General features: G+C 39.3%; 3 protein-coding genes across 4 annotated transcripts; 1 reads left to right on the top strand and 2 right to left on the bottom strand.

The window, feature by feature from the left end:
- Window positions 1-2,995: 2,995 nt before the first annotated feature.
- On the top strand, window positions 2,996-11,791 carry LOC128483906 (transmembrane 4 L6 family member 4-like). The gene is made up of 5 exons (XM_053460219.1): window positions 2,996-3,364; window positions 4,573-4,662; window positions 6,007-6,143; window positions 10,098-10,278; window positions 10,907-11,791. The coding sequence occupies exons 1-5, from the start codon at window positions 3,191-3,193 to the stop codon at window positions 10,922-10,924; spliced, it is 600 nt and encodes a 199-aa protein (XP_053316194.1). The 5' UTR covers window positions 2,996-3,190; the 3' UTR covers window positions 10,925-11,791.
- An 11,420-nt stretch (window positions 11,792-23,211) lies between these two features.
- Window positions 23,212-71,748, bottom strand: WWTR1 (WW domain containing transcription regulator 1). Its single transcript, XM_053459642.1, has 6 exons — window positions 70,909-71,748; window positions 42,112-42,248; window positions 31,787-31,992; window positions 26,620-26,753; window positions 26,014-26,126; window positions 23,212-25,401 (listed from the first exon to the last, which is right to left on the bottom strand). The coding sequence occupies exons 1-6, from the start codon at window positions 71,316-71,318 to the stop codon at window positions 25,220-25,222; spliced, it is 1,182 nt and encodes a 393-aa protein (XP_053315617.1). The 5' UTR covers window positions 71,319-71,748; the 3' UTR covers window positions 23,212-25,219.
- Window positions 71,749-91,181: 19,433 nt separating this feature from the next.
- On the bottom strand, window positions 91,182-102,663 carry COMMD2 (COMM domain containing 2). Of its 2 annotated transcripts, none has more exons than XM_053459289.1 (5): window positions 102,499-102,663; window positions 96,005-96,082; window positions 94,758-94,840; window positions 93,655-93,828; window positions 91,182-92,055 (listed from the first exon to the last, which is right to left on the bottom strand). In XM_053459289.1, exons 1-5 carry the CDS (start codon window positions 102,563-102,565, stop codon window positions 91,858-91,860), a joined length of 600 nt encoding a protein of 199 aa, XP_053315264.1. In that variant the 5' UTR covers window positions 102,566-102,663; the 3' UTR covers window positions 91,182-91,857. The 2 variants fall into 2 exon arrangements, with proteins under 2 accessions (XP_053315264.1, XP_053315265.1); XM_053459290.1 differs by lacking the exon at window positions 102,499-102,663 and adding an exon at window positions 101,604-101,703.
- Between the last annotated feature and the right edge of the window lie 41,516 nt (window positions 102,664-144,179).

Raw genomic sequence — 144,179 nt, forward strand, 5'->3', positions numbered from 1 at the left:
TCCCAGCTGCTCTGTGTTTCATCCAGAGTGGTGGCTCTGGTACTTACCAGACCTCGCCCACCTTCTTTCCAGCTGGTGCACAGTCTCTGGGTGTTGAACTTGGGGAAACCTCCATACATTGTGAGGAGTATTCAGGTCTTTGCTTTGGCAGCCTCCATGTCCTCCTTTGGCCGACTCACTATGCCATCAGGGTTTCTGATGACTGGCAAGGTGTATGTGTTGAAGGTGCAGACCACATCTCATCATCATGATTCCCATGTGAATGTTGGATACCAAGGTACTTGTAGCTGGTCGGTATGTCTGCTATCTGCCCTATGTTCCACCCTTTGTTCTCTTTTTACTACAATCCAGCCATACTCCTCCAGTCCAAATGACTTCCAATATCTTCACTGTACATTCATATCAGGTGGCTCAGTGAGTCAATGTCTTGTTGTCCAGACTCCCTTCAAGTGCTTGAGTCCATAGTGTCCTGTTGACTTTGTATTGTTCCAGGCATTCACAGATCCATGTGTGTGGTATTGAGTTGTAGGCTTTCCTGTAGTCAATCCAGACTGTGCTCAGGTTGGTCTACCTGGACTTTGAGTCTTGGGCAACTACTCTGTATATGAGCAACTGGTGATGTTCCTAATGTCCTTCTGAGCTGTGCTCATGTACTGGCCCATGTGATCATGTAGCTTGGTGGCTATGATGCCTGATCAGGACTTTTCCTGTTGTGGGTAGGAAGATTATTTCCCAGTAGTTGGAGGGTGTCTTTCACGATCAGCACTGTCCCTCATTGTGTTAGCCAGTCTCAGTGGGGGCCTGTTGCTAGCAGGTGGTTCATCTGTACTACCAGGTGTTGATGTACTGCTGTCAGTTTCCACAGCCAGTAAGAATGGACCATATCTGGGCAAAGTGCTGTCCATCTCTTTATCTTTTTGACCTGCTGTGTGATGTCTGCTACTGTTATGGTGACTGGTTCCTGTTCTGGCAGATTGCTGTGATCTGCTCTAAGGTTCTGCAGCCACTTTGCATTGGTGTTATGTGTTTTTTCTTTCTCTCATATGTCTTTCCAGTACTGCTCAGTTTCTGATGCTGGTGGTTCTGTTGTTATTAGACTTGTGCATTTGTAAAAATGTTGCATTTTTTAAACCGAATACTGAATAAACTAATATGGTGGCGGTTAAACGTACACGAAGATAAAGAAGCAAAACACAAAGAATCTTTGTGTTCGTCTTAGTAAATATCTCCTAGCTGATCTCCCTGGTCACTCCTCCCCCCCATACAAGTCACTGGTAGGATCTCTTTTTAACGCAATCAGGAGGAGGGCTTTAAAGGGGAAAGGGAGTAACTGCCTCCTGGGCTGTTCTGATTTTTGGCTACTACCTGAAATCTTTGTGTGTATTTTACTTGACATTCCAGAGATAGCCATGAGGGTGTCTAGAGTGAGAAGGACTTTATATAGGATTTGTGTGATAACTGGTTCCTTTTTAATGTTCCTTTTTATGGTCTTTCTAGCCATTCTGATTTATGTGGATTTTGCTATGTTGATTAACTTAATCTATAGATACAATTTAATGGACATATATATATATATATATATATATATATATATATATATTTTATATAGTAAACTTTAAAGTGAATGATTTGGGAAAGTAATGTGTTCAGTTTATATATAACAATATTATATATATTGTTGGCGCTGATAAAAACTTTGGTTGTTCTGCTACATGCCAACAACCTTTGTAAATTTTTAAATCTACCAAATGAACTTTAATGTAAGCCTTTCATTGTAAACAATGAAAATTGTTTACAAATTTACTAATAGAGAAAACAAGTTTAGTTACTGCTTCAAACATAAAGTTATACAGTACATTAGGAATCAGCTAGGAAAACTGTATTTGATTGGTATAGAACAAGCCCTACACTAAGGGAAGATTTAAGAACAATTTAACATAAAGATTTGTTATTTTGTACTTATATAATACTAGCTTTTTGTCTTAATAGTTAAAAGTAAGATAAAATGTAAGCATGACACATAGCTGGGCAGCCTAGAGTTGGCTTGAGTCTATCGTGCAGGCTTGTAAAGAGTAGAGAACGACATGTCAAAAATAGTCCAGTTCAAGATCCTTCTCCCAGTTTTTTTACTTTATTTATCTTTATGTGGCCAAGAACCCCAGTTCTGTTGCTCAGCTACCCAAGCCTACATCTAGTATGAAATTGAAGAGTAATATAGGCTTATGTCATCAAGTCTTATTGATGCACGTTTGGGATACAATCAGCCTTCTTTCCAGAAACCTTATAAAGTTTTTGACTGTCTCCCTGGAATGCCATCTTCCCTACCCATCTTTTACCTTCATCACCATTCCCTTTCATCCCTTTTATCTATTTTATCTTGTAATTTAGAATAAGTGAATCTCTGTATGTTTCGTAATGATCTCTCCAGCATTAAAAATAAAGTATTGCTATAAAAAGTTTGGCCTCCTACTTTCATAACTTTGTTTTATCACAAAAATCATTTAAAACAGATGTTTAAAGTGCATGGGGTGCTGAATTCCTATAGGAATCCTATCTTATCTTCTAGAATGCAATTATACAGGTGATAGTGTGCATTTGATGTTCCCCTGGTTTTGTTAAGTTGTCTAATTCTTCAACATTCTTTTAACATTTCTAATAGTTATATATTTAAAAAAGGTGTATATTCAATTCAAAAGTTAATTATTAATTAAGTAAATGGACAACATAGAAAGGTCATAACTGACAATTTTTTAGGGCATAGACCTGAGTCAGTATTGAATATTAATTGATTATTTGATTTAATTTCTTTTTTTAACTTTTTATAGGTAATAAATTTTTTTTTAGGGCATAGACCAGGGAGGCGTTATCATCTGCTACTGGAAGAGCCTAAGGCAAATCAATGACAGTGCCCTGTCCGTTTAAGTAGAATATTAACAGGGGTTATTAGTTGTCATGACAAAATGATTGCTCTTTACGTAATATGCTAGAATGGGGCTTCCACCAACTGTGGGCATATAAATTGGCAGGTGACTTTGTAAGCACAGCCAGAGAAGCATTTCCTCTTGTCCAGTAACGCACTGCATCTACAGGGGACTATTTAATATTGGATTATTTCACCCGAGACACTCCTGGTTATTAAAGTTCGATAACCCTCTCTCCATTAGGGCCAGTATATTTTTCATCTTGAAATATGTGTTCTGGGGGCTGTTCAAAATGCTTGGGCATTGCCCTAATCCCCCTGGCTATTCTTTGCATACTGGCCAATATCTTGCTCTTTTTCCCTGGCGGGAAGGTTGCTTCAGAAAATGGACACATTTCAGATGAAGTCTGGTACTTTGGAGGAATCTTGGGTTCTGGGGTTCTGGTAAGTGTACGGTTTAAGTCATGGAAACATTAAAAGCTGTATGTAATGAGGGATCACAATATCGCTCCCATTATTTTATTGCAACATTTTGAATTATATTATGAAATGATACAATACAGATTTTTTCTTATTATTTATAATTTACACAGATACTTGCATTGAGTATTTTTTTAAGATTAAAAATAAAATATTAAGTGAAATTAGCTATAATTCATACTTTAAGGGGAGTACTTACCAATACTGATTAATCCAAATCATAGTAGAAACTGTAATAGATCACAGGATCTTTTCCTACCTAAATGGTTTCCCCTGAAAAAGATCATGATTCCATTTGTTAGATTTTTTTATAGGAATGTGTATTTTAATATAGGAAGAACAATTAGTATGCATTCCTCATTTGAAAGGGGATTTGGATACTAAAAATAAGATCATGATGCAGATTTGATTTTTAAGTTTGTATTTATTGTTAGATTGATGTGAATATACATTTTTAAATTATGTCACTGAAAGAAGATGATCCCTACAATAACTAAGGAAAGTGACACAATTTTCCTATCATTTTCATTATTGTGTCATTATCTATCAATGGCACAGTACAAAATAGAATTGTACATTGCAAAATGTGGTTCCTTCTTTCCATTTTCTTGAATGTTTTTCGTATTAAGCCCACAAAGTGATATTAGAATTTTTTTTAGAAGTGAATTCACAACTTTACAAAGTTTCACAATTTTACACATTCATATTCATTCCCAATCCATCAGGGATGGTCTCCTTTTTTTGTGACATACTTGCGGGGTGCTAAAATTGCATTGAAAAATGCTAAATCATGAATATATATATATATATATATATATATATATATATATATATATATATATATCATACCTTTCTATTAAGTGACTTACTGTGTTTGTTATGGATAAAAAAGATATGAAACTTTCAAATTTCCAAATATGAATTCAAATTTTTTGCATTGATAATAAACATAGCAAAGTATAAATTATGATTTGACATATGACATGTTTTTGCATTTTGTTTTTAAATGTATTATATGTAAACCAACAAAAAAAAATCAATGTTATGGAGATTAATTATATTTTGTTCCATGGATGTAATTTATAACCATCTCAGATGTTTTTAATAGAGAAATATTTGTTAGGTAAAAACAGATTCCGTCTATTATAATGTTTGTACATGTTCTCTGGCAGATGATATTTCCAGCCCTGGTGTTCCTTGGTCTGAAGAACAATGACTGTTGTGGATGTTGTGGCAATGAGAACTGTGGAAAAAGGTTTGCTGTAAGTGAAATGTATCCCGAGAGAAGCCTGTCTATACAATTCCATAATATCATTATGGAATATATGAATTATATAATTCTCTTACATAACGCGTCATTGTTTCAAAGCAAATAATGTATACAAAAAAATATAGAATCCTAATCACAATTACAAAATCAGTTGGAAAGACAGGTTCTGAAAACATTGTTGATCTGAGTCAGTATTGAATATTAATTGATTATTTGATTTAATTTCTTTTTTTAACTTTTTATAGGTAATAAATTGTCAGCCACAATAAGTAATTTTTGTTTTTTTCACGTTATAACCTACATAAGTTTGTTAAGGCAACAATTGAGTGGAAAGTATCTATTAAGGCCTACCTTTGTGTCTGCCATTGCATCCTGGAAAAGCTTGATTTTTGTGTTAAACATTTTTTTTAGGATGTTGCCCAGTTCTAATAGACATTTTGTACACTTCAGATATAATACATAGATAGATAACAGGTAGATTGATATCAGATAGATCTAAGACAGATTTTTAGGTCATTTCAATTATAGAGAAGACTGGATGCATAGTCCATAATACCCATTGTACAGCGCTACAGAATATGATGGCACTATGTAAAACAACAAATAATAGTATTGATTCACATTAAGAAACATGCATGCTTGCATACATACTAACTCCTTCTCCTAACTACCTTATCAACTCCCTCATCCTCTCCCTCCGTCCTGCCACACTCACTCACTCACTCACTCACTTCCTTCTCCTTTCTCTTACTCATACTTGCATGCTACAATATTCCAGCTGCTTATATCAGTGCTTGGGAAATGCCTCTTATCTCCTACTAGTACAGACTTTTTTTTTCTATCTTGTTACACTGCCTGAAAATAGATGAAGTATCAGTTGCTCAGCCTTGTTTTCTCTTTCTGGTTTACTGATTGAAAGAGGCAGAATATTTATCAATATTTTATATCAGCTATACTGAGAGTGCTTACCTGCTACCAGTTCCATCATTACCAATAACCTTGAAGTTGAATGTCCACATCTTAAGTAAATCTATTCAAATTCACTTTATTTGTGTTTGGTTCCAAAGAAGCATTTATGGTTAAAGACAAACATGTGGGTTATTCCAGGGAAAATCTTTCAATAATATATAATGCATATAATTCATTAGATGGCCATGACTCTCTGTACCACAATGTAACATATACGTGTTTGCTTCAAAAGTTAACCCTAAATCTATGCTTCCCCTTTAATTCTATGATGTCCTAGACGTGTCTGAAACACTTAAATCTTAATTTTGATATTGTTACAGGAGGAAGTTTTTTTCTTCTTTCTTACAATTCTTCAAATTCCTTACAGATGTTTTCTTCTATATTATTCGCTGCCATTGGATTCGTTGGCGCTGGTTACAGCTTCATAATATCAATTGTTGGTATACACAAGGGACCAAAATGCGATGTGGGAAATGGAAACTGGACATACGCCTTTAATGAAGGGTAAGATTTTTTTAGTATATATATGTGGATGTTTCTGCTTACTATAGCTTTGTTTGAAGGTGTACGTTTAAACAGATTTGAAAAGCTTTAAGGCACAGCTATAATTTTAGACAAGCTTCAAATGAACGTGTCATCATAAAATGGCATAGTGGCATATTATAGTGTAAAAAATATCATCAATGTATTGTGCTTGCCAATTCACTACCAAATTTATAGGTGACAGGTTACATTGGGGAGAACACTTTGGGTTATGCTAAACTTCACAAACAGTGATAGGAAAAATTATTTAAACTGATGTCCACAAGGCCACTGTGTGAATGACCCTACGGTGGACAACACCTCTGCGCAGTAGAGCTATGCACAGGCTACTGACACACAGCGAGTATTGCCCTTTTATCTGACCAAAGGACACAAATGCACACATTTTGTTTCAGCACGCTCAGCATTTCGTCAGATGAAGGTGAAGCCCATCCTACAACATTAAGAACTTATTTGCAAGATATGCATTTTATCTTCAGAATAGTGAGCAACCAAACCAGATAGTGGATGGGCAGACTAAATAACCCACTGGTTCTGCATGAAAAACCCATTTTAAATTTGAAAAACAACTTTATTTCTCACTTTTTTCACTGTTGTCTCACTGCGTGCTGATCATACCTTATGTGATCAGCAGCATAGGGTCAGCAGCAAAACCCAAGTGAGGTTTGCATGGACTCTACCGGTCTCTTTTACTATGTCCAATGTTTTCTGCCCTGCAAGCTGTGACAAAAATGCCTGAACTTCTATTAAAGCATTTAAATACTGATGCTTTCTTCACACTGGACTGTTAATAGACAGTCGGAGCTCCCTCAGATCACACTCAGAATCAGGACCAGAACCATCTGACACACTGGTTGACGACAGCACCACACACCCTTCCGATCAGGTGTTGCCATTCAGCCAGTGGCCCCGGGGTGCATTATGTAATCATAAAGATGAAGAGTGCTTGTCGTGCATATCCAGGCCTCAGATGCACTTATGTCAGATGGCTGATGGCCTTAAAGTGCCAAATCCTGCTTGTCATCCCTAGTCTGGCCCTGCATACAATACAAGTGGTGAACATTAAAATGAAGGACATTTTATGGCATGCCTCTCCTTAATTAATATTTGGGGTGGGTTTTGGATTTCATGTATTATACCCGGCCACCTGACCACAGCTCATCATCGATAAGAATCTCACTGTGGTTGGCCATTAGTCAGGAAGGTAGAATGGCAAACCCACTGATTACTGAATATAACTCAACATGTCAGACCAATGGGGAGTTAAATTGAACTGAATCAAAATGGCGTTTCCTAAATGGCAGGAAGTTGAAATGTGAACATGCTGATCCAATAGTTTTCTGTAATATTTGCTGCAAGTTTTAATACATATTAGAGTGTCAGCTGTCAGCACATTCACATATAGTTAAGCAGTCAATAAGCATCAGGAAAGCACTCCATGCATGCAATTGGGAGGTCTCATTAGATCCCCCTGTAACTCTAGTGTGAGTTTGAGCTGAGTATTCTGCACATTCATGGTGGCGAGCAGGAGGTTTACTCAGATAAACCCGTCTCATGCAATCTAAGGGGCTGGGGGTAGGGGAAGAGGCAGTTTGTGGGCAAGGAGCAATAGGTAATTCTCTTACACAGTAGCCAACACTGTAACATGTCTATGTGGCTACCTTGTTATCGCCCTGCTCTCCCAAACAGTGTGTTAATGGTGTGATGTAATTATAGCTAGTAAGTTCTTATGATTTTGTGCAAGAAAGAGAACTAAAGTAATTAAACTAAAGTCATTATTTTCAAATATTCTTCAGAAACAATCTATAAAATGAAAAATAACAAAAAGTAAATATTTGAAGGAGATAACGGCACAAAACTAAATGAATGTAATAAAATAGGGCACAATTATATTAATAAAAGTCAACAGGAGCGAATCAATAACAGGTGCCTGACAGCAGCACAGTAACCAGAGTACATCTCCAACATACTAATTTGTATTTATACACTAAAATAACACAATCAAAGCCATTCTATTAACCCTATTTATACAAATTTTTTCTCTGGCATTCAAACACATATTATGACACACCTGTTTATAATAAACATTACAGTATGTAGTGATATCTAATATAATCAAAAAGGTGGGTGTTAAAATGTTATTCGCTTCCCTTGACACTTCCTCTGTATATATATATATATAACACATCATAACTGAAATATTTGTGTGTGAAAAGGGTGAGGCAGTGTATCCTTACAGAGGATACAAGTGTCAGTGACTAGGCTTCTTAAAGTAGCTGGTACAGCAAGTTCACTAACCGTAGATGCCCACCTTTAGGGAGATCATATCCCCCAAGTTTTCCATTAGTTCTATAACTATAGCAGAGGATCTCAACAATTACTTCTTCATAACATCATTTTTTTTTTATATGGACCTTGGTTTGTAGAACCATCTGGGTATGAATATACTCTCCTGAAACTGTGTGCAGGGTTACTTTGGATTATATATACACCAATCAGCCATTACACTGATAATCTTGTCACCTGTCAGTGGGTAGGATTTATTAGGCAGCAAGTGAACATTTCGTCCTCAAAATTGATGTGTTAGAAGCAGGAAAATGGCCAAGCGTAAGGATCTGAGTGACTTTGACAAGGGGCAAATTATGATGGCTAGAGCATCTCCAAAACTGCAGCTCTTGTGGGGTGTTACAGGTCTGCAGTGGTCAGTACCTATCAAAAGTGGTCCAAGGAAGGAAATGTGTTGAACCGGCGACGGGGTCATGGGCAGCCAAGGCTCATTGACGCTCGTGGGGAGTGAAGGCTGGCCCATGTGGTCAAATCCAAAAGACAAGCTATTTTAGCTCAAATTGCTAAAAAAAAAGTTAATGCTGGTTCTGATAGAAAGTTGTCAGAACACAAAGCGCACCGCAGTTTGTTGCGTATGGGGCTGCGTAGCCACAGACCAGTCAGGGTGCCCAGGCTGAACCGTGTCCACTGCCGAAAGCGCCTACAATTGGCACTTGAGCATAAGAACTGGACCGTATAAATATGAGAGAGACAAATAACGAGGAGCACAACTGGACTTCTACAAGCATCAGAGAGGTGTTGATGTTTCAGCGCCTCCTTAAGAGGCATCTATAGCAAAACTACTAAAGTTGGCCAAGCCTCTTAAGGAAAAAATGTGGCCTTACCCCTGGCACTCAAATGGTTTAATATGGCATATATTTTTTTTTATTCCTAATTTGTCCTAAATCTATGAAATCTGTTTGAGAGGCTACAAATCTCGCTGTACCTACTCAGCTATGAAAGAGTGGGAAGTGTGTGCCACAGTGTGTGTGTGACTGGATGTATGGTTATACCCTGCTTCTATTGTCACAGTACCTTCTGCTTTTGATAAAATTAATAATTAGCTCTAATGGCTGAGTTAACCTTTCTAGACCAAACATTAGTCAGTGGTTGTAAAGAGTAATTCCAAGAAAGCATTCTCGTCATGTGTAGTGTCCTTTATGGCGTTTATTTACATTCTGTGTTGTTTTACATAGATTATGGTTGCATGCACAATTACTTATGTATTTTGCATTATTTTAATTATTTAAATAATACTTGATTATCTTTAAATTAAAGGTTTGGTGGTATGTAGGTAGTCTATTGGAGTCTGTTATCTACTAGCATAAAAGTCTATCTTATCTTTCAAATTGTAGTTCCTGTTATTTCTTCCTGTAAATCCAGCAGATATCTATATAAATATAAGAACCTATTACATGGCTGTATTATCCAACCGAAAAATACCCCCCCCCCCCTTTATCTTCCATGATGTATTTTTTTCCATATAGTTTTTCTTCTTGGAAACGATAATGCCATAACCTTACCTAAACAAATAGGCAAAATTATAAAATAAATACCAAAGACTATAATCATGCATTTCATTTTTTTAAGCGATTACCTAGGGCATCCAAGTATATGGAGCAGGTGCGAAGAACCTGCTGATGTGGTCCCTTGGAATCTGACGCTCTTCTCCTTGCTCCTGATAATGAGTGCAGTACAAGGTGTTCTCTGTGCTTTTCAAGCCATCAATGGGCTCATTGGGATGCTGTGTGTTGGTTGCAAATGCTGCGGGGTAAGTTGACAATTGGAACAATCTCTTCTACTGGAAGGAGCATGTCACACGACATGTGTCACAACAAATAATGTGTATGTTTGTTTGATATTCACTGTAAGCTTGCGAGCCGGGCTCTCTCCACCTAATGTATCGGTTTGTCTTAGTCTGTCAATTCTCGTCTTGCATACCCCTTGAATATATGTATTGTATTAAGCGCTGCGTAAACTGTTGGCGCTATATAAATAAAAGATAATAATAATAATAATGATAATAGAGTAAGATCCAGTTGGCTAACATAATATGCTTATAGTGTAATGCCAAAAATTTACAAAAGTTTTAAAACACCATTTTGGGACAGGAAGAAGCTATTAAGAGGAACATAGCTCTCCTCCCTTTACTACACCACATACTGTACATGTACCGCTAGCAAATGAGAAGTTATGGGGAATGAGGAAAAATAGGAGAAGGGGAAACATTTAGGTGCCAAAAAAAGTTTTTTGGTGAACAGGGAGGAGAATAAAATAAACTGATTTAATAATGATCTGAACTTTATTATACATTGTCCTTAAATTTACAACTTGATGTATTACTGCCTCACTACGTTATTCATTATTAATAATTCCTTTCCCCCCCCTCTTTCTCTCAGGGTGATGGACCTGTCTAACCACTATGTGATCAACTAGGTACAAAATCCACCCCGCTCTTATGTATGAAAAAGATGTCTGTGCTGGACTGTAGTACCTAAGATATAGTCAACCCAACTCAAGGAAGAAGACTGAGGATGAAGGGCTTTTCTTCTTAAGCTCTGACTAAAGCTTCTAACAAACATAAGCAAATACAACATCTCATATATACTCAAGTATTGAAAATACTTTACTGTATTGTAATATGCCCACAATATATGCCCATTATTGACAGAATGCATTATTGCTTCCTTGTCTTTCATGCATTAACTATTGATGATCATATGTCATGTTTACTAAATCCATTGCCGCTAAATATTATTTCATTCAACCGTAAAGCATTTTTGTGAAGTTTGGGTAATTTATATTTTAGTTTTTCTTTTATTATTGCATTCAGTGGGATATATGTGGCCACATTTGTGTACAGCCCCAGTTTCCCATTAACTCCCATATGATTCAATCTATTGCATCAATGATGTAATTTCCATCCTGCCCACCAGTCAACCTTGCCATGCTGGACATCACAGCACACATACTACTGGTTTTGGCAGCATTACATTTAGCCCCAGACTACTCCAGCTAAAGCCTTTAGAAACACAATCCAACGCATCACTGTATGTTCTGTAATTTTTATAGTACTATTAACTACTCAAAAATGTTTTTTTCCCATGACATTTATGCCTGTTTTACAAATGTAAAAATATTTAACTGTACTATGCAACCTTCATTTCTTTATACATGCAGATATTCTTCTTCTCTGGATAAAGTTGACATTGCATTAACAACAATATTGTTATATCTTGTTACACACATCATTGCTCATATAAATATTAAACTTTTTTTTCACACGTGCTTTTTAAATTCTGTGTGCTCTGCAGCAGTTTACCAAACCTGCACTGTATAGTGTGTTGTAGGTATCATCTGGGTAAGGGGAAAAATACATTAAGGGAAGACTCAACTATATATCATGAAGATTAACACCAGTGAGCTTTTGCTGAAGTCTTAATGAATAGGGTAGTGAGACTCTCCTCCTAACACTACAATTAGTGAATAGACCCCATTTTGTGCTTTTTTGCATTTTATTTATGCTTACTTTTTCTATAATTTAATATACTCACTCACAATATCTATTAATGATGCTCCACCAAAACAGTTTTATACTGCCCTCTGCAGTTCTTTTGGGGGAACAACATCACTAGAAAAGGTTATTACAATCCACTGCCTTTTTTTGTTTACCCAACTATTCATCCAGCTGCATTTTTGTTATGCACATTTTGCTCACAAGAATCATGTTTGATGCTTTCAATGAATTACAATCTAAACTGTGTTGTGTTTATAATCACAGTAGGTGTATCCATGAAACTCTTGTCACCAGGGTTTTTCAGACCTTGGGGTAGCCTTTGGGCATTGAGCGCAAATGCCTATTGGGCCACTGACCTTGCGTGTAGAGGTAGAGGCCCAGGCCGACAAAATGAATGGCTCCAGTGCTGTCATGAAGGCACGCTGGGAGAAGGGGGCAGATGCCAAGGGCCATGCATTCCGCAAGGGTTCAAAAACGGGTATCTGTGTGTTCGAAAGCCACTGTCATTTCTGGATGTAAGAGGAAGATGAAATGTAGGAAGGGATGAAGGAGATGGGTTTGCTATGATGCAAATGGGACATAGGTGATGGAAGGAGGAGAGGTTCTTCAGTGGATAGAAGACTGTGTTAGATCTTTAAATCAGTTGCATATAATCTTAAAAGTGAACATGGCAATTTAAGACATAATATGCATTTTAAAACATTTTATTTCATGCCTATCCCATGTAACCATTAATGTATGTTCAGGAGATGTTTAGGTTTAATAATGTGCATGCAAATGAAAGGGTTGGATTTTCAATAAGCCAGACTAAGCATGTGCCATTTTTTTTTTAAACAAGGCAGAGTTGGCAAAGTAGCAGTCATGTTAATACATGGTTAGTGATATGTTTTAAATGTTATATACCATGGTCAGCGAAAGAAGAAAATATGCTGGAACCCAAGGAAGCAATGCTTCACATGGAGCAAACCCAGGGAGTTCCCACATACTGTATGATTATAAGAAGGCTGCCCACTGTATCTGCATGAATTCCCCGATAAATTGAATATTTAAAGGGTACCGAAAACCTGGCTGAATAGTTTGTATAATATCCTAGGAGCTAGCATTAAGGGGTCTCCTTGACCACAAAATAATTCATAAAGATACAGAGTTATAGGTTAGGGATGTTTGGCTCTAGAGTTTAGAATGTGTCCCCTGATTTGCATTATTGAAAGGGCTGCATGACTGAATTTCATTAAACATGCAAGCAACCATCCTCCCGTTTCCTTTCCTTGGTGAAATATATATATATACCATTACAGCATATAACCTTAAAATAAATTCCTCCAGTTGCAGACCTCATTGACCTACTACAGCTTTGATGATTTTCTCTAATTAACACATTTTATTTTATCTATAATACCTGTATCCCAGGTATCGTTATTGATTCCCTGTGAATGTTAGCTATCACACGCCACCCCTCTTTTGGTGTGCTGTAAAGCCACAACCATCTAGAGGATTGTCAAGATAGCATCATGGTGATGTATTAAAACACAAGTGATGCAGATTTGGTTAAACAGACCAACCAAGGACCGCAACTCCAATCCTTAAACTCAGATTGAGATTCTCAAAAGGTTACTGTATGATTAACACAGGGAAAACATGTCAAAGTAAATAAAAACATTTATTTGACTTAAATTGATTGTAAATCATGTTCTATTATTTATTGCACAGTTTCACTTAAATGTGCATGTTATGTGTATAAATGAAAAATAACCACTCTATAATGTGTGTGCTGTTCTGTTGTGTACTGGTATGTTGTTCAGATCATGTAGCATAGGCTTATATGTGTAAGGGTTTAGTTTTGAAAGCAGTGCCACCTACTGGTACTTTTACTGAATTGCAGTTCCAGCTAAATAGTATCACATGTATAGACTCCATTTTAACTTGTTATATAGGGGGTACATGTTGAGAGATTCAGTTTCTGGTAGGCAGCTGCTTGCAGTGTTGAACCCCACCAGTGGAAAAGTTAAACACTCCTGAAATCCGTACTGGATGTACTGCATTTTCTAAACAGGGATACAAAAAATATGTTCTAAATTGAGACTCCTGGAAGATCAAGTTTCAGGGTTTATAGAAATAGTCCATGTGGCACAATTCCAATTAGATGCAAACACAAAAAAACTTTTTCTAGCAAGAGCAGAAGACCTTGTGTCCAGGGGTTGCTCTAGGGATTAGGAGGGCTAGAGAAAACTGTTTAAGGGACCATGTCATACCTGGTAATGTTTAGAAAGTTAATGTTTTAATATATGATGTCACTTTTACGTATTGTCTAGAGCTGGTGTTGGGGGAGTCACCAATAAGCTCTTGAAGACAGCATATGGCTGTGCTGATCAGTGATGGAACTGCAAGAATAACGTTTCTAGTTGCTTTTACCATCTGTTCTTGAAAATGCTGTTTACAGCTAAGGTCTACGGTGGTCTCCAGTGAATAGTTAAGCTGAAGAACAACAGGACAGAACAACAGTATGAAAAGAAAAATAATCCTTTTGCTTCTCATATTACGTTTTAGGTATTTTAAAGATAAAGTGAGGAATCTATGTCTCAACTCTCCCAAAACCTCTCAGGGCGACAACGGAGGCACTAAACATTTGATTAATCAGCTTATACGGTAGCGCAAACAAGGGGTGGGCTTATGGTAGGTACCTGGGTGGAGGATGTTTTGGTACCCATGTATAATAAACAGCTTAATATAATAAACACGATAAAATAAAATGTCATATTCCGGTGCTCAAGATGAAATGCCTCCCGCTCCCACCGCAGGCAACAAGGTAAGTGAGGATAATGAGAAGTAGGGAGAGGGAGTAGATAGTTAGAAGGGGCGGGGGGGTAGTGAGAAGGGGCAGAGGGGGGGTAGTGAGAAGGGGCAGGGGGGGTAGTGAGAAGGGAGCGCCAGAGGAGTAGTCCGCAAAGGGCACCTTAAGGCCGGCTTTGGGTATGCCGAATCATTAAGATTTCCGTTCACTGGAAGTAAGGGCCTAGCCCAGTGATGGCGAACCTATGACACGCGTGTCAGTGCTGACACGCGTAGCCATTTGGGGTGACACGCGCAGGATTTCCTGCGATTCATCCTCGGCTCCTGCACGGCCGCCGAGGATGAAAGAATCTGTGCTGGAGGACGTTCCTCCAGCACAGATTCTTTCATCCTCGGCGGCCGTGCAGGAGCCGAGGATGAATCGCAGGAAATCCTGCGCGTGTCACCCCCCCAAAAAAGGGGGGGACGGGACGTGCAGTAGCGTACCTAGCGGGGGGCGGGGCGGTGGAGGAGCAGGCTCGCAAGGGAGCGGTATCAGAGGTCTTTAACAGACCACCGGCTCCCTTGAGTGATTTTAAGCCGGTTCAAGGATCTCCCTTGAACCCGCCTTAAAATCACTCAAGGGAGCCGGAGGTCTGTTAAAGACCTCCGATACCGCTCCCTTGCGATCCGCGCGGCAACAGCTGTTGTGCGCCCGGGTTTGTTGTCAGATCCTGGCGCACAACACTGAAGCCGCGCCCACCGCTGTCCGTGCCCTCTGAACCCCGCGCCCTCGGAAGAAGACAGAAGAACTGAAGAAGAAGAGGAGCGGAGAGCAGGAAAAGGAGCTGTAAGGAGAAAAGAGGAAAGGTAGGAAAGCATACAGTGAGAGTGGATTGGTGTATGTGTGTGGATTGGTGTATGTGTGTGGATTGGTGTATGTGTGTGGATTGGTGTATGTGTGTGGATTGGTATGTGTGTGGATTGGTGTATGTGTGTGGATTGGTGTATGTGTGTGGATTGGTATGTGTGTGTGGATTGGTGTATGTGTGTGGATTGGTGTATGTGTGTGGATTGGTATGTGTCTGGATTGGTGTATGTGTGTGGATTGGTATGTGTGTGGATTGGTGTATGTGTGTGGATTGGTGTATGTGTGTGGATTGGTGTATGTGTGTGAATTGGTATGTGTGTGGATTGGTATGTGTGTGTGGATTGGTATGTGTGTGTGGATTGGTATGTGTGTGTGGATTGGTGTGTGTGTGTGGATTGGTGTATGTGTGTGGATTGGTATGTGTGTGGATTGGTATGCGTGTGGATTGGTATGCGTGTGGATTGGTGTATGTGTGTGGATTGGTGTATGTGTGTGGATTGGTGTATATGTGTGGATTGATAAGTGTGTGTGGATTGGTATGTGTGTGTGGATTGGTGTGTGTGTGTGTGGATTGGTGTATGTGTGTGGATTGGTATGTGTGTGGATTGGTATGTGTGTGGATTGGTGTATGTGTGTGGATTGGTGTATGTGTGTGGATTGTTGTATGTGTGTGGATTGGTATGCGTGTGGATTGGTATGCGTGTGGATTGGTATGTGTGTGGATTGGTATGCGTGTGGATTGGTATGTGTGTGGATTGGTGTATGTGTGTGGATTGGTATGTGTGTGGATTGGTATGCATGTGGATTGATATGTGTGTGGATTGGTATGTGTGTGGATTGGTATGTGTGGATTGGTATGTGTGTGGATTGGTATGTGTGTGGATTGGTATGTGTGTGGATTGGTATGTGTGGATTGGTGTATGTGTGTGGATTGGTATGTGTGTGGATTGGTGTATGTGTGTGGATTAGTATATGTGTGTGGATTGGTATATGTGTGTGGATTGGTATATGTGTGTGGATTGGTATATATGTGTGGATTGGTATGTGTGTGGATTGGTATGTGTGGATTGGTATGTGTGTGGATTGGTATGCGTGTGGATTGGTATGTGTGGATTGGTAAATGCGGATTGGTAAGTGTGTGAGAGTGATGGGTGTTATGCTGTACCATTTCCAATGTATTTTTCATTATATAATTATGCTCTAAAGTACATCATAACTCCCATCACTCTATACTGTTCCATACAGAGGCAGAGCTGGGAGACAGAGGCCTTGCACCCCCACCGCAGGACTCCTGAAAGGTAAGTAGTTACTAAGCAGGTATGTTAAATAATTTGTTTTTGGTTTATTAAATACAATTATATATTGCAATTATACATTTTTGTAGTTTAAACTATAAATTGCGCAAAATTATGTTTTTTTGTCGAAGTGACACACCACGCGAGTAATGCCCGATTTTTTGCCGATTTTTGACACACCACGCCAAAAAGGTTGCCCATCACTGGCCTAGCCCAACCCATGAAATACAGCCCCATACCATACCATATCCCTCCTCCACCAAACTTTACAGTTGGCACAATGCAGTCAGGCATGTAACGTTCTCCTGGCATCAGACTGCCAGAGAAGTGTGATTTGTCACTCCACAGAACTCCAGCTCTCCAGTGTCCATTGGTGGCGTGCTTTATGCGACTTGATCCGACGCTTAGCATTGTACTTGGTGATTGCATGCAGCTGCTCGGCCATAGATGCCCATTCCATGTAGCTCCCGCAACACAGTTTTTGTGCTAATATTAATGCGAGCAGAAGTTTGGAGCTTTTACTCACCATGTGCCTCAGCACTCGGAGATCCCACACTGTGACTTTACGTGTTCTTCCGCTTCGTGGCAACATTGCTGTTGTTCCAAAGTGCTTCCACCTTCCAATAACCTCCCAATAACCTCCCAATAATATCACTTAGAAATATCTAGCAGGCATGAAATTTCATGAACTGCCTTATTGCAAAGATGGCATCCTATCACAGTACCACGCTTCAATTCACTGAGCTGAATGTTTGTAAATGCAGCCTGCATGGCTAGGTGCTTCTAGGTGCTTAATTTTATACACATCTGGCTATAGGTCTGATTGAAACACCTAAAATGAATAATTAAAAGGTGTATATAAAATACAAATATTTTCTTTTTTGAAGCAGCTTTTGCATATAATGTATGTATAATATATTTCTGTGTCTTCATACTGCCTGCGCTAAACAATAGAATGGCTCAGTCTTTATAACCAGCTGTACACTATGTCTGGAAAGCATTGCAGTCGGCTCCGTGTGGTGTTTTAGGTAATGTCACCGAAAATATCACTTGACTGACAACAATGGCAGGGTCCAGGTCTGTAGGTTTTGCCATTGTTGCCATTCCAGGTCTGTAGGTACGCCATTGTATAGTCATATACAAGAAATATATATATTTTTCCCTTTAAATGTAAAACAGTCTGTTGCCCTGGAATAGTTACCAAACTCAATTTAGTAATGCTAAAAGCTGTGTAAGTAACAGTTCAGGGGAAGAGATAGAGAGTTACGCCCTTGACTTTAATTGGCAAAATTTAGGTAGGAAAGGCTGGTATATACTGCAGCCCTTGTGTCGAGTTTCTGGCCTGGAGCTGAGTTTACCTTTATAGTTGGTCAGATTATAACACGCTTGTAATATTTTCTTTTGAAGAAATTGTAGATGAGCTGGTAGTTCCAAGAAGTGAAACCATAGGGCGTATTAGGTGAGCTTACTGGGGACCCACATAATGTATGCCTTTAGTAGCGTAAAACATTGCTTTACTGTCCTGCCAACCAATAAAAGTCTCTCTTGAGGTTTTTTGATGTGTTTAACCTTATTGCGTGGTTAATGTGGTGGTTCCTTGTAAGGTAACTATAAAACAGATTTATTTCCATGGGATAAAAAAAGACGTCTCATTTCTAAGGTAAATCAGTCAGTTTTCAATAAATGGATGTCTGTTGAATCATTGCTCATTTGGGTTATTATGTATGTATTTTTCTTATATAGAAAGTTCTCCATTAGCAGTTATAGCCCAATTTTCTTTAATTTCCTATTAACTAGATTTTCCCTATAAATTCACACTTCATGCTGTTTAAAATGTCACCCCCCCCCCCAATATCTGGCTTTGACTAATCCTGAATATTTCAGAAGGTAACATTTGTTCCTAGTGAAATATTCAGGATTAGTCAAAGCCAGATATTGGGGGGGGATTGACATTTAAAACAGCATGAAGTATGAATTTATTAGCTTATTTGTGGTTTATTTACTGTAAATCCATTCCCAACAGAGCATTGAATGCATTTATGACTTAAGGGGAGTGTGGGCAGTATTTGAAGAAAGACATCCATCATGCCTGATAAAGGGAAATCCATGACACTATATTGGCACACAATGTTCAGGTTCATATGATGAAAGAATTACTTTCTAGGAAAAGAGAATGTTCACGGTATGTGCTTTTCCCAAGGCTTGTTCTTTAACATTACTTGGAGGGCCAAACCATGCCACGTGAAATCATCTATTTATCAGCTGAGTGCCTCATAATGCTATTTATACAGATCGGCAACACATTGTTCTAATCTTACAGCTGGGTTGTTGGTTTTCAAAATGGTAAGGACAAGACAAAAATTTAGTTAATTTGGGTGGTCCTGACCCTATTGAGAATGAGTACAATGTGGCACGTCAGTCATTTTCTTGAGGATAAGTATTTTCTTATAAATACTTGGAGGGGCAGTTTATCGTCCTAAACAGCCTCGCCAAAGATGCATATTGAAGTAATTTGTGAGTACTTTAATATGAATTCTTTAAAAGTTAAAAAGGACAAAATACCATATGGAGAAGCTTGGAGTAGCCATTGGTTAAAATCATGCATGCAAAAATCCCCCTGAATGCCATTCTTGCATGCGTGATTTTAATTAATGGCTACTCTAAGCTTCTCCATATGGTATTTTTTTTTGTAAATTTAAAAGGGCCACTTAGTTATCATATGCATTAAAGTGCATATGATTGCCGGAGTGTCCCTTTAACCCATTAGTTAAGGAAACATACAGTTAATTGTTTACAAGTTAATGAGAGAAAATAAAGAAATCCTTGACACCCCCCCAGCTGTGCACTTGGTACAATCTTCCTTCTAAAAGATCCAATCAGAGTACAGAGACAATATAACACATAAAATTAGTGTCCACAGGGTTGTAAGGGGCACAAACGTGTAACGTCACGCTCTCAAGGCGGGGGACTGGCATTTTGTCATGTCCGTTCCCCACCCAGGTTATACTTACTGCCCTTGTGACGCTATTGAAGCTAGCCCTGCCCTGTGTCTTTACCATGCCCTGCCTTCTTTAAGTAGTAGGAGAGGGAGATCTACAGAGGGTCTTTTTAACCGTGTGGCCAACCCATGTGCTATCCCCCTCCCAAAATTCAGCAGATTAAATTAAAACCCACATTACTTTTCTTTATGTTTGACCTACATCATGATACACTGCTATCGAATAAAACATTGAAAAGACAAGAATTGCGTGGATATTTTCCGGAGGTTTTATTGCATAGTTGCTCAAACCAAGAAACACAGCCAGCTTTTGGATTCCATAAGATAGTACATAGGAATATAAAGAGTATTTGATCTTCATTCAACCTCACACCTCCCTCCAAAACATTTGATCAGCTTCATAAAAGGCATACATCCGTATGCATAACATTACAAAATGAAAAACATGTCAAAAATAAAGTAAATAAAAATACAAAAAAACAATGGCACATTTAACATAAACTGCTTCATTATAATGTAGTGTAAATTGTGTATTTCATTTAGTTAACATCTTAAATGACTGCACAGATAAATCAAGGGTCATTGTAGTGTTGAGGCTTATCACCATTCAGTGTCCCAATAAATCTTACATTACCTTAGGGTTTATAAAATCTAGTTCACAAACATATGCCCTTTAGTGTTCATTGGCATCACATTCTTCTTTAAACACTTACAAGAAACAGAAGTGTCGTGTTTGAGTGTGTAGGATCCTGAACAAACCTTATTCTAGATGATACCCTGTCACGTCTCCAGAGATACTGAGAACACTCAACTTTAATATACTATTATCAGAAGTACAGCATTTCCCTTTAACTCTCTGGGAGACGGTGGGTTAAGGCGTCCTCACAGATGCTAACGTGTCTTAATACGTAACCGACACTCCTTCTGGATCAATGACAACCACTTATGATGGTTGGCTGTGCCTTTTCCCAGTAGCGTCCAATACTGATCCACTAACACTTCCAACTTACTCTGGACCATTTACAAACTGAGGCTTCCACCAGCACACACATGATCTGCGTTCATAGAGTTCACAGATAGACAAAAATGCTTATTTTTAACAAAATAAAAATAAAATGTTATAGACATCAAGCAAGAGTCACCTTATAAAAAATGCAATAACACTGCAGTATATATTTTTCCAAAAGCTTGCCCTTTACAGGGTGGGATATGGTAGCCCTTGGGAGATCTATGTAATGTTGCATCATCAGCAAAAGAAAATAAAACTCAATGTGATGTCATGAAGAAGTAGCAAAGATTTACATTTGTCTATGATATCATAGGTTGCTGTTTATAACATATTTGTAAAACGAGTCCCAAGGTAATGTGGCAACTTGTATCATAAAGTGTGCAGTACATGAAATATAGACCTGCTAGCATAATGCATAAATAAAGAAAGGGCAACTCAGTCCCCCAGCTATTGGTATTCAACTCCATGACTCTCAGCCAGACTCTAGCTTGCTAATGGGGAAAATCCATCAGTTGAGCTGCCCAACTTCTGTCACAGTATATCTGAACAGTGCAAGCCTGCTTTAAGTAGCAATTTATAATAGCACTGACCAGTGTGTTATTATACACTAGAAAACACGCATATCCAGCTAGTTAATCTTAGTACTGATTATATTTTTAAAACACAATTTAGATGTCAGCTCTGTCTTTCAGAATGGGTTTAGTCCTATGACTTACTGTATATAGGTGTCATTAGATAATATCAGTTAAGGCAGAATGTATAACTCTCTTAACAGCTTTCGAGGAACCCCATCATACGGATCTTTACACAAAACCTAAAATAGTGTAATAGTTCACATTTCAATGTTATCTTAAGTTTGTTTTTGTTTTTTTTGTCATGTCTGAATCCCTACTGATCTCTCTGAAAACCTACCGATCTCTCTGAAGAAGCTACTCCTTGCTACAAAACAAAGTCTCCCACAAAATATTCTTCATTATCACATGATGGTGTCTATTTAAGCAGTTTGAGCATCTTATGAGTTACAGTAGAACAAAGATAGAGACAGTGTACTATCCCATGGTTTGACATAACACAAATATATATATGGGGTATAATTTTCCCAGTCTAGAGTAAAAAATACTAAGCACAGAGGGCGGGGGGAAACAAAGATTTTTTATACTTATTAAATGTATCAGACTTCTCTTCTGATGTAGTTTTTATACTCATGTTTATAATGCTGTTACTTGGTTGTCAAGGTAGAACTGCTCCTCCTTCTCATATTTACTTATAAAGAAAGCTCGCCAGTCTGAATTTAAGCTTGTGCCAAACATACTGTAAATTTTCACAAAACTATTTTAGCACTACTCATATTGCTGGACTATAAATATATTCACTTTTCTGCAGGCCAGTTGTTAGGACATTCATTCCTACTCTACACACTCTACTCTTCTTATAACCCATGCAACATCACATTTTTAGATACCAATTCCTGGCATTAGATACTGATCAAAGCTCATAAAAAGATTCAGTTTAAAAAACAAATAAAATAAAGCATTTCATTAAAAAAAAAGTTTAAAAATGTAATTATTATGTGGTGCACGTCAACCAACAATGTCAAACTCCGGGAAGTAATTTAATAATTCAATACTAAATCTTGGTTGATCTATGGCTGCACTCTATTTAATAGGGCAACATTTCTATACTACTTTGTAACCTCAATATTTGGACAAAATTTGTATTAATACTTAATAATCATATTTAATTATTTCCGTGCATAGGAAATGACGCTGTGCACTTTCCAAACACTTCCATGGATTACTGGAGCAGATTATTTAATATCTTGTTATGCAATTCTGTAGAAGAGAATAGTTCAGACATTCACTCTAATCCTTCAAAGCTGTACAAATAAATACTTCCTTGTATCTCTTACTTGACCCTCTTACTTGCCAACACTGGTAATGTAATGCCATAACACATGTAGTCACCAACATGTTTCAAGTTGGCCGCTTCTCAGTTACCAAAACTTTGTGACTTAAACTGTCCCACACATGACTTGAACTTCCTCATGTTTTGCCATGGACGCTGGTGTCCACTGAGGGGCTAACATACATACTTTGACCTGTGCTACAGACAGCCTATTCTCTGTAGATCAACAGATAAATGATAAATATTTAATTGATAAAATCTGTAGGAAAGAAAATCCATAAAATGTCTACCGGTATATCCTACATTGTGAATAACCTAAGATACCTTGTATATTAGAAACTTTTACTGAAAAACGTTTGCTGCTTCTTATCATCTACAAATATGGCATATTACAACTATTCTGCAACGGGAGCCACTTGATCACTCCCTGGCCAACACTATCCATAACATTCAGCGGGTAGAACATCAGAAAGCTTTAGTTGGTTAGCAGCTGGACAGAAAATAGATTTGCCACTGAGAACCTAGTGATTCACCATCAGTTGACCATGGCAGCTACTTTTCTTTAAGTATACACGTGTTGTCATCAATGTCACCAAACCCCTTTTGATACCAACCAGATTCCCTTCCCTTCTATATATGTAGATTCAATCAATCTGTCCAGATGAAATAAGTTGGGCAGGCTGCACACCTAGATAAGCATATCTACTATGAGATCTTAAAAGGTGATATTTGACGTTGGTCAACTTGCTACTTTTGCCAACTGCTAGAGACCTTGCAGGTCTTCTGCTTTTCGCTAAACACACATAAGTGCAAAATAATCTCTTGTGGGTTATATAGGATTATATCAAGAGATTTCAATCAATAATGCCTTTAACAAAACAACATCATTTCAGTAAAAAAAAAGAAAAAAAGAAAGAAAAATATGTATTTTAAATATAAATATTATATGGTTTAAACACACTTAGGGATTTTGGGACGTCATTTGTATCTGCGATTGTGTTATTGGTGCATATGCCTACTCAGTCCCACACCTCAGATGTAAAATTCTTTAATGATAATATAAAAAGCTATTAATATAGTATATAAATGTATCTCCTGTGTATGTTCCAACTGCTGAAAAAAAAGATTAATATCTCATTTGTTTACAGCATTGCTGGGAATATAAACAATTATATGATGATAATCTACATAGTGGACACATATACTATACGTAAATGAATTCCACTTCTAAAAACACCTTTTTAACACACGTTATCACTTTGAATATGATTTTCAAAATACTCCCTTTGATAGTGTCACAGACATGATTGCTTTGTGTATCAAAAAGGCTGATCTTTGTCAGTTGCAAAATTTGTAGTGCTTACTAAAACAAACAATAAAATCAATAAGGCATAAAATGGAAATAAAACAGTAAAAATGTGTAATCACATGTTTATACAAATAAGTGGTAGTTAGTACCAATCTGTTGTAGTGTATAATTATTTTGGATAGTAATGCTACTTTTAAATTGGAAATATCTATAAATGAAGTTATTGTGCTTCTGCTAAAAGAGAAAAAAAAGTCTAGGTAGCTTGACTTAAAAAAACTACTTGTCAACCTATATCCAGCAAGATGTTTGAACAATACTATGATTTATAAAGCTTATGTCAAACACGTTAAAAGCATTAGGTTCTATAGTTATAAACATATTGTATGTATACTGTACAGACAGGGCTGGGTTTATACTAAAAGCATCTTTAGGCATAAAGTCCCTGGTGTCATCACCCTGACCTCTAGAAAATTAAAAAGGCGTTGTAGGGTGGGATAGGCAAAGAGCAGGTCGTGAGCAACAAAATAGGGCAAGGTTGGCAAAAAGAGAGCATGGCATACTTGAGAGGCTACCATAAAGTCTCTCTACTCTTGCCTCCCGAGGCTGCCCTAATAAAGAAAATCAAGAATGATGGCCTGGCCCAAAGTAAAGTCCTTAAGTAAACTCCAGCCCAATGCACAGTTTTATTTCTATGCTTGTATAATGTAATGCCTAAGTCCTACTTTAAAAACAAACAAAACAAAGCTATCTGCAAAACTGAATACAGAAATGCAACCAGTAACAGCGTTAGCCTCTAGTAGGTGATCCAATTCTGAAAGGCTGCAGCTCGGGTACAGATACAGAGGATGTAAACCCACACTAGTAACAAATACATAACATCCTCACAGTGATGAATAGAATGACTACTGTATCATAACTCAAGTCAAACAAATGGCAGCATGTGGATGAACTTGCTCTGAGGCTCATTGTACATTTCATATCAAAAGAAAATTATGCTAGGTTATTAAACAAAAAATATACAAAGCAGTCAGAGCACCGACTAGAGCCAGGTGAGGTAGGATTCATTTTTGTTCAACACACACTCCACGTCATTGAGACTGGGAATCAAATCTTCAGACTCCAGTGTCCCCAGGTCGACGTTTGTCCCAGGAAGAGAGTCAAGGAAATCTGGAAAGCGTGTTTGTGGGTTCAGATTCAAAGCTGGTTGGGCCAGAATTTCAGCTGAAAAGAAATGGATAGTAGATTGTTAAATTATGAGCAGTATTGCCTAGAATCCTGACAGATCCTATCTATCGATAACAGTAAGCCAATGTTATTCAGAGTTCTGTTCTTGTGAGGGTCTCCATAAAACAATGAAGTTAGAATGATGGTTAAACGTGGGTTTGCTGTAGTTCAGAATTAATAAAATGTAAATCAGATACTTGTATTGAGATCTAAACTATATTTACATAATCCCTACAGTCAGAATAGGGCTCATATTAACCTTAAAATAATTTGTGACCGACTATATGGCAATGAAGATGTTGATGCTCAACAATATAGCACAGTAATATAGTGGACAGCGCACCCATAGCTCAATATCTTGTTCTAAATACAAACACACACAAAATGTATAATTGGAGCACAGAATGGGTCAAGTTATGGTATTGATGCAGCCTAAAGTCATTGTTGTTATTGACATTCTGGTGACTGTATGCGGAATCTTAAACATACACACAAAAAAAGCTTTTAATGGCCCAAAGTATTCAAACCTGAGCAGTATAAGGGAATAGTTTAGTTATGACTGGTAAACACATAAATGATAATTTTCCGTAGTGTTCATGAAGTCCATACCTGTGTCCATTTCCTCCATATTACTTAGAAAGTCTTCGGGAGTAGTCGGTATGCTGTAGCATCCCAGACCAAGGCCACTGTCTGTGCTTTGTTCTCTAGAGTGGTATGGCCCGCTAGTAAAGGAATGAGAAGACAAAGGTTAGACAGATTAATTAACTGTGTGCATGACGTAAAGAATGTCTGCTGAAAACAGGTAATGTTTGCACTGAAAAAGGACTATTTGAGTCATAAACCATATTAAAACAAATTTATAGCTAACGCAAATATCAAAGGCTATAGTTTTTAAACTCTTTCTTTGTAGATGTTGCTTGTGTGTAGTTGCAGTGTGCAATGTCACATTCACAAATCAGAACATAAGTACACACCATGACCCACTCAAAGCAGTTACAAAAATCAAGCATTCACAATAAAGTATCTGTCCAACTATGCTCTGCTACTGATGAACCCAGAATACAGTGCAGATTAATGGGGGTTCGCTGCCTATTGTGCTTTAACAAGAACTAAACATGACTGCCATGTTAAGTAATTCAGGTACGAGTCCGGACCAGAAGGTTAATAGAGGAGAATCAAGAATGCTGGTCATATGGATGCTTAACAGCGACTTGCCTGTTGAGGAAAGGGTCAGATCCATTGTTCGTTATAGATCGGATGTCCTGGGTCATGGTAGGTGGGCTCACCGTGTTCTGCACAGGAGCCATGCTCTCAGACTCCATGGGAAGTTGTCGGCATAATGCAGCTTCCTGGAAAAGCAAAACATGAGAAAGTGAATGAGACTTTCCTTACAGTGGACACCCAAAAACAATACTCCACTAGCCTTTTATAACAGAACACCCCCTTTCCCTTAACTGCAAAATAAGTAATAGGTGCTCAAAGCTTCAGTTTACAACACAGTGTTAATAAACTGCCAGTGCTGTGCCACATTTATTAGAGGACATTTCCCTTTTAAGACACTATGTACCTAAATAAAAGCTTCCATTAACCTACTTAACATAATCTTAATTATGGTACACAGAAGAGAAACAACAGGGCCATGCATACAGTATGGTTCATAATAGCCGATTTTCCATCGGAGACTATAGTGGGACAACTCCATTCAGAAAGAGATATATATAGTTATCTAGTCACCTAAGGGAGCTTAAGTTTCTCACTTATTCACTATTTTTAGCAACCTTTTATGGAACATGCAAAGCTGCTTCCCAGTTGGCTGCATGCCTTCTGTATACCTTAAATATTAATCTACTAATTACAAAGCAGTAGACCTAAATGCTGCAATTAGGCTGTCCTTATGACCTGGAGCCACTGGGTGGGGAAACAACAGTCAAGAATGATCATCTTGCACACTGAAGAATAAGGAAAGAACATGAATCATCACTGGGGAGGAACCACGGAGTACAGCATGTGAGTCTGTCTGCACGTGTTATGGGCTCTCCTAATAACAATATGGCCTCTGTCTACTCCAGCCATTGCTTCAGGTGGAAACATGCTCGTGGTCTTCGTGACTTGTAGACAAAGCACCCATTTTTAGGTGTCAAATGTTAAAGCATCCACTTAAATTCATTGTGGGGAGAGTATAATGGTTAGACTGGTTACAGGGCAAGGAAATAAGGTAAAGAACCTTGACGACTAGAACATTCACAATCAACTAACCAAAATCACAAGGAGAAGGAAGCTAGAACTTCAGACAACATTTTAGGAAACAAAAGTAGAAAATGCTATTAAGCTTTCTAATAATTATCTTTTTTAAAGACATTTCCCTTAAAGCAATGTCACTCCAAGCATTGTCATTAGACAGCTTAGTTACCCCATGCAGACAGCAGCACAAAGGGAGCGCTATTATTTACAGCTAATCCTAACTAACTGATGACAATCTGTAGGCGGAGGTCGAGTGGAGAGCTTTGAGTACAACCGAGTACCTTCAGGGGGTATATTTGTGTATCTGAAGCTTCCAACATGGGGTATACTAATACTCAGCATATACTGTAGCTAGGAACTTTTTATGGTTATCAAATTATAACAAGACTTGCCTTGTTTATAGATGAGAGAGACTCAGTTTCAACCTAATAAAACTAATTATAGATTGACAATTTGACATCCATCAGCATTATAAAGATGATTATATGACAGAGTTTAGGAATACTATAGTATACTTATGTACCGTATATTTGGGAGGATTTGAGAGTACACCAATAGTATTTATAAGGGAAATAAATATTTATATATTATACGGTGTACAATAGTACAAGACTATATGTAATATCAATATATCATCAGTCCCATTAAATCTGTGAGACCAATAAACGTGCTAGGTGATCATTTCAGAACAAGAGATTTGTATTCAACAAAAGCATTTAAAAAAAACTGGTGGCAAGAGGCAGATATAAATCATCATATAGATTTATAATGTGATGCATTTGGGTAATCAGGCCTGCAGATTAAACACTATATAAAACAGCTAAGGGGACGAAAATAAAGTAAAACTGCCTACTTCACAGACTTTACTGCAGTTCATTGTTGAATATGTTGGCATTATAGTTTTAAAATAATAATAAAGCACACATTTCACAGCCCCTTTATATTACTAATTACAAATATAATTCCACTTTGCCAAAGCCATCGACGTGTAGTTTGTGATTGGTAAGACGTGCATCAATACAAATCAAACAATAGTTGATCAAATCTGTGATGGCTCCATGAACAATAGTTTGAGGCCATGTGAATTAATAGGTTCTCTGTGTGGGTTGATATATTCAGCTGCTTTAAAGTCAGCTTTTATAACGCCTGAATTGTAAAATGTTTTTATATTGTGAGTGGTGTCACCTGTTTTTAGGTCAACACTCAAAGCAAACGGATGTGGCGCCCAAGAAAGACAAGTGTCAGGAGCTACAGCTGATACTAACAGGTGAAAGCACAGAGCAGCATGCTGTACTGGTGGTATTCTTCAAGGAAATAACATGAAAGGTATCTCCATGATGTGTCCAGAGCTATATATACATAGTGTGTGTGGTCCTACGGAGATTAAACACAAACTAAAATAAAATGAGGGTGACATTACGAAACGGATCGAGGAGTTCAATCACTGATCCAAATAACAGTCTAGAAGCTGAAGATTAAGCTTCAGAGTAAAGATAAAAAGAAAATAATTTTAGAAAAAGGGCTACAAAGAAATCCAAATCAGTATTACCGACTAATCAGTATCGCTAAACAAAAAAGTGATGGACTGCTGGCACACATGCCAAGCGTATCTAGTATTAATGCTTTAAACCAATGATAACAATACAGGGCTAAAGAATATCTTTGTGCGTCATTCAATTGCATTATAAATATCAGATAAAAACACTAAGGACTTCTTCACAAGTTCCAACTAGTTGTTTAACCTTCTATTTAAGGCTGTAGCAGCTGAGAGTCAGATGGAACCAGACCTCCTCCTGAACTTTCATCACCACAAAATACAAGTTAATTTTGACCCTAATGCTCTAGCATTATAAAGGATATTTTTCCCCCCGTGTACCATATGTCGATTTTGGCATCTAACTTTTGTGATTTGGCTTCCAAACATATCTGTAATGTTCTTAAATCTTGCATTTTAATTAATACATATACATACATATATATATATATACACACACACACACACACACACACACACTATATATATATATATATATATATATTCACATAATTTTTTTTTGCCCTAATGAGTATTTATGTTCCTCTAGTCCTTCACGGTGTATTTATGTCACTGGCCATTCAGAATAGCACCTAGTCCGTACTTTTTCATGCGTTCTTGTGAACGCCAGCGTCTCCCGACCAGCACATTTACACAATAGTTCAGCAGCACAGATGTATATGGGATAAAAATAGACTTCCCCTGCTGCTTTGCATATACAGCATAAAACACACTTTAATTAACTTAATTGATTGTTTCAGGAGGAGTCCACTGGTTTCACCCAGTAAAAACACAAGCCCCAACGGGAAAACTCCCTGAAACTGGTATTTTGTCTCAGCTGGGTGCGTCTTTTCCCTGCACAGCAGCTGTCATGTTTGGAGTGATTGGAAAGCCAGCTAGTGAGTGTATTCGGGTTAAAAGGAGAGAGCGGAGATCTGGAATTGGAATTCCACACCCTTTCACCCAAACCCTAGGGCCTCATTCCAGTCGCTCAGCAACTACTGACTCGGCAATTTTCCTAACACAGGTCGCATTAAAGAAAATAAGGTAGAAGTGAAGGATTAGCGTGGAGTCAGCATAGCTGTTACAATAAAATAATTACGAGGGGATTTTCCAGAGTCCAATAGTCTTCCAGATGTTTGTATGTAAAAAAACCAGAATGATTACACAGTCAAAACTGGATATTTGTGGATATACTAAATAAGTTTACAAAGACAATTGTAACAACAGACAGAGCCTCTGCATCACAAAGGAGGACACCCCAACAATGCGTTTCGCTACTAAGTGCCACTTAGTCACGAGGGATGCTGTAAAGACTCTGTAGGAGTTGCTTTTAATTCTTGTGAAAGAGATTACTTTATATATATTTAAAATCCCGTGATTTCACACCATCGCAGACGTCACAACATCAAGGTAGCCTAGGAGCTGCTACTCATAAGTCTTTGGAAAGAAAATCAAAGTATATATATATACAATCAGGCAAGGGTTTCACGAACTGTTCCACAATAGTTATATTAGTACAATATATTAAATGAAGTCAAGGAAACCTTTTGCACTGCACAACTGGTGGAAGGTCAGAGACTTATTCATGGTTGACTACCTTATAAACAAGAGGATTTCATGGAGTCAAACAAGCTAAAGGCAAATGGTAATGTGCAAGAGTCTAAATGGTTTTATTCTTCAATACAATAGTTTGGGGTCACTTAGCTGTTTTCATGGAAAATATGGGAATTTCTAGCTATTTCACATAATTCCAAAAGGGTTTTCCAATGATCAATTAGCCCTTTTAAAACTTGGATCAGGGAACACAAAGTGCCATTGGAACACAGAAGTGATGGGAATGATAAAGGGCCTATGTACGCCTATGAAGATATTCCTTTAAAAATTACACTTATATGGAGCTTCTTCACAATGGCTTATGATTCTAGTTTATGTCCCTGGAAAGTTTGATGTACAAGAACATTACTGGAAATAGTGTGTCTATGGAAGTAGCATCAACTAAAAAACAAAACAAAAAAATGCATGCCTGTAAAGTTACATACAAGCACAGATAACTAGGAATCCAGTAAAGTTGGATAGAGCTACTGCTTAACTGTACCAGTCCTCTATAAGCCTCGGTATTTTAATACTAAAAGAATGGTTGGTGTCTTAATTTTGAAAGCTATTTGAAGACGGATGCAACAAAATATGATGGGTGTTAAAAACATCGCATCCACCACACCTGCGGCTGGCATCACAGTGTCATGCATTGCTTACAGCAATATTGAGCTATTCCCACATTAAAATAATATGCTGGATGTGGATAGAAAGAAAAAAGTATGATGCTCTTCAGAGCAAGCCCATTGTGTAACTACACCTTTTATCCCAAAGCAAGCAAGTCACTGGATCTACAGTAGAAGGCAGGATGACCCTCCCTATAGCACTACTTCTATGTTTCAATGGCTGGAGTAAGAATGCTTTGAACACGGCCTGATGCAACAGGTACATACATGGTAGATAGATGTACAGTGATGGCTTTACAGTCATGCCCTTGGGCAAATACTTTACAACAATACAGATTTCTTATTTGCCAACTTTGTGAAAGCTCCAAACTTTGTCTTTAGTTACCTGTCTCATCAGCTCCTCTTGACGCATTCGGATCCGTTCTCTCTCTATTTGGATTCTCTGCAGCCTGAGTTTCTGCTGCTGTTGTTGCTGAGCGGTGAGGGCATTGGGCAAGTTGATTAGTGCTGTTTGATGATTCTGGCTGGGGTGGGTCTGTTGGGGTATTGCTTGGCTGGAAGTCATCTGTTGTTGATGCTGGTGATTCATCACTACACGAGAAGATAGACAGAGTTACCATCTTAGTGATGAAGGTTATAATTGCATATTATATACATCTCATCATCCAATCATCCATCATCATATTATAATATATTGAAGCTGTCACTTTTATCAAACCTGGGCCTTTTTCTCTCTGAAAACAAAATTATTAAAAATAATCTCATATTACACGTGGCTTGGTATAAAATGAATATCTAAAGCACAGCTTTGGAGCACAGCGGGTCATTACACACATGTATCAAGGTCTTACGTCAAATAAACTTAAAGTTATACGTTGCCAATACGGACAAGTTCCATATAACTAATTCCCACAAAGAATTGAATGGACACAGAAAAGGAACAGTAAAAGACCAGTACACTGTATTTACTGTACTTATAGTGAAACCAATGGAGACATTTTTCCAGTAGTGTACGCCAAGCACTTCGAAGCTGAGTGTAGTCTCACCTACCATGTGTGAATTAACAGAAACAGCAGTGGTAGGGATACTTTTTCTTAATCAAGAAGGATGCATTATGCTTGAAACTGCCCCAGGCTATCCACCCTAGATCAGTACAATCCGATCTTCTGCTAAGCCCAGACATATTTCTCACTGCTTTAAATTTGTATTTGAAACCTTATCTACGGGAGTGTCCACATATTTTAACTACAGCCTGGAAAGCTGAAAAAAGATCCCATTAAGTAGTAACAGACTATGGGAGCAAGCATGCCTTAAAGGTGTACATGTCTCTTTTTCAAACTGAAAGTAATACACAGTGCATAGCTTCACATTTAGTGTCTTCAGTGTCTCCATTGCTAACCAAAACACTGTGAGATACTCAAATACAGTGGTTGTAACACTTAAAGATAAGCCTTTATAACATTTGTGATGGAAGTAATGGTAAGCGAGATGCTTCCTTGTGGCTGGCCCCAAGGGTTTACAGCATCCTGGGTACATTCTACTGAATGTCAGCACAAGAGACAACCTCATGGTAGCATCCTTTATCAGGCCAGCGTCACAGACAGCCATCTAGTTTGTCTATATGCTAGGGCCAGCCCACTGTGTCCTATGAAATTATGGAGATACCTCTATCCATTACCAAGGGCTAGCTTTCCCAGCTTTTCTTGACCCACAATGGCCATCATTCTCCACCTGTATGTGCCCAGTGAAATGCTTGATGAAATTATTGAGCTTTAGCAATGATAATAGGTTGTCACACAGCAAATGCCTTAGTTTCACAAAATCATATAAAGAACAGGTCACTTGTTGAGAACACCCTCCCCTGTCAAGAATGGACATCACACATGGCTTCTTCTGGGCTCTTAATGCCTATCTTACACCTTTGATTTTTTAAATGTGTCTGTCTTGAGGAAGGTCACACTGGTATAATTGGCTGCTCAAGCAGATACACCGGCTATGCTGTAGAAATAAATTTGGATATTTTGATCGTATCTAAAGGATTCCCCAGCATATGAACAGGTTCCACGGGACAACTTGTGGTGATGTCAGACCATGCAATATATCCATGTCATGTTGCAAAGTCTTACCTTGAGTCACATCTTAAATTTTTTTTTAAATGTAAACACTAACTTCTTCGAAGAAAATGTTTTCATTGTTACCGTAAAACAGTAATTTAAAAAGGGATTGATATGAAGTAATCTGGTTCCTAGACAGGCCACTTTCCGCTATGTTTTTTATGCTTGTGTCAGCAGTTGCAGTAATTCTGCAGAGAGACACATTTATCTATCCTACAATTAGTTTGTCTTCACCTTAACGTTTGTGAAATTTTCAGTGTCAAGAGTCAGGCAGCAGATCATGATGGAAAACACATGAAAGTAACTCTACATCCAGATCCCCACAGAAATGTTTATCAATTTAAGTAACATTTCTGATTTACAAATAATAGTTATATCAGAGAGAGGCTAATTGCTTCTTACTCCATTTTTTTCTTTATTATGTTTTTAATTGGGCAACCATTCTTACAAAACTCTACAATGGATTTTCTGAATAATAAAAAACAAAAGAAACAATGCAATGCATTTTTTTGTGGCTGCTTCAGAACCAGGAGCAGTTGTATCTAGCGAAGATATGCAGTCTGAAGCACAATTAAGTTAGGGGAAAACAATTTAATGCTTTTTAGAAAACAGTGTCAATATTCATTTGTGCTCAGCCCAAAACTAAGGCACTTAATCCGATTCCTTGTTTCGAGGGTGCTCTTCTTCTTTGACTGAGCCAGGCTGGGGATTTTAATTGTGCTTCACAAAGCCATGGAGACTGATAACCAAGCACTAAACATAATTGTTCTACTAAACTAAACATAATAAGTTCTACATAAATGCTCAGTATACAAAGCATAAATATAAAGTTTCTAAGTTCTATTCCTGGTACGAAGACTGTATAAAACCACCAACAGAGACTCTTATACAGTTTTCAGGGTGCTGTTGATTTGTGTTCTTCATCCCTATTTTTCTTAGAAACGCAGTACTGTTGACATATCTAACACCAGCCATCACCATCAGTTATATTCATTTATAGAAAACATGTTTATTAGAAAACTCTTCTTAACTCAATGGAACTTGGGCTAACGCTGCTGCAAGTTAGAACAACCTCAACATCACCCAATATTTGCAAGGATAGTTCTTGTAGACTTCGCAGGGGAGCTGGCTCGGGAGCTGAAACGCCAGTAAGCTTGCCAAACCCAACTCAGCAATCCTGACTACATTTTTGGAATTAACCCACTGGGGTCTAATATGTCTAAGCATTCCAGTGAGTGTAGACTCCAGTATAGGGCAAACAGGTCTTAAATGATGTCTGATAAATACTGGGCAGTGATCATTTTGTATATCTGCCCAGTTCAACACTTTGTAGATAGACTCCTAAATATTATAACTTAAGGCCTTGCATTCACGAAAGTCTTTATTGTTGAGGTTAATTAAAATAAAATAAAAAGTCCAATGATACTGCCCCCACCCTCAATTAATCCATGGCAGGCAATCACCATACTTCTTATAGTTTACGTTGCATAGTGATTGTAAAACATGAATCTAGATATCCTAGGCAGCCATTATATTCCTCAACAAGAAATAAAAGGGTTAGAAATACTTGGAAGGGTGTTCATAAGGGAAGCTGGACACACTTTATAAGTGAATTATGTAATAATTTAAGTTATACTAATTTAGGGGTTACATTGTTAATGTCCCTTTAAGTTATTGTTACATACAAATATATTTTTACATATATAGTTACCATGTGATCACATTATTAATCTTACTTACCGATAATGGAGACATGGAAGCAATGGGAAAATGTGAGAAATATGTTAGTTAAAATGATATTAGTATCAAGTATGCAGTTATATCCAGTTATAAGATAAAAGAATACACATATTTTCCCTTTAAGTGATTGTGCTGGTAAAAATAAGTGAGGCAGGAAAACAAACCCTGGGAAAAGAATATCTGTTTAATCAAAGCTTTAAAATTCACAGCCATGTGTATCCGTGAATACATCCAATATATCTCCCCACCATGTGTTGTGCTACATTTAGAAGGGGAAATCCTGGGGAGGAAGTATTCCAAGAACATGGTCTTGGGTATTTTTAAGAGAAAGCTTCATCTCTACACTAACAACACAATATAAAACATGGTCATTATAGGAAACTGCAGACAGGCATTGCTATACAATGTATCCATTACAATTATCTCATATCTCCAAACAGGTACACATATTTTATTAATTTTTAATAACCTAAGATAAGGAAAAAGGGACACTATGTTATGGCTTGATTAATGACCTTAATTTATAAACCCCAGGCTCTAAAAAGGGGTAATTAGGGAACACAGTAAGCATGATGTAAAATGTCTTAAACTACTGACACAGGTGAAAAAACGAATCATGCTCAACAGGGAACAACATGTCCTTGCTATACTTATTTCATACGCACTGGAATTTACTTTTAAGGCTAGTGATCCAATGATATTACCATGGGTCCCTTCCGCATCCTACAACACTAAATTGTGTAACGGTTATTATAAACAACTGCTGCACCAATCCAATAATCAAGGGCTAAAAGCAGACCGCGTATTCTATGTATCTTTGCCTGAAAATAAATAGTTTGACGTACATGGTATAATTTTTAATTGAGATGTCCGTTTTCAGGTCGGGTTCCTCAAACTTTGAGGCCTCTTTGCTGCTCTTGAGAGCTGGAGTTGCACCAATAATATAATCTAAAACTAAAAGAATACAGAAAGTACAAACAACTGAATACCATTCCTTGCAGCATGGTTATGATTTAAGATTCTTCTGTTTTAACTGTGTTGGATTTATTGTCCATGTATTTCCGCAAAACATTCCAAGTAGCTCATCAGCTACTTTCTCGAGGACACATATACATTTGACATGTTGCGGACTAGTAGGTGTAGTGGCAGTATCTGGGATAGATCACTAATTTATTCATTTCTTTTTGTGAATAATTATAAAAATCGCAAAACTTTTTATCTTAAAATGCCACTTAAACTAAATTGGCATATATATAGGGAAATATTGGGTGAAAGTTCAGACTACAAAATATAATAATTTCCACCTTTATCAAGTGTTCCACACAACTATCTGGAGCAGTCTTTCATTATATCCTCTACAAACAATAGGACAGCTACACCCTCCAGCAGGATATGGAAAAGTCTGAGGCCCGTGTTTATAACTTTCAGGCCTGATTACTGTAACTCTTATTGTTTGAGGCTTCCTGGCCAGTTAGTTCCAAGTAAAAGAAAAGCAGCAGGTGCAACACACAGTGATTGGTACAATCTGTTATTACATGAACTCCAATTGGAACCGACATATCCAAACAAAAGATCTTCACTTTTCAAACTGTCAAAATCATTTCTGGTGGTTAGGAGATCTGCAAGTACCTAAGTGCACATGTACAAGTTACTAATAAATTTGGTCAACTGAAGGGGTATTGTTATGGGAGGGGGGAAAGTAAAGTCAAGTGGCCCCCCTGACTCTTGCCGTTCAAGATATAAATAACACACAAACTCTAACGCACACTCTAACACTCTTCACCAAACACACAATAACAAATGCTTACTTGCAACCTGATGCAACACTACCGATTAGATGCCCTCATTGAGACATGGGAACATAAGGCTTTGGCTGTTGCCCATTGCAACTGAGATAATGTTCATAAACGCACTGACTATCCCACTGTTACCAAAGAGGAGCAAATAACGTAATGCATTAGATAGCTGTTACCTTGTATTTGGGATTATACTAGCCCAGGTGCAGCAATAACCTACATTTTATTAAAGACAGGAGGCTTCATATTTGCAATGACCTTCTTTACTGTAACCTCCAGCAGCAAAGAGACAGTAAACAATCCAAAGGGGGAGACGAAGTACCTGAAGACGTGTGGCCCAGGCCGTGCCGGAAGGCCGAGGCCTAACCACGCAAACTGGTGTTTAGGCCCAAGGTAGATAACGCCCAAATGAGTGAGAGCCGCAGCTGTAGGAAAGTTCTCGGATTTTGCGGGTAGTAGGCCGCAATTTTTGTTAGAGAGGTAGATTTATTGGAAAACCAGAAAAGAGGTAAAAAGAAGAGGGAACAGAGGGTATTGTCCCTTGCAAAACATGAAAAAACAAAGTGAGTAAAGCCAAAAAAGAGGGTGCTCATCTGGAAGTTAGCAGCAAAGAAGGCGGAAGAGAGAGATGCGCGCTGGGTTTTATATGTGCTGCTGGTCCTGGATTGGCTGTTTCTTTTACTGTATGTTAACTGTTCTTTTGCTGCCTGAAGTTACAGTAAAGAAGGTCAATGCAAGTAGGGCTGCAACTAACGATTATTTTAATAATCGATTAGTTGGCCGATTATTTTTTCGATTAATCGATTAATCGGATAAAAAAAATGAATGTAAATTTTTCATTTATTTAAAATAATTTACTAAACAAATGATGTTAAATACAAACAGCAGAATAAAAAAACTTTGATAAAATGCATTTCTTGTCTTTATTTCCCAACCAGCCCCCCAATATATGCACATTTGAGCCCAGGCTTGCTACGCTGCCTCCCAGACATGCCATGCTGCCCCCCCACATATGCCACGCTGCCTCCCACAGCACTCCACGCTGCCTCCCACATATACCACGCCACGCTGCCTCCCACATCTGCCACTCCACTCTACCCCCCACATGCCACTGTGCCTGATACGCCTTATACCCCCTGAAACACCACTCCATCCTCCCCAGACATGCCACCCTGCCCTCCCCACATATGCCACGCCATGCTGCCTCCCACATCTGCCACTCCACAATGCCTCCCACATATGCCACGCTGCCTCCCACATCTGCCACTCCACGCTGCCTCCCACATCTGCCACTGTGCCTGATACGCCTTATATCCCCTGATACCCCACTCAATCCTCCCCAGACATGCCACCCTGTCTCCCAGACATGCCACTTCTCTACCCCCAGATATGTCACTTCACTGCCCCCAGGATTTAGATTCCCCTAAATTAACCCTAAACTCCCCATTAACCATAACTGCCCCTAAATTAACCCTTAACACCCCCTTAACCACAGCATCCCCTAAATTAACCCTAAAGACCCCATCAACCACAGCATCCCCTAAATTAACCCTAAACACACCATTAACCACAACTGCCTCAAATTAACCCCAAACACCCCATTAACCACAGCTGCTCCTAAATTAACCCTAAACACCCTATTAACATAACTGCCCCTAAATTAACCCTAAACACCCAATTAACCATAACTGCCCCTAAATTAACCCTAAACACCCCACTAACCATAACTGCCCCTAAATTAACCCCCACCTCCCCTAACTTTCAGTAGCCCAAATATATATATATATATTACATACATTATATATATATATATATATATATATATATATATATATATATATATATACACACACACACATATACTTACAGTTAGATGAGTGTCACAGCCATGTGGTTCTGGCCTGGAGAAGGAAGGGGCGGGGCCAGTTGTCACAGTGATTACAGGGAGGGGGAGTAAGTAGGAGCTGCTGCTGTGAGACGGTGAGTCAGACTAAACGGATTATATAATGAGGGGGATTTTTCAGAGCGTTTGCTCTGAAAAAACCCTCATTTTATAAGCGATAATAATCGATTCAACTAATCGATAATGAAATTCGTTGCCAACGAATTTCATTATCGATTATTATCGATTTTATCGATTAGTTGTTGCAGCCCTAAATGCAAGTATGAAGCCTCCTGTCTTGCTGTAAAATGGTAGGGTTCCTCAGAATGACCTCCATACAGGAAGTCATGCTTGCTGCTCCCAGTGGTATTCACGCACGGTGGGCTTCCCATACATGTGCATTATATTTCTGTAAACTGCATTTAATGAACTAAATCACGCAATGTAATATAAGTGAAAAGTGACCGATGTGTTCCAAGGAAAGCATGGTGCAGAGAAGCCTGTTAAACCGCGACAATTTCTTGTGTTTGTGTCTGTTATTGTCTCTAACACATTAATTACACGGTGATCGTCACGTAGCAATGACTGACTCATTGTTTCTTAATAATTATATATGCAATGAAATAGAGAGCAATAGATATTAAATTAACAATATCAACATCAACTAACCATAAAATTAGGTTATACGACAAGACCTCACCTTAAAAAAGGCATGAGATACTATGTCCCCAATTAAATAATGCCCAGGACCCTGCTCGAAATATTCTGGGGAATAATAAATAATAATTTCTTTAGCATATTGGAAAAACTGGGTTTGTATATTGTTTTAATTATTACTGGCACATATTTTATTCAGGTGTCTTTTAGATCATCTAAATTTGTTTATTTAAATTATTTTTGAGGGGTTCAGAAAGTTCTCCTACAAACCCAATTTGTGTACACCCATTCTGGCCCAGCACAATGTCTATATAATCACCACACTTTTGTACCTTATACAGTATAAGTCTGAAGTGAGTCTGAGAGCTATCTGAGGTCCCAAAGATTTACACAACTTTACCTTTTTCTGTATGTTGGCCCAACAAGAGGTGTCCACGTCAATAAAAGCCTCCATTTTCTCTTGGGCTTACAGCTACATCCATTTTTATTTTCCCTTTTTCCATTTAGTCATTCTATGAAATAAATTTACTTAATGCCCGTCTCTCATCATACCTAGGTGCATAGGTTTTTGATCACTTTATATTAATGTATACATCAAAGTCAATTACATCTATATGTTACTTTTTGGCAACTAGAGATTACTATAAAACGGATTAGGAATATAGAACATGTAGGTCTAGCCACTCTGTAAAAAAATGTAAAAATCAGAAATTCTTTTAGTTTATGTAGTTTGGCAGTACAGATATTGCTTCGAGATGTAAGTGTAAATGGGATTATATTAAAAACTGGATGTAGAATGCCTTCTAAATCCCTCTCAAAAAATGGATAATTTCTGTGGTTTCTTCCACATCCTATTCAAGAAACCACATTTGCCTGTCCACAAAAAAATGTATATTTCTTCATTACAAAGGAAAAATATAACTGGGTAGAAGACTTCCACGTTGCCAAAACCATTCTCCAAAAGCACTGAAATATACATAAGCCCGATTAAAAAAAAAGAAAGAAAAGAGATCACACGCAAGGATCTCAACAAGCAAACGGCTTGCTGTTAGTTTAATTTGGTCTTATGTGTGACTGTATCTATATGACAGGCTCCTCTTTTCATGAGCCAGCACTCAGGCATTTTAATATGAACTAAACAATTTCAGTTCAAACGAAACTTCATTTAATCTGGTGTTTTACCCTCAGTTTGGAAGGCACCAAAACTAGCTAAGCCCATTACACACTCACGTTGAGTCACCAGCGTTTTCCAGAATTACCAACACTTCATTTCAAACAGATGGGCTTTAAAATAAACAGACGCTGTTTGGAAGATGAAGACAAGACGTAAATCTGTAGCATCAGAAACAAGCAAACAAAAGGGGGAGAGGGTACGCTTGGCAGGCTGTGGATAAACTATTTGAAGATTAAGTGATCTCTCCCCAGAGGGTAACGTTCACCCAGAGTCATGTTAGGATGTGGTAACACTAAGCCACATTTAGATGATTTTGATAAAATGTTTATAAGGGTCTTTGTATATTTAAACAAAGCCAGAAAAATAGTGTAAGCCAAAGAACGGACTGCACCTAGCACTGCATTTCTTGCGCTTAATAAGTACTTCAGCAAGAAAGACACATGTTTCTGATTTAGTGTACAGACCTAGGATCAAACCCAGGATGCATGAAGCTCCAAGCCAAGGGATGGCAGCCCTTCAAAAGAAAGACACAATTCCAGAACTAGAAAGAAAACGAGAAGGATATAGACATAGGTGTAGACTGCTATTTCTTTCGAGAAGAAATGGTTCAAAGTTGATTCTGGGGTGGTCGCCAAGACAGTTTAACTTGCTCTGCGTATTTCATTATTTTCTTGAAAACTCTACTAAGATGTTGGCTTGGTGTTTATCAGGCTTACAGCAAATGAGAAAACCCAGACTTGTGTTTGGTTAAGCATGTGACATTGTAAAACGCTGGAAACGCAAGTAGATAGGAACAAATAATGAAGCTACAGATCTTAATTGTTAATAGCCAGTTGTCCAAAAAATGATGGTCTTCGTTATTATTATTGCTGTTGTAAGTTACAATGTTTTCAATAAATAATTACTATTATTAATCAAGGCATTAGGGAACAATCATTTGAAGCAATCACTATAAACATATCATTGGTTGCTATGGTGAATGCTGTAATTTTTGCTGTTTCTAAAAGCAACTTCTTAGCTCCTAGATTCTGTCAACCTAACTGATATTGATATGGAATATATTCTACAACTACCCAAATACTTCCAGTAATTGGATCATATGTAGAATTCACGTGGGGAAAACACACAAAACTATTCCTGTTACCAGTCTACAGTGTTTGTAATCCAGAAACAGGAGTACTGTTCATCAACACTGATTATTTATAAAGGCATGTAAAGAGGAAAGGTATACACGTGGCATATAAACAGTGATGGATGTTATGAAAAAAGCCCATCTTGCACCCAGAGGACAGTTCCTAAAAACTTTTTCTACACACTTTCCCCATAAAAAACACACAGGCATCATACCTAGGTTGGGCTGGGACATTGCCAACGATCTTTGGCTCATTGGTGTAGATGTAGAAACTGAATGGTGGTTCAGATGTGCCACTGGTTGAGGCATTGTCTTCCGAGGATCCTGCCATGTTGTGATTTTTTCCATATGGCTGCAAGGAAGAAGGGGAGAAATTAAACATTTTAGGAAATAAACTCACACCTCTGTGAATGGACTATTGTGTATGCTGCTCATGAAAGCAACAAACGTAGGATTTACTAACGGAGTCAAACCTCAATTTACAAAAAAATTGAACAAAAGCAAATGTTTAAGTTGAAATTAATAATATAACGTTTGATAAAACCATATTACCTGGAGTTTGTATTTATGATACAGGGATATATTTTAAGAAGCATTTCATTAGAAGAGAGTGCAAAAAAAGATGGAGCATAATAGGTATATGATGGACAAGATGTAATTAGTTACTTAATTTGTTTTACAATCTGTTGAATTATTTTAATAGTTGTAACAACACAGTTTTGGTTCATTAATTAATGTATTTTTTGTGATGAGTGTAAATGGAAAAATTGACTTCACACGTTGAAACAATTGCTTAAAGATGTCACAATATCATTTACTAGAATAACATAACCTTCAAAATGTTTTCACAGTTTCGATGTTATGGCTACACCAACCGAGACAATTACAGATAATGCGCAGCCAGGTAAAACTGTGGTTGCTTTATGAGGGTGGTACCATCACCAAGGACGCCAGGAGTGGTATCATGGACAGCCCACACCATCATCAATTTACGTATATATACCTTCTAACAATTCATATAGCTAAACAAACATATTATATTTGATTTATTTAATGGTTGGAGGAAGCGGATTAAGAATTAATATGTGTCTAACTAGTAACGTATTTACCCTGGTAGCTACACTAGGCCTATCCATTGGCAGCACTCCCAATTGCCCCCCTCCACGGCCGCTGTCACTCCGTGGCTAAGCACCTTTTAAATCAATGTTGACTCCTTGGTGGAAATGGGCTGGTTGTGGAGCTCAGCGATCTCGCTTACGACCAGCCCATTTAGCAGCAGCACACCGGTGAGGGGTATGATGGCCCCTTGCTTTGTGGCGAAGTTGCCACCCTAGGCCCGGACCTAGTCGCCTAGTGCTGAGTATTAAGGCATTTAAATTACTTTGTTAAATTGTTTCAAGTTATAATGAGACATTCACGGGTAACAAACCAATGCCCTTTCATATCACATAAGGCGAAAAGGGTGGCAAACGACACAGCCTTTATATCATGCACGGTCTGCATAAACTGGCATGATATTGGATATTTTGGTGACCCAATCAAAACAAAGCTACTTTATTTTCATAGGATTTAAATCTGTAATGTTGCATTTGCTGTGAATCTATGGAAGTCCAGAGAACGCAAGCAGTCTTTTGTAAATGAGAATACAGAGGAACTTTTTTATTCATACTTGCTAGTAAAGGTAAATGCCCCCCTCCCCCCAAAAAAAGTATAGGGTGCCGTAGACATGAGCCTGCATGTAGTGTATAATAGAGAATTTGCCCCGGTTACCTCAGCGAGAAATGTGAGACACTACTGTAAATCGAACTGTGTCATTCAATACACAATTTATACACATTCAAAAAAAACATGGCAGGTGTTCCACGGAAGGGCAATTTAACCAAACAAGTTCCAGCACTATGAAATCGAATTCGACGTGTACAGCCCTCTGGTATTCAAGGGGTTAACGCCGTTACTAGAGACTGATGATACATCCCTATTGTCTTTGCATGGGGCCCCAGGAAAGGGAAAGGAATGGAGACAAGAAAAGTCAAAGCCTTTGTTATGCAAACACACTGCAATTCTAGATAACACTGCTGGTGCCAAGATAGGAGTTTTGTAAGAGAGAGAGGATCTCATGACTAAGTCGCTTCAAAGCATGACCACCCTCAGGTCATTTATAGGAACGGATATTAAAAAAAAAAAAAAAAAGGAAAAGGTTAACCTGATGCAGTTTGACTCATTTATTACACTGTACTTACTGACAGCATGCTGTGTGGCCAGATCCACAGTGACACCCACCTCTGGCAGAGTTGGGAAATGTGTTTACATGGCTGTTGACTAAGTTATGTGTCATATTGTAAATCTCTAGAACTAATTACAGGGATCAGAACAGTTGCCGCTATGATTCCAAATTTTCAAACTTCCTGTACATGGAAATTTCTTCAAATAACTATACATTGCAGTGCCGTTTAAAATATTCATTGGGGATAAGGGTGCTGTGTGCCAGATCCTTTTAACTCAAAACAAGCATGGTTCTTCGACGACAGGGCCTCTGGGCCTCTGGTAAACACCACAGTATGCTACTTAATATTCATTTTTTATGAGTCTTGCACAACCACCACCATATCAGTGTCTAATAACAGCTGATGAGCTACCTGCAAGGCTGTACGTGCTCAGAAGGTCACATGTGTCCCATCCCACCATGGACAACCCTGATCAAAAAAGGCATACTCAGAGCTGGAAACATGAGCTTAGGTCCATTAAATTTGAAGAGCGTTGGTTTATGTACTGGTCTGAAGACATAGGAAACTGGATTGATGAGTACTTTTGTGTTATGCCGGATTAGCAAAGCTGAAAGTATATCCAGACCTTACAATGCAGCCCAACTGAGAAGATCTTTAGTGTCAACACTAGTAATTTTGGCTACCAATAACTGATACTGTCAGTTATCCAAGGTACATAATAAAACTGTAATGGGAAAGAATAAATATGTGGTATTTCCTTATTAGTTACCAAGAGGTGTACCTAGAGCAGCAGTTATGTTATTATCCTTTTAGCTACTCCTATTCCAGGGACAGAAGAGGACATGTATGAGCCTGCTCAGCTTGTAATAAAGTCTCCTAGACCTGCAAACACACCCAGCCCAGCAGGGGGTTACTGAGATTAGCCGGCAGGTGCGGGGATAAACCCAAATGAAGCACTGGAGTGTATACACATTCACGTCTTCAAAAGAAAGAAACTCTGCCCAGCCTCTACCTTAGGACATGGTGAAAAACAGGCTATTCTTGCAGTGAGAAATATAACAAAAAAACACATAGAGGTGAAGTGCAGTCACAATATAAAATCAGACGGGTGCAGGAATAAACAAAATCCTCAGTTCCTTTGTACTAAATAAGTTAGTTAGCTGCCAGTAGCTCAGCACAATACCTCTTCCTGAATATTAAGGTAGACAACATAAGGGTCAGTGGGGGTAGAAGAGGAGGTGTGCAGTCAAACAAGGTCACAAAGGAACCTTCAGTACAGCCTCAATTACTAGTCTGACAGCTGACTGAAGTAAACTCATGCTGGTTCACTACTATGGAAAGAGATGAAAATTCACATGAATCAGTAGTCAAAGACTTCCAGCCAAAGATACGGCAATACCATATAATCAGATTAAGAAGCTCCTTGGGGACCTCACTGATCTATGAGCCCTTCTAAGGGGTTGGAGAGAGAGACTTAACGAAGCATGACAAAGATTACTCATAAAGGTATATTACTTTACTATAATGTATATTATTCAAGAGGAGCGTGTAACTTATTTTTTGCAATAATTACCTTTATTTTTTATATTATAGAAATACATATTATCATAATTTATTATCATTGCCCCCCCCCTAAAAAAAGAGAACACCCCTAACCATTGTTACAGAACATGAAGAATAAAGGAAGATTGGAGGAGAACTCCATTTAACTCACCTTACCTTGTCCCTCACCTTCCTTCAGACAATACTTATACTACTTCCTTACGGTGTCACTTTTATAATAAACCCTAACTCCTTCTAGATTGTAAGCTCACTTGAGCAGGACCCTCCTTGCCTCTTGCTTCTGTAACTCAAATTGTTGTTATTTCCTACCAGGTTATGTCATATTTCGCTGCGGAATATGATGTCGCTATACAAAACAATAAATAATAATAAAACCGTTGGACCATGACTCCCAGTATTCTTTGCCTCCTAATATATACATAGATGTTGGTATGCTATCAATAGCAATCAAGGGCTTTACAGCTTAACATTTCCCTGACATAAGACATATTCATAATGCTTCCCAAGTGAAAACACCAATTCACAGGTTATATCAAAGCTTGTAATTTATGATTTGATACTAAAAGAACAGGATCTGTGCTAATATGAAACCTACTTCTAAACAGCCATAGTTGGGGTGCTTATAAGGATGTCAGATAGGCCAATAGTGTGAACATTAGCGATGACCTTAATGGAGCACTGACTTTCCATTTTGTTACTTATTCAATTTTATTTATTAAATGAAGGTACTCCAAGCTCTGGTCTTTTTTACGTCACCCAGCCACTCATAAGATACTCATTATGGGCCATGGTTTTAAATGTGGTACAATCACTATGGAAATCAAAGGATTGCCCCAATACATCACTCAACTCTAAGGAAATCCTAATATAATGTGTATCTAACCATTGTGGTAAAACAGACAGATAAAAGCCATGCGTGCTTGCTGAACATACTAAACATTACGCTTGTACAAACTGTCTATGTGTCTAATGTAGTGGAACGTGGCGTTTACTCTGTCATTAACTGGCATTCCAACCCACATTTCACTGCCAAATTCTCAGATCCTGCAGGTATGCAATACAGAAAAGTTTCATAATGTTGGTAAAAACTGCATATACCCATTTCTGGTCTAACATAGGGTGATGAAGCGTGCCATTTAATTGGGGGCCTGTTACTAAACAGATCATGCAGGGTAGCAGTAATTTATAATATGGCCTTGCTATACATTATCCTTAAGTGCCCCCAGCTAATAATGCTATACAGATACCCCTGTCTATAGGAGGGGATGCATAGGTGCTAACAGTTCTGACAGAAGAAACACATAGAGATGTATCCAGTAAGATGTATCCAGTAATAGTCCACATATGAATATACATATATTGGTGTATTCCCTCTTTACATACTTTATTTAAAAATACATTTAGGAAGAATACTGATAATGTTATCAGGTCTGAACTAAAAGCTGTATTTCATATTTTTCTGGGTTGTAATACATTAGAACATTAACAGATACAGACACCTCAGTATAAAGGTTGGCAATAGCCATACCTGGGAACTCTCCAAGTTGAACCCAGAGTCTACAGGTGAACTGCTGCTTCCCTGGGTCTCTGGGGTTACTCTTGTCTTTCTCCAGGGCAGGAGAGTGGCATTTAGCCATGCCCACCCAACCCGCTCATTTGCCTTCCCATACCATTTAAAGCTATTTGGGGCTAGCCTGCCCTTGTCTCCAGCTAGCCCTGTCCTTGTGAGTGGCTTGCCATTCTCTTCTATAAAGCCTCTCTCTCGAAAGTAGCCTGCTTTGGGAAGTTCCCAGGTAGAACAATAGTCTTCCAGATATTGAGCTACGCCTTTCATGATTTTCAGCCAATGCTTGGACAGCCAAAGTCTGAAAAAATAAGATGTTTTAGTTCATCAATATCTGGAGGGCTATTGCCTTCCCTTGCCCTAGTGTTTAGAGTGTAGTAGGTGTTGCAATCTATAAACGGAAGCTGAGAGGCTCCAGGCGTTAATGAGCACAAGAGCCGGTAATACCACATCACTGACCTACTTGTAGTTCTGTAAATGTAATAACAAACATGATTATCATGGAACCAGTAATCTAGCTTTTGGGACAGGAGAAACTGAATGATGGAATGTCTACCGTCTACAGAACAGGAAACTAAGAAAAACACGGAAGAAAAAAAATGCATGGCAATCGTAACAGGTCACTTGTTAATTTAATAATATGTGCATTAGGCTTCTATGTTATATCTTGACCATTTAATTCTCTGTGAAGCAGATCCCGTCATTCAAGCCACTAGGATTATCCTAGAAGGTACATGAAACCGGTCTATATCTGTCCCAGACGGGATTAGGTCCCCTTAAATCCCAGAAGATTAGGTAGTAGAAAGAGAATCTAAAGTCAAATTATGTTCCTCAGTGTTCGTCCTTAAAATTCTGCATTGGACTGCCTATAGCACAGTATCATCACACAAAACATCTTTGTTAAGTAAAGGAGAGTATAGCATTTTTACATGAAACATATATTTTACATATCATATATAAAATTTCTAAAACCAATCTTCAGTATTTCTAGTGTAGCATTACGAAATGAAACATGAGTAAGTTTGTCCCTCACAGGTTATCAGGAGTTGGTCAACAGGTCTCTACTGATGTCAGTTGAGATCAGAAAATGAGGAGCAACAAGTGTATTAAGAAATAAACAAACAATCCCAAAAGTGGTTCATAAACCAAACTGAGCATTGGTTTCTATTCATGACATTCTTCCTATGATTTACAAGGTGCCCTACCACAGGTCCAGACTCAACATTTGCTTAGGTTGTCCTCCATCCCCAAGGCGATAACCAGCAATGCCTCCACCCTGTACCTAAGTGCATTTTGATTTGTGTAATACATTCATCATCATGGCAGCTAAGGCCACTTGTGTGCCCTGAGAAAGCTAACATGATTCAGCTCTTACCAAATATGAGTCCTTTAAATGAGTTATTATCCAGAGGAGGGATTCATGAGAACCCCCCTCTATGCATTTGTTCTATGTCACTGCCCTCATCTCATAGGCATACAGAAGATGAGTTTAGCTGAAATCTATCAACTGTGCTGTTCTGCACATGCACATTAAACTCTTTGGAGATTTCCAAGAGGTCTTATAAGGTGCATGCTCAGAAGCAGCTCCTATTGATTTCAATGGAAGTGCTTTCCTGCAAGTGATTAGCTGCCAAAACTGGCAACAAACGTCGGCACAACAGTGGTTGGCAGCTTCAGCACTGCTACATTTTAAGAAGGTAAGTCTTTGTACAGAAAAATAAGGCACATTAAAGTACTTACAAAGTACTTTATTACTCTTTCGTTCAGTGAGGCTGCATGGGACATTTCACTTTCCTTTTAAGTTAACAAAGCAATAGAGATGTTATTGTGAGTCCATTCCAAGGTTAACCGCCTGCACAATCCAAACGGAACCATTGGTTTCCATTTACTACATTCTTCATATGATTTACAAGGTGCATTGCCACAGGTCCAGACTCAAAATTTGTTTGGTTTGTCCTCCAACCCCAAGGCAATTGCCAGCACTGCCTCCACCCTGTACCTAATTGCACTCTGATTTGAGTAATACATTCATCATCATGGCAGCTAAAGCCACTTGTGAGGTTACATGGCCTGAGAAAGCTAACAAGATTCAGTTCTTAGATTTTATACAGCCTTAGAAACAGAGGATGCTCAGGGGAAAGAAAACGGTATGCATAAATATACAGGTTTTCAAGATACTTATTTAAGTAAAACAGATTTTTTAGTAACTTCTTCAAAAATGACCTTTAGTTTTCAGAATCGCATCACCTAAAAGCCATTGACTTGGCTGGAATTATGTCACAAGTGTTGTTTCACGAATACTAGTGCAATAAGTGAAAGGCTCCAGCCATCAAAGGAAAGCCGCAAGGCCCTAAGTCTCAAACCAAGTAGTGATTCATGCCTTGCGTGACAAGTTTATCCATTTCTTACAAAAATAAGGAATTTTCATAAAAATAAGCAGCAAGTACACTATGTTCAAATATATCATCAGCAATTCTAAACAGAAGATGGAACTCCGTGGTTTTTTTTTACAGGATGGACACACACCACTCCTTTCAAAAACCTGGAATGGGGACATCTGAGTAACATGGCTTTAATCTGAGTGCGTTAAACAAAGTAAGTAATAGGGTTGTAAAATTAGGAAGGTATTGTACCCATGAAGATGATGTCAAAGAGAAGTGAACATCACCTCCACAATATTCCAGAATGTGATAAAATATTGTTAATCAGTTCTTGATGTACTGCAAAAGAAAATCCCTTGGTGCCGTGTATTGTGATATCCTTTCATCTTTGGCATCAAGGAAGGGACTTTTCAGGACTTTTTAAAAGTAAGCACAAGGCTGTGTTGCCTCGCATTCATCATGGGGCCTACAGGCAAATGCTGGACAAAGAGCAGCCAAGAAATAGCCCCTGTCAGAGAACGGTGAATCTTTACTATTTCCAAACTACTGGATTTCCCCAGGGCAGGCCATAAAAGGCCTAGAGGTAAACCTGTTGACTTAATGGGGGATGTGTTGACAAACTACTGATGACCATGAAGAACAACAGCTCTGGGTAGCAGTCACTCAAAACATTGCCTCGTTTTTTACAAGGTTACTCCTTTACAACTCATGTATTCCTTGTTCAGCGCTAACAATAAGAAGCATAGGAATGACAGTAATTTGTCTGGGCCACCATCACTGTTGATCTAAAGTGAGAACAGGACAACTATTGTAAAAAAACCGTATCCTTCTTCTCTCTAGAGTACAGCACAACCTTCCCATTTGAGTAGCTTGATGGTACAAATGAATGATGCATTTTCCAATGACACATTTATATGCTACTAAGCCTATAAGAACTCATCAAGAAGGCTGGTCATCCAGAGCAACCTGGTCATCTTCAGACCATGTTTCTTTTTCAAAATCCCCATACATATACATTTTTTTCCGAACGTTTTTGTTGTTCTGATATACAGTGCCTCCCCGACAGCATGTTCTCCATTAGAAACCCCGTTACAACCACTTTTGTCCTAAAGTACATTGTTTAAATTTAACTGGAGTAGACTGTAATGTCCTCGCATTAAGGGACCTCAAGATTCCAAAGCAGAGACTTGTTTGTGTCTATTCTTAGTTTGCTCTTAAAATACTTTGTTGGCACACACTGTAAACTTGTTCATTTCATCCCACATTTACAGCTGTTGCAAAGGACTCTGGGTGGCTCCTCTTTATACCCTTGAAAACAACTGCTGAGAACTTTGCACCGGTCTCTAAACACAACTGTCAAACTTTCCTTTCTAACTTTAGCATGAGAATTATCTCTTGGAGGCCATCACTAGCAGCGAGCAGAAATCCAGTAGGCAACTAACAGGGTCCTCCACCCCACCCCACAGTGTAATACCCATATTGCAAAAAGGAGGGTTCTCTTCTTAGGACTTTAAAATTAGCTATTTACCATGTATTTAATTGGTAAAGCAAACAAAGCATTCGATGAAGATCTTAGCAAATTATTTCAGCAACTTTAATTTGGTAACTCTTAATTTCTTGTTAAAATATGTTTTCTCCTTTTTTGACCGGCAGGAAGATACAGTTCAAAGTCCAGGGACACAAGAGTTAAACATATCTAGCTTAAATCCCAGCTATTGACTGGGTTCATTGTTAGTATACAGAAAGCTCTAGACTTAACACTTTAACCAATGACACAAATGAAAACAATACTCCCTTTGATTTCTATTGGAAATTTAACATTTAAGATTTGGACAGAACCCAGAAAAAGAATCAAAAGATAATGGCTGGAACAGACAATTCGCATTGTGTTTTCGACGGAAAACAGGCTGGCTGCACATTATTAGCACAAGTGTATTCATCGAACTAATAATGGCGTTACTGCTCTAGTTTCTTCTGGAAACAATGCGTAACGCTTAATTACGCCTGTCCCTATAAAGTATATCTTTGCATAATACTTCCTTGATGCAGGAGCCATAGATCCGTGTGCTACGTATTATATACATATTATTATTTACAAATTAGTTGTGTTTACACAAACAGTTAGAAGTTGGCAAAGTTACCCATTCAGCTCTTTCTTGGTGTATTTCACAGTTTGTAAAGGTGTGAATTTTAACTCTTTACTGCTCTTACTGTAAAGAGAGACCCCCTTGCATGTGATGAATGTGACCCCCTTCTGTTTCTTGTGTTACCTTAGCTGATGATGTCTGACAGCAGGACTGATCACACCTTTATTATACCATTGTTTGTATGGTAGATATGATATGATGATGTGATGATATGATATTAGAACGAGTAAAGCTACAAAACTGTTGTGTGTCTTCAGGAGGTGCCACAGAATGCCAAGTTCTTGAACTCAGAGGCCACAATGTCTGTGTATCTCTGCTTGGACATGTGAATTAATTAGAGTTTAGGATTTTGACTGAACCACCTCTGCTCAAGCAGGGATAACATTGGCCTTTGGGGCCTGGAAATACAAAGCTCTATGACACAGTTTTACTTCAAAAACGCAGATGAAATATTGTAAATTATTTCGATTCAGTATTATGTTTTAGTACAACTCTACAGCAGATATAGGGTTAAATAAAATAGTTGTGTGTCTGTAATACAATATTAAATAGAGGTTTAAATAAAAGAGTCCTGTGTCTGTAATACACCAAAAAAGTCCCGTGCCTGTAGTACATCATTACATAGAGGGTTAAATTAAAGAATTCTGTGACAGTAGTGCATCATTACATAGAGGGTTAAACAAAAGAGTCCTGTGCCTGTACTATATCATTTCAGTGAGGGTTAAATTAAAGAGTTCTGTGACTGTAACCCATAATATAGAGGGTTAAGTAAAATAGTTCTGTGTCTGTAGTGCATCTTTACATAGAAGGTTAAATAAAAGTTCTGTGGAATACATTATATAGAGGGTTAACTGAGAGAGTCCTGTGCCTGTAGTGTAACATTACATAGAGGGTTAAATTAAAGGGTTCAGTGTCTGTAATACATCAGCACATAGAGGGTTAAACAAAAGAGGTATGTGTCTGTATGCACTCATTACATAGAGGGTTAAACAAAAGAGTTCTGTGTCTGCAATACATCAATACATAGAGTTGGCCAGGTTATAGTCTCCATTCCTCTTAAGGGAACTTAGTGACAAGCTGACTTCTCCCTTTGCTCAGAGTTTCCAGTAGATAATACGAGAGGTCTTACAAAGTTCAGCTGTCTGACTGACTGTGTCCCCTTCTGTGGAAAATTAGCACCATCGCTCCAAACGCATTTGTGCAAAGCAAGTCCTGGCACGGCCGCTATCGCTAATCAATCTCATAGTCCAAAACCTAAAGTTAGGAAACCATTAACCACCTCACCGCCAGATTCAGTTGCGATGGCTGCAATTTTCATTCTAGGCATATGGTTTTGAATATTATTATTATCTTTTATTGATATAGCGCCAGCAATCTACACATCGCTTCATATAATATGTATATTCAAGAGGTCTGACAAAACTGGAACTGGCAGACTAAGACAAACCTATACATTAGGTAAAGAGAGCTCTGCTAGCAAGCTTACAATCTAGAAGAATGTATATTGCGATCAATCTTTTTGACCGCAATATAGCGCAAGGGGCAACTCCCACCATACTGTTACATTCTTTAACTAATATGTACAGTATGTGTTACATTTGTTGCAAAAATTCTCATTAATAGTAACTATCATTTACATTGATGTTTCACATGAGTACTCGCCTACCCATGGTCCTCTGCTACTTGGGAAGCTAATTATCGAGATGTAGAGGCCTCTTGGAAGCTTACTACGCAACCGTGTCAATAATTATGTCGCAAATGCAGCGGAAATAGCAAAGAGTATCTTTTTAGTTTTTAACCAAAAAATAAAAAATGAAGGTTTTTTAAAAAAAAAATAGTAAAATATGACCCACACCTGCCTGCGTGTATTAATGGCGATATAAGTAACAGGACACTGTTTTATATATAATGGTCATCTGTGATGCCATTTATAAAACGGTACATAGAGCACACATATACCTATTGCTTTATGATGTTTAATTTTCCTTTATAATGAAAATTCTTTCCTGAAAGTCACATCATTCATGTAATAGTCAGATCGTAACCCATAATAATAAAAAAAAAATCAAACTGCCACGAGAAACCAGCTTAAAAGTTCAAAAACTTGGCCCTCAGCTATTCTACTGTCTGCTGTATCCAGGAAATCCTGCCAGACAGACACTATTTGCAAATGGCTGGAAAAAATGGTCCACTGCCATGAAAAACACATGTAAAAGCAAGATCGGCTTTAAAGAACCAGTTTTGACCCAACTGCACTCTGTCCAAGATAAAGAGACAGTTGTCTGCATGCGATTTGCTGGTGAGGAACCTCAATTTCAGAACAAGACTGCTTTAAAAAGTGAGCTTATTTTTTCAAGATCTTTACAAGGTTCAGGGGGCAGCGAAATACATAAACATTAACTTTCTGCACCCGCATAGAATACGCGGGGCAAATGATTAATAAACAATTGAACCGAAGTAAATCCGTAATACACAACCATCACCTCCTGCACTGCCATTCACTTTCTTGGAATGTTTTTAAATGATCTTGCAGGTTGTGTCTGTATTCTGCGACAAGAGGCCTAAAGCCAAGGAAATTGAAACTCCTTGCACGGGATTTGAGTTTGGCTACTGTGAGCGGTGATACCACAGCTTGTTCCAATGCACAGGTCAACTGTCAGCATATCTGCTGCGCTAAACACCGAGAGCGAAGGATATGGCAAAAGAACGTAGCTTAACAACATCCACTACTGCCCGGTGCATTGTTCTATAGCACTTAAGAACTAGACACGTTTTAACCCCTTCTTTTCAAGAACTTCAAGAAAATCTGTTTTTTGGTATTGATTATATCAACCATACTAAAATTTCCCAGCCTTATCTTCACGCCACCTGTCACCTCTATATATTCCCTATTTCAATAAAACGCCCCGTTATTTCGTGTTGAGCTGTATGTGATAGCTGCCATCTTGCTGATGCATCAGGTGTTAAACTGGTGTCTCCTTGAGAGGTTGATAATGTCTTTGCAAAGAAACCTTCCCGTTCTCAACAAGCATTTGGTAGAGAGGAGTTTCGACTTTCGACTTAAACGCTCTCTCTATATATAAGTATATCTCAAGTTAAATAGCGAGCGCTTCCTTGAAGAGACAGCAATGCTTCAATTTAAGTTCTGTTTATGTGAGATAGAGAAATTATAGAAGCTTAAATGTATGTGTACATGTTACAGAGCTTGGGCATTCTCATTTTATTGCTTTGTTTTAGGAGTCTGCCATTAGTTTCTCTTATCTGTTAATGTTCTGGTCGGTGGCCGTGATCTTGATTTGGCCAAAAACTCCAGAATTCAGAATGCCATTTTCTATTCTTTTTAGTGTCATCAACCTATGCCGCTTTCATTTCAAAACCACTGAATTTGATGGCAGATAAGATCCATTCGGCCCGTTTTGCCCTGCTCTAAAAACTTCAGATGTTACTCGGTCCTTGGTCTTGTCTTAGATTCAGGACAGCTTTATGCCTCTCCCATACATGGTTAAATTCCGTAATTTGTGTTGAATATATGTTTACTTAGCAGGAAATTTCCTTTGGAAAGTTTTCTTCTCTTGCCCAGAACAAGAAGTTCTAGTTTCTAACACTCTTTGGGGATGGTGCCTTCAGATAAGCTCAGTTTCTGTAACAGGTGCTGGGCTTCTGATAATCTTGGAAGATCTCTACACTCAAAGTTCAAAAAGATGTTAAACAGTCATGAATCAATTATACCCACTTTATGAGCTGATCCTTATCCATCTCTCAGTGTGACATAAAAAGTACCAGATGCTCTTGTGAAATGGTCTAATTTATCCCAGTTTTTTTATTATCAGGGTCTCCCAATAAAGGTTCCTCTTTTTAAAAAAACTGCTTCCATTTGTGATCTCCATAGTATTTTTAGTATATAGCAACCAGTAAAGAACTGCACATATGAAATATCTTTAACTAGTTTATTTAAAGAAAGTGTATGAAAGCACCATGTCCACCAGTGAATTTTAGTTGTCTAACAAAAAAATCTTCTTGTATATGCATATTTTGGCAAGTAGGACGGCTATTTTCTTATGGGACACATATACATTTAGCATCTTACTGACCTACAAGTGTAAAGTGCTGTCTTGTAACATATGGGATATATAATTGAGTAATAGATTTCCTTTCTATGAGTTTATGCATCCTACATACTGCAGGGCAGTATATTTTATGCTGGTCAGCAACATGTGAATGAGTATATGTCCGAGGAAAAAAAGCCCATGTGGTCAACCTATTTCCAAGCAGGAGGTAACCCTCTAGTAATTTCTCATTGGCTGTCAGGAATAGGTCTGTCCCTGAATGGACTCTATTGACTATGTAAGTCGGCCAGGTACAAAGATACTCAAAGCCTTGCTGTCTTCAGTGCCTCTGATTTCAATAGGGGTATTTTCAGCCAAGGAAGAATGAGCCATCACATGTTGTAGCTGCAGGAGACTCATCATGAACATATCATTATTTGTGTTCATGAAGTTCTGCCCAGGAATAGAATAGAATACCCAGGCTGACAAGTTGGATAGACCCCAGTTCAGCCATTCTGTCCTAATATTACAAAATACATTCACAAAAATATTTGGACAAGTTTTGTATGTTAAAGGCTTGACAGATCCCCAGAGCCAGGTAGTCATGGCTCCTAGATTTTTAGATCTGGTTTCTAAGTTTTTTGTCCCATTTTAGTCAGATTGGTATTTATACCGATGACCTCTTTCTGGCTGCCAAAAATATGAAGCTGGCTCCCAGATGTGTCCGTCTCCCTCCTGACATCTACACAAATGTGCTCAGCCCTCTTTACATTACAGTCATTAAGTCATTACATCTTTAGAAGGGTCTTGAATGCTTACGTGACCTTACAACTTGGATATCACAAAACTAAAGGCCCAAGGGACCAATCCAATAATATCTATTTTCACACAAGTGTTAATGTTTTAGGCCAAAAAGGTTAAGTGACTAACAAACGCCACCCTGCCTTTGGGCCATGTTTCATTCTGAAGCCATTGACTATGAGAAGATGTTTATTAACAAACGTTGATAATTACATCTGTGGTAGCATAGTTTGCCAGTATTATTTTTGGGAAGGGTATACGTTACATTTTCAGTGTAGTTTTAAGCTTCCTGTTTTTCCTAGGAACATTTATCGGCTTTCTGCTTATTTAAGATAAAACTGGAAACAGAATCTGGGAAATATATTGTTGTTTCAGAACTCAATTTGACAGGAGATGGAAGGCCTCATGAGTCAATATCCTGTGCTAGTGATCTACTCAAAAACTAGTATGCGTTGGAAAGACAATGGGTATGACCAATATTTACTAAGCAGTGCTATTTCACAAGGCTGAATTTTGTAGCCCGTCCAGTTAAATTGTGCGAAGTGTTTATATTGGTAAGCAAAAATATACAATTATCCCCATAGAATCACCTGCATATGTTTACATTATTAGTATATCGTAGCAGTGGTGTGTTTACGCTGGTGGTCACCCTAGGCCAGCCCAGAGCAATGCCCCAGCACTCGCCTCTACGCCACTGTCCTCTCTGGATATGGAGTCATATCTCATGTCTCCTAAGGACGAGCAGATACCATATGTTATAGTCTCAGTTGGCATGTTACAAGAGAGATCGTTCCAGCCCATTAAGTAAGCAATGCACGGGGGGGGGGGCTAGATTGCCCATTAGGCCAACCAGTCTGCTTCTCCATGGTATGTTAAAAAGGCCACATGGAATTTTTGACATGTAATATTGTTCGGAGTTATGATCTCATAATGTTCACTATGAACTATTGCTAAGCAAAGGGGCTGAAATCATTCCAATAAGAAAGTTTCTAGCCTTCAAAAGTTAACACCTTTCCTCCCATCAGTACTTTCTAGTATGTACCAAACTAGTTAAAACATGGCTTCATTATTGACAGCGGTGGGTGAGGCACCATAGTTAACAAAACATGATGTCAGCCAACATTGAGAATGATAAGAGTTATGTGATAAAAACCAGAACAATCTTTATTAATTATTATTATTATTATTATTATTATCTTTTTATAGCTTCAACAATTTAGGCAGCGCTTCTTCCACGACATATATTGAAGGGGAACAACAAGACTAGACATACCAGACTAAGACAAACCAATACATTAGGTAGAGAGGGCCCTGCTTGCAAGCCAACAGTCTCACCTAGAATAACTTCAAAGGTAGACATTATCTGACAAAATCTTTTCCGGTGTAAAACAACTGGAATCTAGCTAAGACTAAAAGTGCAAGATGGTTTTCAGATAAAGCCCTTGCCCGGTTGAGTCTACAGGGTGCAATTATCTGAGAGCGCAACTATGCGGTTCTACACTGCGGTGCTGACATCATTGTCAAAACCATATAAAAGTGATGAAAGGGTCTGTGACACGGCTAAATCCGAGGATCTTAGAGAGCTCTAGACTTCGACATGGTAACAAGCCTTTGAAAAGAAGGAGTATTTCTTATCTTCTATTATTGTTTACAACTAGTGGAACACCGCAGAGATAAACTAGGTGCTTTGAAGCTATTATACAGTATCTGTATGTCAACAAAGGACTATTAAAACACACAGACAGAAAAAGAACGGCAGAAACACAAGAGGAGCCAAAATGTCTTAAATAAGATTGTTTTACCTACCTCTCTGTTTGTTTATTTTACATCATTTGTGATTTCTAAATGTAGGGGTATAACATATATGTATCATTTTAATCCCAACAGTTTAATCTCCTTTTTTAAAAAAAAAAAAAAAAAAAAAAAAGCAGTCACTGGTAAAATTAAATTGTACTTTAATAAACCCATGTTTAATAAACCCATTGTGTAAAATTTTTTAAAAATTTTGTAAAAATTATAAATTTCGCTTAATTGTCATGTAAACCAGGAATGTATGGGGCGCAGGAACATATATAGGGAGGAAAATAAAAACAACACAATATAGTGTAGACTGTACTTCCGATGTAAGTGGTAAAGTGATATGTTGCACTCACAAGTGTAAGAGGCAAATCCAACCCATCAACATGGACTGTAAAGAGGCTTAATTGTCATGTGAAACACAATCGATAGGTTGTTGCCATAGAAACTGAATATGCTTGTTAAATGCTTACACGGAATATGACGGTGCTTTTTAAATCAATAAATAATATTATAATAATTAAGCCATCAGAGGAATGGCAGAACTGATAAGGTTTATTTGAGTGTAGCTCAATGGAACAGCACCTCTAAGTGTCTTCCTGGTGTTGGTGTTGTGATGCTGACAGTAGATTTATTTATTATTGATGATAAGGTTATAATGGTTACGCCATGAAGAAAGTATTAACAGTTTAAACAAATATATAATGAGCTGGTAATATTGCAATAATGGCATCCACTTCATTTATGGACAAGTAGGAGGTCATTGCTTTTATTTTCCTAGCCATAGGTGTCTCATATCCGCCTGCTTCATATACCTGCCACCCAAAGATAATCAACGATGAGCACAGCATTCAGGTACAATGGCTGACAAACACGAGATGTACGTTTAATATAAAACAGGCCAGGACCAAGCTCTTGTGCAGCTGCAGCCTTCCACTTTTTGGGCACGATCAGCATGGCCAGTGGTGTCTGATGCTGACAGAGGATAATAGGATAAGAGGAAAAAATAACTAGAGGAATATTCACGTAATAGATCATCTGTTTAACTTATGGAAATCTCATTTTAAGAATACGTGTGCCAGTCAGTGAAATTATGATCATTCTAAGAAAGACATTATATTGTCTAAAACGGGGATTATAACATTATCCAGTTTTCAGAAGTGCCCTTTAAAAAAAGCCATCTGGGGGCCATATCTCTTGCTTCCTCTTGTGTGTCCTCTTTTAAACATGCAAACTACGTATGATAGATTTATGCCTTCTTTATTAACATCATCTCTATAGGTAGATCCGTTTACCTGATAACCAGTCAACAAATGGAAAGAAGCTTGTTTTTTTAAGTAAATAGTTTCCTAGCATGCAGCATCCCAAAGTATACTGTGCTTGCATGAGCTATGTTGCATGGGGAGGCATCAGGAGAGGATGCGGGATTCAGAATTGAACCATGTAGTTACCCAAGAGGCACAATGGTACACAACGGTGCACAAAGCAGGCTTTTGCGTTAAATAGGGGTCTTAGGCAGGGAAGAAGTAGCTGGAAACATTGATAGACAAGTAAACAATCTTGTCAAAAAAGTTCTAACTTTACTATTCCGTTAAACTCTCCAATTCTGTACGGCACCTACAATCTCCAAGAATTTGACAGACCCCATACAAGCATTTTCTAAGGTCGGCCACGAACTTTATATTTTTATTAAAAGGATTGCCGACACACACACACGAAGGAGAAAGTTCATAGCAGCTCAACAAGACCTTTGTGTGGCTCGTAATGCAGGTTCTCTTTCATTGAGAGACCTTTATTGCGCATATATCTAGGTATATCTGGAGCCCCATCCCTAGACTAAACTGAAAGACATTATAAAATAACTTAATGAAAAGGCTCGACAGAGAGATGATCCTAGGTTCTACAACAAGTAGATTGTTGCTTTCCTATTTTGATCTGGATTAGATGGGGCATTCGGTTCCTTTCTGGCATCACTAGCCATATTTGTTTGTAAATGCCATTAAAATGACACATTATATATAATTATAAGGAGCCACCTGTCCACTTTGCTCTGTGTGTGTGTGTTTGTGTGTGTGTGTGTAAGATGACTAGACATCACATGTCTTTATTCAATTAATGCAAAAGCAGTCCGGGTACTATATAATCCAACGATCAATGAAACATCAAATCACTATAATGTTTGTACAGCTGGCATTGCTGCTACGAGAGCATTAGGGATTGATTAAAAGTTCAAAATGACTTTCTTTATATAAAGCTAGAAGAAAGGGGGAGTATTAATCAGAAGTAAGGGTTTGTAGGTTTAAATCTGGCCAGCGTGACATTTCCTTCGGCGTTAATTGCTTCCATACAATTTATATCTGGTAGTCACGCTAGGGTTTTCTAGTTCTAACACACGCTATTTCAAAGAAGCTCTTGTCCTTTAATAACCTCCAGAAGCAAGCTCTATGGGTAAGACCCACAAGTCTTGAGTAAAACAAACAGGTTTTTTCACTTTATCCAGGGCAGATTCTTACAGGAAGTGAGTCAAGTCTAACCGCAAAATTGTCCACAGGGAGCGAACGGAAAATAGAGGGGTCCAAAGCTGCTTGCAGCGAGAGGCAACATTACAACGCTGACCCAAACACATGTGCACCCTTTCACTGTCACACCACAAAAAATAATTACAAGCAATTGCTAATCAAGTGCAAGCTCCAGTGTGACTGACTCAAGGACTCAAAATATAGTCCTGCCAGTCTTTGTTCACTGCCCAGAATCTCAGCAAGGGAGAAGGCATGGTTTCACGGTCTTAATAACGTACAGAATAAGCTCTTAAAAGTAGCTGACGAACACATTTAATAAAGTAGGCATTGGCAGAAGAATTCTTTAGATCTTCATACTAGCTCTATGGATATAATGTTTTCTAATCATGCTTTAAACTACGAGTTATTTTAAGAGTTGGGATATATTACTTTTTAACAGCAACATCTCACAGATGGTCTGCATCTCAATTTAATGAGCCACCTGAAAGCTAGATGTATACAGAAAAAGATGATTGCACACTAAAATCTTACTTACAAGTAAGCCATTCAACTAATCTAATACAAAAATAATGTAGGAAACGTAACTCGTAATACCAGCTCAGAGTGTGCCGATTCCATATTTAAACCACTGCAGATCTAATAAGATCAAAGAAAATATCGGTGTCGGTCACTGCCACAGCAGAAGCTCATTACATGCCTTGTGCTACTGCCAGCAGTGGGATAACTTTTATGTAGATTGATGTTTCTTTTGATGTCTCTATACCTCTGTGTTATTTTGCTATTTATTTAATACTATGTATCAACTAATAAGGCTAAGGATGGCTACAACACTCCTAATTCATTCACAATGGCTTCTTCAGACTTCATACTTCATCTTACTATATGGTGCAAAGGTTTTAACATCCTAGTATCCACAATCAATTAGGACATCAGTTTGGGAGCTGAATTGCAAAGCCATATAATTCCACCACAGTTAACACCAACAAAGTTTTTAATGAACCACCAAATCAAGCTTTACAGTCTGTAACAGCAAGAGAACTCCTGACCACTCAACTTTAACAAACGTTTTAAAAATGTTTAAGCGAAACTAAGAAGTTTCTCAAAATGATGTGAATTTTGAGAATTGCTAAATGTTGTACCAGAGAACAAATAGAAACTAACCTGACAGGTTAAACTAAGTAGGAAACAAAGGGCCACTGGAAATAAGTTCAGTGAAAAAAGAAAATAAAGGCATCAGTTTGGTGTGTCTTCTTTGTTGGGCAAAACTTGTTTGTACAGCACAAAGCACACTTTGTTATGGAGCATTCGAAAATCGAGTCTGTGACTTTAAAATCTAGGTCTGGAATCGGATTACAACGTTACCAAAGAGCGACCATGGCCCCTCAGTATGCTGCAAGTTTACAGTGAAGACCAAAATAGAACTCAAGAAGTCATCACCATGAACATACTGCAGAGTGATTCTGTAGGCCCCCGAGGCCACACTGCGACTCCAATAACATCTAAAACTTTTCTGATGCGTTTTTATGGAAGAATAACCCCCTACCCTGATCCTGGCCATTACGCACGTACCGATTTAATTTATTTTCAGGATAGTTTTACTTTTCTTTTCGACAGCTATTCACAATTCAAAGGAAGGCTATCTGCCTTTTTATGTCCGTGAACGCAGAGCATAGAAGACATTTATTCATGCTGCAAACAAATATGCAGGACCCTATAAATCGAGGAGGAAAAAATAAATTTACTTGATCTGTTTCTAGCATGATCGTTTACCATATGCAAATTGTGTACCATAAAGTGATCTGTTAAAACACAATGCATAGGTCACTATTTAAAGTCCCACACAAAAATAATCTCTGGATACAGTAATCAACAAAAACCTGGTTTTATCTCTTTTTGTTCCTATAACCCGACCTGGAGGCCGCCATTTTTGTCAGTCGTGTGATATTTTAGGTGACTTTCCCTGCTCAGACACCACACTGAACGACGCTAATGAAGTCCTTTCCTCCACAGATTTTCTTTAGTCAGACTGGGTGATTAAGACTGAACCATTCTATTTCCCACAGTCATTATGGTAAGGAGTCAGAGTGTTTACCTAGCAGATAAGGCTATGGTAACAGAGCTAGATAGCACACAAATGGTTAATACGTAAGGTGCATTATATTACGCCAAAAATAAAATTGTTTTCAAACAGAAAAACAGTACAATGTTTTTGAAAAGTAGTAGGAAAAGACACAGATGTGTCTGTGTGTATTAATGTATATTCGTTATGTATGTGCTAACTGCCCTAAGTAATTTGTTCACGCTTAATAAATAAAAGATAATAATAACAAAGAATAATATTGAACATGTGTGAAAGTGAATATCGGCTCTGTTGGCTACTGTACACCGTCATTATGTCCTCCAGCACAGTGACAAGCTCTGTAATGGACACGTGGATTAGTCTGCATTTCATTTTAAGTGGGGTAGCCTACTCCTGAAAGTGTGTCATCTCTGCTTATTCTGAAGCAGACCTTGGCGTGCCGGTTTCCAAGCATTTCTGTAGAGCTTGACAAATTCCAGAACCAAGGCGCCACTGTTCTGCTACAGAACTCGATGGATATACCTCTCTGTTGACACTTGCATGACAACGTCCATATTTTTCTTTTTTGTCTTAAAGGGGAAATCATTTTCTTCTAGATGTTTCCTGAAATTGAAAGCGGCTCTTAAGAGGATGACCCTTTTTAAAGTGATGGGGCATTATCAGTCACTTGTTGGTGCCTTCATCTGGAAACCACTCCTTGGGTGCTGCGTGTATCATTAACTAATCTATTCTACACAATAATCCAAAGTACAAGCCGATGCCGCATATTCACCAAGGTGTCCTTACAACACCATGTTTATTTGTTACATTATACAAATGTACAAGCATCTTGGGGCTTCAGTCCCTTCTTCTTCTACCCTACATCCAAAAACAGGCGCTTAAAAGAAACTGAGAAAAAGGTTATTTAAAGCTTTTGTGTTATTGTAACATAATTAAACCTACTGAAGAAAGAATACAATGATCGATCTCCCTATTATTTGCCTATTATTCTAAGGAGTGCAATTAATATTTTGTCTCAGTGGAACAGCACCTTTAATACGCTTCCAGCAAATGAGTTTCCAAAGAAATACCAATAAATGTTCTGCCAATTTATGACAGTGAATGCCAGTATCATGTTGTCCTCAAAAGTACTGGAATGCAGGTTTCTTTTTCACAATGCTAAACACAATCTCAGTTAATAATCAGCGGCTACTCAATAATTATTAAAATGTAAGCAAAAGGCAAACAGTGGAAACAATGGAAGCTCTATGCGCGCTACTGGATCTGTCTCCCAGTCATGGGCTTCAAATTCCAACTTTTTCAAGCTTTTCACATGCAAGTTTATTGTTGGCTTGTAACCTCCTGACAAAACCACCATTAATACACTGATGGAGAACACGACCCTCCCCCGACGCGTATAATTATCTGTTCCATAGAAGTCCATCTGCAGGCTCTCGTGCCAGTGGTGGCCCCATAAGCCTACGAGAAACCTTCGTACGTCACTATGACTTCAACTGGTGCCCTCTAAATGGAAGCCTGGGGGCAGGAAATCTGGCACAAGAATACTTCATGTTCCCATTTTGCTATAAGCTTTTATCATACTTAGTTTTGCTTGTTTTCCTTTTTATTGTTCCGAATAAAATCATTATTACGATTTGTAAGTAACTGAGACTTTTGGATAACTCTACAAGAGAATATTCTAACTATTTGCTATACGCATTCTTTGTGTCTTCTCAATACAATCAGGACAGACATTGTGCAGATCTTCTGCTACTATTGGGCTACAAATCACTTATCACCCATCACTCTCAGCCATTGTTGGAGGTACAGTTCCTCCTTGATCTAGCGTATGTAACAGCTTGAGGTATAAATATTAACTTGATGTTAGGATGGACCACTGCCCCTGTTTGTCTCTTCCGTTGCTTTGGAGAGGCAGCATCTGCTATAGGATGAGCAGCTACTCCGCATTCCACTCATCTCCACTTCAAACACAAGACCGGAGGAGCTTTGCCAACTGGGCTATACAGTTGTCACTCGACCTCTAGTGTGAGTCTTGTAATTATAGAAAGACCACTCTGGGACACTTGGCTTTCCCATCGCGGCGTCTCGGCTTACTGCGGGCAGCGCGAGCCGATCCTCAAAAAAGGACCAAATTAAAGGCAATATAGGAAATGCCGTAGAATCGGCTTTGTGATCTCTGCACAAAGAAACTTTTGTGTAGATCAAAATACATCTAATGTCCTACAGCTCATCACTGTAAATTATTTAGCCAAAGGGATACTTAGTATGACCCTCTGCTAGAACTCTATAAATGTAATTAAATGTAATATATAATAAGTAAATATTTCATTGTTACATTAAGGTGTAATATATATATATATATCCCCAAATGTCCATTGACCAAAAAACACACGGATGAGAATAAAATAATGGTACCCCATATTACATTTAAAACATCCTAGGTTTAATCCTTCATATTTGCTTGAGCATTACTATTTTTTTTATAGCATAGATAACTTATAGCAAAAATACTTTAACCCCTTAATGACAAAGCCCAGGCTCAAAATGCATTGTTTTCAATGGGCTTAGGGACCGCCCATTGTCCTTAAGGGGTTAAATCCGACCATGCCTAATTCCAACACTTGACCTATGGGGGGGGGCATTTCTATAGATACAAAGGTAGGAATTCCATGTTCATCCAAGACCGGTATAATAATATAACAATTTATTGCATGAAGTGGGGTAGTAGCACTCTCAATCTTACTGGAGTATTCTATTTATCTATTTTAGAAGAAACATAGAAACGTAGAATTTGACAGCAGATAAGAAGCATTCGGCCTGTCTAGTCTGCCTGTATTTATCCATTAATCAGTACTTATGACCACTCCATGCATGTATAAATTCCCTCACTGTATTAGCCTCTACCACGTCTGATGGGAGGCTGTTCTATTCATCTACCACCCTCTCAGTAAAGTAAAAAAAAAATGCAGAAGAATTCAACGTTTCGATTCTAGCGATCTTCTCCTGCAAGAAGTGCCGAGTAGGACTTGTATAGTGAATGGAGGTAAAAAGGAGAGAGTTTGCCCCCTAACTCATGGGTTAGTGAATATACACAGTAACTGTTTGCTTTGTGACCATGCTTTCCCAAATGATAAATTAATTTACGATTCCCACTCCGCGTTCACCCCCCCCCTCCGTTCCAGCCCCATGGTTGCGCAAATATTGTTTACGGCTCGGGATATTAGACCATTCCTAAGGCGCTCTTCTGTGTTTCGGCTACATACGGCCAGCATGGTTTGTTTGTGCGAGACACGGGCTTTTCAAATCATCAATTACCTGCAAACAGAAATTAAAATAACATTCACAGCATGTGTTACTCAGGCTGCAGGGTCCCCCCCCCCCCTGCAGACAAGTGGTTGTTTTTTTTTTGCCATGTCAGCAGTGGAAAGAGAAGAGAGCAAATCTGGTAAAGAGGACAACTTTTTTGGCTAACCTAAGCGTCGTAGATTGCAAGCTTTTGGGACTACCCAGGTCTTCAGGCATATTATACTAGAAATTTAATGAGAAATTATCAAAATGAAAAGTAAATCTGTAACTACTAGACGTCAAGCGTGCTTAGAAAGCAGGTAAAAGGGGCTGCCCGTATACATGACTACATAACATAGGAATATGATCCGGCCTGAGGAGGGACTCCTACATATGAGTTACTCTTAGGATATCCCTTACAAGAAGGCGACACTCCGGGCACGGCGGAACCTGGGAATTTTCCATCACAAACTCTAATCTTACGTGTCTAGCAGCGCTCCACAATGCTGCGTGAAACACTTGGCAGAATATTCGTTAAGCTCTAATAGTTCCCATTGGGGAATTAAGGCAAAAAAAAAAAAACACCCTGCAAATGAATTGTAATTTTCCATTGACTATTACCCCAGCCGGTGCCGCCGGTGTCTTAGAATCTGATGTTACATTGGGATTTGTTGATAGAAGATGAGCACATTATGGAGCATGGTGCTGTACCAAAGATACCAACTGAGGGAAATACAGACTACTTTATATAGAGGGCTACGGGTACGGCCAGGGCCGGATTAACAGCGGAGTACGAGGAGCAATTGATTTAGGGGCCCGGCGTTATGAGGGCCCTGCACTAATTGCTCCACAATATGTATGCGTGTATACATATGCGTTTATGTATGTAAGCGTGTATATGTATGTGTTTCTGTATGTAAGCGTGTATACGTATGTGTTTATGTATGTGTGCATACGTATATAAGTGTGCATACGTATGTGTGCATGCGTATGTAAGCGTGTATACGTATGCGTTTATGTATTTAAGCATGTATACGTATACGTTTATGTATGTAAGCGTGTATACGTATGCGTTTATGTATGAAAGCGTGTATATGTAGGAGTTTATGTATGAAAGCATGTATATGTATGAGTTTATGTATGAAAGGGTGTATATGTATGAGTTTATGTATGAAAGCGTGTATATGTATGAGTTTATGTATGAAAGGGTGCAGATGTATGCGTTTATGTATGTAAGCGTGTATACGTATGCGTTTATGTATGAAAGCGCGTATATGTATGCGTTTATGTATGTAAGCGTGTATACGTATGCGTTAATGTATGAAAGCGCGTATATGTATGTAAGCGTGTATACGTATGCCTTTACGTATGAAAGCGTGTATATGTATGCGTTTATGTATGAAAGCGTGTATACGTATGCATTTATTTATGAAAGCGTGTATATGTATGTGTTTATGTATGTAAGCGTGTATATGTATGCGCTTATGTATGAAAGCGTGTATACATATGTGTTTATGTATGTAAGAGTGTATATGTATGCGTTTATGACAAGACAAGGAAGATAAAAAGAAAAAAGATAAAGAAGATTAAAAAGTGAGGAAAAGATGTCAGTGAGTGAAATGCAAAAAAAGACTAGAGCAGAAGGAAAGACCTCAAGAGGCAAGAAGCAGAGAGAATAGACTCATTTTAGCTTTATGTCTACTTCTTTGATCTCTCAATTAATGGCGGCCGGCTACCGTTTGCGTGGAAAGCCGTGAAGCTGCTGAACAAAGTAGAGGAAGAGTTAAAAACAAAAAGCAGTTTCATTATAATGCTTAGAAAAGAAACTGTATCGAAAAAATAAACAAAACTTAATTACTGTTACAAATTAGGCAATGTTTTTTGTGGTCAATTGTATAGTTAGACTCTTCTACTACCTATTAATAAAAATAAAAGGATTACATTTAAAGAAGAGACCTCTGAGGTCCCTAAAACCTATGTGAATACATCTTTTTAGTATATTTTAGACCCAAGTTCAATTAAAGGCTAGCTCCGTCCTCTTTTAAAGGGGCAGTAACACTAGATGGTTTTTTTTTCAGGGGTGCACAAACTCATTCAGTTCTTTCAAAGCTTTCTCCCCCAGCAACAGAGTCTGGCACTTGTTAGGCACAATGGCAAACTAGCCCGACATGCAGACTAACGCGGCATCAAGCTGAAAGGGCTTAGGCTTCCTGCAGAGCGTTTCACGTAAGGACACTTCAGGGGAAGGAGGAGGTCGTGGACCTCTACACACCAAATTGCCGTGACTGTTCCTTTAAAGCGGTGTCTGTGATAGTAGAGGTCCATGCTCAGCCTGCTAAAACAATCCACAGCGTGTGGCACAACTTCCCACTTGTGACGACAGGATTACAGCGCAGTCTCTCCTGTGGGATGATGGGACGTGGAGGACAATTTAAAACGCCCCGATCTATGCCTTTGGAGAATATCAGAGCCGAGAAATCAAAATACCACTGACTATAAAACTAATACAAATAACCACACGAGCGAGAGAAAATTATCCGTGTTCAATTTGTGTTTGTTTTTCATTTGCAAAAGCATTTTTAATGAAAAGAGTAGAGAGAGACTGTGGAGTAATGTAAGAAAATCCTACATTACCTAAAGTGTAGTAGATACCTGAAACAGACTTCCAGTGGAAGCAATTCCAAAGGCTCGACATGTGCATAAACCTGTCCTAAAGGATTAATAATTAAAAAAAAGTAGACTAGATGGACCAACTGGTTGTTAACTGCTGACATCCTCTATGTATCCATTTGTAACCTATGGTGACCAAACTCATTCTAGAAAGAGCCTGCAGACTATATGTTATATAAATACACACATATATATATATATTTATATATAATATATATATATAGCCGTAAACATACTATGTGTGTGGCTGGGGAGGCAAGAATGTCTGAAGTGTCAGAGGTTAACGATTTGCTACACAGGAGTGCCTAGAGAAGTAAAGCAGCAGACTTCTGGCATGGTATCTACACGGTACAGGGTCACCTCACCACAAGTTCACTTTCTCAGCTGTTTAATGTAAACATTGACAGACCATGAGAAGAAAAACCTAACAAGCACAGCACCGGCTGCAGATCCAAGCAATCGCTAAGGTTACAAATCAACGCCAGTTCTTTAAATACCCTCTGCGATCATGGAGGAAAGCTCAGCGCTTGGGTGCCAAGGTGTTGAAAGTAATAGTGCAGCGTGCGACACGGTACCACGTAAGGTCAAGAGAAAACCTTTTAAAAGCAATGGACGGTTATTTCTTACAAGTTATACGTTTACCTTACAAGTTTATCGCTTCACTCTGAAGGTGGTAGGTATATAGAGCAAACCTCTAGTAGATGTGGATCTCATGAACTTAAGACAACACCAAGGACCAAGTAAGGCTTGATGTTTAGATTGGCTGAATGGTTCTTATCTGCCATCAAATTCCATGGTTAGGTGTTTACATTCTATGTGATCCAAACACTAGGGAAAATGGATGCTCAGGATTCAGGGGAAATGTGGGTCAAAAGTCTTAGCTACTGGTGTAGAATCCACACTCTATAGATTGCCCACTCTTGGTCCTCCATGTCTAATTTGGCCCCTAGGTAACTTTTTGCATGCGACTGACGTGATGTTCTGTAAAAGATGGTGGCCCTTTTATAAATGATCTGGTAACAGGAAGATTTAAGGACACATTATGATCCGAGACACAGCCTAGGACTCAGAGCCAAAATCAGGCACTGTTCCTGAAGTTGGCAGGTGTGATGGGACACTTGTGTTCCTAAAAGGACTTCAGATAGCAAATACCCAGACTGAGGTCTAGACTTGGCTCTGCTTAGCGGTTTGAGATCATCATCCCCACTTCCAGTAATCTGTATCAGAATCTCAAAAGGAATCAGATAAGTATAGGTTTACTCCTAATATCTGGGCTGGGGGTCTTACTGAACACATGTTTAGTGAGAATGACCGGGCTAAAGTGACCCCAATACTTTTTATATACTGTAAATATGTCTCATCTACAGAATAAACGCTTCCATGTAACACACATAAGCTCTAGAGTATTGCGCAACCTCGTGTTTGCTGTAGGTACACAGAGCATGTATGGAGATCCTTCCAAACTTTAATGCCTCCTTTAGGATCACAGCCCCAGTGGTCGCCTCCTGGTCTAGAAAGCATTAGAGAAATCTGGAACCCTATAACAGCATTAATCTACTGACATGACATTATTATTTGTCTAACATATTAGCCACACTTCTTCCATGTGGTTAACCCTGTGAGTGCCACTTGTGTAATAAACACACTTTAAAAATTAAACTTGTGTAAAATTGTGGTTCAAAATAAAATCACTGCCAACATTGAATTCAGTGGTAATGTGGGGATAGGGAGTTCCATGTCTCCCACCCCAACCTTTATTTTCTTTGGGGAGTGTTTTTCTGTTCTTTGTAAAACTCTTTAGACATCATAGGCATTGGCATTCCATGACCCAGCAGTGGTTAAGGGGTTAACTGAACTGAACTCTTGAAAGTCTGGCCTAAAGAAGGAAGAACAGAGACAGTGGAGGAGAGGGAGAGGGGCAGCAGCCCACTTACTTGAGGAAGTATCTCTGGCCGGTGTGAGTGTATGCCATCTCCCAGCCCGGTGGAAGAGGCAGCTCATCTGTCACATCGTACGACTGCTGGCGGAGGTGAGCGTGCTGCTGAGCAGGACTCGGTGCGGTCCCGGTACCGGCCCCCAGCTGCAAGGAAGCGGGGGATGAGTGCGATCGGACGTGCTGAATCCCAAGCCTCGGAGGGTGGCTTCCAGAATCAGTGCTGGACTGTCTAGAGTGAGATCCCGAATCAGGCTCCTTGAAGAACGACTCGGGGAGAATCTTCTTCCTCCAGGAACTGGGCTTCGGGTTCATCACGGAGTTGAACAGAGCCTCCAGATCGGTGTCTAGATCTTGGGTGACATGGATCACTTGCTGTCCCGGCGGGGGGATACCTGGATTTGTGTTCATTTTCTTTTATTTCCAATCGAAATACACCGACCCGTGACAAACTACCGTTACACCGAGCGATCAAACCACTGTTCGCGGTGTCAGGAAGGGACACCGGTCAAAAAGAGAACGGACGGAGTCCGGATTTCACTCTGTGCGAAATAAATAACGGCTAAATGCGCGTGCAGTAACCGCAATCACAACAATGCTAAACAGCAATCAGAATGTTGAGAAACTCAAAGTTCCAATGAAGTCCAGGAGCATTGTGACGTCAGCAAAGGAAAAAAAAGTGTTCTCTTCTCCCTGACCGGGATCGGCTCCCGGGGGTGGGGGATAATCGGTTAAAAGTTCATAGCAAATGGGGTATTTCGGTGCCTTGGTCCACACGTCCTCTCTGACGATCTGGATGTCTCAAACTGGGAAGGAAAATGTCTCAGGACAGGGAGAGGCGTCTCTGGGCTGAAACCTTTCCCCTGTCCTGAATTATGCATGAGCTGCAATCTGTGTGTAGGACGGGCAACAAGAGCCTGAGCTTGCCCTGCCCTGCGGAACCTCCTTCTTCCAGACCGGGACTTTACCTTACAGGGCAACAGCCCGAGGCTTCCACTCCCACGTACAGTTCGGGTTACAGTGTGGGTGAAAACGTGCAGGAGTCTGCCTGGAGTCTCCAAACCACACTCCATTAACCCTTCCCTGGCAAATTACTATTTTATTATTATTATTTATCTAGTGCCAGCAAAGAGTCCAGAGGGGCTGCAACCCCCCCACCACACACACTGCAAACCCCCCCACACACACTGCAATCCCCCCACACACACTGCAAACCCCCCACACACACTGCAAACCTGTGGGAAAGACCTACAATGGGGTTTTAAGGGCAGTCTCTGATACCACTAACCGACCCATTTCTACTATAGCGCTTATGCTTTTAAAGGAGCTGTGTATCTTTAGATAACAGGCGGGGGTCCAAACCCATACATCCATAAAGGGCCCCCAAAATCCTCATTAAGGCCCTGGCTTTGGGGAGCAATATACACCCCTCACATTTATAAAAATATTACTGATTAAAAAAAAGCATATTTGCAGCAACCAGGCCGAAATAAAAAAGGGGGTTTTAGCCAGGGAATCTGTCATAGGAATTGGATTAGTTTATAGCACCCACTCTATATGCGATATTACCGTGTTTCCCCGATAGTAAGACACCCCCGATTGTAAGACGTATCGGGAGTTTCAGAGGGGTCGGCTAATATAAGCCGTACCCCGAAAGTAAGACATATGTCTTACTTTCGGGGAAACACGGGGGATTTGCCTACGGCCGCATTAACGCAGGGCATAAGGGGCGCCTGCCCCTTAGGCCCGCCGCACCTGCGACCGGGTCCGCCACTCTAAGGGGCCGGGAAGTCCCCACCAAGGCCGGCCTTACGTGTCTGCGGCCGCACAGGATTTAAATTAAAACATCGGGGTTTTTTTTTAACTTTATTTAACATCCTCCATGTTAAATAAAGTTAAAAAAAACTTTATTTAACTTAGAGCAGGGCCGACCTTTGGGGTGTGCGACCGCACAGGGCGCCACACTCCAGGGGGTGCCAACCTGCGGCACCCGGCACCCCTCCAGAGACGGACAGTAATGTCCGCCGCTGGAGGAGCAGGCTCGCAAGGGAGCGGTATCGGAGGTCTTTAACAGACCTCCGGCTCCCTTGAGTGATTTTAAGCCGGGTTCAACCCGGCTTAAGATCACTCAAGGGAGCCGGAGGTCTGTTAATGACCTCCGATACCGCTCCCTTGTGATCCCCGCGGCAACAGCTGTTGTGCGCCGGGGTTTCTTGTCAGATCCCGGCGCACAACACTGAAGCCGCGCCCACCGCTGTCCGTGCCCTCTGACCCGGAAGGAGACAAGAACTGAAGAAGAGGAGCGAAGAGGAGGAAAAGAAGCTGAAAGAAGAAAGGAAAGGTAGGAAAGCATTAAGTGAGAGTGGATTGGTGTATATGTGTGTGGATTAGTGTATATGTGTGTGGATTAGTGTATATGTGTGTGGATTTGTGTATACGTGTGGATTGGTGTATATGTTAATTTTATGGTTAAAAAAAAAATTGGACAATTTTTTCCCAATATAAGACATACCCCGAAAGTAAGACATAGTGGGGCTTTTAGGGATAAAAAGAAAGTAAGACACTGTCTTACTTTCGGGGAAACACGGTAGCTGTACTATGCATAAACAAGGAACAATGTCAGAATAAAGTCGGTGATGTCATAATACTAACTGAAACTGATAATAATAAAGACACAGCTATACTTAACATACTGATGCAGAAGCAAAATCAACAACAACAAAAAACTAAGGGGATCATTTTTAGTTACATACCGTATTTGCTTGATTATAAGATGACCCCCTAAAATTTGAATATTAATTTAGAAAAAACAAACAAAAAGCCTTAATATAAAACTACCCTATAGGAAAAATGTTTTACTAGTAAATATTAATTCACATGTAAACTATTTTTTTCATATTTAATAAAAACTATGATTGAGAAAAATGCATTTTTTTGGTTTTATTTCCTTTTATTTGCCAACCTGCCCACCAGTTATGCATATCTGCCCCACGGCTTGCTACTCTGCCCCCCAGATATGCCTTATAACCCCTTATATGCTACTCTGCTTTCTTGATATGCCTTAAACCCCCTATATGCCACTCTGCCCTCTCCTGATATGCCTCATACCCCCTATATGCCACTCTGCCCCCTCATATCCCTCATACCCAGGGCCGGTCCAAGACATAATGCCACCTGGGGCGAAGTTTAAAATGCTGCCCCCCCTGCCAATGCCAGGGGTCATTATCTACCCTTCCTCTCCCTCCCTATTATCTACCCTATCCCCACCCCCTTTGCAGTTACCTTTCAGCAGTCCTGCGGCGAGTCTCCCTGCTCTGCCACGGTGCGCACTGCTTTACTGCTGAGCGCCGGAAATTACGCCATTTTCCGGCGCTCAGAATTACTAGCCGAGACCGAGCTAGAGGGCTCGCAGAGGAGAGAGAGGGGCGCCGAGTGGGTAAGCGAAAACCACTCGCCGCCCCTCTCTCTCCTCTGCTTTAAAAGAAAAAAAAAGGCGCTTGGGGCGGAAAAGTGCCGCCTCTTCAAAAGTGCCGCATGGGGCAATTGCCCCACTCTGCTAAATGCCACTCTGCCTCCAGGATATACCACTTTGCCTCCCTATATCCCTTTGTCTCCAGGATATGCCACTTTGCCCCCCCCCCGTATGACACTCTGCCCCCCAGATATGCCTTATTCCTCAGGACCTGCATGATTATTCCTACCCACTCTCTTCCCTGTTGTTAGGTTGCTGATTGTTGTTGATAGGTTCAGACATTATTTGGAAGGAGGAGTGAGGAGAAGAAACATAACTTAATGAAATGATTGATTAGATAAATATCAGTCAATGCTGTGCTCTAATGGACCACCAGCACTGACCTGGAAGTCAAGGGTGCTTCTAGGTCAATTGCTGTGAGTTAGGGATCTGCAGCAGTGCAAAATGGGCTGATGATCAGATCACTCCTGGCTAATAGGAGTCTTCTGATCATTAGGGCAGCCCCTGGATGACCATGCCCTAGAAAGAGGGGTAATCTAAGGTAATAATAAAAAACACAAATTATTAAAACAAATTGAATACATAATTATTACCTGATCACCTGATATTTTTCACTGATTATTGATCGGTCTTCCTGGTCAATGTCGGTGGTCTAAACTTGTCACTTACAATATATATATATGGATCAAGAGTAGAAAGGTTAGGTAGAAGGGTTAAACTTGATGGACTTAGGTCTTTTTTCAACCTTATGTACTATGTAACTATATATATATATATATATATATATATATATATATTACTATATTTATTGGACCAAATAAAATGCTATTTGGCCATTGACTAATGACCTTTGTGACCACTAATCATTGATCCATCTCACTTCAATAGCCAGGGACCTAATTTTATCATCATCCCTAACACTATACAGTACTGTAACCTAAAATCTAAAGGTAACTATAACTATCCATCAACACGATCCTAGTGTTACCCCTTATGCTATCAGCTAACCCCTATTTTCGCCAAACTGAAAGGTAAGGGGGTGACTTTGAGGTCCTTGCGCTGTGTGCTTTCAGGGTGTTTCTGAATAGAAATCACAAGTTGTTTTAGTAATTTCATGTAACCAGGGAAAGAAATGTACTCAAATACTGTGTTTGGATAGAATGGGTTTTTTAAAAAAAAAAGAAAGTTTACTGCAATGTTTTGGACAGACTGGCACTAAAATGGTTAAATCGCCCCTAGTAAAATACTTTAGGATGTCAACTTTCGAAAAAAATATAATTTTGTTTAGCAGTTTTTCTTTTTCTGGCCGCTATTGGAGCGCAACTCCCAGCATACCACATTTAAAAAAAATCTTGTTTAGAAACAGAAATGCGCTTCATTTATATTTAACCCTGTAAGTGCAAAAATAAATGAAAATACCAGGCATATGAGGTGTTTCCAAAAACAGGACAAATAACTAAATACACTTCTGTTTTTTCATTTTCACTGGTTCTATATAGCTTTTATAGATTAATGAAACTGTGAAATAGTTTTCCTTTTGTCCTAATTTTCCCCACATTTTTAGATATTTTTCATACTAAATAATGGTTTATACCGTATTTGCTCGATTATAAGATGACCCTGATTATAAGACGACCCCCCAAAATCAAAATATTAATTTAGGAAAAAAACAAAAAGCCTGAATATAAGACTACCCTATAGGAAAAAAGTTTTACTAGTAAATATTAATTCATGTAAACTAATTTTCATATTTAATAAAAGCTATGATTGAGAAAAATATATTTTTTATTTCCTTTTATTTGCCAACCTGCTCCCCCCCAGTTATGCACATCTGCCCCATGATGTGCCTTTTAACCCTCTGTATGCCACTCTGCCTCCAGAAATGTCTTATACCTTCCTATATGCCACTCTGGCATATAGGGGGTTAAAAGGCATATCATGGGGCTGAGTGGCATATAGGGGGTTAAAATGCATTTCTGGAGGTATATATATATATATAAATATATATATAACTGCTAACAGCAATCACACTTCTATCAAGCCAAGGCAGCCAGTACATGCTGGAACCTGGGGATGATAGTAGTGTGATTACAACCTCCCTATGCCATGCTACCACCACCACCCCCCTTACACATCCATGCTATCACACACACACTCATTCACAAACATTTAAATACTCATTCATTCCATTAATCACACATACTTCACACATTAATCACAAAAACCCTCCCCCACCCCCTTACCTGAACTGCAGATCTCCCACTTGCAGACTTCTGCAGGGGCCCAGCTGTGCGAGCAACTTCTCTGGCCCCGCCCCCAGAGGAAGGAGGGGGGAGGTAGAGTTATGTGAGGATTGTGCTACCTTCCTGTTCTCCTGCTGCTAGTGGCAGAGACGCTGCTCGCGACCAAAGCCCGGTAAGCAGCACGGCCCCAGCAGAATGAGGTCTGATTAGAAGACGACCTCGATTATAAGACCCCTCGTTTGCTCTGGAAAAAACCTTGTCTTATAATCGAGCAAATACGGTATATCAAATTATCATTTCAAAAGAAAGCCATAATTGTGCTGAAAAAACACCAATATATATTGGTGAATAAAATGAGTTTGGTCCTTGTTAAGATATATGACACATATGTAGCTTCTTTTCATACTTTGTTTTATACTTTGTTCTCTTGGTCATTTCGGGAGCATGAGGTTGCTCTTAAATGAATGCTCCAGTGTCCATGGCAGCCCCTAAACAATGAGTGTATGAGAAAGTACCTTGTGCATACTTTCGTATACATTCATTTAACCTGCAAAATCACCTGTTTTATGCAGGGTCATTGTAGGATTAGAGGATATAAATGACTCTGCCTCTTTTTGGTTTGAGCACCCTATTAAGAGAATTGGGCGAGGCATACAAAACCTACCCTCTTTCCTATCACATATATTTAATTGACGTAGAACTCCAGCCGTTTTAGTTTGGCTAAGTAATACCTGCAATTGGGTTCCTTAACATGGCAGGTAAGCTTGTGTGCTTTGGCCTGAAAATGCTGTCTTCAGTGATGTTGCTGGGCGTGCAGAGAAAGAGAGGTGCTGAAACGCTTCTCTTTCTCTGTGAATACATCTGCGATATTCTAGGTTCTTGTGGTACTTCTGCAAAGTCTGGATCAGTATATGGTGCTGGAAGTTAAGGTGTACCACCATCAGTGTTCAGTATATAGTGATGGCAGTTATGCTGTAACTACTGAGCACGTGCAAGAAGTTAATATACTGATACCTCCTGGTTTCAGGGGAGGTATTAAATGAGACAGAAGTCTAAAGAATACATGCATTAAAAATACTAAAGAACACATGTACTGATTTGCATAAGTTAAGATGAACTCCACTGTTAATTTTACATGAAAAAGGGTCTGGAGTGGTCTTTTAAATGTGACAGATTTGTCATTGCATCTATCATGTCAATGTGGATCTATCCTGTCAATTGGGATTGGATGCATAATATGGTTTATTATAAGCCATATAGTGCAAGTAAAGTGCTGCCATTCTGTTAAAGTATGGAAAATGATGGATTAATTTTTTGTCACAAATCTAAGAAAATTTAAAATATATTAATACAATATTACAAACCTTGGTATGTTTTTTTTCCTTACAGGTAACGTGTAATACGTGTATGTATAAAATTCCGAGAACCTTTCTTGTAAAACCTGCTTTCCTTCACACCAGTCACCATGTAAGTACATTGTGAAGCCAAAGTCAATTGCTTGTTGGTCTTAAGTAAATTATTCATAGCACTCTGGAGAAAACCCCTGAAGTGTATATTCTCCTGTTCAACCTCCATGAGGTGGAAGTCATGTGCTAAGAGCAACTGGGCAACCTAGTAAGCATGGAGGTGCTTATGGGGCTCTTATTGAGAATCTGTTTAACAGAGGAACTCATGGTTTCCTAGGCCATAGAGGAATCACTGCAAATATTTATACTCTGCCTCTTCTTGGAACTACCATAATTAAATGGCTTGGAGAGAATACTTATTACTCATGAAGAGATAGTTTGCATGTCCTGCACAGGTCATTATTGATGCCTGGCAGATGAAATTGAAGTGGTCCTTTAGAGAACTTGTGGGCACATGTTATAGAGGTTGAGTACCCCTATTCAAAATGCTTGAGAACAGAAATATTTCGGATAAGGGATAATTTGGGATAACGGATCTGGTTTGCCGGGATCGGAGTATGGTGGGAGATATATTATCCCTACTCTCTGGCCAGTCGCACGACAGCATCATGGAAGAGAAGCGAAAGACAAGCTGGAGGCTCTACGGGACTGCAGGAGAGGTCAGACACCAGCACCAGCTTTCCTGTCCCTCCAGCCTTTAGTATCCCTTATCTGAGCTGCCCTTGTCTGGTTAAGACATTTTCGGAAAAGGAATACTTAACCTGTAATCAACCTGTAAACAAATACCAGTGGCATTAACTACCTAACTTTTTTATCTATGATGTGTTTTCCCTGAGGTGTTTTCCTGTTGTCTGTGTTGATCATGACTTCAAGACCATAACTTAATGGATAAAATAGAGTACCACATTCCTAACCTCCTTCAGTTGTAGACTTACTAGCATCTTATGTGAAGCTGAAGAAACACTCTACACCAAGTGTCTCCGCAGAGGAGTTCTCCTCCCTCTTACTTGTGTAACAATCTATCCTGATGGTAAAATACTGATTGAGGTTCATGGACTACCTGCCCAAGTAGCAACCAGTTCAATCAAGAAACTAAAAGTCATAAGAAAATATTCTATAAAGCTCAAAAGTTACTAAACAAACCTTTTTCATATACTGTACGTCTGTGCGAAACGTTTGGCGGGTGTTCCCAGTCGGGGTACAGGTCGTTCCCGTCACAGGCCCCTTGTCATAGTCACTCAGATCCTTACACTTATTTTTTCTGCTTTTAACATCAACTTTGAGGACCAAAGGCTCACTTGCTGCCTAATAAATGCCACCCACTGACAGTGTGATTCACTTCACCTGTCAGTGGTCATATTGTTATGGCTGTATATTATAGGAAGAGTCCCACAAACCTTACCCTGTGCCAGCAGGACCATGGGTGTTTTGACCCAAGCCTGCACATGGCTGTGTGGACAAGCAGGGGTTAACAGGTTTGAGGATCCCGAGATGACACTTTCACTCAGTGGATGAGATCATGCATACAGTTTTTTAACCAAATTAAATTACATGCATACTAACCAGCAATAATAGAGGAAGAAAACAGATTATGCTTACGTCCCGTCCTGCACTGGGAGACCCTCAAAGCTATGCATTGCTTTTGCAATATGAGACGGGCTGCAGGTCTGAGCACCGGGCACCAAACACTGATCCGTGGCAGAGTCTTTCTTAATGGCTGGAAGGGTCCCACTTTTACATTTTTTAAGTCGATGTAAGTATCTGTATACCTGATTATGTTCATTAACTATTGTTTAGCTATTAGTGGTTAGTTTCAGGCAGTACACCTTATCCTGTTCTCAGGCTCCCACCATCCCAGGTTCAAGGACATGTTTGACTGTTTTCAGCCACACTGCATTGAAATCATTTTGATTTAAAGTTCTTGTTATTCTATACTACAGAGAATAACTGAAAAACAGCATATTAACCCTTTCCTCAACAATTAACCCTTCACAAAATAAGGCTTTCGTGACACTATTAACCCTTTCACGTCACAATTCTCTTCAGGGCACTATAATGGGTTACTGGCACCACTAGGTTGAATATGTCAGATGTCAATAGACTGGCGGAAAAAAAAAGAACATGACTGTCCCTTTATATGTACTGAAGTTCTTATACAGAAGAAAGTTACTTGTTTCTTATCTTGGAACATTCACACACACACACACACACACACCAATTATTATAGCCCTGGCATTCAATTCAGTAAAAAAGATTTGTAGAAGGACTCAGGACAGGAATTCTGAATCAAAGCCCGTGCCTGTGCGTGAATGATGGCGTCAGAACTGAGAAAAAAAAATGAAAATTTCTGTGAAACAGCAGATGAAGCCCAGAGGGGTGAATGTCTCTAATTTACTGGAACACAAACACAGTATTTTAGCAAACTCCATGTCAAGGCTAAACTACTGTTCTGTGGCTGTAATGTTAGGTTTTCTTGGTTTTGTCTAAAAGCTTATAACTACTTTCGTATCTGTCTTATTACAAACTGTTCTGAAAAAAACATATAGTGTGTTTAATTCTTACCATAATAGGCATCTTGTGGAATCTGGCACCAAACAGACCACTGCTGGCTACTTGACAGATACAGACAAGAATGAATTCAGATAAACCCCTCCACAGGAAAATGTCTATAAGGCATCTGTGTTTGCTGAGCGTGTAAACGTTTCTATCTCTCGAAAATGGATAAGTCTAACAGGCGAAAGTACGCAACATATTGGAGGGTAGGCACACATAAGAAGGGGTTAAGTTCTCTAATCTTGCTAAATCTTGCACCTACTTGTGAGGGTACAACTCCCATTACCCTCATCATCATTCTTAGAGTAATTGGAGTTGTAGTCCACAAAAGCACAATACCTAATGCTAAAATCTATGATCAGCGATATTTCCTTTTTTAGTAGGGTGTGGACGGTGGCCGAAGGAAGATTCCTGTATTATGAGTAATACTATATGTCTAGGATGAGTGATGAAACCTGTGTTTACTATTGTGTGTGTACCTGTTTGGGAGTCCACCATGACCTGAGGCAAAGTACAGTTCACATCACCAATGATGTGTAAGATTCTATGAAAACCCCTCTATATATTTGCGATGATGGGTGACTAGAGCTTTGGGGTTTATCCACTAAAGGTACAGTTTGTTAGGACAGTCTGGAGTAGAGTTGTGTTTTAGCTCCTTGACTTTACTATGTATTATGAAGGTCCAACCCCGTGGTCTTCTGCTGCAGGAATAGCTTGGCTAGCCCTGTATGAAGTAGAGTAGAACCAATAAGATTTCTTCAAAGTCTCTTTACTCATTGAATTATGCATCGTGTAGGGCCATCTCTGCCTTTCTTGCTGGAGAGTTTGCCAGGGATGGCCCTTCATAATGACTTTTGAAATTAAAACCACAAGTCTTCTGCAAACTGTTTCTTGTAACTCTTCTGAATAGACGGCATTGTACTTAAATGCAATTCCAAAATCACAATCAAGAAATAATGATATTTAGGCACAGGAAATTTGATCAGATATTGCTAAATATACCCCATGGATATGATTTAAGCCTAAACAAGAAATGACATCATGCTCCGGAAAGTTCCCCGTTAATGTAGACAATGCAACAGCTTTCAGAGATTGGAGGGATGTTGTTGGATTTGGGTTAAAAATATTTGCGCAAATGCGTAGTCCCGTTCTCTTGACTAAAGCCGATACATAGTTACATTATTTGAAAGATTATAAGCCCTTCAAAAAGATTAAGGCCTGTAGTTTTTTCCTCACTTTTGCACCGTTATATTCTACAGCACAGTACAAAGGGTAAACATAAACAAGAGATGAGGAGAGCGCCACTCAAATAAGTTTACAAGATGGAAGTCATGTCTCACAAAAGTAGGAACGAAAAGGCTTCTTAAAATTTCCTTCCTTGCTTTTAAGTAAACCTTTAGACCATAATATGATAGATCAGCCAAGGTTTATTTACTTGTTATTTTTAGCTTAGGTAATGGTTTATCTTGGCGCAACAGCAGTTTTACCCCCGTACTTAACAGTTACCTGATAGCTCCATATAGCCATCCCTATAAGCATACCTGGGAACATCCAGGCTCCAGCTACCCAGATGCGGTTTGTGGGGTTAGTGCCACAGGCAGGAGAATATTGTCGGAAGGAAAGTGGGTAGGAAGCGGGGCATGCCGTAACGTCCCTCCCTCGACCCAGAGTTTCATCGTGGTGACCCGGAGAAGCAGCACTTCACCCAGAGTCTCTGGGCGTAACTTGGAGAGTTCCCAGCTTTGCTCATAAGCGCTTATGTAGCGCAGTGAAGCTAAATAAAATATATATATATACATCTTGTCCTAAAAAAAATAGTTTTCCTAAAGTAAAGTGTAAACGGTTTATAAGGTTGTCACTCAAACCTAACTACAGCAAAACTGTCCTCGTCTACCTAGGGCAAAAATGTGTCGCAATTCGACACTCAAAGGGTTAGGAAAAGACAATTATTGTATCGGAAATGTACAGTAAGCTTAGGGTTATTGTTAAGGAATTGCGGCCATTAAAGAAAAATACACATTATGGGGAACATCAGATTTGTTGGGGCCCAAGTGCATTCTGGGTTCAAGAAAAGAAAGAGCCAGATACTGTAACCAGAGTAAGAGTGCACGATTTGAAAGGCAAGAGTGCTTGGAGTACTCAGAAGATTGTGGTTAGAAGTACTGTACAAAAATGTGAAAAATGTGTAGTTTCAAACATGGATTCAACTATAACGACATTATTTAAGGTTGAGTACTGGATGGTGTTAATTAATTAAATATATTACATCACATATGTAATATAGAGGACCCTGTTATTGTGAGCTTACAATCTATAAGAAGCTGATGGGGATTGAGAAGGGAACGGAATTATTATGATTTATAACACACCTAAAATGGTTTATGCAGGACAGGGGCAAATGAACAAATGGTTAAGGAAGAGCTTTTTTTTTTAAGAATTTGGGCTACGAGAGGATTTTTACATACAATTTGATGGCCACAATTTCCTAGAATAATGTACATGCAGGTCCTTGGGCAGCAATTCAATCGTGACTGGGTCCATGCTATGTTCCCTCAATGAGCTTCATACTTCCTTAGATTTTTGGACAGCTTGCGTTGATCTTTTTATTAAGTCTACGCGGCAAATTCATTTTTTTTAATCAACCTATCCCTAATGTTTTTTATGGCAGGAATTGCTCCTGGGCTGAATGTGGCCAGTCCACCCAGTAAGCAGATTCCTCCTGTCTTGTGACAACATTCAGAGATCACACACACCATACTTCAGAGAGTAATAGTTCTAAATATACTTTTCTTTACATGTTGTATAAACATTAAAAATATAGGGTTGTTTGTAGATATCTTGCACAAAACAAACTGGGGAATATGAATGCATTGCTACTATACAGATCTGTAGAAGCCAACATCATATTCTGATATATATATATATATATATAATGTAAGTGTATAGTTATATTGCTTTAACTTGTATCACTGCCCCCTTGGTTAAATGTCAGTTAATTGTCAAGGCTTTTGTTATGGTCAAGTATGTTTTTGGGCTATAGCTATAGATCTGTTTTTGGAGAGAACCACATTGTTCACTAAAACCTGACTGCTCACCTCCACGGAAACTTCCTAAATATTTACTGAAACAGATACTGGCATCGATTAATAAATCACATGGAATTTAATCAGCAAACACAACTGAGATCTTAATATGGTCTAAAATGTTTTCTTTACTTGGAAAGCCCTCCACTCAGCTGCTCAACCATATGTTCGTAGACTTATTCCTCACAACTGCCACCTTTGCTTGTCATCCACCCCCACTGCCCACTCGTGCTTTTAATGTCTTACTGCGCCTTAGTCCTGGAATGTCATCTCTGCCTATGTCAAGAATTTCTGTCATATATCTTTTAAACTAACCTGAAAAACAACCTCACAGGCGGTTGGCTTGAGTGATTGAGCTTTCTACAACCAACACCACATGCATATGATTTACTACTTTCCATTTAGTCTAAAACTCTTTGGGGCAAAGATGTCCTTCTGTGTATTAGCTGATGTACCATTGAACTTTATAATTTCCTCCTGTAAGAAACACAGTGTATATATATAATCACAAAATACACTAAATGGACAAAACTATTGGGACACCTGACCATTACGCCAACAGGAATGTCTATGCATTCTAAATACATAGACATTTATCTGTAGTTGGTCTCCCTTTTGCAGCTATACATGCTTCCACACTTCTAGGAAGGCTTTCAAAAGGGTTTCTGTGGAAATTTTTGCCCACTCATCCAGTAGAGCATTTGTGAGGTCAGGCACTGATGTTGGATGAAAAGGCCTGGCTCACAATCTCCGTTCCAGTTCATCCCAAAGGTGTTTGATGGGGTTGAGGTCAGGGCTCTGTGCAGGCCAGTCAAGTTCTTTCATTTAAAACTCATCCAACCATGTATTTATGGACCTTGCTTTGTGCACTGGGACACAGTCATGCTGGAATAGAACAGGATCTTCCCTTCAACATCAGCTGAATGCTTATTGTCCAACATCAGTGCCTGACCTCACAAACGCTCTACTGGATGAATGGGCAAAATCCCCACAGAAACACTCCAAAATCTTGTGGAAAGCCTCCCCAGAAGAGTGGAAGTTGGGGACCAGATAAATATTAATGTCTATGTATTTAGAATGCAGTGGCATCAAAGTCCCTGTTTGTGTAATGGTCAGGTGTCCCAATACTTTTGTCCATAAAGTGCACAAGCGCTGTGTACTGAAATAAGGAGCTACAACAATGCCTGAAAAAGCCATAACTTTCCCAGTGTGTGATGGCAAGTAGCATGTAAGGACTGTTGTCTTAAATAATCCAAGAGCTAAATGCAATATGCTTTGAAGCTGGAGAGGACTTCAATTACGTTCAGTGTGAACGGAATTAAAGTTAGAACAAAGCACTATTATTTTGAAATAAGTTTCAACAGTCCTGAAAAGTTTCATTGAACTTTTAACCCCAAGAATTTGAAGCAATAATCTGAAAAAGGAGACTGTTTTATGAGTGGGTCTGTTTACCTCATCCTTCCAAACAGCCCAGAGCCATGTGGCAAAATACCTATGAACACATCTGGAATACCGGAGGGATAAGCACACTTAGGAACACAGAGTCAGTGTAAAAACGATGCCTCTTTCGCAAATGCGGAAATAGTGAATAAAAAATAAATAAAAATGTGGTACTTGATAAACTGGCTCTTTCGCTCTTTATATTCTATTCATGATGTCGAAGAGTTTGTGGATAACATATATATATATATATATATATATATATATATATATATATACAGTGTCGGCTGTAAACAACTGCATGGCTTGTCTAGTCTGCCCCTTTTTATATCTGTTTTTAATAATTAGTATTTTAGTATAGCTTTATAGACTCCAAGATTTTCTGAATTCCTTTATTTTCTTTGCCTGTACTAGACTGCCTTCAGAAGTGCTGGGGCCCGATGACCCTACCATCAGCCCGCCCAAAGCCTATCCCACTGTCCCACCCATCACTCAGCTGCACACCTTATGAGAACAGGGGCAAGAATAGAATTAGTGGTGCCTGGGTGCAGTTTTTCTTCAAGTCCCCCCTTTAACTAAAATGCATACTCACTTAAACACCCACTCACTCTACCACTGTACGCTTATATTCACACAATCTTTCTCCAGCTCCTCTGATCCCCTTCCCTAGGCTCACCCCTGACACTCCAACACCATACACTGACACCCACACACATGCTAACACCAAATGCTAACATACATACTCATGCTAACCCAATACACGTACACCCCCTACCACCATTCCATTACACACACATGCTGACATCATATGCTCACAAACATTAACACCATACACTCATGCACAGGCATGCTAACTACATACAGCAATACCACCCAATCACTGACTATAGCACTATATATACACAGTATATACATATAGTATATAGGGCCTTTGGAGACACGGCCCGCACCGCCTGCCTAGCGGTACGTTGGTGAGCTGGTGCCTGCGGCTCACAGGGGCCTCCATTACACCAGTATCTCTACTACCACAGGGTTATGTAAGGTCCTGGTGCTGAGGCTCTGCAAGGGGGTGCATCAGTATCGATTGTACCCCCGTGATGGCAGCAATGACTAGGCGTTCATACCAGGTACCTACTAGCCTTTCAGTAATGTTTTTTTTTTTTTAACATTTACCCTCATGCCCTCCACTTTATTTAAACCCTTGACATAATTGAATGTTGCTATCATGTGCCCAATTCCCTTTGCTCTTCTAGAGTGTACACATTAAGATTTCCAACCCTTCCCTGGAGAGAAAAACATTTCTCTACAGTTACTACTATGCATTTTAAGAGCTAGCAGCAGTCAGCTTCCCCTACATGAAGCACTCAACAGGGCCTATATAATGGGGAGAATTATTGACTCTCATCTCAGAATGCATGGGTTGGTCCTTTTTACTTCATAAATACATTAGAAAATACTCAGATACTTATTGATTCTTACATTCACGGTGTTCTTAGTTTGTGATATTGTACCATGCCCGATTGCAACACTGCTTAACATGTCCTGTCCAACAGAGTGAGATAATAGAGTGGATTGCATGCAGTGTAAAGTGTGATTAGGAAGACAAGAGCCGGATGCCAATAAAGCCATCAGCAGCTAAAGGCCATTTTTCCAAAAAAAGTTATTTTCACATGTGCATTGCATTTACCTGCAAAGGAAGAAGCAAGCCAAATAATACATTAGATGCCTTCAAAAGGGGTCTGGATATGTTTTTTTTAGAAAGACATGACATACAGGGCTATAAATAGAATTAAAATTTTAGAGCTTCTTGATCCAAGGAGAAATGCGATTGCCTTTTGGAGTCAAGAAGGAATTTTTCCCCTGATGGCAGAATTCGAAGTAGCTTAATTAGGTTTTTTTTGCCTTCCTTTGGATCAAGAGTAGGAAGGTTAGGTAGAAGGGTTGAACTTGATGGACTTAGATCTTTTTTCAAACTTATGTACTATGTAACTATGTAAAAGAAATTAACCAAAGAAACATTTTTGAATATTTTCTCACAAGGATTCTATAAATAATGTCTCTATGCCTGGGTACCCAATCATGTTTTGAGAGAGTTGGGTTTATTCACTAAAGCTAGAGTTTGCAGGGGAGCTGAGCTTTTAGCTTCTTAACTACTCCTTGAATTATAAACACGCCAACAATCTTCTCTTGCAAAATGAATGGCCCTCTACAATGCATAGCTCTCTTAAATGTCACCTCACCAACCCAACTCTGTATTATGCAGGACCAGCTCATACCTTCTAGCAGAACAAACATGTCAGGAATGACTCTCCATAGCACATAATGAGATTGGTCAATTGAAACTTAGACCTTCCTGCAAACTCCCACTTTAGTGTATAATGTCTTTTCTCTAAACTCCTTATGGTTGACCATGCTGACTGGGACCTGCGAAAGCAGAAGAGGTTCAGGTTAATATGATCACAGCCTTTGCTACTGAAAGGATATGTAGAAATTTGACAAGTAACATGTCTGTGACAAGCTTTTGGTAGACAGAGATTATCCTTCACTAAAATGTCTGACTGACACACAAACACAGTTCAATCACCCTTACCCGTCAGTTTATTGTGTAAAAGGGGTGAATATCTATCCCCTTAAAACTTACTCTAATGTATCCATTTTCACAGCAGTACTTTTCCACACTTGATAGATTGTATAGAAGTTTTAATGATGTTACAACTTTTTTATACATATATAACAGCACAATTATGATCACGCTAGACTTAAGGTCTAAAACAATGTTTCTTATATGTATGAAAATCAATTGTCTGAGAGTGCCCGATTAACCATATACAACTTCATAAGCGTGATGCCCAAAACCAAAAATGTATATTTGAAAGTGGCAGAGCTGAGATTATCTCCCCCGGTTATAATTCAGACATCGAGTTTGATGATTTTTTGTTAATTTGCTTTACGTGTTACAAAAGCAGAATCTTTGGCAGACATCAAAAATGTTCAAGGTATACATACTATGACGCTAGGAGTCTAAGACAGCTGAGTTTTGACAAATGGAAATACCAGCCTGTGTATTTTTACCCAGAGTTTACCTTTTGTTAGCAACTGTCACTTACAGCAAATGTTGTCACCAATTTAACTTCTCAGCCAGGCAGATGGCACTGAGTGGTGGTCGAATGTCTGTGACAACCCACGTAACATGTACATACTAATTATACATCTGTATCTTTGGATGGATGGATGGATGTACAGACAGATACTTGTGGTGTCTGTATCAGATGTAAAATGAGATGTGTTGTTTGTAATAATTAATTGGAGCGGCATTTTAAAAGCCAAGCCACCAGATCTCAGACCGACTTTTCTGAAGCAATCACATACAGATGATTAAATACTTTAACCAAAATAATATTATATTCTGACTTTATTCTGGTTTAACCAACAGCTAGCTCTCTAACTGTTGAAGAAATACAACGTCTGTGCTGTTCCAATTGTCTTATACCCAATCTATTTTTATTTTTAAGATGGAAGCTGCTCATCCAGGTGGTTGTAGTTCAACAATATATAGAGCTACCATAAAACTTGCATCGGCAAAGTGATACACATGCACAGAACTCTCTTCAATATCTGATGCGAGTCCTGCTCATACTTTGAAAGCACGCCCGCACACACAAACATAATAGATGCATATTGTTACAGATCTATAACAACTCGTCTTTCGGGAGCAAACATGTCTGACCGTGGACTCCATAGCCTATGACAATGCTTGAGCGGTGCCAATTGTCTTGTTTACCGCTCCAGAATACGATGATGCTATTTTTTTTCTTGGTTGAACGTGTAGCCACTGATGCACCACTGCTTTCATCATCATCATCATCATGATGGATGCTTCCACTGCATACTCTGCCGTTTGCTTTCGGGCTCATAATGGTGAGCCCAGGTTTCATCACCAGCTTACTATCTTCTGCAGAAAATCATCACATTCTTCACGATAACGGGCCATGTGTCGGGAACAAACGTTGATGCAATTGCGCTTATGCTCCTCTGTCAGCTGCTTAGGCACCCACCTGGCACACACTTTACTGAACTTAAGGCTGTCATGAATCAGGACATAGGCAGATCCAACACTCACATTCAGCTTTCCTGCAACCTCTTCAACTGAGCACGCATGTGAAGATGAATTTGTGCTCCCAGCACACCTTCTGCCCACCAAAAGCACAACATGACAGAACGCTGTTCTTCTTTAGCGCAATTTAAAAGTTTCGCAGTCACCATCACCCCAGGGTGAAAACTCTTATACTAAACTGCAAGGGCAGCCGTTTCCAATGAAAACATAGACGTTTGTCCCGTGTGTGTGTGTGTGTGTGTGTGTGTGTGTGTGTGTGTGTGTGTAGTGTGAAATTCTCACTTTGTTACACAGGGTGTAAATAATGCCCAGAAATGCATTGGTATGTAATTTAAGAAATGGTCACAAACACACAGAAGGGACACAATTGTGAGATGTTTTATTTCATTTTTCATGCCGGTGCCTGCTCCCTATATCATACTTTGAAACATCTAGTATGAATGTTTTAATAAAAATTATTAGAGACACACCAGTCATATGTACTTAAATGCATCTGATAGCTGAATGGTCCCTTTTAATTTTTGTAGAAAAAAAGAAAATAAAAAAAATAAAAACAAAAGGGTCATAAACATGACATATGCAAAGCGAACAAATCACTCTCTATATATTTGCTCGGTTATACGATTGCCTTTTTTCCCAGAACTCAGATCTGCGGTACCGGCACACAGCCAACTGAACCTAAGGGTCTTCTACGTCCGATTCTCCATGGTATCAGCTCTGTTAACCAGGCCTCCGCTCGTACCCACTCCCTCGATTGGAAAAACATGGGGAGGAAAAAAAGGTGCAGAAACGCTTCTCTTTCTCTGCATTATTTTGGCCTCTTGGAGTACTTCCGCAAAAGGGCGGAGCCACAGCACTCAGAACAGGACCAGCCTCTTCTCGTTCCTCCAATCAGGGGAGAGGGTGTGAGTGGAGGCTCCGCGGCAGTACCTAGTTAACGAAGCCGATACCGAGGAGAAGCAGATGAAGAACAGAGAATAAGCAGAGCAGGAGACAGGGACACAAAAGCGGTCAGTGGACAAGGTAGGGAGACATTCACAGAGAGCGTATGCCAGGGAGAAACAAAAGCTTTTTATTTCCCCCCAATAAGGTCATCCTATATTCAGGCCTTTTCTTTTTTGCTTCATTAAGATCAAAGGTTTAGAGATCGAGCAAACATGGCAATTGGATCATAAATGCTTAAATGAGGAACCAAACTTTACCAATCAAACCATTTGACTAGTTTTCTACTTATTTGCATGCCATCAACATACTGACAAACATTTACTTACAATGTTTAGGGGCTTATGATCACACAGCGCATTGAGAGATAGCAAGTTGCATTGTGAAGATCATCAGATTTAGTTAGCATAGTCTATAAAGCAAAATGCATGTATATAAATCTGTACATCTTGACTTCTAGCTCACAAGATTTGGTCCAAACATACTAAACTTAATACAAACTCTTGCTTTAGCGAAGAAAATGTAAACTGATTTTTGGAGGTTGCAGTTCTGTGCTGTGAAAACCAGGGGGAAACAAGTTTATGGTGTAAATATTTAAAGTTTTTCACAATAGCAAGAGTTTGCAGGAGAGCTGCGGTTTGAACTCCTTGAATTCACTCTGCATCACAAAAAGCCAACACTCGTGAGCTTCTTCTGCAAAGGTAATACATAGACTGCTTGAAAGTCATCTCACCGATTGAACTTTGCACTGGAGACTTGCCAGCTTGTCCCTCATCATGCATAAAGAACAGAGGGATTTAAACTGCAGCCCGATAGCAAGCTCCCATTTTAGTGAATACATCCCAGTATCTTTGCTTATTAATATTATACTTTAAATAACACTAATATTCCTATCCTTGTGAGAAGTATTTAAAACAATGGGGAGTATTCCAATATTTGGAATTGTTATTGATCTGGGGTTCTCACACACAGTTAATCATCGGCAATTCACCTAAACTCATGAAACAAATCAATAACTCACTTCACATTTACTGTATTTAATATCTTACTCCCAAGTACATGAAGAAAAAAAAACACATTAATGCAAACTAGCACCTTTATGAGTCAGGAAGATTAATCGATGCGGTTAAAGTCTGACTTAATATAAAAAACATAATCTGCACTGATATGGGGTGTCCCAATTTATCATTAAACTTGAATATGACAAACAACCCAATACAAGTATTTAAGGGACACACCAGCAGTCATGTGCACTTTAATGCATATGATAGCTAAATGATCCTTTTTATTATTTTTTTGTCCCCTTCCAAATGCATGGAGGGACTCAGCAGGTTTCTCCCTATGCATTTCCCCACTTTCCGCAAACCCTTGGCTTGCAGGAGAGATCAAACACATCTCCTGCTTGCCACTCCACATGTACGTGTGCTATACTCACTGCTAGCCAGCTCGAGCGCTGGCTCATGCAATTCCAGGTCTAACAAGACCCCCTGTCAGCATGCACAGAAAGCGATCCCATTGGTTTCAAGCAGCCAAAAGCAGGAATAATTTTCGACAGGTTTAGAATGCATATTAAAGTACTTTAATACGCATACATGCAGGTCAGGTGGCATGGGACATACTGTTCTTACAAAATATATTATTGATCGATTCTATTTTATGACATTCTTGCGTAAAACAAAGCTACAAATATCCGCTCTCTACTTGATATTGCGAACTATTCGTCGGCAGTGATTGGTCTTCATTTCTGCAAGAGCTTGTTCCAGTTCCTGGATGAGATGGAGTAACGTGGCAGGATCAGTCTGCAATACTTTAGTACTGACATCTTCATCTTGTTTGAGGTGTAGCTTCATGGTGACTGTGGGCTTTATCTGATGCCTCAGGCTTCTGCTTGCAAGCTAATGTGCGTATATAAGAAAACAAAAAATCAATGCTTGTATTTAGCCAACTTTTATTCATCTACAGACCTTTTTCCTTCACACATAGTCTCTGAAGACAATACAGCAACAAAAACTATTAACCACATATAACAGTTTAGAAATTATTTCATAGACAATAATCTAAACTGTTAAAGTTGGTTAGCTGTTTATTATATTGCAAATACTTTCTAACAGTTTACATACTATACATTAAAGTATAGGTAACATACCGTATTGGCTCGGATATAGGCCGCCCCCGTATATAGGCCGCACCCTAAAAGTTTGGTGCTTTTTTAAAGAAAAAGTTTTTTTCTTTAAAAAAGCACCAAAAAAACATGCTGCCACTCTGCCCCCCCGAGATATGCTGCCACTCTGCCCCCCCCCCGAGATATGCTACCACTGTCCTCCCTCCCCGAGATACGCTGCCACTGTCCTCCCTCCCCGAGATACGCTGCCACTGTCCTCCCTTCCCCGAGATACACTGCCACTGTCCTCCCTCCCCGAGATACGCTGCCACTGTCCTCCTCTGCCCCCCCTCCCCAACTTACCGCAGCAGACTCCCGGGTGTCTTGCGGGGTCGGCGGGGGACATCTACGCAATACTACGCAATATTGCGTAGATGTCCCCCGCCGACCCCGCAAGACACCCGGGAGTCTGCTCCGGTAAGTCCGGGTGGTGCAGAGGTAAAACGCATCCGCACGATGCGCTTAGACAACCTCCCGTGCCGGCACCCCAAACCCCCCCCCCCCCCCGTGGGAAGTGCTGGCAGGGGAGGCTGTCTGAGCGTATCAGACAGTAGGATACAGGTCCCCTGCACCGCTGCCTGCCCGGCGCCCGGGACTGCCCGGGCGTCGGGCGCTAGACCCCAAATATAGGCCGCACCCCCACTTTAAAGTCTTAAAGTGGGGGACAAAAAGTGCGGCCTATATTCGAGCCAATACGGTAATTCATTTAGCCCTTTTGCAGGCAAGCAGCAGGGTTTGGATTCATGTCCACCGTAGAGCTGCAGGGGACGTGTACACTGGTGTAACTACAGGGGTCGTGACCCCTTCTTCCTCGTACCGGTATTTTAGAGGATGCGAGGAGAAACTCATGAGGTGAAGTCCCCAGGATGATGGGCTCTGTATGAGGAGGGCTGTTATGCTGGGCGACATCTGCTGACACTGTGTTATTAATATAACTTTAAATTTAATGTTAATACATATGCCTGGTGCACAGGGTGGGATAATGTATGCAAAAGAAAGTATCACATCACTCACCAAATGACTTAGTGGCCCCAGGCATATGGGCAGCAAGAACATCCCATAAGGGGTTGTGGTAAATGCATTAATTTTACCATTTTTAACAGTTCTTCATATATAACCCTAGTGGCTCTAGTGGCATATCTCGGTATATGTTCTTCAGACATTCTTTCACTCAACATGGTGTTTTTCTCTACTACAGGACTGAGATTCAAACTATCATTTATATTCCTGGACACTAGTCAAAACAAAAACCTAGTTTGTTACAGTGCTGTGTTGAAACATGTTTGCCCATTACAAAAAAAAAAAAAAAAAACACTTCAGAAGAGTTTGTTACCTGAACATCCAACCGCCATTCCATATTGTGATAATGAGGAAGGGATGGTTCCAGTTCACTAAGAATTTTCCGTATCTCCTTCCGGTTGTCCAGGTAGAACTGGAGCAGAACTTTATTCAGTTCCTCTGGGAAGCCCAAAACAAGCACTGAGTCCTGAAAATCAATCTCAGAAATCTGTGGGAAAAGGAGCATATTCATTAACACATAGCATTCTGCCTTCAGATAAGAACCACTTGGCCCATCTAGTCTTCTCATTTTTCTTGAAGTAAGATGCATGTCTTAATCAGTCCTTGACGTTGTGTTAGATTCAGGAAAGCTTTATGCTTATCCCAAGCATTTTTAGTAAAGTACAACTTCCTTCATCAAATCAAAACCGGACCCTCTAGTTTTAGACTATGACCTCTTATTTTAACATTTCTCATTCGAAATAATCTTTCCTCCTATGTCAGGCCATTAAGTCTTTTCTATCACATCTCCAATTCTTTCAAACAAGCTATACATACTTTTCTTTCATGACAATGTTTATGCTGCATACCATTTTGGAAGTCCTCTTCTGAACTCTCTTGTGACATTTAATTGCACTGCCAGCTTACCTTAGTCCTCAGAAAAAGCGATTCCCAAAAAAGAATAGTGCCCCCGATGCTATATACATGCATTTAAAATAATATGTACAGCTCCCACAATCTCAACCATTCGACTAAATTTACTTAAATCACTTGCCATTTGGCCTGTTCCATCAGGAATGTCTACACTGTGGCAGACCTTTGTATCATCTTCAAAGACATAACTTACCATTAAGATTGGTAGCAAGACCTTCCTCAGAATATACAACTATGATCTTCTGTCACCTGCCACTCAAGCATTGCCTTATCCATTCAACTATTTTAAGATCCAAACCCAAACACTGCAATTTATCTATAAGTCTTCTATGAGGGACACTGTCAAACACCTTTCTGAAATCTGTATCAACAACTACTTCCTGGTCTATTATGACCCAGTCAAAGAAATAAATTAGATAGACAAGATTCCTCTGTAGTAAAACCATGCTGTTTATGATCTTGCAACTCATTTACATCATGTTATTTAACAACCTACTTACTCACCATAAGCTTGGAGCTCTCAGTGAGAAGGTATGTAAGGCCATCCACAGCCTGTTGGATAGATGTGCTGCTAACATCCAGCTTTCCTAGAAGACAGTTGCGGGGGGAAAAAAACAAGAAAAACAAAAGCAATCTTAACAACTTATCAAGGCACTTAAGATGGGTACGCACAAAGAAATACAAAAGACTGAAAGCAAAAGAAGTTGCAGCAGCCAATCAGACGAACACTGATGGTTTCCTACTACACATGTGATTGGCTGCTTCTTCAGTGACTCCGATAGGATTGCTACTAAGCATATGCAAGAATTTTACATAGCAACGCTTCCAGGTTTCAGTAGAGGCAGCCAGTGGAGAACTTTAATCAGATAGAAGGCAAAAACTAAAAAATAATCCAACTTGAATACAATTTGACTCACATAAAATTCTATGGTTTTTAACAAAGAAAAAATGTTTACTCGAGGCCCACGTGTTTCGGAAACATTATTGTTATTCTAAGTACCGTATTTGCTCGATTATAAGGCGACCCCCCAAAATCTGAATATTAATTTATGAAAAAAAGAAAAAGCCTGAATATAAGTCGACCCTATAGGAAAAAAAGTTTTACCAGTAAATGTTAATTCATGTAAACTATGTGAACCATTTTTTTAAAAATAAAAGCTATGATTGAGAAAAATATTTCGTTTTTATTTCCACCTGCCCCCCCCCAGTTATGCACATCTGCCCCCTGGCTTGCCACTCTGCCCCAGAAATGCCTTCTACCCCCTATATGCCACTGTGCCCCATGATATGCCTTTTAACCCTCTAAATGCCACTGTGCCCCATGAGCTCTACACGCTGCCCGGACTACGCACCGGTAAGTGGGGGGGGAGGCGACGACAGGAGGATCCAGGTCCCCTGCATCGCTCCGGGGGATCTGGATCTTAGTCTCATAGTCAGACCTAGTTGAGGTCTGATTATAAGACGATCCCGATTATAAGATGAGGGGTATTTTTCAGAGCAGTTGCTCTGGAAAAAACCTTGTCTTATAATCAAGCAAATACGGTACTAACTGTAATGATTCCAGAAAGAGGGCATCATTCAGACTGCAGAATATATGAATATTATGCCCCATTTATTAGTCAGGAATTTGAGCTCTGTTTACCTTTATTAACATTTTGGTTGACCAACGTCAGAGTAGATCACATAATGAAGTATCTGGGGCTGAGGGTTTAAAACTCCACCTTAACCGGTTGAATATGTCAGCTACTTACGTGCTGCTCCTTCATACACTTTGGGATTAGATCCTTTTCTTAGAAATTCTACAGCTATTCGGCCAAATTCTCCTACAACTGGTAGGGAAAAAACACAGAACATAAAGTGTCAGTAATACAGTACTTTACACTGCATTACCCAAAGTCTTAACAGTGAATCCATATACTGAATTTACAACCTCATATCAGGTCAGGCCCGTGAGCTACACATGATCAAACTGTATCACTGGTGCTATATGTACTGGAAGCAAAAAGCATAAAAACGTTCCAAGTAGAAAGACATGGTACTCATTTTTATTACGTATTGTATTTTACATTAACATGTAATTGCATCAATCTTTAACCCAGGGCTCGCCTAGGTTTTGTCAGCCTCTTACATCCAGAAAAAAATGTGGATGTAAGAGGCTGAGTCACCACACGGGGGCGCTGCTGTTGCTGTCTGCCCAGGAGTCTGGGCAGACAGCACAGCCACTCCGAGCCCGCCCCCGAGCCTGAGACCACTCCCACGGAGTGAGCCTGTAGGCTGAAAACGTGGTTGCTGCAAAACCAGCAATCGCGTTTTCAGCTGCCACAGGCAGCTTCAGGGAAGGAGGTTGTGTGTTGATTGGGTCCCCACACAAGTGTGGAGACCTGACACAACACCCCCCTGCTGCCTGATCGCTCCATGAGAGCGACAGTGCAGCGTTAACCCCTTTAATGCCGCGATCGTGGCATTTAGGGGTTAATTCCCGTTTTTGTAAGGGGCTCTGCTGCTGGTGGTCTGCCTGGAAGCCCAGGCAGACCAGCAACAGCAAAAACGAGTCCCCACAAGCTCTTTGATGATTCCTGTAGGCATGGAAGCCTACAGCAGTCATCAGAGACTCCCCCCTGCAATGGCTGGTCTATAGACCAGCAATTGAGTCCCAGCTGCCAGAGGCAGCTTCAGGGACAGGGGAGAGGGTTCTTTGGTCTCCCCATGAGTGTGGAGAGCAGCCCCAACACCCCCCTGCTGCCTGATCGCTCCCTGAGAGCGACAGTGCAGCGTTAACCCCTTCAATGCCACAATTGTGTATGACACATTCGTGGCATTGCAGGGGTTAACATTTGTCCCCACAAGCTTGTGGGGACTAAATATCAGTCAATGCTGTGCTCCAATGGAACATCAGCATTGAAAGGGTTAAAATAATAATAATAAAAAAAACCCAGCACTGACCTGAAAGTCCAGGGTGCTTCCAGGTCAAACGCTGTGAGTTTAGTAAGTGGGCTGATGATGATCAGATCACTCCTGACCATCTGTTAGTTTAAAAAAATCCTGGCTCCTAACTTTTTTACCTGGCGCCTAGATTCACAACAAATTTGTCAAGCCCTGCTTTAACCCATTCGGTCCCAGGTGTTTTCATAACCAAAAGGACCAAAATATATTTTGTCATTTTTATCATATTTTTTTTTAAACCATGAATACTCTTTTCCCATACTTGGAAGTGACACTTCATTAAATAAAAAAAAAATATATATAACATTTTTGCAAATTTTCTTCTATACGATAAGTGCCACAGCTCCACATTCATATTTTTTATGTTTCAGGGCCACATTCATGCATAGTGCACCTATTCACACATTTTTCATACTATTGACATGGGGGAATTGATTTTTTGCTCTTTCAGCTAAGGGGCTGGCTGAGGAGTATGGGAGATGTAATCCTGCAGCAGCTGGAGGGCTGCGGGTTCGACATCCCTGTTCTAAGGGGACTGAAAGGGGTTGAGCCAGTATCCCAGGCAGCCTTTAAAGGGACACTACAGCCATGCACTTTAAATTGCAAATGTATGGGGGTTCTGCAGAATCCCCCTATATGCATTGGCACCATCAGCAGCCCCCATCTATTTTTTGTGCATAAATCTTAAAATGTATCCCATAATAGAAGAATCTAGAAAAGATGGGGAAAACGTGTATGTGGAACATCACTTTGGAAAGAGAAGAGATGAAAACATGAACATAAGAAATGAATCCATAATTAATGATCTTTCTTAGCCAGGGGGAGATGCTATGTAACTGTAAATAGCTCCTCGCAAAACCTCTTGCTTCTACCTAAATTCAATTAAGGAAAGTAATACATCTTTCATGACAGGAGCAAGAAACCCCACAGCTTTTATGACATTATTCTCACATCCTGTACAATATACGACTGAGAATACGCCTGAATTTTTTTTTTCCAGAGCATCACACTAGTTTATAGCAAGAGTAATATTCAATAAATTCACATAGATCGCGACTGTATAGCATTGGGAATGATTACCTTTAGTCTCGGCTAAAATTGGTTGGTGGGGAGGCTCAAATGTAACTTTGCTTGCACAAGCCAATTAGTGCAGATTTATGACAAAACTTAAAGGGGCACTCCAGTCATATTTATAGCTGGGAGGGCCCTTTAAAGTTACATGGTGCCCCCCTCGCAAGCATATAGAGGATTCTGCAGAATCCCTTCCTTATGTATTTGCCTGCCTCCTAGTTAGTTTCCCAACACGGGGGGGCATTCATTGCACATGATATACCCCCTGCCAGCACACCTGGCAAATGCTACGGATGAGAGTCTAGAGCAGACCTGGGCAAAGCACGGCCCGCGGGCCACATCCGGCCCGCTGAATAGCTCGGACCGGCCCGCAAAGAGTGTCCTGGTGACTCACCAATGAGTCCGGTGTCCCCCCCCGCCCCGGTCACTTACCTTAAACTCCTGTGTTGGAAGCGTTTGTCTCGGGTGCCGGCGCTTTACGCTGGGCGCCGGCATATGACGTCAGACGCCGGCGATCAGCAGTGAAGCGCCGGCACCCGAGACAAACGCCTCACGCTTCCAACACAGGAGTTTAAGGTAAGTGACCGGGGCGGGGGGGGGGAGATCCTGAGAAGGGGGGGTTAGGGAGTTAGAGGGGAGATACTGAGAAGGGGGGGTTAGGGAGTTAGAGGGGAGATACTGAGAAGGGGGGTTAGGGAGGGAGGTCTTACTGTGTGTGTGTGTCTTACTGTGTTTGTGTGTGTGTGTCTTACTGTGTGTGTGTGTATCTTACTGTGTCTGTGTGTGTCTCACTGTGTCTGTGTGTGTCTTACTGTGTCTGTGTGTGTCTTACTGTGTCTGTGTGTGTCTTACTGTGTCTGTGTGTGTCTTACTGTGTCTGTGTGTGTCTCACTGTGTCTGTGTGTGTCTCACTGTGTCTGTGTGTGTCTTACTGTGTCTGTGTGTGTCTCACTGTGTCTGTGTGTGTATCTTACTGTGTCTGTGTGTGTCTCACTGTGTCTGTGTGTGTCTTACTGTGTCTGTGTGTGTCTCACTGTGTCTGTGTGTGTCTTACTGTGTCTGTGTGTGTCTTACTGTGTCTGTGTGTGTCTTACTGCGTGTGTCTTACTGTGTTCATAGCTTATTCAGTTATTGTAATAAATATTTTAGCCCATTTTTTAGCTCAAAATATTTTTTCCTTTTTTTTCTCCTCTAAAATCTAGGTGCGTCTTATCAGCAGGTGCGTCTTATAGAGCGAAAAATACGGTATGCACTCCGAAGCCTTGTTCATTTTGTTCACTTCTGTGCTGTGCTAATAGTTATTCAGGCCTTACTTATTCAAGTACCTCTACCAATGACGTAGGCTTGAATAACTTTATTAAACAGCACATAAGTTAACAAAATGGACAAGGCTTCGGAGTTTGTAGTTTGTAGAGGTCTGGCCCTCTAAAACCATTCCAATTTCTCATGTGGCCCCATGGGAAAATTAATTGCCCACCCCTGGTCTAGAGGGACCTCTGTGCACACGAGCAGAAAACTCTCCAGCTTTTCCCAACGGGAGCACTTACCTGTTACTGACTGGCCGCTTCAAGCAGCCAATCAGTAGTGAGAAGCCTTGGACCATGGAGGGGATGGGAAGTACAGTATTTTTATTGTTACTTTGAACAATGCATATGAAAGTAGTTATAAAATACATTCTTGCACATTGTTTAGGGGGCACCTAACAGGGCAGTACAACTTAGTGTAGGAATTAGGAGCCTGTAATGGTGCAAGAGCCATGGAAGTGTGTATTCATCCAAAGAAATATAAAACCGGCAGTAAAATTATGAGCTGCCTGGCTTCTCGGATTTTCCTAAATCCAACATGACATATTTAGAAATGTGCCTATAAAAAAGGTCATAGACTCCCTTGATAAAATAAATATGCGGGCTTATAATAAGGTCTCTAAAATGCACACAACATTGACAACTCAGTTCTAGAAACCCCTAATCCAGTCTTCAAAACGTACTCTACTCGGGCCAATAAAAAGGTATCAACTTCGGAAGAGGACTATTTTCTAAGAGTAATAAAAAGAGATGGTAGAGCTAAATAGAAAATAGCCGGGGGGAATTCCAGGCCAGCCGTCGGGTTTATCTGCATGCGACAGCGAAATACTGACAGCTACAACAATGTAAGTAACCCACGAAGCATTGATCCGAACTGTTGCGACTCTTTACACTGAGCTGTGTTCCTTGCAGAAGCTGAAGTACAGGAGTGACAGGACTCCAACTCTAACCATGGCGCCTGCTGGGACTGTCAGCAGAGTCATATTCTGAGCCTGGAAAGCTTTGGATGTTTGTTTATGTATTAAGAAATGTTAATAAAATTGCATATTGACGATTTTTAAATAATTCTTCAAGTTAAGGTGGATTGGGGCCCATACTGTGCAATGATAATGGGAAAGATCATTTAGTGCTGGAGATAATATATTTAGAAACAAAGCTCAAGTAACAAGCGGTGTTCAACATCACTTTTAGGCATGCTGTAAAATAAACTGTCCAATAAGGCCAGTTTGAGTAACAGTTATATACCGTTTAACCCCTTAATGGCAAAGCCTGTACGTGTACGGGCTCAAAATGCATTGTTTTCCATGGATTTAGGGACCGCCCATTGTCCTTAAGGGGTTAAAAAGATTGGGGTCCCTTAGAAACTGTCTTTGTTTTTGAAAGAAATGCAGCGCAGATGTTGTTAATGTTGTAAATGACCATTGTAGCTGATTTTTAATGGAACATCTTCATAGGCATACAGAGGCCATTTATCAGCATCACTCATGTGTTTCAATGGCACGTTGTGTTCGCGAATCCAAGTTTGTTTGTTTTTTAAATATTGGCACAGCTAGAAACGTCCTTATTTTCCATGACCAAACGTTTAAGTGGCAGCATGCATGGCTTGCATAAAACAGGCAACTGTGTTCACCCTCCAAAACTGAAAAGAAGAGTGCTTGGACCAATACATCCATTTTCTTCTGGCTGAGGAGGACAAACACAGGACTCCGTTCAAAGATGGATTTATTCGAGATTAACTATTTACCTTCCACACTTATTTTTAATGGACTGCAACACTACCTGACCGCACCGTTTATATTAAATGGCTTATTTAATTGACTTTACTTAAATGTTTGTTTGGCAGCAGATTTGTGAGGTGGCTCATCTTTGATGATTTTTAATACAAGGCATTAACTCGTTCACCTTTTAATTCTTATCGCTGCTTTACTTTATCTTTTGTTTATCTACTTTGGGGTCTTGCTCAGAAGCATTAGATCCACCTAACATACAACCGGCTCTCCAGATTTATTGGGTGTTTGTCCGGAATGACTACTATTTCTGCTTGCTCCTTTCAGCAGTTTCCGTGCCTGTATGCCGAGTTCTGTTTGCATCCACAGGAGGACGGGACCACATCAAGAAGGTACTAAAAATGTCCCAGGCACCCTACATTAGCTTAATACGCGGAAGGGAATTACAGGATTATTTGATATTCAGAATTTGCCGCAGCCACATTATAAACAGTCGGGACAGCTGTCTGGTGGGACAGTACAAGCAAAGGCAGGTCAAGCTACCTCCAACCCGCTTCCCACATAAAGCAGGCCTTTACAACCTCCCAACAAAAATGACAAATGGAAGAAGAAATCTTCGCTCACTCAAAGATGTCAAACACAAGACACCGCCACATTTCAACCAATCACATTAATATACGTGTGTGTGTGTGTGTGTGTATATATATATATATATATATATATATATATATATATATATATATATATATATACATACATATATATACACATACATATATATACACATACATATATATATATATATATATATATACATATATATACATACATATATATACATATACATATATATACATATACATACATATATACATATACATACATATATACATATACACACATGCCAGCAACGAGGAAGAACATACTATTGGTACATAGAGCGAGTTCTGTCTCTGCTTTGATTTTATTAGGCTGGTGTCTGTATACCGGCCCTGCTCTGGGTAGAGTTTGGGACAGAGCGAAATCACAAAACCCTCCAGGGTGTCAACACATTGCATGTTTTTATTGCTGAATTTCACCTCCACTCGCTCGGTCACTGCGTTAAAGAAGGACCGAACCGTTGTCACAGCAGCCGAATGATTATCAGGGCCCAGCGATCCCGCCCTGACCCTGTACTGCGCTTCCCGTCACGTGACTCACCCGCGCTGTCCACCTGGGTAAGGATGCGCAGGTGCTCCCGGTGTTCGTCGCTCAGAACCAACAACATCTTCCCCCCCTCTCTCTGGATGTACTATGTGCACTGAAGCTTAGTATCCGGTAGGAAACAAACAGTCACCCGAATGTTCCGTATATTTATTTCCGTGAAATAGAACACCTGCGCCCTCTGCTGTTGAACGTATGGAAAAGCATACAGCGATGAGACTGTTTGTCGCGGTTGCTAAATAAAGTTTTACATTTTGAAACGTAAGGAAGCGTACATAGAATGTGCTCCTTAATTTTGTGAGTGAAACGTTGTTTTAATTAAACCGTTTAAACCAGAGCGAACTCAACAATGTTGAATCGTTCTGGCATGCGCAGTGCTCTAATGTTTGGTATTATTGAGGTTCTTTATGCTAGTGAAGTTGTCAACAAACTCCTACGGTTATTTTCAGTCATAAGGGATCTCCCCAAAGCAGTTTACACTCCGGAAGGAAGTGGGGTATATTATTACACAGGAGGTCAAAGTGCAAACATGTTATATATTACCTATTTGCTCTGCTTTGATCCCCCTCTTTTTGCTTTTTTTGGCCTTTTTGCTCTTTTTTGCCCTCTTTTTGCAATTTTTTTGCCCCCTTTTCAACTTTCTCTGCTTTTTCTCTTTTCTCGCTTCTCACCTATATCTCTTTACTCTCTTTTTTCCAGCTGTTTCTTTTCTGCTCTGTTTTTCTCCTCCCTGTTGCTTCTATTATTTTATTTCTTCTCCTCTCTACTTTCTCAAATAGTGTCCAGGAAATAGCTTGGCAAAAGGTGGCAACCTATCTACAAAACATAGAATCTGATGGTAGATAAGAAACAAGGGTCCATCTAGTCTGCTGCTTTTCCTTCTATGAAAACATAAATCTTAATCAGACCTGGGCCTTCTCGTACATTCATGATATGCTATCCACTTCTGCTGGGAGGCTTTTCCAGTCATTTAAATCTTCAAATGTGGATCCATTGACACAAAATCGTTTTCTGTGCGGTAGCTAATACAATATGGGTGAGTTTATCGTTACGCAATGAATTCAGAATGCCAGTCCCAAGTATAGCCATAGCAGGTTCATAGTAGATAAAGTAAGGTGATTAAAGTGCGCAGCTACTTCATTTTATCTAATATATTTGAGGTCTGTTATGTTCAGTTAGGGTGAGCCCAGAAGGGGGAAAAAAGGGTATTTTGACTCGGGACAAATCCCATAAATACGTTTTGCGCTGAAAATGTAAAAAAAAAAAACTGCTTGCGGGGTATTTTTGTAATCTTTAGATGCAGCTGAACAAGTTATGCGGGATTTCTTTGCTATAACATAACACGTGCAGAAAGTTTTAAGCAACACAGATGTGTTGGTGTAAAAAGTGCAGGAAATTATTGCTACGGCTGACTTTGGCAGTGATTGGTGGCCAAATGCACCTGATGAAATGCTTTGGGTTATATGCTTTACAAAAATATTTAATGTTTTTTTTGTTTTTTTTTTTTACAATTTTTGTCCAGTTTTTACTAAGTTATTCATACTAAATGTTTGGCTAATCATGTAACTATGGTATCAAAAGAAAGCTCTATCTCTCCTTGAAGAAACACTGTACAGTTTACATGGGTACAGTATTCACAAGTGGTTGAATTGACATATGTCAAAATAGTATTTAAGGTGTGTGAGAACCCCGGTAGTGAAGAGGTTAATCCTCTTCTAACTTATATAACTGCATTTACATTTTGGGGAGTTAATCAATAAACAAAGGGATCTAATGCTATATTAAAAAGTAACAGAAAAAGAGGACAACATTGAACATTGTTATAGATTCTGAGCCCGCTCCGTCGATATTTGTGTCCGTGGAGATGTATACAGATTCCAAATGAACTGGCACCATAATGACAACATTTTGAAGTGAGTGGGAGTTCCCTTTTAAGATGCATGGTTAGTACCTCCAGTTGCCCCTTTTGAGGCCCAAAAATCTATATCCTCTTTCTTATCTTCATATCCAAGGGACAGCATCAAAAACCCACAGCTGAATGTAAATATAAACGTAAGCTGTGGGCTTCCCCATATGTCAGGACTTTCCAGGGCTGGCTGCCCGAAGTGCTGCAATCAGGGAGCAAAGCTAGCCAAATGTAGAGAGGCCCTGGTTGGACTATAAAGGAGTAGGAAGTGGGTACGTATGACCAACACTGCTCCGCAGCCAGAAGATTGCTGGAGATATTATAACCAATACTGCTGTATTGGCCATACACCTCGGATTGTGGCCAAGGCGCTTATTTCAGGAACTAAAGAGTGTGTGGGTTTAGTTTGTTACCGATTTATATAATCCAAAAAGTTACATTCTCAGCGGACAAGCAAATGCTAATGAAAACCAAAACTACCAACTGTGCAGGCGCAGATACTCTGCACTAGTGACGTGAAGAGCCACATAGGTAACCCACCACTGTGTCACATTAGAGAAAATGATGAGATTCAATGATCCGTGAGAAAATGGTCATCACTACTGCTTTAATAGAGCCGCTAGCAATCATATTATTTTCCCTGCTACTGTCAGCATGAGATCAGAAAACTTTGTAACCAGACTGAATGCATGTTCTGAGTTGTTTGTGACCCTGTACTGTTTGGCAGTGTAAGCACAAAACATTAGGAACAACAAAATTCTTTTAATGGGAGAATTTTAACTGCTCCAGCAGCTGCATAGATAGCTCATTTGGCAACATCTGGATGATCAGTCACATAGCACCATTGCCCATAAGGATGGATGCCAATAGCTTCATCTGCTTTGACATCTTTTTTTAAAGTAATTTTGCAAGCTCCAGATGGCCAAAATACGCACCCACTTAATGAGCCACTCCGTTTTCGTGTCTACATTGTAAAAAATACAGATGCCATTGCAGATCAAAGGAAAGGGTAAAGTACTAAGGTGTCTGAAATTGACATCTGGAGCAAAGGTTTGCTTTAAATAGCTGTTGAAATATAGTTCAAATATACTCCAGTTTATATCTTTAAATTAGAATGGTCACAACTTTAGGAAATCAATTCGCCTTATGGCTGGAAAGCATGAAGTCCAGAATAAACGTTAACATGAGCAAGTGTCTCGTTTCTTCTAGATTTTGAATGTTTGCTTTGGCTCTTATATACCGACTGATGATAAACAAAAAAAGCAGCACATACTGCCCCACAGCAAGAAATAAAGGTGAATAACTGAGATAACTGTAGTTTTAGCCAGAAACTGCATTGGGAAATTAATCATTGTGATTTGATTTTATTTTTTCAGATCTCAACCTCTGACATATGGTGGATGGAACTGGCTCATATTATATAAAGCATGAGGGAAATACGATATAGTGTAATACCTTTTTTTAATCGTATAAAGTTGAAAAAGATTAAAAAGGCTTACTCTTAGCAGTGGTGACTACTCTCACAGGAGTCACTAACAATGCATATAATTAAACGATTCTCAGGAGTCCTGGATATTTTTCTTCACAGGTAATTCACACGGAGGTACCGGATGATGTCAGACGCATTTCGCCCCTGCCCAGGGCTTCTTGTGATGTATAGAATCATCTGTTCATTGCTTTGCTTTTATCCCAGTAGGGCTCTGTTCATTGGTTGTGCTTCGCCATATTCAATGTAATCATCAGACTCAGCTGTCCGGTCATGGAGTCATCATTTAGCCCATGCAGTGCTAGTTCCTACTGTATATATATAATTGTACTACAAGTTTTATATTAAATTATAATAATAAAACAATGATTCATGGTTTTTAAGAAAACACGCAGTGTTTTATTATTATTTCCCTTATGCGAAAACTCCTCACACATTCACCGGAATGTCGGGGTCCTCACCTTGAATTTGTGTTGGAATTGCTGTTACTGACCTTACAGGAAAAGTACTTCCGTTTCGAGCAAGATTGGTTCAAACAAGTAGCCGGAACATCAATGGGTGCAGCTATGGCACCAATGTATGCCAATGTCTTCATGATCCAAATAGAACGTTCTAATATCTTGGTAAAGTATGAGGAGAAGAATGGACTGTATACCCCTTGATAGATGATATTTTTATCCTGTGGAGGGGCACGATGAAAGAAGCGGAGTTCATGGTGGATTGCATCAATAATACCCCAGGTCCCATAAAGTCCACTACTTGGACCTGGAGATATACAAACACCAACAGAAATTGCATTTCACCCTCTACACAAAGCCGACAGACTGGAACACCATATTGCACGCCAAGACTGCCCATCCAATCCACCTGTTAAAATCCTTACCACGATCGCAGTTCTTTAGAGTGATCCGGAATAATTCTGAAGAGAAAAAGGAGATACATATTTTCCAGCTGTATCAGAAAATATTACAAACCGCACTAACCCAGGCAACACGGGCAGATGGAAGTTAAACCCCCAAGAACATCCTTGGTGACCCAATACAATGCAGCAACTCCAGCATTGACAAACCAAATACAGAGAAATTGGGACATTCTGGACCCTTCGCTCCCAACAATATTTAGAAACCAACCAATGGTGTGTCATAAAAAAAAAAATAAAAACCTATGAGATTGGCTGGTGAAGATGGATTAATGATTGAGCTACTCCAAGCATACCAACAAATTCCAGAATTTTGGCAATAAGTTTGCCCATCCGCTGTCAGGGAAAATCTATCACATCAGATACCGGATCACTTTCAAAACCGATCACATAATTTATAAAATTACCTGCCCGTGCAGATTGGCATATGTGGGAAAGACAGAAACAACGTTGGGTGAAAGAATACGTGGACGCAGGTCAGTATTAGAGTGGCCTACTGTTATGGTGACACCGAGAAACTGGCAGCCAGATATTTTAAAGAAAACAACCATCAACTTTCTCACCTACGCTTTATAGTGATTGACCACATTCCAATACCGGCTAGAGGTGGAGATCGGGGACGTGAAGCTTTCTGGATATTCGAATTGGGAACTTTGGCTCCAACAGGGCTCAATGAAAAATTAACCTATACTTCCTTCCTTTAGGGCACCTGTCAAATACAAAATATGTCACTACATATTACTGATTGCAAATAATAATTTTTCTGCTCAACTAATCTCCCCATTTTAAATGTAAACTTTACCCTGTTGTTTTTCAGACTAGTCCTATGCCTATCCCATGCATACCTAAAGGGACACTCAAATGTAGTTTAACGCATATGGTAGCTAAATGCCCTTCTTAAATTACAGTATTTGCTCTTATAAGACGACCCCCCAAAGCGTAGGGAAAAAAGAAGAAGCCTGAATATAAGATTGTCCTATAGAATAAAAATTGTACTAGTAAATATGGTTTCACATGTAAACATTTTTTTTCATATTTAATAAAAACAATGATTAAGAAAAATAATTTTTTTGTTTTTATTTCCTTTTATTTGCCAACCTGCCCTCCAGTTATGTACATCTGACCACAGGAATACCACTCTGCCTCCCGCAGGTATACCACTCTGCCTCCCTGATATGCCACTCTGCCCCTAGAAATGCCTTATATCCCCTATATGCCATTCTGCACCCAGATATGCCTTAAACCCCCTATATGCCACTCTGCCCCCCTGCCCAGACTTACCAATGCATCCCCAGACTTGTCCCCCATGCTCCAGACTCCTTGGTGTCTAGAGGGGGCCACCGGGGCTTCTATGACTGAGCACCAGAATGTCATGTCACGCCGGCATAGAAGACCCAGCGGAAGGAACGAAGAAGCGGAGGTTGCCTGCACGCATTGAGAAGATGTTCACTGGCTGCCAGAGAGGAGACTCCTCTCTGGCAGCCGGTAAACATCTGTGCAATGCGCGTAGACAACCTCCGCTTCCGCCTGGCACTTCCGCTGGGGCATCTATGATGGTCATGGAAGCCCCAGAGGAAGTGCAGGCAGCAGCAGAGGTCGCCAGAAAGGAGGATCCAGGTCCCCTGCAGCGCTGCGGGCAATCTGGATCTTAGTCTTATACTATATATATATATATATATATATATATATATATATATGCATTAAATGCAAGATATACACATAGATAAGTCAGTGTATGGGGGTAATGTACCATAAAAACAATGCAGACACACCTATCTGTGCTACACACACTACAATCTAAAAACGTATCCACTCTGAACATTGAAATTTTTATCATCAGCATATTAAAAAGGTCCACTTGAGGCAAACTGCCAACACTAACAAGTTAAATAACACAAATGCGTACAATGAATTGATTTGCACGTGGCATCTGTAAACGAAAACCATTTGCCATGGCTGCTGCATCACTACATTTATTGAATGCAGTATGTACATATATTTAGTTACGGTCATGCATACTCTGCACATATGACATATCACTGAGCCCCTCTCCACTTAACTAACAAGCAAGAATCCACTTTTCCTTTCACTGGTGTCAGGCAGAGTTTGAAGCCCAAATTAATAAATTCATGAGCCAGGCCAAAAACAGATTTATTTTGTACAAGTGAGTGATTGGAAGCTGGCTGTCAGCTTGTCTCTTTTCTCTGTTGCCCTTGGACAATTAGGCTAGACAGCTGAAGGTAATAATAACTTTGTTAGTCGATACAGGAGAGGATTTTACGCCCTTCTGTCAAGATCTGCTTTCACAGCAGAATGGTCAACTGTAGAAAAGGTGTGAAAATGACCCTTTTACCACTGTTAAAGTTCTAGTATCAGTATCATAAATGTCTGTGATGTGCTGTATATTTAGCTTATGTGAGATGGACTGATCTACAGAACAGAATAAGCTAAACATATGAGCAAACATGGGAGTACTTTCTGTAGTGTATGCCATAAGAGTCTGCACCAGGGGAAATTATGTATATCATGCAGAGTCGTTACATTAGTCACCATTTTATTCAGATAAATGTTTCAGTGGTTTGTTTTTTTTTAAATTTCCCGTGATATACTCGGAGAGCTCCTCCAATGCTGCATCTTCTCATCTTTCTCTGTGGTTTAAATAAGGGAATGTTGTGGATTTTCACCTTGAGGGGATGGGACCTAATCCTGCATTAAGAAGATACTGTACCAGGGATTTCTTGTAAGCTAATTTTAGTATGGTGCAAAGGATAGTTAGCTAAACCGAGTTAGTGAGGCTTAAGGATTTTGTTGGACTGATGGTCACTTAGGATGAGCACATCAAGCATGTTTTTTTTTTTTCTTCATAATACTGTCACCAACCAGTCTCTGTGTGAATCAAATTGTAGATTGTTCATTTTCACTACCCCTCTATTGTTATACCACTATCTGCTGGTGTGCTATAAATAAATGTAATTCAATATAATACTGCAACTGCCAACTGTGAATGCAAACACCTGCAATGTGCAGGTTTAATGAATTATACTACTGCAGGAATAAATCTCATTTGCTGGCCATGGGAGGCTAACCAGCAAACACAGAATCCATCAGAGGTTCTGAAACAGAGGGTGTAAAGCATATCATGCCATAAGTAGGAGCCCACAACATCCAAGAAGTACCAGGGAAGGTAAGGGTGCAGTGGCCATCAAAGTAAGAAGGATTGAGGCAGTGGGAAGCATAATTTAGCTGACTAGATGAACCGAATGGTTCTTATATGCGGACACATTGTACATTTCTATGATATGTTTGGGGAGATCCTCTAATCTCTCTTGTCTGGACCAGACAAGAAATCAATGGAGGTCAGTGCCGGTGGGGCTCTCCGTAGCATATACTGTTTTGGCTATTTATGTACGGTCGGTGGCAACCTCTCACCACACACCAGTTCTGTGGCCAGTGCTGGTATGATATCCAGTGCTGCTATAACGGCATAAAGACATTTTGGACTGTATTGTATGTTTCTGTTATATACACCACCAAGCAGAGCTTAGCCGTGTCCATGATGTGCATGGCAGTACTATGGCAGAATACATATTATGTCAAAACCGTTTACAAAGATGCTCCTTCAGGCCATAAATCTGTCTAAAATAATGTGGTTCGTTAGAATATACTGTATTACAGTTTCTCAAAATTTCATTAATCACAAATTTCACTTAAACACCAGGCTTCCTTAGTCAAGTGACCAAACATTCATACTGTGATATGATAGCTTTTATCTTCAGGTGTTCTACTGATCAGCCTTCTAGTACTTGCTACCATTTATATAAAATATAAGATGCAGATTATGATACAAATGATTTATTTTAATGGTAATTACCTTCCATCCTTATAATTTCAAATTCTGTAAGCCCCACATTTAACATTAAGAGGAGTGTTTTACGGGTTGCTGCAAACATTGGGAACGTACTATTTCTTTATTTAATTTTTTTTTTTTTTTTTTTGTAAAATCACTGTACCACGTTGATGTGGCTCACAGAGATTTAGATACTTTATTCATTCTAGTCACACGGGGGAGCTAGAGCTCTTCCAGAGCTCCCAGTTCTTTCTTCACCCGAATTTATCACAAAAAGTATCGGTGAATAATTCGCTTAAGATCACTTCAGCTTCTAACTGCATTAAAGATCTACGCAGATTTATTACGACTTTTTCTAGGTATGGATTAAGCATTATTAACCCATAAAATACTAAAGTAAAAATGTAACACCCTCGCGACAGATGACCTGAATAGATCTTCTACTCCATACTTCTACAAGTCATAGCATGCACAATTGAAAACATAATTTTTAGACCACAGCACAAACAAAATTGGACTAACGTCTAATATCAATGTTCAGTGGGAAAACAAAAGCTTCTGCATATGTCTGGGTGCTAAAAATATTGTTAACATTGTGGATGCTCTGTCTCATCTTAATAAATAAATTTCTGTGAGCCCTCCTCTCCTCATCACTACAGAATATGATGGTGTTATATATATAACAATAAATCATAATAAATATGTAGATTAGGAACCATGGTACAGATCATTCAATAACATCTTTGCTGCCCACTAGTGAGAATTTTGAGTGGTGCTAAAATTTTTTCTTTTTTAATGGTGTCAAGTAACACCCCCCTTTACGGAGAAGAAGAAACTGACCCAGAGACTTAGGTAAGCAGGACTTCACATGGAGGCCCTGGGTAGAACCCAGAGAGTCCCTATGGATGGACAACAGACGAAGAGTAAGGCTAAGAGTGCAGTTGTAAATGTGATCACACAGGTAATTCACTAGTTTCACTAGATATGTAACTGATCCACTTCATAAAGTTTGCATATCCAACACAGATGAGTTCAGGGAAACATTTTTTTCTAGTTGGTAAAAAGTACCATCTGATTAACATTTTGATGTCATGATTTATTCAACAAAAATAAAGCCGTGGATACGTCATGTGTGAAAAACTAAGTAAACCCTTACTGCTTCCATAGGAATTAAGATGCTACGTAGGGTTTGTTTGGAAGGGAATGGCTGAAAAAGGAAAGAATCAAGATGTTGAAATGGCTCAGTCAAAGTCCAGGCTTCAACCCGATAAAAATGCTGTGGCAGAACCTTAAAAGAGCTGTGCATAAACAAGTGCCTACAAACCTGAATGAACTAGTAACTGTGAGGGACTGATAAAGTCATATAGAAAATGATTCCTTCATTGCTGCTAAAGGTGATTCTACAAGCTATCAAATCATTAGGTGTACTTATTAAATAAGTCATGACAGTGTAAAGTGTTGCTGTTCATCTGACGTTGTATTTACTTAATTTTTAGATTTTCATCTCAGGAACAAATTATTATTATTATTATTATTATTATTATTATTATCTGTTGATATGTTAAAATAATAGAATTCAAATAGGATATGCTTTCATTTTTCACACAACTGTATACCAGGAACTGTAAATTCACTAAAGTACAATGTTTTTGAAAAAAGCACACAAAAAAACTACCACAAACATTGACAAAAGCTGGTGATAGAATTAGTGCATGGGGAAAGTTCAAACACCAGCATGTGAAATACCCTGAGGCTTCAAATATGTCTCAAACAGGACATGGGGGCAGGATGACCAGATGTCAAAATTCCAAATTGAAAAACTGAAATGCACATGTCCCAAATGTGGCCTTTTAGCCCCAAACAACCTGACAAATCCATGCATAGGTGGTGTGCCGGTACTCAAAAGATGTTAATGAACATATTGGGGTGTTGTCCTTAAGGGGTTAAAATTCATACCTTATATTAAAATACATATTGCACCAAATGGCTTCTTCTCTTTTTGTGCTGTTGCTCTTGCACCCACCTCATGACTCCTAATATGCCTGCTAGCTCAATAATAAAATAAAAAGTCCAAACTTATTAGCATTCCAAGCATGGTTCATGGAATATAATCATTTTGTCTTAACCATGAAGTTTCAAAAGTAAAGGTTGTATCTGTGTTATAGTTCTAATCTTGATGGTTGTACTTTTTTACGCTTAGGTCAGCAACACTGATTCAGTACATCGACCCAGCAAATTTTTAAATTAAAAGAAAATAAAAGGAAAGAGAATTTTCGAATGGTGGATAATTAAGACACTAAAGAAAAAATCTGCAAAATCTTTTTCCCCTTGGATTCTTTTCTTTTGGACCTTGCAAGGCATCCAACACAGCTTAAAAGTTAAATATGTTACTGGCATACTGGGTATACATTTTATTTATGATTGCATTCCAAGGACACAAATAAGACACAACAAAAGCATACATCTACTCATGGGCGTAGGAACCAGGAGGGATGGGGGGATAGTCCCCCCCCCAGTAACTCATGCGGGGGGTACCGATAATGAAGAAATCCCCCCCAGGGTCATAGGAACCCCCCAATAGAAACACTGCAGGAGGAGAGGGGTGCCGAGCAGTCATTTTCAGCAACCGCTCCGCGTCTTTCTGTCTCCTCTGCCCCGACTGCAGTGGTGGGAGCATGAGGCATCTGTCTCAGACGTCATATGCTGGCGCTCAGCCGTGAAGCCGCGTGTATCCCACCACAGGACTGCACGGTAAGTGACCTACAATGGGGGATAGGGAGAGGGTAGCTAGCGAGAAGGGGGGTAGGGAGAGGGTAGCTTGCGAGAAGGGGTAGGGAGAGGGTAGCTAGTGAGAAGGGGGTGTAGATAATGTGAGAAGAGGGGTAGGGAGGGGGTAGATAGCGTGAGAAGGGGGGTAGGGAGGGGGTAGATAGTGTGAGAAGGGGGTAAAGGGGGGATAAAAGTAACAAAAGGGGGGTAGTAAGCATATTGAAATAAAGAGTGAGAATGAAAATTAATATGTGCAAATGAGTAAGAATGAATTAATCCATGTGTGGATGAATTGTGTGAATGAGTGAAATAATGAATTAATGTGTGGATGAATTGCTTTAATTATTTGTGAGCTGGGCTGTTTGGGGACAAAGTTGGCTCACGCTGGGCTGTTTGGGGAAAAAGTTGGCTCACGCTGGGCTGTTTGGGGACAAAGTTGGCTCACACTGGGCTGTTTGGGGACAAAGTTGGCTCACACTGGGCTGTATTTTGTTTGTGTAATCTGAATGCTGGTCAGGTTCTATGTGGGGAATGTGGATGCCAGGGCTGGCCATTTGGGGTGTGCAACCTGTGATCTATGCCTGTAATTTAGGGGGTTTCTATCTTTAATGCTGACTTTTTATGTGAATTCCAGTTGATTTATACCTGCAAAGCTGAGTTTATGTGTTATTCTGTTGATTCATATCTGCTATGCTATGTTTCCATACATGATTTATATACACCTGCAAATATAGGGTTTGTATGTCTTATTCAGTTAATCTATACATGCATGTGGGGATCTAATGGGGGAAAATGCTGTCCCTCCCAGATTTTTAGGGGTTCCTACGCCCATGCATCCACTGCCATTAAAATCACTACACAGATACACAGGGAGCTAAGAATATTTTAAAAAAGCATCTTCCCGAGCAATGCTCAAACATTTATAGTAGAGGCATCTTCAGCAGACACACATGACATATTTTGTTTTCACTTTGAATATTAAATAATATGTAAATAGAAGAGTGGTTTTCAGTTGTTTGCTGCCTTTTAAGCTACTTGAGCAGCACACAATTTGTTTTTATTTTCCTGTTGCCCCTTATTAACTTCAGTCTAGCAGAACTACAGGGACTTCTCTTGTACCAATTTTAGTGGTGCACATCCATTCTACCTTTTATTGAACTCAGGATAAAAATCAGTATCTTTATAATGGCTACTTACTGAACCAGCTCTGGTCCACCAGAGCATTAATTTAGTGTGCTCCACAAGAGGACACTATATATGGGAATATAGCGTGACACGCCATGCTGAAAAATAACACACTATATGGAGAAAATTATTGGGACACCTATCCATTACACCGACTGGGACTTTTCTGACATTGTATTCTAAATACATAATACATTCTAATAACATTAATATGTAGTTGGTCCCCTCTTTGGAGCTATAACAGCTTCCACTATTCAGCAAAGGCTTTCCACAACATTTTGGAGTGTTTCTGTGGCAGTATTTACAGATTCATCCAGTAACATTTCATGAGGTCAGGCACTGATGTTGGACGAGAAAGCCTGGCTCACACTCTCCGTTCCGGTTCATCCCAAAGGTGTTTGAAAGGGGCGAGTCAAGTTCAGTCACGTTCTTCCACACTAAACTCATCAAACCATGTCTTTATGGTGTGAGTGACATCTTTGGCAATGGTGATTTGGCTGTAGTAAGGATGGCATGAAACATGAGGGGAGCAGATGGTTTCTTTCAGTAGGTACAGTATATTTGGGATTTTTGGTAATAAAATGATACATTGTAGGGTTCTCTTAACCGGTGGGTTTTTTAGTGACCATGTAATGTAATCTGTGTCTAATGGCATAAATGAGGGAACAGCCAAGAACGTTGACTTTGCAGATCATACCATCATGGGCTTAGCAGGATAACTCAAATCAACTGGGCTATGCTACTGCTGCCCCCTGGGGGGGCACATGATCACATTAAAGGACAGTTTACATCTGTTTACAAAACATTTAGGTTGGCATATAAGGAGCAATCAGCATACCTGGGAACTTCTGGGCTCTGGCTACCTGGAGCCTTCCCTTGCTTTGAATCATCAAATACATTTTTAGTACATTTTTAGTACCTAGTATATATATATAGGGTTTTCTAATGAACAATTAGTCTTTTAAACTTAAACTTGAATGAGCCAACACAACATGCCTTTGGAACGCAGGAGTGATAAAGGACCTCTGTCTATGAAGATATTCCATTAAAAAATCAGCTGTTTCCAGCTACAATAGTCATTTACAACATGAATATCTGACAGTATTTTCTTTTGTTTCAAAAACAGGGGAATTTCAATGTGACCACAAACTTTTGAATTGTAGCATAATATATACAAATGGATATACATATATAATTTGTTTTTTGTCTCCCTGTATGCTCCAGACAGAACCTCGCAAAGGTGAAGAGAGCCAATGAAAAACTTGATAAAGCCTGTTATTGTGAGTGGGAAAAAAGACAAATATCCGCTAAGAAAGGAAGGGCAGGACCAGCAAGTTTATCTGAAAACAGAAGGAAAAAATAGCTAAAGCTAACAGGGCTCGCATCTTTCCATCTTAAATGCATGAAAGATTTATTAACCAGATAAAACAGAAACCGGCAAGATGCATACATAACAGAGAGCCCTCTTGGTTTCTTTTCCTCTCGACATTTCACAAGAGAGGAGCAGTGGGTGAGGAGGAAATTTGAATGAAACAGAAATAAAAGACCTAGCATTTATATACCAAAAAAGTATCCTCTTAGTGTTAAGCGGCCATTTTTCAAGACCACATATGGATTCCGCCATCTACATAGAAATATCGTAGGTATTAACCATGCTATTTAAATAAATTAATATTGTGTATGTAGAAGTGTGTGAGCATGAATGTGTATGTGTGGGTATTTGTGTGTCATCATGAATGTGTATGTTTTTGTAACTATTTAACAGGTTGTTATCGCTAATGACCCCAAATCATAATCAGCCCAGGTTGTTTTCACTGATGTGACATCTAACCGTGCTTAACTGTATTGTACGATATTTAACCTGGGTGAATGGAGGTAATTTACAACCTCCTCCTATACGAAGGAATTATCAAATACAATAGGCTAAGCTAAAAGAACTACTGATACATGGCATAATAATGTATAATTACCTAGCCATTGTCTGTTTCCCCAAATCTGCCACTGAAGATGGTTTCTTACAACAAATGTAGTATGTATAATTGGAACATGTAGGGAAATAATTAACAGGGGGCCTACAGTGGCAGATAATCACTCGATTAAAGTTGGCAAGCCGGTTTGTTTTGGAGGCAATCTTTGAGCAAGGGTTACAGTTGACCAGATAGCATCTTTTTATAGCTGTTTTGGGTTATTCCTCCCTCTTTCCAACTAGTTTACCATAAACAATACGTTTTAATGCATGGAAAGCAAGAAGCAAGTGAATCTCTAGCTGTGATGGCTTTTAAATATACCATTGTCAAGCTTTCCCTAAAGAATGAAAATGTTTGTCAACCAGCCTGCTAAAAATCAGTACTGGTTTCTATAGCAGAAGCCTTCAACAAAGCTACAAAGGTTGAAAAGACAATAGGAGAGGTGATAATTCTGTAGCTGTCAAGTTTCTTTGTCAGGTTCTTGTGCAACATACATTACACATTGACAATACACCATAAATAGTGTGCAGGATGTCCTTCATGTAACTTTTTTCTTAGTATGTGTAGTAATATTTCTTGATAATAATAAATGGCAAAAAAAATAAATATTAAAAGTGTAAATTCTACTGCTTTCATCCATTCTTCCTGATTAGCTAGAGCTTCAAGCCATTCACAAAGCATGGTGATTTGTTCTGTAGGGAGAAGCAGTAAAGTACAATGTAAATGCTATCTCACCTATAATTAAGACAACACTCCAGTGCATCTGTAATATAGTGTGAGCACTTTTTGTAGGAATGAGATTTATGATACATATGTTCTACCTGGGCCCTGGGGACAGTTAATGGGGTGTACATTATTTATGAATCTGCTGCTTACCTTTTTTGCTTTTCATATTTTACTTGATATTTGGCGTGTCACAGTGTTTTATTTTTTTATACAAAATACTGAAAGACACACGTTTTTAACCCTGCAGTTGTAGCAGGTTGATAGAGTGTCTGTACAAAAGAGTTAACCTGTAAAGGACTGGTCCAGGGATAACTACAGTAAGCAGCCCTGGCACTTTAAGGCAAGTGTCCTCCAAATGACCTAAGTGTGAATGCAAGCTTGATATGGGGGCTACACTTTACATTTTTTATACTCTCACAGTGCGCGGTCGGCGTCGGGCAGCAGATTGGGCAGCGGATATTTGCCAGGGTTGTCAGATGGCAAGTCCAGGCTTGGGCTGGCTCGCCTAGTCTTGGTATCATACAGAGTACTAAGGGGTTAAGGGCTAAAAGCAATGATGAATAGCTCTGTGTTCAGAAATATAGAGTGATACATTAATACATGTAGAGATGGAGGCTTACGGTGTATGTTAGTGCTGCATAATGTGTGGTATAATAAAATCTGTAGTCTTAAAAGATTATGTGATTCAGCATCTTACTCAGATGGGTCGACTAAAGCATATCAAGAATTTCCTTAGGATATCTTCTCTGGGAAACACTTGTATAAGTGTTAAAGTTCTTTTAAACTAGTTATGACCCAAAGTCATAAGCTTAGCAGAGTTATGGCTGTAGGAGGCCAGAGGAGTGGGGGATCATGACAAAAGGATCTGCATAGTGATAAATACCAAACCTTGGCCAAAAAAGAAACTATATAAAGAAAAATAAACTAATATATATATATATATATATATATATATATATATATATATATATATATATATATGAAATGATACATAATTATACAAAATATGAATTAAGAAACTTGCTTGCAGATCTGGCATGGTGGTCCAAATGAGTTTGAATACCTTTTCTATCTTACAAGAGCTTGGCTTGAGATGGTAATAAGCAGGCCATTTATTACATGCAGGAGAGCTTGTATATCTAGCAGGAGCTTGGCTTGAGATGTAAGTAAGCAGGCCGTTTGTTATTGTGCAGAAAAACTACAAGAGAAGATTCCCTAAAATTCCTTAATGTATTCACATCTACCACTCCTGCTAGGAGGCTGTTGCATCTACGACCCTCTCTACAAAGTAAAATGCATTACAGACCCAGACACGCTAACCTCACCTTCCAGGCCGGATCATGAACTTGGCTTGTATTCAAAGACCTGAAAACACAGTGATATCATGATCACGACCACTTGTGTATTATTTTGCTACAGGTCTGTGTATACACGTTATATTTGCAGTCTCCCAAATATAAGTCTAAGGGAAGGTTTATAAAAGTTAAAATCATAGTTTTATTGTAAACATATAAATCAAACATCTAAGGCTTACTATACATGTTTTCATATTTTGGTATATGCCTGTGTAATCTCTGAGCCACAAAGCATCTTGTTTGTTTTGAGTTGTCTGTGTCAAGTGTTAAATTGAAAGGAAAAGTAAACTGACAACAAACCCATCAGACAAGTGACATGTTCTATCATAAGCACAAAGCATCTGAAAGTATCTGCTACACACCATTTTGCCAAATAATTATTTTCTATTTACATGAATTCATGTCTGATATCCACCTTAAGGTTTCACACTTGAATCTTTGAACCTCTATAGAATAAACAATTGCCTTTTCAGACAAAATAAGATAAGTGTGAAGGCCTGGTTATTGATGGATTATGCCATTGACAGGGTTCCAGATTTTGGAGAGTGTGGCCATTGGTTGGATAAACATGGCTGCATGCCATAAGTACAGCCATAAGTACACCATTAATTGATTAATAGCCTTGCAGTGACGGGGCAGATTTAAATCCCCGATCCGGCCCTGGTACGTTCTCTCACAGCTACCAGCCATACCCAGGTTGAACCAAGACAGATAATGAGGTTCACACCAAATATTCCTTAACATTGGCTTGATATCCATGGAATAAAGATACACTTTGGTACACAACAGATCCATTGAAGAACAAACTCTTCTGTTAGTAAACATGGGATAGTTAATATACTATTAGCCAAAATGTGTTTATTTACTTATAAGATTGTTTGTTCTGTTTTTTGTATATATTGTATTTGGTTGAGTTTGACATCTCCATGTACTCTGACAGCGATGTCCTTTGTACTCAGCATAAGTATTTTTAGTTAATGGCTAGTTTCTATTATTGTATTTTTTACTTAGCTTTTCATATTGCAAGCTATAGGATTGTTTTTAATGGTGGAATTCCTTTTTTTTTTAGTTTAGTGTACCATTTAATTATGTAAAGCAGACAATGATGATCACTATGTGGTTATCTTGAGTGGGCTTTTAGCCCTTCCAACTAATTTGCATATCCCCACCCACTGTTTTGAATATCCAGCCCATGCACCACCCACTGAGTGTATAAGCATGATGTTAGACTAGCCCAAATACTGCTTCTCAGCCAGCTAGGACAATGTTCAGTAAAAGGACTACATACAAATAGGCAAAGTCTCGCCGAAGAAAATGGTTACGTTTCATATGGCCGATTGTCTGCATCTCATTATCCAGCGACTAGGTTGTTAAGAAGGTTAATATCTCTCTGACAGGTAATGATGAATTTAGCCCCCGGCCACAACAACTGTTCTAACTGTATAGGCAATGTCAGACACGAAATGAGAAAGCGGTCATAAATACAGAAACAAACAGTTAACTAAATGCTAAACCAAACAGCCCAAATGTGATTCTCGCAAGAAGCAAAATAATCTCATTAATGCAGCATTCATTATATCAGACTTGTCATCATTAATTCTCTGTAACCTGCAACTTGTATAATGGAAAATCAATGTCATTTATTTTAAGCTCCTTATTAGAAATGAATATTTATTTATTTAAAGCGGCTTAGCGAGAAAGAAACATTGATGCAAACATCTCACTTGCGCTACACAGAAAGTAATAAATATTGGCATTTCCGTGGGAGGGCAAAGGAACTATTTCCTAATTTAAAAGAATAATAACAAGGCCTAAGAAAAAAGAAAAAAAACACAGTTATTAATGAAACAATAATGTTAATGCATAAAGAGAATATTAGTTAAAGCTGTATAAATCTTCTTGATCAGAACCGAACACAGTCACAGGTGGTTGTGAATAATTAGGGGTTTAACGATTGATAATTACATTTATTATTTACATTATTTTTTTTTTTGAAGAATCTGATGGAGAACTAGAAACATATACATTCTGTAAAACTACTACATCTTGGATAGATGAAAGGGAAATCCAATGAAGCTAATAATACATGTGCCTACTTAGCAGCTATGTATTAGCCCATTTGTTTTCTAATCGTGTTTGTCCCCGGGGTATGTATAAAATCGGTGTGTGACCTTGAATAACATGCCTAACTGTATTATACAAGTGTAAATTAAATCAACACTGGCAGCGTTCATTATCAATATGTTACGTATCCTTAATTTCTTCTGGTTCCAGAGCTTTACTTTTATGGTAACTTTAAATTGATACCTAACAGAAAGGAGTTAAGACAATCATTTATTCGCCATATTGTAAGTTATCTTGGCAGTGTTTAACAACACATACAAATTCCATCAATCAATTCATAAAAAAAAAAACATCCCTTAGATGTTCCTGAGGACCCATGGCCTGATTAATATATATTTTTAATACCAGGTATGTGTGAATTGTCTATCTAGTAGAGTCAATTTAATGCACTTGAGAGTGACATGTGGAATTTGTATGTGACATATATCTCTCTGACAAAAATACCCTAATGTTCATACCATCTAGACCAGCGGTGGCATGTGGCCACTATCACACTTAAAATGGTAGCCTCACGGGACCAGGCTGGTGGCCACCTACTTGAGTGGTGCTTAGCCAAGTTTTCTGCTTCACCCCGGCATATATTCCTTTGTGGGCTTTTGTAGGGGGTTGAAGATCAATAGATTCAGTACCTGGATAATGGTGCCGATACCGGGGAGAAGCGAATTAAAAAAGAAGACAGAGGTGCCGAAAAAGTGCCAGGGACATGGAAACGGTCGGCAGAGGAGGTGAGAGATGGAGTGAATAAGTGTGAGAGTGTGAGAGGGGTGAGTGAGTGAGTGAGTAAGTGAGGGCAAGTTAAGTTTTAGTCAGCTGTGCCGCAGATCTGAGGTCTAAATAAAAGGTAGTAGGTACAATGGAATATGTCATGAAAAAAAACTGCTAAACCATTTTAAAAGTTTAAAACAACAAATGACCCGTTTCCAGTTTTCCCTGCTCTTGTTAAAGTCTGGTTATCTAAATGTGGGATATTATCCTTGTTCACTAATGCCATATTTATGTCATTGCTGAGGGCATTTGTATATTACAATATTTTGCCAGTTTTCCTCACAATAATTAAAGCAATTTGGGAATGTTTAGCCAGAAGTTTAATTAGCCTCATAATGAGATTCATTAGGTGCATTATATGAGATTACAATTTATCTTTGCTTCACTAAGCAGATATTGGAGGGAAAGTTTTGTTTTGTTTTCTCTGAGCTGATAAATATTTATATTCTATGTATAAATGTATATATATATATATATATATATATATATATATATATATATATATATATATATATATATCTCAAGGATCGAAGCTCATGGTGGGTCTACCACTTGGCTACTTATGCTAATGCAACCCCCTATGCTTTTGGGGGTAAAATGCCCCACAACACTAAAATACAAACTATATATCCCCTGAAAGCACATCACCTGAGGATTTAGCTGTCTATGTGGCCCATCGCAAACACAAATCTAATGGGAACACAGCATTTCTGAGGGCTTTCTCTGCCTTTTCACGTCAGGCACATTTTGGGATGGATGCTACATCCTAAAATACCAAGAAATAATCTTTCATTTCTACCAAGCACATGGTCACCACAAGACACCCCCAAATCAAGTCAGTGCAAAGTGGTTTCACCTTTTTTTTTACAGTTAAGCCCAATTCATGATTTTGGGGATAAAACTAAACATCCAAATAACCACAATAAACTATATGTTTCTTGAAAGTACATCCCCAGAGGGGTTCAAAGACACTCTACTGACCTTTCTAGGTAGACAAAACTGCAACACAGTGTACTGAAGTTTATTCCTTTTACCTTTTCACATTTTTACACGTCATCGCACATTTTGGTGGCACACTTTAGCTCAAAAAATAACCTTTTCTGCATGTAGTGCATGCTCATTGTACACGTCTAGTACATGCAAAGTAGAGTAAACTAGGAAGATGACCTGTAATTATTTGGTGTCATCATGCAGACTGTCTCACTATTTAAGGTCATTATCAACACAATTAGGTGATTATAAAGGGGATGCAGATGCAAGAAACAAACAAACAGGAAAAATATGCCAATCTGCAATTCCAGCAATGTACAAAAGGCTTCCAAACGAAAATCGTTTTTGGAGTCATACACAAAAAACCCTCACTATCCACCACATCCAAATAAGAATATTATGTTTATGTCAAAAGCGTTGCATCTATCATGTGCTTGTGGCAAGTCTTATGACTTGATTAACCGAAGCCAGATGATTGCTTTATTTAAATGCACATGAGGAAGCTAATCGCGTCCCTCTGTTGACACGGTCTTCTGCAATAAGTCAGAGAATTGTTTAAAATGCAAGTTTGATGCAAAATTTTAAAGAAGTCTTATCTCCATTTCAATTACCGTATTGGCTCGATTATAGGCCGAACCTGATTATGGGCCGCACCGTTAAAGTTTGGTCGTATTTTAAAGAAAAAAATATGTTTAAAGAAAAAATACACATAAGTGGAATAGTAAAACAGTATTTTATCTAATGAACAGGAATACATGCATTTTAAAATTTTTGGTATCTATTATATAGCACAGTCAGCAAATATATGATATACATACAGAAATATGGAAAACCAATAGCCCTTTTAAAGTCCCCCACTTAATTCATAATGTACCTTACTTATAGATACCCTGATATACTCTGACCCCCAGATATGCCACTCTGACCCCCCCCAGACTTACCAATGCATCCCCAGGCATTCCTCTGTGCTCTAGACTCCATGGTGTCTAGTGGGGGCAGCCAGTGGACATCTGTGCGATGCGTATAGACAACTTCTGCTGCTGCCCGGGACTTCCGCCAAGGGTTCCATGACAAAAAAAAAAACACCTAACCGGCACCGGAACTGCATATCCCGGGTGTCGGGCGATACATATTGCGCATCTCTGCGCTAAACCCCGATTATTGGCCGCACCCCCACTTTAAAGACTTAAAGGGGGGGTGCGGCCTATAATCAGGCCAATACGGTATAATAATGTTCATGCTAATTGGACCATTCTTTTGGTTGCTATTGTAATGTCCCTGCTTTGCACCAGAATTGCCCTTAACATGTCAGATAATAGATACAAGTCAGAATTTAATGTCTTATTTTCCATTATTTGCATTTATTTGCATTTAGTGTATTGCAAGCAACAATGCAAGCAGAACAATGGAAGGCCTGGCAGACAATAGATATATGAAAAGATTGAGCTTGCCCGTTCCATATTCCTGCAGTGTATCACGGTTGCAACAAATAATCCAAGCTGAGACCATTGTTACTTTTTCATTTATTCTTCATCGTTAATCTTACAAAATTCCTTGAGTTACATCTGTGAGCAGCTGTTAGCATCATAAACACCACAGCTACGCCATATATTTCAACTAAGCTGTTAACAGAATAAGTGCACCTTTAAAAGCATAATAGCTGTCTAAACATCTAAGACCATATATTGACAGGAGATCGCTTCTAAAAGCATTGGCTGTTGCTTCTGGAAGCTGAGCATTTACAATCTGCTGTCTGTACATCACTAGCCAGATTACAGCGATGAAGGCAGGGAGAAAGCAAGAGCTCCATATGGCTAGTGTTTCTGTGCCATTGGCTCCAGAGCATTTTAACTTTTTAATGAGAATTTAACCATTTCTGAAACTGTTTTTTAAGAAAATACATTAACCAGACTTAGCGCATCCACAGAAAAATTGCTATTGATTAACTATAAAGAGTTGTATCCTGTAGAAAGAGAGAAAACAAATTTGGCAAAGATGAGACCTTCTTTATGACTTGAAGGAGAGAGCTAGTCTCAAAAGTTTGTTCATTGCTGCCTAATTTATCTCACCCTTTGACAGGTGCCATCATAACAAGATTATCTGTGTTCTTCATTTCACCTGTCAGTGCTCATAATGTTATGGCTGATCAGTGTTTTTTTTGTTATTTAAAAGATAGTCAAAACATCCATTCCGACAAGTTCCTACAATCTGCATTAGATCATGTGGTGTTGCCAGTCAGGAGGTAAAGCACCTCTTTATTTGACCGATGCCCCCCAAAAAGGGACAAGAAGTCTTGATCCAGTTCTTGATTAAAATGGCCCATAGGATCATAGGAAAGGAATAATCTATAAACATTTTTGTATGCATTTCATTTTGATAACAAGAGCATTGTAGTTCATCTACTATGCAAAGATCAACCATGAGCAGAATGAGAAAGATGAGTATTGCCATTTAAAGTGAAGACTGAAGAATTTTTAATGACAGTGTAGATGATAGCAGCTTGCTTTACAAATGCACAAACTACATTAGCAAGTTGCCATTACTCCTGTGTGGATGAGCAGTTTGTGGCATGATTACATTTTGTAGCTGAATATATTTGGTAGCAATTCCATATTTTATAGGTTTGTATCAAGTACAGTGATTCTTGCCATGAGCTGTCTACCTGTTTTATGTATAAATAAATCAGCAGGGTCTAAGTTGTGAACCCATCTGGCTAACACACCTGATTTATCGTTGAGAAATCCAATTAACACGTGTTATTTCTTATACCTCAGGCAGGAAAGTTATCATACAAATGAGAACTTTTCAGTGTATTTTTTCCATAGCCAGCTATTTTTTTAAGATAAGGGAAGCAAATTGATTAGATGCATTATAATGAATGAAAGGCAAAACATACATGCTGTGGGTAGTTTTAATATATGCAGGGCCGGCCCAAGACATAATGCCGCCTGGGGCGAAGTTTAAAATGACGCCTCCCCCCGCCAGGGGTCATTATCTACCCTTTCTCTCCCTCCCTCCCTATTATCTACACTACCCCCCCTTTATACTTCACTTACCTTTCAGCAGTCCTGCGGTGAGTCTCCCTGCTCTGCCACAGTGCGTGCTGCTTTACTGCTGAGCGCGGGAAATGATGTCATCTTCCGGCGCTCAGCATTACAAGCCGGCACCGAGACCGAGCTAGAGGGCTCGCAGAGGAGAGAGAGGGGCGCTGAGCGGGTACTCACAACTTGGTAAGCGAAAACTACTCGGCGCCCCTCTCTCTCTTCCGCTTAAAAAAAAAAAAAGGCGCTTGGGGCGGCACTTCAAAAGTGCCGCCTGGAGCAATTGCCCCACTTGCCCTGAATATATGAACGTTTCTTTATTATGAAAAAAGCATTGAAGGGAAACTTGTATAATGCATTATTAACATACCTAGGAACTTCCCAGGATTGGCTACCTGGAGCTCTCTTCTTGGGGCGCAGCTTCATGTGGAGGTGGAACTATCAGAATGTGGGCGTGGCCACAGGCTGCATCCTTGCCCGGAGAAAGGGATTCATCTGGAGACTCCAGGTCAAACCCAGAGAGTTTCCAGGTATGATTATGAAGAAACCTTAGTGTGATTTTCAAGCAAGTAGAGTGAGGTTAACTGTGAAAACTTCAGGCACATGGCAGGCCTCCTCCATATTTCACCCACCTCTATATAATACATGTTTCTTGCTCATGTAATTTGGCAAAAAATAGTAGTCAGCAGAATTGGGCAATCTATAGCACAATCACTGTGTTTCCGTAACCACTAACCTAAAAAAAGGCCAAAAGAACAGATAAATTAGTCAATGAGGAGAAAAAAACAGAGTGAAGGAGATCCATGTATGACAGATGGAAATGGAGGTCACAGAGACGATAGAAACTATCCAAATCATTAACCTTAATAGCCTTTTGTCTCTTGTGAAGAAAGGTCCTTCATCTGCATTAAGAGCTTACAGACGCTTGCCAGAATACACTCTTTTTAAAGATCACAATAAATAATACAATTGACAATTACCAAAATTGTATGCCAGCAAGCAGAGACACACTGAGATGTATCTTGGGGAGCAGTTTAATATCTGGAACATTGATTGCACGTGTAAATGCAAATACAGTTTTATGGGTGTGTTTTCAAATTGCACTTATCATCTTACGTAAAAAGAAATGAAAAAATTCCTTTTTAAATATTCATTCTTTCATTCCCTGCCTATTACATAGTTATTAATAACAGTGCTCTATCGTAATGATCTTGTACTACATTATTATTCTTGGAAATACTAAATGGTGTTGAATAGAGTTGAAGTTTCCAAAAAAGTCATAATTTTAGAATTCTTTTGAATAATTACCCTAGTAAGCACATTAATATGGCTGGTAATCTACTATATTAAACAAAAATGTGCATGCAGGTTTTAGAGGTTATGGGGATAAGGCAATACCCAAAACTCATGAATATGACCTAAAGATCATTTTGAGGTCAAAATATTGCAAGACTTTTGTCTATTACCTGAGATGATATGGAGGCAATCTGCTGTGCGTTGGTGTAGGACAAGACTGGGGATAACGACTTGGCCCTGGCACTTGAAGGCTGGCAGCCACCAATTGTTGGACATGACAGGCCGCATGTTATGTTTTTATGTTGATGTTACATCCAGCCTGTGTTACATCCACGGCCAGTGTTACATCCACAGACATGTGTTTTTCAATTTTATTCACTGGGTGTCCCTGCCATAATAAAAACAGATAGAAGAGGAACAAATCTTGTTTGTATGGTAATGGAAATGGTAATGGAAACAAAATTTCTCCATAAATTTAGAAATTACTTTGGGTAAGGCTTTTTATCAGTGGATAAGTGTTCCAAGATGGCTGAGAATCATGTTCACATTCCACATCGTGCAATGTTAAAGTGGTTGCAACGGTAAAAGATATCCATCTGGGAGCTGCATGTACCCCATTTGACAGCTGCTGGCCTTAAAGTGCCCCTTAGTCGTGCCCGGGTCCAGGTGATTTGACCAATAACCTTTACATGTCTCAAATGAAAGTAAACGGAATGAGACTTGATAAGGTTTGATTCCAACCATCCAGAATAATGTTAGAATGGAGACTTCACATCAGAAATGAAGATTACCAGCATTGGTTGACAAAGTGTTATTCGTTTTGAGACTAATACATATAATCTAGGGGAGAGTTATTTTATGGTAATGGTACATAATGTGTATGTATATTATTATTCTTTAAAATAATAATAATTCACGATGGCTGTGAGCTGACACAGAAATGGCAGTTCTATTAAGAGGGGCCTAAATTAAAGTTCACATTCCCAAGGATCGGTATAGGAGAGTTCGGTTACATATCCATATAGTATCCAGTTCTGTTGTTAGCAGGCAAACAGTTAACACAGAGTCAATGGTCAATGAAGCAAAGAAATTAAAAACTGCAGAAGATTTTTAAGAACATTTTTAAATAACAGCATACCTAATAACAGAAGGACCCTGAAAGTACAGTAATATTACAGGAAAATTTCAATCTGGATAAAAATAGAGAAAGACATACGATAACCTCTAGGCAAAAAACATGCAAGGATGGCTAAAGAGTCATACTGTTATCTGAGACAAAATAAGCTATTAGATATTATTTATAGCAGACTTGGTTTCTTCATGTCTGGTTAACGGCGCTGATAAGCGAGAAACGAAGACTGAAGAAAGACGATAAAAGAATGAGAAGAGGCATGAGAAGAAGCAGAGCTGCAGAAAAAGAGACAGGGAGATGATGCAGATGAAAATTCTCAGCTCTCATTTTTGGTTATTTTGTTGGGGATTTTTGGACATCCATAAAAATTAACAAAATTGGCCAAGTTTGTTAAAATTACCATTCGTAGAATCTGAATGCACAAGTCTAATGGAAAACAATGTTACCCAAGATATCTGATAATAATTTGTCCCTCAGCTACTGATTCAAAGGAAAAGCAAGGTTCACCACAGCATTCAGGGTTCAATAAAGATACTGAAGGTAATGTCAATGTTTAAGGGCTTCATGCAATAAAACATTGATGAAGGTTTGAAAAGATTGGGCAAGATTGTCCGGAGAAGAGGAGCCAGACCAGTGCTTGGTTTCAGAAGGTGGATAGCACACAGCTATAATAGAAGAAAGAGAGAGATGCCCTGAAGATAAACACCGACAGCCATACATCCAAAAAGAAATACTTCATGTTGCTTAATTCCTTTGAGTGGCTAAATTTGTATCTCCAGCTGCCATCTGAATTTCAGCTCATGGTCAGAAGGCTAAAGCCTAACTTTATCCCAACACTCAATACCCCAACTCTCCATAGAAAACCAGTAATTTGTATTTATGCATAAGGTGTAAGCTGTGTGATAATGTGCCCAAAAGTGTTACTGACTGTAATTAAATACATCAAAAGTCCTTGAAGGGGAAAAACAATGCTTACCTACTTTCAGTAACTGCTGTTCCTTTCACAGCCCTTGGCTGTCCTTGTATATCTTTCATTCTCAACACAAATAAAAACAGAGATACATAAATTTGGCAGGACTCACAGGGTATGGTTACAAAAAATTGATGCGTTCCCTAATGCATTCTATGATGTAAATTGAAGCTGTGTATTGTCTAAAGTAGGTGCGATATAAGAAAAAGGCAGCTTATCGTAATTATTTATGACATTCAGCAGTGTTGCAATCTCAGTAAACGGCCCATAATGCTATGACAAATAGGCCCTGCAGTGCTGAAATATGGCTGCAGATAGTTCTGCATTCAGGGGAAGGTGACAGTATTCTTTTAAAACAGATGGCTTTGGTCACTTCCTGAGGTGACATGGTGACACGTCCATCCTTCCTGACAATGAGCTTTACACATTGAGCTTTCTGGTCTATTCTATATTGAGAAAAAAAGGGTCTAGGTTTAGATGTTTCTAGAATCCACATAAATCAAAATCATATTTAAACCAGGAATGCTTTATAAATATTTACTCTGCATCAGTGTATTCAAGTAAGACATTTCACATCAATAAAAGGGTAATGGGCTAAAAAAGAAACTTGGAGAGTGTTAGAATGATAGGACCATCCCTACCCTTGGGATATTACTAGTAGCCTAGAGTTTTAGCTCATGAGACGCTGGAAATTCAGTTTCCCCATCACCATTCCTGAAGCAATATCACTTTTATTTTATTGGTAGGCGATGAAGGACTATAGTGGATTCATACAATGCACTTGTGATGGTAAAACAAAATTACAATAACAATTTAATACTCACTTTTTGCAGAAATAAAAAAATCAGCTAAAATGGAATTTTTAAATTTAAAAAGTATTTTTAAATTCAAAATGATGTATGTTGATGCTGTAGTACCTGCTGACTCCGTGCTCCTCAGTTTAGGATAGCACACATGATTTTGATTTCACTTAGTGCCTAAAAACTGCATAGCTGCATTTTTTGACATCTATAAATCATCTCAAATTCCTATTAATTCTGGCGCAGTATCAAAAAGTACCATTTTGCATGACCCCTATACTCATTGAAATGGCTCCTGAAAATGTTTTTGTTAACTTGCATTCTATAGGAATACAGAATAACAACAATTATTATTATTAATAATAAATAATAATAACAATTATGGGTTTTAAGCAAGTTTAGAGAATTGGGAGAGTTTTCTTAAAAAGTAATTCAATGCAGGAAAGCTTGTTGCCCCCGTCTCGGCAGTGCAGCTGTAATGCACCTAACATACTGTACAATGATCCAGAAACTGTAGCGAGAGTGCATTGAGGTGCACTGATCTACTTAAACTATCACTAATTTAATGTCACGCTGTTAATCTTCCACAGATTTCAAATGTGTTCTTTGTAGCCTTAACTAATTAATGCTGACCATAAAATCATCAAGCTTTTGATTCTGAACAATCCAAATCCATGAGAGAGATCAAAGAAATAGAATGTTGAATCTAAAAAGAGAGCATGAGATTAATGCTGGCATTTGTTAGCGTCTGATAAGGCAAGACCTCTGCACAGTTTAAGAGGGGCACTCCACAATTTTCATGTTGTCCCCCTTACAAATGATAACCCCCCATATGCATTTGTCTCTTTGTCCACCCCCAGCTAGAAGGCTCACAGGGGGGTTGTCCTCTGCAACGGCACCTTCTCCTACAGGTAAGTCTCTTAGATTGTTTTCAATATGTGGTCAAGAATCCATATCAAAGTACTTACAAATAATTTAAATATGCATTTTTGTAGGAGGGGCCGCATTGGACACTAGATTGCCCCTTTACTGAAAAGAGACTGTAAATGAAAAATCCACCAGCTTCTACTTCGGTTTAATGCAAAAATAATGCTATATGCATTTTTCCACATTATTCAATGACTAAAGTGTAATTTGCAACAAGGTTGTACCAAAATGCAGTAAGCAACTCAATGACCTTACTAAACTGCATACAACTATCATACATTTAACGGTGTAAGCGCACAGAAAGTGCTACATTCAAACCATTGGAAACCCCTCCTTGAAAGTGATACAAAATGGTGCTCAGTTTGTGCAAGCACCTAAAACTGATACATTTTTGCATGTAGTTTTGACACCATAAAATCACCACTAGACCTTGACACCATACAAGAAACGATAACACAGACTGGACGTGTGCAGGCAAGCAAAAAGAAGCCAAAGATATGACATTTAACCTCCTCAATAAGGACACTTGGTTTTCAAGTTCTGTGAATGCTAGTCTTTAATAAGCATTATTTGGAAGAGACACATGTTTCTAATATAAGTTGGCTGGGAGGCCAATTATAGAGTTGGCTAGGTTCCCAGAATAAGTTTCCTCGCCCCCCAGCTAAATGTTGTGAAGGAGATGTGTTCAGTCAAACTCATCTCCATTCACATGATATACTAACCTGTGGTCAGCTCCAACTGTGACTTGGGAAAAGCTAGGGGTGGCGATTCACTCAGACCCCTGTCCATATGTGAAAGGTAAATTTACCCTTTGTTTACCTTCCTGTACAAGTGTTTATGTAATTACTTATAGTCTGGCGATGCTTACCCCTCATATGGACTAACGATTCTATCTTCTTTGTGTCAGAATTTCTTTTTGGGGACTAGACTCTCCTTTTAACAGAGGATTGTAAATTAGCATTAAAGTCAACAGGGAGACTCAACTGAAAGAAACGCAAAGCTTATAAACAAACTGTGAATTGGAGTCACATGTCATTCCAACTTCATTGTGAGGAACTAAAAAGTATAGTAGCTATACATCTAGGTTGTGCTTTAGTAAACACATAATATTAAAATTGGGTGGCGGTAATCGAATAGGCTCTTATTTTTATTATACAACGCACAGACAAATGTGTTTGCCATTTGATTCATTGAACTGAAACAAGGGGAACATGTGTATTTTGTTTTTGATCTTAAGGAATACTCATCATGGCATATACAATTTATGGTTAGTGTAATCAAACAACAATTTTTTTACCAACAATAATTAATTGTTAAATTAAATTAATCTCACTACTAAATCAAAAACTACTCAATCACATTTGGTAATCTAACCACGATCATTCTCATTGTTGGTTATCTATATAGTATATATTGTACTGACTACTGTAAAATCCTGAAACCTTATTTCTTCTATGGACATTATCATGGGGCATACAATTTTAACATTTAAAATTCATATTATTAAAGTCTTTTTTTTTTATAGCTAATAAAGCTGACTGAGTGAAGTTTTTTATCTTCTTAAAGCCCTGTTAATTTAACGTGTTCTCAATATCGATGTCTTCTAAGAAAGAAGCGGGTCAGAGATTTTTATATTAGGGGATTGCCATTCAAACGCTTAATATGAGCATATCCTCGGCAAGTAAAATTAGAGCTTTAGGATGTGTTATTAGGGGTAACACATAGGTTTCCAACCTTTTGGTGAGAGGAACTCTCAACTTGGACACTAGGTGTCCTCTAACCCAGTTGCAGCTTAGATAGAACGGATGCTGAATTTATTTCATTAGGTGTCTTTTTCGTATTAACACATAAATATAAAACACTTTAACTGCTAGTGATTATCATTCTCATGTTTTTACTCTTTAAATGATATAAATCATAGTGTTGGGTGTTGTTCCAATGTTGCTACATTTTTTTAGTTTCATTAGCACATTATTAATCATCTTTAGGGAAAATAATAAAATATTATTATTCTATCTACCCTCCCAGCATAAACACAGTTAATTACTGCTAATAAGATAAAGTGCATGTTAAATTTTAGTACACATATAGGAATTCAGTGATGCAGAGAGGACTTAGATCCAGGCTAAAAAAAACATCACTGCTCTATTGAACCATCCATTATTTAAAACAATGAATCTCTAGCCTCCTGGGGTTGCCTAAAATGCAGAATCAGCACTGCTGGGAGATTAATCTTTTAAAAAGATGTATAAGATATTCCCACACTCTTTATAAGAATTTATTTTCTCTATTGACTGACCCTTGTATGAGTATTATCGCTTCCGATTTCTATTCTGTTTCAAGTTTCAACCCTTTGCTTGAGGGTATCTCATTTATGCTTCAGATGTAGTTTCTTACATCTGCCCCCTCATAACTTTTGCCCCCTTTAACAGCTGTCAATAATAACTGCAATGTGCACAGTTTGGCTTGGTATGTGTTTTAAACGTTAATATCATCTATTTTTTCTATTTAGCATGAAGCAGAGAATCAACCTATATTGTATCCAACAATGCAGTTGAATTTTAAGTATGTGCTAGACATCTGCAAATGGGCCAAAAATGATTCTGGACCATTCATTCCCTGTCCATTTCTTTTGGCCAAAAATTTGGAGTCAATTTTAATTCAGGAACTGATTACACTCATTCTGGTTCACTCTTTCTCATGATCTCGCTAAATGCTTGACATGGCCTCCAGGTGAACCTCTTCAAAAGGGTGGAGTTTCCGGGCACACCCACTCCCCTGATTGGCAGAACCCAAAGCACAGAACAATACAGGTAGACTTGAGGAGAAAGGGAGGTGCAAAAACGCTTCCCTTTCTCACTGTATTTTTCATCATTATTCGGACCTCCCGCTGAACTTTGGTAGAAGGGTGGAGTCTCCAGGCCCACCAATCAGGTGCATTGTGTAATCTTTAAGTGCCAGTTACTGTAATGCTCTCATTCATTCCTTGATATGATTCCAGCCACTGGAGCTGTTTGGTGCTGTGATTCACTAGTGATGTGGTGCAGTCAAGGCCTGATATGCTGTACATACTAATGGAACACTTCACTAAAAGACACTAGAGACATTATAGCATTTTGAACAGAATCAATCAGCAGTTGATGATGGGTTGTGACATTGTTACTATGAACACTTAATAAAAACAGTCCCACTTAAAACATACAGAGAATTGGATGAAAGATCATTTTTGTAAATTATACAGTCGAGTAACCGATTATAGAGTTGTGTTTTCACCACAAGCTGCATGGACTTCCATCATATAAGTGTTTTTATTACAAGAAGTCTTCTTTTCCTGACTATCATGAGAGTCATACTATGTAAATTACATCAGGCCTGGACTGTACTACATCGCCACACAGTGGATCACAGCACCAAACAGCTCCAGTGGCAGTGGTATAGATCACATGAAAGAAATAATAATAGCATTACAGTAATTGACACTTAAACAAAACACAATGCAGTGCTCAGAACTTCTGCAAAGGGGCCCACTTCCAGACACACCACCGTTTTGCAAAAGTTCACTGGGAGGCCATGTCCAATTGTCCATTGGAGAAGCAGATGAAGAAAGAATCATTTTTGGAGGAGTGGATAAAGAAAGAAGACAGAAGAAAGAGGAACAAGAAGATGCAAGAAAAGAAGTGGCTCTGCACAGGAAGGAGGCAGGGACACAGAGTTATTCGGCAGAGAAGGTAGGGTAACATTCATAGAGAGTGTGAGAGAGAGTGAATGAGAGTGTAAGAGAAGGTGAGTGAGAGTGTGAAAGAATGTGAAAGAGCATGAGAGAGCTCTCGATTTCAGAGATTTATACAAACTGACAAAATTGGCAAATTTCATTATAATTTAATTTAGTACATGATATGAAAAGGAGGAGAAATAATGAAATAGAGGAGGAATTATGAAAAAGGACAGAGAGAGAGAGAGTGTGTTTGTATTTAAAGTGTTTATCTTAGAGCGAATTTGGTAAAATTGATACCTTTATTGGCTAACTGTTGTATAATAGATTGAAAGCTTTCAAGACTATCTAAGTCTCTTCTTCAGACATAGCATATGTTATATGTTATAGCAAATATGTGTAGGGACGACCAAGTGTGTGGATGCAAGGGCAAGTGAAAGCCAGGATGTTTATGTGTAAGGGCAAGCGTCAATGTGCGTTTGTATGAATGTGTGTATGGGCAGGGATATGTAAGGGAGGAGCCCTGATACTCTGAGAGGAGACCACTGTGGGTGCAATCTAGGTGTTGTATATATCCTGTGGATGCAATCTGGGCAAATCCTGTATCTGTGTATAATCTGGGTGCTGGGTCAAATCCTGTGTGTGCAATCTGGGTGCTGGAGCAAGTCCTATGGATAGAATCTGGGTGCTGAGGCAAGTTATTATGTACATATTTTATAGTTAAAATAGGTTGTCTAAGGCATATATATATACTTGGTTGCATATTTTACAGAGGTTGTGTGTATATATCTGTTTGTATGTATATAGCGCTTTATAGTGGCCCCCCTATTTTTGTCCCTGTCCCCCTAAATATGAGATGCCACTTTGTAGCTCAGAATCCAGTCGTGTTTCTAGAAAACTTTATGCATGTAAACCAGTATCAATCTCTGAACACTGAATGATAAGAAGCAAATTTCAGCTTTTTATGCTATTTCTATTCTACACCCAAATATAGGAAGAAAATGAAAAGCATTATTTAAAGACCTGATGCATGTTTCATCTGAGATTGATTTAGAAGCACCTGAAATACATTTCCCTTCCAGTACAGGAATATCAAATATCTGAAATATTAATATGAAAACCACTCAGTTTTTTTCCTTACCTTTGCCAGGGTCATCATTTTGTAATCTGTCCTTGGCAAACGTGTATTCCCCTGATCCTTCCTTTTAATAATGCAGGTGAAAAATAAAAGAACAAATGCTAGAACGTGGCAGGATTAGTTACTTTCGTTGTATTTAGGAAATACAGTACTTTAGAATTATCAAGCATATCTTTGTTTGCAAAGGACATAACTAGAAAATTACCGTATTTGCTCGATTATAAGACGACCCTGATTATAAGACGACCCCCCAAAATCTGAATATTAACTTAGGAAAAAAAGAAAAAGCCTGAATATAAGACGACCCTAAAGGAAAAAAGTTTTACCAGTAAATGTTAATTCATGTAAACTATTTTTTTTAATAAAAGCTATGATTGAGAAAAAGATTTTTTTTTGTTTTTATTTCTTGTATTTTCCAACCTGTCCCCCAGTTACGCACATCTGCCCCCAGGCTTGCCACACCAATATGGCACTGTGGCCCATGATATGCCTTTTAACCCTCTATATGCCACTGTGCCCCATGGTATGCCTTTTGACCCCCTATGTGCCACTCTGCCTCCAGAAATGCCTTATACCCCTATATCCCATTCTGGCATTTAGGGGGTTAAAATGCATATTATGGGGCAGAGTGGCATATAGGGAGGTATAAGGCATTCCAGGAGGCAGAGTGGCATTAAGGGAGTTAAAAGGCATTATATAGAGCACTCTGCCTCCAGAAATGCCTTATACCCCTATATGCCACTCTGGCATTTAGGGGGTTAAAAGGCATATTATGGGGCAGAGTGGCATATAGGGAGGTATAAGGCATTTCAGGAGGCAGAGTGCACTATTAAATGCCCCCTTAACGCCACTCTGCCTCCTGAAATGCCTTATACCTCCCTATATGCCACTCTGCCCCATAATATGCCTTTTAACCCCCTAAGTGCCAGAGTGGCATATAGGGGTGTAAGGCATTCCAGAAATGCCCTACACACACACACACACACACACACACACACACACACACACACACACACTTACTTACTTACCGGTGCTTCCAATTTCCTGCTGTATTGCCGGGGCAGCGGGTTGACGTCTCATTCCGCGGCAGCCGGAAGGAGGTGGAGTTGACAGCGGGGGTTTGTATGCGTCCGTCGCAAATACCTTCCCCGGCTGTCAGAGATCAGGAACTCTGGAACTCTGGTCTCTGACAGTCGGGGAAGGTATTTGCGACGGACGCATACAAACCCCCGCTGCCAACTTCACCTCCGGAAGCACCGGTAAGTGTGTGTGTGGGGGGGGGCGACGACAGGAGGATCCAGGTCCCCTGCAGCGGTGCGGGGGATCTGGATCTTAGTCTCCTAATCAGACCTCTATTTGAGGTCTGATTAGAAGACGACCCCGATTATAAGACGAGGGGTATTTTTCAGAGCATTTGCTCTGAAAAAAACCTCGTCTTATAATCGAGCAAATACGGTATTTGTACCTTCTTTGTCCTTTGCCCCCCCCTTCCAACATAAACTCTGGCATACGTATGTAAACACACTTACACAAATTAAACACACTTACTCATACTCACTAATACACACGTACACAATTATTCTAACACACATTCCATCTCACCCCAGTTACACATCCATGCTCACACACAAACACCCACACATCCGTGCTCTCGTAAATACATGCATGCTCACACACACAACTACACATGCATGCTCACACAATTACACATGCATGCTCACACACACAATCAAACATGAATCAGTCCTTGTTCTGTCTTAGATTCAATATAGCATTTTGCCTATTACATGCATGTTTAAATTTCTTCACTGTATTAGCCTCTACACACTAGTTTTAGACTATGACATCTATATGACATCTTACATTTCACCTCCTTTAAAATAACCTTCCTTACTGTACTCTCTTAAAAACTTGTAAGTTTTTTTTCTCCTTCTTTGGATCAAAAGGATAGGTAGGAGGTTTGAAGTTGATGGACTTAGGTCAACCTAATGTATTATGTTACATATCTAAAAAAAAAAAGTTGTATCACCCTTTTGGTTAACCTGGCAATTTTCTGCTCTGTGTGATGTTTGGAGCTTCTGATAATGCCTTAGCTGTCACCTTCCTCCTGATGAGTCTGTTTATAGTTCATATGAACAGGAAGCTAAAAACAGCAAGATATTAATGTAAACATTTTTCAGCCTTTGTTAAAGGTTTTTGGGAAACCAGACACACTTATAGAACACAGACAAACTGGACACAGCTTACAATCTGTAAGCAAATGAACAGAAAGTAGAACTAGCATAGGCCATGTGTATGCCCGATGGGCCACCGTCTTGTGATTACCCCCTATGCCCATGGCTGCCAACCACCCATTGCTGCCTGACCCAGGGTAGCCCCCATCCATGGCTTGATATGCCTTAGGTTTAGACACTGAGGGGCTGCCAACCAAAATAAGGCACTGACCACAGGGTTAAACTTGTTGTTACTATAGCTGAAAACCCATTACCAGTAGGAAAGTATTTCTACCTGCCTGCACATAACACCTTCCACAATCTGTCACGCACTCTCTTTCCGCATGGAAAGGAAACTGCAAAAGGGCTCTGAGCACTGTTAACGCTTGTCTGAGTAAAATGACAAGTAGAAGTTCCTTGGACCCATGTATTGTAACTTGAGATGTTCATCACCATCTCTACGCTTGGTCTATTTCATATAGCGACACACTGTGACTGGCATTTTTATCAAAGTCTTACGCTTTCTATTTTCTGACATTGTCCCACAGCTGACAATGCTTTGCGTAAGTGTTTTGAGTGGCTTGATTATATCGTTATTCAATGTGATGAGAACACTTAAGGGGCAGATGTGAATGACAAATTCAGAACAAAATATTGTATATATTCACTCCTTAATGTCAGTCATTGCAGACTTTCCAATGATTTTAATTGGCCATGTGTCACTCGCCCCAAAAAGTGTTATTTGGAGGGGGAATCAAACATTGCATGAAGGAAGGGAGGGAACGACTGAATCAGCCCTTTTAGGCACTTCGATTAGCACTCACAAACCGTATGATTTAAAAAAAAAACTTTTTTTTGTGTTACACGGGCCACATACCTCCCAAGTGTCCCTCTTTAAGAGAAACAGTCCATCTATGATTCCAAGATGCCTCTTCTCACAATGGGTTAATGAATGGGGTTTTTTATGTAATTTTTTATCTAAATTGCTTTTCCTATATATATATATAATTAACAACCAATGAAACTGTCAACAGATGTCTTATAGAGTCCTGCTCCCAAGTCATGCCTCAAACCCTGAGCAAAAGCATTTAAAGTCTTTGGTGCTATGGGTTGCTCCCCGACCCTAATAACAATAAATGAGGCAGAGGTTAGGTGTACAGAGCCAGAGCTATGTGCAAATGGTCCAAAAACAATTTGGACACATCTTTCAGTTTGCTTTTGACCCATTTGTTTTTGGGCAATTAATTTTGTTCCCTGTCCATTAAGTTCCGGCAGAAATTCAGGTACAAAATTTGTTGCTCGGTGCCCACATTTACGCACATTCTCATTCACTCTTTTTCACACTCTCTAAATGTTTCCCTATCTTCTCTGCTGACCGATTCCACTTCTGCCGACCACATCTTCTTCTTTTTCATCTAACATGAAGATAGAAAATAGAGAAGGGAGAAACTAGAAGGTGAAGAAGATGCATCTACGGAAGAAGATGCGGAAGTCTCTCACGCTGTTTCCCTAACTTCTCTGCCGAGTGAGTACGAGACAGTGTGAGTGAATGTGGACCCATGAATTTCAGATGAAAATTCTGAGCTTTTTGCTTTGTTTATCTCTGTTTCATGGTAGTGTGGCCTCATTTTCGTGGCTTGGTATGAATCGCTGAATTTACAATTTGCACAAATTACAAGTATAGTTATTAGCATTATTTCTAACGGTTGGGGTATTCCCAACATTACTGTCCCCAGCTAAGGATTGTGATTTGATCAATATATTAATTTATTTCTTATATTGTATTCCCAAGGACTAATAACTGTCATTATTTGTGTCCTCCAAAGCTATAAAGCACTACCCCATCCTTTAGACAGTCAAGCTCAAAGATGTTAGATGTATATATGCTTGCATTGATCACTAAATGGAAACAGTGCTAAAAAAATTCTTTACACATATTATAAAAAAATGCATCAAAATATATTTTAAATGCACAAGACTCAAATACCAAATATAAAATATTGCCCTGCTTCTTTATGACAATAAGTTGTAGCTCTAGTTGCCACAAGTTTGAGGTTCTATTCTACCAAGCTACGTCTATATGTCTCTGTAGCTGTGTGTATGTCAGTGTTCATATTTTGATGTTAAATTTTGTAAGATAAGTGAACGGACCTTGGTGGTATAATTATCATCATCCATCAAAACAAAAGCTCAGTTTTCACGTAAAAACAAGACTTGCTACTATCTGATTTGATGGAAGAAGTGGCCACATAGTTGGTCCTTTTTTCTATCTGCTGTTAATACCACAACATCAATTTTATTTTAACTAAGTATTGCATAGCCTTGGTTGCCCATGTATCCTGAACTTTATGCACTATTTGTGCTCTGATACTCTATAAGAATTATATTATCAGAACCTTAATTATATTATTAGCCACCCCTAGCATGTGATATAAACAGGCCCGGACTGGCCATCGGGCACACCGGGCATTTGCCCGGTGGGCCGGGCCACGGCAGGGCCGCACTGACTAAGGGGCTGATGGAGCTGCAGCTCCAGGCCCCTACCCTACCTACGGCCGCATTAACGCAGGGCATAAGGGGCACCTGCCCCTTAAGCCCGCCGCAACTGCGACCCGGTCCGCCACTCTAAGGGGCCGGGAAGTCCCCACCAAGGCCGGCCTTACGGGTCTGCGGCCGCACAGGGTTTAAATTAAAACATCGGGGTTTTTTTTTAACTTTATTTAACATCCTCCATGTTAAATAAAGTTTTTTTAAATTGAAAAAAAAACCCCGATGTTTTAATTGAAACCCTGTACGGCCGCAGACCCCTAAGGCCGACCCTGGTGGGGGCTTCCCGGCCCCTTAGGGCAGGGCCGACCTTTGGGGTGTGTGCGACCACCCTCCAGGGGGCGGCGGCGGGGGGCACCCCTCCAGAGACGCCCCCGGCACCCCTCCAGAGACGGACAGTAATGTCCGCCGCTGGAGGAGCAGGCTCGCAAGGGAGCGGTATCGGAGGTCTTTGACAGACCTCCGGTTCCCTTGAGTGATTTTAAGCCGGGTTGAACCCGGCTTAAAATCACTCAAGGGAACCGGAGGTCTGTCAAAGACCTCCGATACCGCTCCCTTGTGATCCGTGCGGCAACAGCTGCTGTGCGCCGGGGTTTGTTGTCAGATCCCGGCGCACAGCACTGAAGCCGCGCCCACCGCTGTCCGTGCCCTCTGACCCGGAAGAAGACAGAGAAGACAGAAGAACTGAAGAAGAGGAAAAGAAGCTGAAAGAAGAAAGGAAAGGTAGGAAAGCATTAAGTGAGAGTGGATTGGTGTATGTGTGTGGATTGGTGTATGTGTGTGGATTGGTGTATATGTGTGTGGATTGGTGTATATGTGTGTGGATTGGTGTATATGTGTGTGGATTGGTATACGTGTGGATTAGTGTATGTGTGGATTAGTATATGTGTGTGGATTGGTATATATGTGAGGATTGGTGTATATGTGTGGATTGGTATATATGTGAGGATTGGTGTATATGTGTGGATTGGTATATACGTGTGGATTGATATACGTGTGGATTAGTGTATGTGTGGATTAGTATATATGTGTGGATTGGTATATATGTGAGGATTGGTGTATATGTGTGGATTGATATACGTGTGGATTAGTGTATGTGTGTGGATTGGTATATGTGTGAGGATTGGTGTGTATGTGTGGATTAGTATATGTGTGTGGATTGGTATATGTGTGAGGATTGGTGTATATGTGTGGATTGGTATATACGTGTGGATTGATATACGTGTGGATTAGTGTATGTGTGGATTAGTATATATGTGTGGATTGGTATATATGTGAGGATTGGTGTATATGTGTGGATTGATATACGTGTGGATTAGTGTATGTGTGTGGATTGGTATATGTGTGAGGATTGGTGTGTATGTGTGGATTAGTATATGTGTGTGGATTGGTATATGTGTGAGGATTGGTGTATGTGTGAGGATTGGTGTATATGTGTGGATTGGTATATGTGTGTGGATTGGTATATATGTGTGGATTGGTATATATGTGTGGATTGGTAAGTGTGTGAGAGTGATGGGTGTTATGCTGTACCATTTCCAATGTCTTTTTTCATGATCTAATTATGCTCTAAAAGTACATCATAACTCCCATCACTCTATACTGTTCCATACAGTGGCAGAGCTGGGAGACAGAGGCCTTGCACCCCCACCGCAGGACTCCTGAAAGGTAAGTGAACTTCAAAGAGGGAGAGGGTAGATAGTTAGGAGGGGGTAGTTGCGGCGGGCTTAAGGGGCTCTGCGTTAATGCGGCCATATAGTACCAGTCAGTCCGGTCCTGAGTGGGCCTATTTTAAGGTGGGGGCCTGGAGCTGCAGCTCCATTAGCCCCTAAGTCAATCCTGCCCTGCCACAGGCGCGGTCGCAGTTGCTGCTTGCTTCGGCAACAAGGTAAGTAGGGTGAGGGAGGGGGGTGCAGTGAGAAGGGGCAGAGGGGGGTTAGATAGTGAGAAAGGGGGAGGGGATAGATAGAGGCGCTACATATTGAGAAGTGGGGAAGGGGGTTACATAGTGAAAAGGGGCAGATAAGATGAAGAGAGGGGGTAGTGTGACTGCGTATGAGAATGAATGAATAAATGTGTGGATGAATTGTGTGAAGGGTGGGCTTTAACAATAAATAAATAAATAAATAAATATGGGCTGCTCAGGCTTAAATGCCCGGGCCTATTTTTTGTCCCAGTCCGGGCCTGGATATAAACATACACTTCTGATCTCTCTGAGTTTGCCTCGGAATGTATAGGGGAAGCTCCACTTCTTTGGGTCAGTTTCTGTCCACAACCTCTCTCTGAAGAAACCAATCTGGGTAGTCTATCCTGTGAAGTTACAATGTACGGTGATATACATTTCTTATCTTAATGTTACTAGAAAGCACATACTTTCTTACTCTTTTATAATGTATTTCTAGGTAGTGATGGTAAAACAGTCTAATTTTGCCTTTTTTTAAATTGTAATAGCCAAGCCAAAAACACTGTAATTTACGTTTTTTTTTTTCATTTTGATTTGTTAAAATATGATTTATTTCATTTTTTGTCAACATCTAATTAAGTGTTATGGGTGAACATGGAACAAAAGCCTACAAATGAAAAAAAAAAAATAATAATAATAATAAAAAAAAAATAAAAAAAAAAAAAATATATATATATATATATATATATATATACCGTATATATACAGTATATATATAATACAATTAACAAAATGTGCCATATGGGTGGAAGAGAATAGCATCCTAAACCTGATAATAGACATCATTAAATAATTTCACAAAACAGGACCCAGGTGCTCAGTGAGAAGAAGTAACACAGTTTTCTAACTCCTGTAACACATTTAAAAAAGCCCTTTGAGCGAGTATGAAAATGTTTTACAGAACAGAAATATTTTGTGCCCGAAACAGATGCTGCTATTTATAAGAATTACATTTATGAATTGGCAGGGCATAGATTTGATTTAAAATGAAAATACATTTTAATTGCAAGATATGAGGTTTTCATCTATTTTGCAATTTGGCTAAAATTTAGTTAAATCATATGGGAATTTAATAAATGTATGAACTCCAGAAGGGTTTTCAACATAATACATGTGAACCATCTTCTAGTTTGAGGAAGGCAAAACCAGATGCAAGCGCCTAAATTAATGTGATCTGTCTTGGTTGCAAAGAAGTTACGACAAAAATTAAAGCAGGATGATGTCAAGTACGCAGTGCAAATTATTGTATTGGTTTATTTAAAAGACATCACATTTTCTACAGTAAAACTGATTTAGATGGAAAGGAACAAAAGCTGAACAGGTTTCACTGTAATTAAGGACATAGTTACCCAAGAAATAAAAGTACAGTGGGTTGAGGGGGTCGAAGCATACGTGTGTATTCAGCAGGGAAAATAGATTGGCTTTGTGTAGTTTGTATAAAATCCTAAATTCATTAATATGAAAAGCTAAAGATATTAAAGTGGTTTTTTCCATCAATACTCCATGTATACTCTGTTGCCTGCGTTGTGCCGGGAAAGTCTGTATGTGTGGACCTATGTATATTAGAGGCTTCTATATAAGAAAAAAGTAAAATATCAAATGCTATGCAAAACAACAAAAGTAAAGTTTTTGAAATGTAAAATTCTATATGACATTTCTCTCACATAATATGTTTCATAATAGTACAACAGGCCTTTAATTAAATAAATCTATTGGTAGAGATCTACAGTAATTTTAACCATGGCAATGTCATTTATCCATATGCCCCAAGATTCTATAATTTTCTTAAACTGCATTTTTTTTTGTTGGTAAGCCAGTGTATATATATATATATATATATATATATATATATATATATATATATATAAATATATATATAAATACAGCATGCAGATAAAGT

This window comes from Spea bombifrons, chromosome 3 (assembly GCF_027358695.1).
Source record: "Spea bombifrons isolate aSpeBom1 chromosome 3, aSpeBom1.2.pri, whole genome shotgun sequence".
In the NCBI taxonomy this organism is placed as follows: domain Eukaryota; kingdom Metazoa; phylum Chordata; class Amphibia; order Anura; family Pelobatidae; genus Spea; species Spea bombifrons.

Bases quoted from the DNA above. Each gene is read 5' to 3' on its own strand.
- LOC128483906 (XM_053460219.1), top strand. From the start codon at position 3,191: ATGTGTTCTGGGGGCTGTTCAAAATGCTTGGGCATTGCCCTAATCCCC. The intron at 4,663-6,006 runs GTAAGTGAAATG...AATTCCTTACAG, and splicing joins ACTGTGGAAAAAGGTTTGCT to ATGTTTTCTTCTATATTATT. The intron at 6,144-10,097 runs GTAAGATTTTTT...CATTTTTTTAAG, and splicing joins ACATACGCCTTTAATGAAGG to CGATTACCTAGGGCATCCAA.
- WWTR1 (XM_053459642.1), bottom strand. From the start codon at position 71,318: ATGAACACAAATCCAGGTATCCCCCCGCCGGGACAGCAAGTGATCCAT. The intron at 42,249-70,908 runs GTAAGTGGGCTG...TCTTCCTTGCAG, and splicing joins GGCCAGAGATACTTCCTCAA to CCATATGGAAAAAATCACAA. The intron at 26,127-26,619 runs GCAAGTCGCTGT...TTCCTTTACTAG, and splicing joins TCTGACCCTTTCCTCAACAG to CGGGCCATACCACTCTAGAG.
- COMMD2 (XM_053459289.1), bottom strand. From the start codon at position 102,565: ATGTTGTTGGTTCTGAGCGACGAACACCGGGAGCACCTGCGCATCCTT. The intron at 96,083-102,498 runs GTGAGTCACGTG...TTTCCCTACCAG, and splicing joins TACCCAGGTGGACAGCGCGG to TTGTAGGAGAATTTGGCCGA. The intron at 92,056-93,654 runs GTAACAAACTCT...TACGCACATTAG, and splicing joins AATGGCGGTTGGATGTTCAG to CTTGCAAGCAGAAGCCTGAG.